Source organism: Choloepus didactylus, chromosome 7, assembly GCF_015220235.1.
Source record: "Choloepus didactylus isolate mChoDid1 chromosome 7, mChoDid1.pri, whole genome shotgun sequence".
Classification (NCBI taxonomy): domain Eukaryota; kingdom Metazoa; phylum Chordata; class Mammalia; order Pilosa; family Megalonychidae; genus Choloepus; species Choloepus didactylus.
This window is the reverse complement of record NC_051313.1, coordinates 98361720-98500204: the sequence shown is the minus strand read 5'-3', so window position 1 is coordinate 98500204 and position 138485 is coordinate 98361720. Positions and strand designations below refer to the sequence as shown.

Below are 138485 nucleotides of genomic sequence, written 5' to 3'. Positions count from 1 at the left end.
TTAACAAAATGATTTTAAATAACAGGAAGAACAAAAGCCCTTTATTGGGAGCAAATAAACTTTAAATGTTAAGGCAGGTTGTGATAAATGCCTTTGTGATAAAGTAATTAGTAGTACTTGATGAAACAAGTTTAACCCAAGGGAAACTTCATAAGCAATTATATTTTCCATGTGGGTAACTGGATAGGAAAAATATGAGATTTAAGAAGACAGAAAAGGAACTTTTTGTAGACATCTATTAAAACTGGATGTTGGAACATGAATGTACACTAAAGTGTATCATTAGTTTTCTGCACCTTTTTATCACTCCGAAGCAAGTAAATCAGCCTAGGGAAAAGGTGAGTCAGCACCTCCTCTAAAACAGGGGAGCTTTTGATAAAGCTGGTATTTATAGCTCTGTTTCTATCAAGTGTTTTATAATATTTACATCAGCACTACAGATGCAATCAAAGTTCACTAACCCATTCCAACTTACTAACACTGTTTCCATTTTCAAAGTCACTAGACTAATGTAAGAGTATTGCAGCCAAATGCTCCTGAGATGCAGCTTCTCTGAGAGGGTTGCTTGGATCAAAATTTAAGACATAAACCATTCGAGATACAGACCACCCCAGCTAGACTGTACATTTTGACAAATTATAATCAGATCCAAATTGGTATCATCAAAGGTGTATCTTTGTTATTTGTCTACAAACACAAATTCTCATTTCACTCATTCTTCACTCATGAATGAAGTCAGATAGTGCCTGGGAATATAAAATGCCCACTGATTTGGTGAATTTCCAATCATGAAAATGCTGGGAGAGTTTCTCCCAAAAACAGATACCCCAAAACCAGATTCTTCTCTAGCTGGGGAAACATTAAGGAAATATGAACAATTTTCTTTATCTTAGCATCTCTGTCCCTTTCACCCCCAATTTAGGAAATTTTCCCTTGGCAGTCTTCAGTTTTATTCATTCATTCATTATGTTTAATGTATTCATTTGTATATTATATTATCTATTGCTGTGTTACAAATCACCCCCAAATCTTTAGTGGTTTAAAATAACATGTTTATTATCTGTCAGTTTCTGTGGTTCAGGAATCGGGTCTCTTAAGCTGCTATCAAGGTGTCAGCCATGGCTGGGGTTGCATCTGAAGGCTGACTGGAGAAGGTTCCATTTCCAAGCTCATATGGTTGTTGGAGAAGGTTCCATTTCCAAGCTCATATGGTTGTTGGCAGGATTCAGTTCCTCGCAGGCTGTTGGGCTGAGGGCCTTAACTGTTCCTGAAGCCACCCTCAGTTCCCTGCCACATGAGTCTTTCCAACAAGGCAGTTTCCTTCATTAGAGAATGCAAGCCGAGAAGGCAATAGAGAGACTCTTCTAGCAAGACAGAATTTACAATCTTGTGTAACCTAATCACAGAAGTGACATCCCCTCCACGTGGCCATACTCTATTGTTTAGAAGAAAGTTACTCGAGGGGAAAGGATTACACAAGATTGTAATTACCAGGAGGTGGGAATCCTTAGGGGTCATCTTAGAGACTGCCTGCCACATTTGTTAACAATTTACAGTATTGAGCATCTCCTAGCTGCTTAACACTCCACCACTTGCTGGGAATACAGCAATGAACGTCCTGCACTCATCAGAACTCACAGCCTAGCTGGGGGGAGAGGGTGTATGTGTCTGTGTGTGTGTGTGTGTGTGTGTGTGTGTGTGTGTGTGTGTGTTTGATCATTAAATAGATTGCTACAATTGTGATAAGCACACTGAATAAGAAACACCAGGGGTGAAAGACCCGTTCTGGTCTAGAATGCAGGAGGTAGAATGTCAAGCAGGGAAATTTTAATGGAAACTTGAATAGGACTGGTTCAGAAAAGAAGAGAGGAAGGAAGTTTTCCAGGCAGAGAAGACAACCTGTGCAAAGACCCTGAGGCTAGAAAGATCATGTTGTGTTTGAGGGAAGAATAGCTGGAGTATAAAGAGAGAGAGTGAGAAGGGCCAGAGGAGGAGGTGGGGCCTTGTCTGATACATTAAGGAATTTGGTCCAGAGCCAAAGTTCAGAGGGAAGGCCTTGAGAGGCGGCTCAGAAACTCCCTTTGGCCACCTTTCTCCTCCACAGGTCTCCTCTCAACTGGCTTGCAGACCGTGTTGAAGCTGTGACCATACTCGGACACTCCTGGGTGGCCAGGCTCCTGTTTATTCTGTAACAATATCCTGCTGATAGTGTACTGTGTGGCCCCAAAGACTCTTCTTCCTCCCGCCTACAATATTTTTTTAGCAGTTTCAACCTGTTTTTAAACAAACTGGAGATGGACCCCTCCACTATATAAAACGGTTAAAAGCAGAACTACTCTGATCAATGGGGGTTACAGGATGAGAGGGGGCAGGAAGCACTCAGGAGCACCTTTCCCTTACATTCCCATGGGGTTCCCCAAGACACCTCTCAGGAACTCTGGGACTCTGCAAATCACAGTTTGAGAAACACTGCCCTAGGCTGTAACGTTGCAGACTCTTATTCCCAGTGACCCATTCCTTTAATAAACTTGTATTGAAGCCTTATGATGTGTCAAGTATGCAGCAGGCACCGAGAATACAAAGGTGATTAAGACGGTTTCTGCCCCTCATGAACTCACCATCTAAGGAGGGATTCACACAGGTGAACCAATCACTGCATTACAATGTTATCTGCAATTACAGAGGGTTTGCCAGGGAAGACTGGTGGCTCAAAGGGGACACAGCCAGGGAAGGCCTCTCAGTTGGGAGTAGATGAAGCCTGAGTGAGAAGAAGCACACAGGTGAAGAAGACACCTGGTGGTGCCTGTGTTTGAGGATCTGTCCTTGTTTCCTCTGATCACTGCCTATTTCAGACCACACTGTAGAGATGAGATGCTGGAGGTCCTCTCTCCACCAGGCTACAACAAGCATCCCAGGCTTCCTGCAGACAGACCTCGCTTGATCTGCCAGGTTCTATCACACCTATGGTGTTAGAAAGCTTGTATTGGCTATTTTAATTCTCATGGTTTCTGGGTTGGACTAGAAGGTGAGAAACTTTACACAGTTCACTCAAAATTGTCTTTCCCCACTCAATGTAGGGAGAGACTGAGCTGAGAACATTTTGTCTCCCACCTCAGAGTGTTTCCTCCCTACAAGCCTTTGTTCAGAAGAGGCAGCTGCAGCCTTTGACCTCTCTGCTAGTTTCAGATCCTTAGCACTGGGTCGCCCATCAAATCTAGCATGTTCTGTTGGTCTATTGGATCTTCCCGGATACGTCTTGACAATCCAGAGTTCTAGGGTGAGTGGGAAGTTTAGGATGCTCCTCTGTGATGCTCCCCAAATAGAGGTCTTCCATTTGCTAACTAATTATCCAGCAATCCAACTAATTGTTCATGATGACAACTAAAAGCCCATGCCAATCCTAAAACAGCAAATTTAGTCAAGGATATAAGCATAGGCTGGGCTACGCAATATTAGGGTGACAGGCTTCAAATGCGATGTTGGTTTGTGCAAGCCAGGCAGTCAGTGACTCATTTGGCATCTTTTAGCTTAGCCTCAGGCCAGGTTTGGATAATAACAGCAAGACAGTCCAACTCAACTCTATCTTCCTCCCTAAGATATTCTCTCCAACAAAGAATGAGCTCTCTCTTTAACCTAAAAACTCAGATCACCTCCTAATTTTTTCCAGACATTATAAAGTACAAGTATAGTATCTTGGGCACCTCTTACAATGTTTTCCTAAAATTTTGTACTGTTTTTCTTCTTGATATACTTTGTCTGCTAGAGTAGATTGAAAGCTCCTTTCAGCTTCCTGCAATGCTTTACCGAAATTGGTATTTATCGTCCTCTCCCACGCCAAAGAAGACTTAGCACAACTTCATATACATAGTAGGTGCTCTATAAATATTGGCTGTATGGATGAATAACCATGGTCCACCCCAGATATTCTGCAGCCTGTCCCAGTGACATGAGTTTGACCCAGCAGATGCATTTGTTGGAGGAGTTCCTGCAGACAGTCTGGGTGGGCTGCATATGGCCCACAGCTGGCATGCAGTCCCTCCACAGACCCCAGGCCAAGTGCGTGTGAAAGTCAACACCATTAGGCCTTTTTCAGAAGAAGAATTCCGACTAAAACTACATGGAGGGTAATTACCATTTACTTAACCTCAAGTTGGTTGCTGCTCATCACTAGGCTTCAAATGTGCCACTTCCTTTTGATGCAGTTTCGCCATTTTCCCTACATTTCACTTCTTCACCCAAGAAAACATTCCTTGAAAACAATCATCATGAGGATTCTACTAAGAACAACATGGGTTTTTAATTCCTTTCACTATTGCTGTTTACCTAGACTACAAGCAAGCAGAGTTTCATCTCCTTTGATTTGGATGAAAAGTTGAAGAGTGGGTAATATATTCCAAGTGTCTTGATGCTCTTATTCAAAGACAGGATTGCTTTATAGTACAAGTATAAAGCCTGTATATTCATAGTCCTGGATATGCTAATTAATTGAGAGGGAGCCAGCTTCTGTTCTTAGGACAGCCCCTCCTTGGCTTTATGATTAGGTGACTCATTTACCTGGCAACTTCCCTATGGGGCCATAAAAGGTGAGAGGGAGATTAGGTATAATATGAATTGCTTCTCAGGCATAAAGATATTGTGAGAATGGATTGTTCCATCCCTTCTAGGAAAAAGGTACAATGTAAAGTGTAGATTCCTGAATTCATCTTTTCCCTAACTGTATCCTCTCCCACCCCCACCCCCCATTTTCCCTGTTTGTAGCAATAGGACAGTTTTCTATATGACACCATTCCAGACACAACCAGTCAAGTCTTATCAAGTCTTCCTTTCCAAAGCCCATGTATCTGTCCTTTCTTAGGCACTTATCATTCTTTCATTCATTGAATATTATTCAGCAAGCCATTATGCATTACATAATTGTATTTACAATTATGCAAGCCATTGTATTGGTTGCTGTGCTGGTTTGAAGCTGTTATGGACCCCAGAAGAGCCAGGATCTTTTAATCCTATCTTGTAGGGTGGGACCTTTTGATTGAATGTTTCCGTGGAGATGTGACCCACCCAACTATGGGTGAGACCTTTTGATTAAATTATTTTCATGGACGTGTTAACCCACCCATTCAGGGTGGGTCCTGATTAGTTTACTGCAGTCCTTTAAGAGAGCTCACAGAGAGAAGGTGCTCAGAGAAGCTGAGAGTGACATCTTGGAAAGAAGCTAAGATATCTAATCCAGAGTTTGTCCCTAGGAGAAGCTAAGACCCAACACAGACCCAGATGCTTGGAGATGCTGGGATATATAGACAGAAGGATGTTTGGAGATGCTAAGCTAAGAGATGAAGCCCAGAGTTTGCCCCAGAGAAGCTAGGAGAGAACCCCCAGATGCTTAGAGAGAAACGCCCCGGGAAGACAAGCAAGGATGAACAGGAACTGAGAGAGAGAAACTAAGAGAGATAGAAGCCCAGAGATATTCTGGAGAAAGCAATTTGAAACCAGAACCTGGGAGCAAAGGACTAGCAGACGCCAGCCACGTGCCCTCCCAGCTAACAGAGGTGTTCTGGATGCCACCAACCTTTCTTCAGTGAAGGGTAAGTATCCTCTTGTTGATACCTTAGTTTGGACACCTTTACAGCCTTAGAACTGTAAAGTTGAAGCCTAAAATATCTTTATAAAAGCCAATCCATTTCTGGTATTTTGCATAATGGCAGCTTTAGCAAACTGGAACAGTTGCAATGAGTGGAAATAAGAAAAAGATTGGGTTCCCACCCTTAAGATGTTCGCAAAGCTTCTTAAGGGTCACCGTTATAAAGTATTTCTCAGATTTTTTTTCATCACACATGAATTGAAGTTTTAAGTCTAATCTCCTGTCTTCAGCCTCTTATTCATTCTCTCTATTCTGTACTCTTTTGCTGAGTTAATATTCCTAAATAAACATTTTAATCATGTCATTAAATGGAGTTAAAGGTTTCAATAGCTTTCTATTGCTCATGGGGTCAAGATCACTCTTAATTTGAGTGTTCAAGAGCTTCCAAAACCTGAAATGAACTTATTTGCTAGTCTTAATTCCCACAACTCCCCACTATAAATTCTCTGTTCTTCAAATTGGTCAGATTACTATACAAAAAGTGTACCTTCTTTTTTCCCCACAATTCATTTGTTCATTTATTTATTCATATATTCAAGAATTTATTGGCTGCCTTCTGTGTGGCAGCACTGTGATAACTGATGGTGCATGGTTTGTGTTCTCGAGTTTACTGTCTAGCCAAGGATACAGACCAATGAATTAACCATGGCAATGACAGAAGAAGCACTTGATACTATGGGTGCATACAGGAGTGGCACCTAAACCAGCCTTGGAGATGTCTAAGAATATTACTAAAAGAAAGTGACATCTAAAGTGAGACAAAAAAAGTTGAGTAGAAGTTAGGCAACAAATTGGCGGAAAAGCATATTCATTGGTCTGATGGTGAGAACATGAAGTGTTTGAATAACTGAGAGAATGTGAATCAGAATAGAATGTGGAATACAAGTGAGTATGTGTTTGTGTGCGCATGTGTTTGTGTGTGTGTAGGTGTGTGTTGAGGACAGAGAAATTGTAAGACAGGAAGCTGAAGAGGGAAGCAATGCCGGATCATCCAAGGTCTTATAAACCAGAGTAAGGGGTTTAGGCTGGACAGGTTTGAAGCAGCAGAGTGTCGAAACCAGATTTGCTGTGATCTAGGGAATGCCATACGCTGGCACCTTACATAATTACTTATCTGTCAATATGTTTTCTCTTCTCTCTATTTATACAAATATACACTTCAAGCTTCACCTCAAGCCCCACATTCTATATTGATCCTCTTTTTTTAATAGTTGTGTGTTCATCACTACAATTAATTTTTGAACACTTTTATTACTGAAAAAAAAAGCAAGAATAAAAAGTAAAGTTAAAAAAGAACACCCAAAACACTCCACCCCATCCCTCCATATTATTCATTTACTTTTTTTTAATAATTCAATTTTACTGATGTGCCAGTTTGAATGTATTGTGTCCCCCACATGCCATTATCTTTGATGTAGTCTTGTGGGGCAGACGTTTTGGTGCTGATTAGATTTGCTTGGAATGTGCCCCACCCAGATGTGAGTGATGACTCTGATGGGATATTCCCATGGAGGCATGGCCCCACCCATTCAGGGTGGGCCTTGATCAGTGGAGACATATAAATGAGCTGACTCAAAGAGAAGGAACTCAGTGCAGCTGTGAGTGACATTTTGAAGAGGAGCAAGCTTGCTAGAGAGGAACGTCCTGGGAGAAAGCCATTTTGAAACCAGAACTTTGAAGCAGATTCCAGCCACGTGCCTTCCCAGCTAACAGAAGTTTTCCGGACACCATTGGCCATCCTCCAGTGAAGGTACCCGATTACTGATGTGTTACCTTGGACACTTTATGGCCTTAAGACTGTAACTGTGTAGCCAAATAAACCCCCTCTTATAAAAGCCAATCCATCTCTGGTGTTTTGCATTCTGCAGCATTAGCAAACTAGAACAACTGAGATATATTCACATGCCACGCAGCCATACAAAGCATACAATCAGTTGTTCACAGTACCACCATATAGTTGTGCATCCATCACCAAAATTAATTTTTGAACATTTTCATTACCACACACACAAAGGTAATAAGAATAAAAATTAAAGTGAAAAAGAACAATTAAAGTAAGAAAGAACGCTGGGTGCCCCCTCCCCCGTTTTTCTACTCATCCATCCATACACTGGACAAAGGGGAGTGTGATCCACATGGCTTTCCCAATCACATGGTCACCCCTCATAAGCTACATTTGTGTGTGTGTGTGTGTGTGTGTGTGTGTGTGTGTGTGTGTGTGTGTGTTAGGCCATACATAGTTTATTTTTTATTTTTATTTTTATTTTTATTTTTTTGAAATAAATTCAAAGTTATAGGAACAGTTGTAAAAACAATACTAACCCCATACATAAAATTCCATCATACCCTGACCCCCCTCCCCTGATAGCTCAATCCACTAACTTTAACATGCTGTCACATTGCTATTTCTTTCCCTCCCTCCCTCCTTCCCTATCTATCATCCATCATCTATTGCTCTGTCTTCTGAACATATGAGACCTAGCTGCGCACATCCTTGAACATACACTGTAATTCACGTATACACTTCCCATGAACAAGAACATTCTTTTATGCAATCCCATTAAGCACATAAGTTACATATTTATACAATCATCTTCAAGATTCAAGGGTTCTGGGTTGTAGTTTGATAGTTTCAGGTATTCACTGCTAGCTATTCCAATTCATTAGAACCTGAAAAGGGTTATCTATATTGTGTGTAAGAGTGCCCACCAGAGTGACCTCTTGGCATTTTTTGGAATCTCTCAGCCACTGAAACATTTCATTTCATTTCACATCCTCCTTTTGGTCAAGAAGATGTTCTCTATCCCATGATGCCAGGTCCAGATTCCTCCCCGGAAGTCATATTCCATGTTGCCAGGGGTATTTACACCCTTGGGTGTCAGATCCCACTTAGTGGGGAGGGCAGTGATTTCACCTGCCAAGTTTGCTTAGCTAGAGAGAGAGGGCCACATCTGAGCAACAAAGAGGCATTCAGGAGGAGACACTTAGGCACAATTATAAGCAGGCCTCACCTCTCCTTTGCAGTCTCCCCAAGGGCAAGTCCCGTGACTGGGGGCTCAGCCCATCAAACTACCAGTCCCCAATGTCTGTAAGCACATCAGCAACAATCGAGGTAGGGAAGCCCAACACTCCTGCATTCTCCCCCAGCAATGTTCACAATAGTGGTAGCATATAATATTTATCTTTTTGTGCCTGGCTTATTTCACTCAGCATTATGTCTTCAAGGTTCATCCAAGTTGTCATATGTTTCACAACATCGTTCCTTCTTACTGCTGCATAGTATTCCATTGTGTGTATATACCACATTTTATTTATCCACTCATCTGTTGAAGGAGATTTGGGTTGTTTCCATCTCTTGGCAATCATGAATAATGCTGCTATGAACATTGGTGTGCAGATATCTGTTCACGTCACTGCTTTGAGATCTTCCGGGTATGTACCGAGAAGTGCAATTTCTGGATCGAAGGGTAACTCTTTATCTAGTTTTCTAAGGAACTGCCAGACTGACTTCCAGAGTGGTTGAACCATTACACAGTCCCACCAACAATGAATAAGAGTTCCAATTTCTCCAGATCCTCTCCAGCATTTGTAGTTTCTTCTTTGTTTAATGGCAGCCATTCTAATTAGTGTGAGATGGTATCTCATTGTGGTCTTAATTTGCATCTCTCTAATAGCTAGTGAAGCTAAACATTCTTTCATGTGTTTCTTGGCCATTTGTATTTCCTCTTCAGAGAGCTGTCTCTTCATATCTTTTGCCCATTTTATAATTGGGCTGTCTGTACTATTGTCATTGAGTTGTAGGATTTCTTTGTATATGCAAGATATCAGTCTTTTGTCAGATACATGGTTTCCAAAACTTTTTTCCCATTGAGTTGGCTGCCTCTTCACCTTTTTGACAAATTCCTTTGAGGTACAGAAACTTCTAAACTTGAGGAGTTCCCATTTATCTAGTTTTTCCTTTGTTGCTTGTGCTTTGGGTATAAGGTTTAGGAAGTGGCCTCCTACAACCTGGTCTTGAAGATGTCTCCCTACATTATGTTCTAGGAGTTTTATGGTACTGTCTTTTATACTGAGGTCTTTGATTCACTTTGAGTTAATTTTTGTGTAAGGTGTGAGGTAGGAGTCCTCTTTCATTCTTTTGGATATGTGATCCTCTTTTAACCATTCCAGCAGCCATCTCTCCCTCCTTCAATTTTTGTTTCCTTGGCACCATTTAACTATTAACCATACATAGTCTTATTTGACATACAACTTTATGTGTGTGTCTACTAACAAAATTGTAAACCATCTTATGGAGGACGCCATGACTACAGGGGTCTAGATGTCTTACAGAGGTCAGCAAACTTTCTCTATAAAGGGCCAGAAAGTAAAAATTTTAAACTTTGCAGGGAATATATGGGCTCTGTCATAGACACAGACAATATGTAAACAAAAGGATGTGTTCCAATAAAACTTTACTTACTAAAAATTGCAGTAGGTCGGATTTGGCCCATAGGTTGTAGTTTGTGGACCCATGCCTTATAACACCTGCACAGTGCCAACACATAATAGGTCTTTAATAAATATTTGTGGAATAAATGAAGAAACAAGAAATTGAGTGTTCTGATGAGTTAACAAGTAAGGCTTTTCTTTCCAAGATGATTGTTAATGATCTTGTTTAAGATGTTTGATCCATTCCCCTGCATTAGTCCTGCAAGTATGACAAATTGAACAGAATCATTCTTTGAGAATGCAGTCTCGTAGAAGAATGATATGGGAGATGTATCTAAATCAATCCAGAGACAAGTACATGAAATATCAAATTCTTATCATAAAAATAATAGCTACCACTGGTTGAGTGCTCACTGCATGTTCATACCCACACATTGACTTTATGAGATACACATTAGTATGCCAGTTTTAGAGATGAAAAAACTGAGGCTCAAACAGTTTAAATAAGCTCAAGGTCTTAGAGTTGATTGTAAATATTTGCTCATTGTTGACAAATAAAGAGACAAACAGGAAGTGGCTGAGCTGGAATTTGAACCCAGAACTGGCCATTTTCAGGTTTTGTTTAGTTGAAATTTACTATATGGTAAACGAAGGTGTTTTAGGATCTTTCTATTATCCTTAGTCATAAGCCCGGGTCTATAGGCTACTCTTTGTTTTGCATACGGTGGTAGGTATATAAAAATACACAAAGCACTGGTTAAAGAAATGAGGAATAAAAGAAGGATACATCAGGGAAGAAGGTGGGGGGTGCTTAAGGGTGATTTGTACTGTTGAGATATTGGGGAGCAGATTTTAAACCAGGCAAAATGAGCAGGAATAGTGTTTCTCTCACTGACTTTAACTCAATCCCAAGCCTTATGGTAATAACTAATGGGTTGGAGTGAAATTGCTTCTCTCCTGCTGCCCGCTTGAGAGGCATAATGAATGGTTCCTTACATAATGCTCCCTTGTATGCTTTCAACAAGTACACAGAACTTAGTCCTCCAAAAACAGAGGCCCATGTCAAGGTTTTAAAAACCACCAACCAACCTGTACCCAGAAACAGTTATTCATTTAGATGTGGAGGAACTGAACAACTTCAGAAACGTTCCAAGCCAAATGGCACAGGATAAAAACCAAGCAGCCTCAGTTTGCTCACATGTTGTTTCCAGGCATCACACCACCCAATAAAGAAAGCAACTGCCAAAATCTGCTTGTTAACTAATTCAAGTCTGAGAGTATAACTCCAGGTCTCAGTATTGTTTTACTACTTAATAGTGAGCAGAATAATAGTGAAAATGACCCAAGACCTTGAAAATAGGTTAGGAACTAAATGAAAAATCAGAATTTCTATTCCATCACTTATTATCTACCCTAGGAAACAAGTACACAGATGTTTATTGCAACATTTCTTGTGATTGCAAAAAGTTGGAAAAGAACATAAATATCCGTCAGTGGTGGGAGGGGGGAGGGAGGCAGCTCGTCAACTACTGTAGTCATATTGTGCAATACCACGCAGCAAGGAAAATGGAAGTACTAATGAGTACTAATAAGTACTCATATGGTTAGCTCTACTTGTAATCCAGTTGAATGAAAAAAGTAAATTTCAGAATAATATCTACAGTTTGACAGTTTATGTACTAAAAAATAGAAAGGGAAACTAAATTTGAACAATTTTTTATCTTTTCTTAGAGTTAATATCTTGGGAAAAGTTCTGGAAAAAAACAGCCTCAAAACTGTGAGCCATAAATCCCTGTTGTTTAAGCCAAATGATTGCATGGTATTTGTTTTAGCAGCCAGGAAATTAAAATAATGTTCTAGTCCCTGATTCTAGTTTCTGAGGTCCAGTCGCCTCCCTACCGTAAGTCAGTTTTAACTTATGTTAGCTTAAATTGTTCTCTGTTGCTTGAACAGAGAAGTACCAATTGATAAGAATATTTATTCACTCTTTTAACAAATAAATATTGAGTACATACTATATGCAGGCACTGCTCTAGATGCTGGAAATTAAGGAGTGATAAAGTAGATACATTGAAATATGATATACATACAGTAAAGGGCAAAAATCTTAAATGTACTATTCAATGAGTTTTTACCACCCTCCACCCCTACCCCACCCCACTCCCACACACAGTGAAGCCACATGGATCAAGATATAGAACTTTTCCAGTCCCACAAATGATTTCCTCATTCCCCTTTCTAGTCAACACTCTCTTGAGAATGTTTTCAGAAATAACATTCAGTACTTTTGATTGTGTTGCATGATATGCACTTTCATATGTCACTAATAGGAATATAATTAATGAAAGCTTTCAATAAAGCAATTTTACAATATTATCAAGAGTTTTAATAATATTTAAATTCTTTACTTAGGAGTTGAGCTTCCTGGAATCCAACCTAAGAAAATAATCTAAGAAGAAGTAAAAATATATTTACAAGGATAATCAACACTGTAAAAATAATATTAAAAAATTAGAAATAACCTAAATATCCATCATAGGGGAATTACAGTATATCCACTTGATGAAATAGTTTACAGTCATTAAAAATTATGTTTTTGAAAAATTTATGACATGAAAAAACACGTGATTATTGGTATTAAAAATGTGAAATCAAACGGTAAGTTCAATGTGATCCTAGTTTTGAAAAACATGATTTTTTTCTGGAAAAAAAGGACTATCTTGGTATTATCTCTAGTTAGTAGGATTATAGGTAGTTTAAATTTTGTTCTTTTGCTCTTTGCATTTTCCAAACTTTTTATAATCACAGTTCTTTTATAATCAGAAGAAAACCCTGTTTTAAAAGCAAACAAGAAAAGTAAATGAATTGTCATTGGTTCCATTCCTTTTAGGGTGAAACAAAGGCTTTCCATGGTTGATTGCAATTTGCATACAATTTACACTGGAGACTAAAATAATGCAAAACAACAAAGAACAGAATAGATCAAAAGTCAAATGGGTACTTCTATGAAGAATCTCATGATGTACCTTTTCTGATAGATAATACATAAAGGTTCATCATTGCAGTGCTTATGAAAAGGAAAAGACTATGAAAGCTGCAAAAAAATTCTGTGCCATTTTTTCAATAAGAAGAAAGGGGGAAATGAAAGAAAAAGCCCAAGTTTCTATAACTGTGACTCATTTTCATCTTCTTTCCAGAATTCATAGGAGAGGTCAAAATGAATCCAATCTGGAACCTTCTAGGGGGAACACCAAATCCTTAAAATTCACATAACAAAAATTATATGCATAAGCAAACATCCAACCTGCTCTTTGATAGTTTTAAAGTTCTTCACTAAGCAGAAAATTTAAGGACAGAAACTTCGTATTACATGGTGGGCCCTTAAATGACTCCCTGCTCTATTTTTGCTGGAAGGTAGAGGAAAAAAATAATAAACTTGGCAACCTCTGTAAAACACAATCCATATGGATGGAGGAAGAAGATATTAGAACCTGAATTTATATTTATTTTTATGTCACCCTTTAAAATGTATGTTCTCACTGTTTACAGAATATATCAGCCTAGTGGCATACGTATATAATTTTAAAATAAATAAATATATATATATATTTATGCTCATACTTTTTTTAATGACAGGTGTACATGCCAAAATAAAAAAAAAAAAAAAAAAAAAAAATGGAGACCATCAGTTTAGACCAGAGGATCTCAGCCCCAATGAACTGTGAAGTATGTTGCAATTATGTATTACTGATACATATGTATTACTGATAGTGAAATACTATGCCAGTTTGGGAATTTTTTTTTAATCAGAGCCGATTTAAGATTACCCTTTCAATAGAATCATTCTCACTTCTTATATAGGTAATGTGCTTTCTTCAGTGGGAAAAACAGTTGTTTTGCTGGGAAGTGAGCATAATCTTATAGCATCCCACTTTTTCTCCAAAGCCCCAAATTAGCCCTCACTATTGAGGTACCATTAATAATTAAGAAAATTGGAAATCATTGTAATGCATTGTAGTTTCTCATTTTGTAAAAAAATTGTTTTATCCATGAATAGATGTATAGTAAGAATGAAAGAATAGACAAAGTATGCATAAGTAGTTTATAAACAAGAATGATACTATGAACATAGCTCTTAATAATGACACAATAGGTATTATTTCCAAACCAAAACAATTATGTGAATTGCTAATATATTTAAAAACCCAATGGATGGTACAGTAAAATAATAGAATAAATTTTATTTAAGTTTATCCTTCATTAGTAATATTTCCTTATCCTGTTAATTAACCTGCAGGGAAAAGTGCTAGAAAACAAATCACCCTGTTTTTAAACAAAGTTTAAAAGTTAGGCCAGCTCTATGTTATATCATGTTGTATTATCATTTTTGAAATTCTAAATGACTGATTTATTTATCAGATAGGCAAAATGACTTCATGAATATCAAATCAAGAAAAAGGTTTATAGTACTCCTTTCTTATTTTTCTATAAAATATTTCTAGGTTTTTTCCCAAATTTTGGAGAGATCATAGAATAACGGCCTGCTGTGAACATCATCTGACATTTGTGTTGCAGCAGGAAAAAGATGAGAATCTTGGGTGTATACTTCAGTCCCATATGAAGAAGTAAATGCTCAGCCTGTATTCCACAAATCCAGATGGCTCACCTATCTCCAGCAGTTCATTTGGACTAGAATTTCAGAGGTGGAGATGGAATCAGAACCTAGAGAGGCCCAGAGGTCTAGAGAGGGGAAGGGGACAGATGTGGAATCAGGGACAGGCAACTACCACAGATGCATCAATGTGGTTGTCTGTTTCAAAGCTTCCTCAAATACAGAGAGGCTGACCATTTGTCAGGATACTAAGTCAACATCTCTAGCTACTCGTGTTCTTACTTAGTCATTGATTGGATCACAAGCTAAGAGATTGTTTCATTCTCTTTAGATCCTATAGCCGTTCTGTCAAGCACAGAAGGTGGTGTGTGGTCAGAAAGAGAAAAGTCAATAGCCCCCTTCAGAAGGGTGAAAACTAAAGGACCAAAACTAAACCAAATCAAACAAAACAAATGAACAAAAGGAACAAGAGCTTTTTAGTCTTGGAAAACATACATTTGACCCAAAATTGTGAACAGATGTTCCACAGATTCACTAAGAAATGGCCTTAAGCCATAATCAGAATTTACACATATCATAATTTTGGTACAGATGGGATGGAGAGCCCAAAGGGCTGAAAATCTAATATAAAAAGGAAAGCAGATTACATGGTGGGGCATGGGGGACAGGTGAGGATATTTTTCAGAAGAGAGTGTTAGTTAACATGGAGACAGGTTATTGATGGAGGTTGTTCAGAGAACAGTTGCTCTTAGTAGACATTAAAATAGGATATAATCTCTCCTCTCAGGGGGAAGCACAAATTAATTCCCAGGCCTCTCAAGAATTGTAACTCTAGGATTTTCGTGGATTGTAATTTAAATTTTAATACCAAGTTTGTCCTATGAAATTTCATGAAACAGGTATCTGTTAGAAGTGAGTCATCCTGGTTAAGGTAAACACCACTTCTCTCACCCTAGCAGGGGCATACGTGGACAGATTACCTAAGATTTATGATTTGGGAACAATGAGAAAGGTTACTCATCTTCAGGACATTAAGCAATGGTCCTCCCCACTGGACGCACATTATTAAAACCTGGAGAACTTTAAATATATTGATGCCACAAGACTTGTACACTGAAAACTGCAAAACATCACTGAGGGAGTGATGTCATCAACATGGCGACATAAACAGCTGCCAAAAATTTCTTGCCAGATATTCAGCAAAAAAGGGGGATAACCCTAACTTGTTCAGAACTTGGAGGAGAGCATGGATGGAGGACCCTAAAGATGCCGAACTGAAGAAGAAGAGAGATACCAGAAATGGAAATGTCTGCATATAGATTGTGGTGGTGAATGCATAACTATGTGATTATATCGGGAACCACTGATTGTTTACTTAGGATGCAATGTTAAAAAAATAAACAGAGGGATACAGGTGCTGGAGAAAATGTGGAGAGAGTGATGTACCTAATCAATGATGGTGGGGAAGAAGACTGGTGCAGTCCATCTGGAGGGCAGTGTGGTGGTTCCACAGAAAGCTAAGGATGGTGTTGCCATATGGTCCTGCAACCCCATTATTGAGTATATATTTGGAAGAACTCAGAGCAGGGACACAAAAGGACATTTGTACACTGGTGTTTAGGGCAGCAGCATTCACAATTCGTAATGAATGGAGATGGCCAAAGGGTATATTGACTGATGAACAGAATGGTGAACTGTGGTGTATACATACAATGGAATATTGAGCATCTGAAAGAAGAAATGAAATTGTGAGGTATGCAACTAGGTGAATGGAACTTGAAGACAGTATGTTGAATGAAATAAGCCAGAAATGAAAAGATAGACATTATAACGCCTCACTAATATGCACTAACTATAATGTGCAAACTCTGAGAATTGAATCTAAGAGCATAGGTTATCAGGGGAAGGCTTATTGTAATGGTTCCCTAGACTGTAAGCTCTTATAGAAGTTACCTCTATTCCTGAGTTGTAATGGTTATTTCTAGATTCTGAGATGCTGAGCTCTTGTGTTTAACCTGGTCAGTCCCTGGAACCTCGGGTATCTGTGTGACACCTGGGACTCAAAGCTAAAGTTTGGTAGCTATGAATGTCAACATTACCCCATACAGTAAATGTCAAAGAAGCTGAAAAAGAGATCAGACTTCAATTAGAGATATGAGCAAAATGGACTTGGTTAGGACTAAGGTAAATCAGACTAAATGGTAAAGGACGATCTTAACTGTGTTTTGAAACTTCAACCTCTATGAGACCAAAGGTAGAGAAGTTTATTTGATGGAAAATCTTTATTGTCTATAGCATGCTATGTAATTTAACTTGTATGGTAAGTTATTCAAGCACCATAATTATATGGAACCTTGAAAAGGGAGTGAAATCTGGTTTGTTTGTACAAGTTAGTGTGAAGCTCAGATACATCCTAGAGTAATTTGGGCAGAGAATAAAAAAGTATTTGAAAATCTCCTCTGAAGAACTGGGAAAAAATGTGGAAATATTAAAGTTACCCACTTGGGGAATTTCTTATATTCTCGCAAACATTGAGGGCTACAAATTTAGTAGTCCAAGCCCTCGATCTTGGGGATTGCCCTTATGAAGCTTGTTACTGCAAAGGAGAAGCTACGCCTACTTATAATTGTACTTAATATTCACCCCCAGAGAACCTCTTTTGTTGCTCAGATGTGGCCTCTCTCTCTAAGTCAACTTGGGAGATGGACTCGCTGCTCTCCCCCTTACATGGGACAGGACTCCAGGGGTGTAACTCTTCCTGGCAACATGAGACATGACTCCCAGGGATGAGTCTGGACCTGGCATTGTGTGATTGAGAAAGTTTTCTTGACCAAAACAGAGAAAAGAAATGAAACAAAGTAAAGTCAGGGGCTGAGAGATTTCAAATGGAGTTGAGAGGTCATTCTGGAGGTTATTCTTATGAATTACATAGATATCCCTTTTTAGTTTTTAGTGTACTAGAATAGCTAGAAGGAAATACTTGAAACTGTTGAACTGCAACCCAGTAGCCTTGATTCTTGAAGACAATCGGATAACTGTATAGCTTATATGGTGTGACCTGTGATTATGAACACGTTGTAGCTCACACTCCCTTTACCCAGTGTCTGGACAGATAAGTAGAAAAATGGGGACAAAAAAGTAAGTGAACAAATAGGGGGGAATGGGGGAATGGGGGATGGGTTTTTTTGGGTGTTGTTTTATTTTTATGTTTTCAGTAATGAAAATGTTCAAAAATTGTGGTGATGAATGCACATGATGATACTGTGAATAACTGATTGTACACTTTGGATGACTGTATAGTATGTGACTATATCTCAATAAAATTGCAAAGAAAAAAAAGCATTATCCTGAGTGAAATAAGCAAGGAACACGAGGACAAAAGTTGTATGTCATCATTTATAAGAGATCATTAGAAACAGCAAATTTGCAGAAATATGCAGAATAGAGGTTACCAAGAGGAGGGGAAAATTAGACTTGTTTGTATGTCAAAATAATAATTAAAAAATAAAGCCCATCACCAAAAAAAAAAAAAATCATTGAAAGAAATTAAAGAAGACCTAAGTAAATGGAAACACATATCATGTTTTTGGATTAGAAGGCTTAATATTGTTAAAATGGCAATATTCCCCAAATTGATTTACAGAGTAAATGCAATCCCTATCAAAATTCCACCTGGCAATGGCCCAGAATAGCCAAAACAATCTGAAAAAAGAAGAAAAAAACTGGAAGAGTCACACTTCCCAATTTCAAAACCTATTACAAAGTTACAGTAATCAAGACTGTGTGGTGCTGAAATAAGAAAAGACTTGTAAATCAATGAATAGAAATAAGAGTTCGTAATTAAATCCATACATTTATGGTCAGTTGGTTTTCAACAAAGGTACCAAGACAGTTCAGTGGGTTAAAGATAGTCTTTTCAACAAATGGAGCTGGGATAATTGCATATTCATATGCAAAAGAATGAAACTGGAATCCTATCTCACACCATAAACAAAAAATAACTCAAAATGGATCAAAGATCCAAATATAAGAGCTAAAACTATAAAATGCTTAGAGAAAGCATAAGTGTAAATCTTCATGATCTTTGATTAGGAAATAGTTTATTAGATATGACATCTAAAGCACAAACAACCAAAGAAAACATAGATAAATTGGACTCCATCAAAATTGAAAACTGATGCTTCAAAGAACACTCCCAAGAAAATCAAAAGACAACCCCCAGAATGAGAGAAAATATTCGCAAACCATATACCTGGTAAGGGTCTTGTATCCAGAATGTAAAAAGAACTACTTCAACTCAAAAATAAAAAGACAAATGACCCAATTAAAATATGGGCTAAAGATATTAATAGACATTTCTCCAAATGGCCACATGAAAAGATGCTCAATATTTTAGTCATTAGGGAAATGCAAATCAAAACCACAATGAGATACCATTTCATACCCACTAGAATGGTTCTAAACAGAAAGACAGATAAAAACAAGGTTGATGAGAATGTGGAAAAATTGGAACCCTCTTATATTGCTGGTGGTAATGTGAAATGGTGCAGTCACAGAGAAAAACAGTTTAGCAGTTCCTCAAAATGAATTAACACAATTCCATTTCTAGGTATATACCAAAGAGGACTGTAAACATTTGTTCACATGAAAACTTGTACAGGAATGGTTATATCAACATTATTCATGATAGCCAAAACATGGAAACAACTCAAATGTCCATCACCTGATGAATGGATAAATAAAATGTGGTATATCCATTCAATTGAATATTACTCAGCCATAAAAAGGAATGAAACTACTGATACATGCTACAACATGGATGGACCTTGAATACATTACTTCTTTGTGAAAGAAGTCAGACACAAAAGGCCATACATTCTATAATTCCATTTTTATGAAATGCCTACAATAGGCAAATCCATAGAGACACAAGGTAGACTAGTGGTTACCAGGGGTTGGGGAAAGGGGGAATGAAGAGTGACTGATAATGGATATGGGGTTTTTTTGGCAGGTGATGTTCTGGAATTGTACAGTGGTGATGGTTGCAGAACTTCATGCATATACTAAAAGCCACCGAACTGTATACTTTAAAAGAAGGAATCATATGGTATGTGAATTATATCTGAACAGAAAAAAATCTATGGAAAAAATATTGATGACTGGTCTCAGATCAATCAAATCCAAATATATGGGAATGAGGCCCGGGCATTTGAATTTTTTAAGTCTCTCTGGTGATTCTGAAACACCATGGACATGCAATCTACTGCATTAAATAAACATTTTTTGTATGTAAATTTGTTGGCTGGGCTCAACATATTTTTCCTCTCTTATTGCTCTAATGGTTAATTTTGATGAGAACAGATGGTAGAAAGATGTCTGGAGCAATCATAGCTAAGAATTCCAGCAATAAAGGGAGATAGTGTTTCATTACTTTATAAGTTGTTAAAAAACTTTTCCCTCAGAGCTACTTAGCGTGTTCTCACATGCTCTTACATGTTCTCCACATTGTATTAGCATTTAAAATTCTTCAAAGTATGTAACATTATCCTTGATTCCAGTGTTAATATAACAATCTATAATGACGGTCTTTGGCTTTTTTTTAATCTACTCTTGCTTCGAAGTTCACACTGTATAGCCATGGTAATCCCTAACTCTGAAGACTTCTCCCCTTGGATTCCCTGCGTGGGTTTGGGGGGAGGGGTTGCTTTAAGAGGGTAGAGCCTAAACTATTCCACCTACCCTAAGTAGGTAAGAACTTGGCTTCTAATTTTACTTTATCATTTGTTTAATATCCCTGCATAAATCCAAAAAGGAAGTCAAAGCAATCTATTTGATTGTTGTCTAAGAAAGTAGATTTAGGCCCAGAGCAGGCCTGATAAGAGAGGTATTAGGTTTCCAGTCTGGCCCTCTGCAGAGAGACATGAGCCTAATACTTCCCCCACTTAACCCGGATGGTGTCATTTATGATTCTGGAAAACGATTGTGTTCTACATGGTCTAATCCCCCAATGAAGAGCGGCAGGGACAATACCATGCAGAAGAGACAAATGCAGTTCTAAAATTCTGTACACTCTGTTGGGAAGCACCTTGTTTCTGCTAAGATACCAGATTCCTACTCACATTTTTCTGTTAAAAAGTTCTGAAGATTTAAACAATAACCTTTCTGAAACATGCAATACTCTCACATAATGGCTTTCAAACCTTTTATCTGCCGTTAATAAGCATAATGGATGACATGCAAAACACTCCTGGGGCATATCAAGGTGAATCTAGCTGTAACTCTACTACTTCTTATCCCATACAGTAAGAGTCTTACACTCACCACTAGATTCAATAATTTATAACATTACTTTAATGTATGTCACTTCTGATAAGCTTTCAAGACTGTTGCTCATTGTACTATTTTTTGCTAGTATTGAATTATACTAATATTTAATTGGTGGATTTAATATAAATACAAATAGTAAATCTACAGACTGTAGAATCTACTGAATTAAGATTAAATATATCGAATTAAAAATTATCCTAATAATGGCATCAATTTGAACAAATTTTTTATTAAGGATTTCTGCTTCTAGCCATGATGGAGTAACTTGTACTAGATTAGCTTTCTGCCTGTAAACAACTACAAAATTAGGCAAAATATATAAAATAACTGTTTCAGACACTGGACCACAGGCAGAGAGGACTGCAATTCCTGAAAGACGGGAAACAAACAAGGTAAGCTATGTAAAATAAAAGGTGGCGGGGAGGGGGAGGGGGCCTTCACTGATGAATCATGTTAAACAGAAATAATACCAACCCTACAAACCTCTTCAGAAAATAGAGAAGGGAACACATCAACTTATTATATGAGATAGAAATGCCCTGATATCAAAACCAGAAAAAGACATTAAAAAAAAAAGGAAAACTGACAAATAATGTCATGAATGTGGAAATGAAAGTCCTTAACAAAATTTTAGCAAAGTGAACCCAGCAACATGTGAAAAGGAAAACAGCATCAGGAACCAATGGGGTCTACTCCAGGAAGGCAATGTTAGTTTATCATTTGAATACAGATCAATGTAATTTAACAGAATAAAGAAGAAAATAATATGATCATCTCAATAGATGCAGGAAAAGCATTTGACAAAATCCAGCACCCAGTCATAATAAAACCTCTTAGCAAAAATGGAATAGAAGAAAACATCCTCAACATAATAAAGAACATTTATGAAAAATCTATGGCTAGCAACATTCTTAATGGTGAAAAATTAAAACATTTTCCCCCTAAGATCAAAATCAAGGTAAGGATGCCTACTCTCACCATTTATATTTAGAGATCTTAGACATTTCTATCAGAGGACTTAAACAGAGAAATAAGACAGAAAAAGCAATGAAAGGCATACAAACTGTAAAGGAAGGAGTAAAACTGTCCTTGTTTACACGATCACGCACATAGAAAATCTTAAGCAACTTAAAATCTGCTAGAGCTAATAAATGAATTTGGAAAAGGCTGCAGGATAGAAGTTCCATGTATAAAAATCACTTGTATTTCTGTATACAGTACTACCAAATAAACATTTGAAAAATGAAAAGTAAAATAACGCCATTTACAATAATATAAAAAATACTTAGGGATGAACTTTTTATTAACAATTGGCTGAATATGTGTAAGATGTGTAGTTTTGTGAAGAAAACTACAAAAATATTGCAGGGATAATAAAGATAAGTTAAATAAACGGAAAGATATATCATTCATTGTTTACAGATTCAAAACAATCCTAGTCAAACTCCCAGAAGGCTTGTTTATAGAAATTGACTAATGGACTAAAAAATTTCATAGAAATTAGAAGGGCCTAGAAGAGAGAAAACAATTGTGAAAAAATAATGGAGAACTTATTCAATCTGATTTCAAGATTGCTATAATGATATCACAATCAAAAAACTGTGGTATTGGTAAAAGATGGACAAATAGATCACAGACACAGAATATAGAGTCCAGAAGTAAAGCCATGGATATATGGTCCATTGATTTTTTTTCCCCCTTTATTAGAGAAGTCGTAGGTTTACAAAACAATCATTCATAAAATACAGTATTCCCATATAACACCCCACCACCAACACCTTGCATTGGTGTGAAAAATCTGTTACAATTGTGATAGCACTTTTTTATAATTGTACTATTAATTAAATTCCATGGTTTCACTTAAAGTTCACTGTTTGGGTAGTATAGTTCCATAGGTATTTTTAAAATTTTTATTCTGTTACCATTTATACAATTTAACTTATCACCTTTCAATCAGATGTATATCTCAGTGTCGTTAATTATGTTCACAATGTTGTGCTACCATCCCACCACCTATTACCAAAATATTTCCATCATTCCAAATAGAAACTCTGTACATTTTAAGCCTTGTCTTCCCATTCCCTTTCCCCACCCCGTTGCTGCTAGCCTATATTCTAGATTCCGATTCTATGAGTTTGCTTATTCTGATTGTTTCAAATCAGTGAGATCATACAATATTTGTCCTTTTGTGTCTGGCTTATTTCATTCAACATTATGTCTTCAAGTTTCATCCATGTTGTCATATATATCAAGACTTCATTCCTTTTTACGGCTGAATAATATTCTGTTGTATGTATATACCACATCTTATTTATCTGTTCATCAGCTGATGGGCACTTGGGTTGCTTCCATCTTCTTGGCAATTGAGAATAATGCCGCTACAAACACTGGTGTACAAGTATCTGTTCAAGTCCCTGCTTTCAATTCTTTGGGGTAAATAATTAGTAGTGGGGTTGCCAGGTCATTTGGTAGTTCTATATTTAGCTTTCTGAGGAAACACCAGTCTTCCACAGTAGCCACACCATTTCACATTGCCACCAGCAATGAACGAGTGCTCCTGTTTCTCTGCATCCTCTCCAACACTTGTTATTTTCCATTTTTCTCATAGCAGCCATTCTAATGGGTATGAAATGGGATCTCATTATGGTTTGATCTGCATTTCCCTGATGGCTAATGACGTTGGGCATCTTTTCATGTGCTTTCTGGCCATTTGTAGATCCCTTTTGGAGAGATGTCTGTTCAAGTCATTTGCCCATTTTTAAATTGAGTTGTTAGTCTTTGTGTTGTAAAGTTGAAGGATTTTTTAATATATATACTGAATATTAACCCTTTATCAGATATGTGGCTTCCAAATATTTTCTCCCATTGTGTATGCCATCTTTTTACTTTCATGATAAAGTCCTTTGAGGAACAAAAGTTTTTTATTTTGATGAGGTCCCATTTATTTATTTTTTTCTTTCATTGTTTGTGCTTTGTGTGTCAAGTTTCAGAAACCATTGTATAACACAAGGTAGTAAGGGCTAGAACTATCAAACTCCTAGAAGAAAATGTAGGGAAGCATCTTTGATCCATTTTGAGTTGATTTTAGTATACAGTGTGACATAAGAATCCTTTTTTTTTTTGCAAACGGAGAAACTTCTGCCCCTTTCTCTCTTTTTCCTCCTTCTGGGACTCCCATAACTCATATATTAGTGTGCTTGATGGTATCCCATAGCTGTCTTAGGCTATTTTCACTTTTTATAATTCATTTTTTTTCTGCCCGTCAGCCTGATTCATTACAATTGCCTTGTCTTCAAATTCACTGATTCTTTGTTCTGCCAGCTTCAGTCTGCTCTTGAAACCCTCCTGGACATTTTTCATTTCAGTTATTGTGGTCTTCAACTCCAACAGTTCTGTTTGGTTCCCTTTTAAAATTTCTATCTCTAGACTTAGACTCATATTTTTCATTCCATGTTTTCCTGATATCCTATAGCTCTTTCTCTGTACTTTCCTTCATCTCCTTAAGCATTTTCAAGCCTTTTTTTAGTATGTCCACATTCTCATCTTCTTCATTGATGTTTTCTTTATTTTTATCCTTTTCCTTTGGATGGACCACCATTTCTTGTTTCTTTGTCTTCTACTCTTGTTGCACACTGTACATTTTATTTTTTATTTTTTTATTTTTTTAAATCATCATTTTATTGAGATATATTCACATACCACGCAGTCATACAAAACAAATTGTACTTTCGATTGTTTACAGTACTGTACATTTTAATATTTTAAAATGTTAACCCTGGGATTTACTCCCAGGGATGTCTGTTTCCTCATTTTGTAACCAGTTGGTGATAAGACAGATTTTCTTGAGCTTCATCTCTCCTATCAGGAAGGTCTGCCCAAGGTGAATACACTGTGCAGAGTTTTCTCTGTGTTACTGGCCTCTGTCCTGGTCCTGGGCTTTTGCTTGTTAGTTGTTTTGAAGTTCTCCTGTTTACAGGAGTTTGTTTGTGCCCTCTGTTTCCCAGGGGACAAACCTCCTGTTCCTGAGCATCTGAAGCTGGCAGGCTTTTGTCTCAGAATATCTGCCCCTGTAGATATTCTGCAATCTTTGGTTGTCTCACTGCTTTTGCCTGGAGGGCAAATTCTGGGAGGAGGCTCACCCCAGGGAGGACTTTCCCAATTCAGCCTTTCCTGGCCAAAACAGAGACAGATACCCACAAAGGGGATACATACCGGCTATGAAGTGCCCTGTGGAGGGGGCAGGAAAGGCACCAATAACTTCTCCAAAGGTTCCCCAAGCTGAGCTTACCTGACCTGCTCAGCAAATGCAGCCCTTGAACTAACTTTTTCCCAAAGCCCTGAGGAAGTGCTGCATCTTTAAATCTCCACCATCTCTTGCCCTGTCCAGGGAGGGCTGAAAAAATGGTTGCCTCCACCTCTGTCTGGGGAGAGGTTGAAACAATGGCTGCCCTCAGAACCAGGATCCCGCAATCCAAATTTACTAATCAAATGCCATGATCAGTGATAAGCCTTGCCCACCACTGTTTTTAGGGAAAAGGATTTTTTTTCCAAACCAAAATGTATGCAGCTTTATTAAAGATACTTTTCATAAACAATCATGGTATTTTGGGTAGGACATGGGCAGACAATCGGTAACAGTATACAACAACTTTCAAACTCCCTTCTTCAATGGACTACCAAAATCAGAAAGCCACTATAAAACCCAATGAAGCGTTCATTTGATGCTTTGAACAGGGAAAGTTTAAAGTGAGGGTTGACATTTCACATTTAGCATGTTGTTTGATAACTTTTCAAGAGCCGACCCTGACTTTCAGGAAATGAAACGAAAATGGCAGAATTATCAGTTTTAAGATACACAACTTAAACAAGGACTCACTGCTCTTTTGCAAGATGCCATCTCAGGGGCATCACTGGGAGTTCCAAATTGCCTGACATTCTGGTAACCATTTCTTTCGGGTCAGGCCCCAACAGGTTGAAGGGAGTCAAGTCTATGCTGAAGGCCAACAAGGAGAAGAGGACATGAGGTCATAAAATGAATTTTAGTTTTTCCATACCACAAGGCATTTGTGCCAAGGTGGCTAATGTGTGTCAATATCAGGGAATCCCATCTCCTGAGAGTAAAGAGGAAGTCTGTCAAAATTAGAGGGGAAAAGTGTTTTCCTCCATATCAATTCAGCTTCAGAGACATTCTATTAGTGACATTTGCCCCTTCCCCCAAAAAACAACAATGGTGTTCTGTGTGCTAACAGCACAGCTTAAAAAAAAAAGTAAAACAAAATTCTGCATTTTTATAAAACTTGATGAAAATTAGTATTTCAAACTGTACAGTCACCAGAAGTACACAGTTATCAAAAATGCACACACTTCACTTGGCATTTCTAACACCTTCAGCTTTCTGTGCCTGGTCTGTTTTGGCCTCTCCATTTTCTGCAGGGCTATTCCCTTCCTTGCCAGTATCAGCTTCCCCCTTTTTCCCTTTGGGTACACTCTCTCCCTTCTTTGCAGGGGCCTTTTTAGGCTTGGGTTCTGGCTTTGGAGGAGCAGGTTTAGCAGATAACCTTGCAGATCTTCTCTGTGGTTTGTCTTTTACCTTGGCTTTATCTTTTTTAGCATCCCCTTCAGCCTTTCTCTTGGGCATGGTGGCAATGATAATGGGACACAGGCGCTGGACACGGGGATGCAGCAGTGTGCAGGTTTTGGTGGGTCTGGGGATTGCTCTCGCCTCTTCACACTGCTCTGGGAAGAGGATTTTTATGTCCCTTTCTGTTCACAGCAGCTAGCCAGGGGCTGGTCCCCTTGGCCTGCCGTGAGAGTGGGGGATGGGCACTAGGTATCTGCCAGAGAGAGAGCAGCTTACAGTTCTTTACCATAGTTTACCAGCCTCTTCCTCCTGCTCTCCCCTGGATGCTGTACTATATTTCAAAATAGTTGTTTCAGATAGTTCCTGCCTATTTAATAGTTGTTTTGGTGGAAGGACTGAGTCCTGGAGCTTTCTACTCTGCCATCTTCCCCAGAAGTCTCCCTATGGTGAATTGATTTTTGACCAAGGTACCGAAGAAACTCAATGTGGAAAGGAAATACTTCTTCAAATAATTCCAGAACAACTGGCTATCCATATAGAAAAAAAAAAAAAATCAGTTGCAACCCATACCTCATACTAAACACAAATATTAATTTGAGGTAGATAGTAGATCTAAATGTAAAAACTGAAACCATAAAGCTGCTAGAAAAGTAACCCAGGAGGTTATCTTTGCAACTTATAGGTAAGCAAATTTTTTTGTCAGGACCCGCAAAGCACTAATCATAAAAGAAACAAATTGATAAAATGGACTTCATCAAAATGTAAAACTTCTATTAATGAAAAGGCACTGTTAAGAAATTGAATAAGCATCCCATCTTACATATGGGAGAAAATACCTGCAACACATATATCTGACGAAGGACTTGCATCCATAATATATAAACAACTACAACCTGGCTCAATAATAAAAAGACAAACAACCCAATTTTTAAAAAGTGGTCAAGGATACTTCTGCTTCCAGAAAGACAGAGTAGAAGTACTTCCCCCTAGTTCTCCTGCTAAGTACTACTAAAAATCCCGGACATTCTATATAAAACAAATGTAAGACTCTGAAAGGTTGAGAGAAGGCAGACTGGCTACTGACCATGGGAACAAAGGAACCACAAGGCAGGAGTTCTCTGGGTTTTCTTTTTGCCTCATAGAACCCAGATTAGGTGCTGGAGAAGTTAGCAACCTGGAAACACCAATGGGCACAGGCCAAAAAAGCCACTAGGAAAGTCTGTTCTCTTCAGCCAGAGGAAGAAATGGGCAGCCTAGGAAGACAGAACACTGTTAGATAATAACTGCTCTACTCCAGCTAAACACCACAGAAAAAACCTGCCACCCCATACCCATCCCGACCTACAGCAAAGGATAAGCAGGAAGCCTAGACATCCTCCCCCATGAGGCTGTAATGAGGCATCCTCCTCCCCAATGGGTGGTAGCAGAGGTAAGAGCGCTAGAGAAAAAGTCCTGCCTTTGCTTGAGTCTCTGATTCTAGTTGTTCAACCCTTTCTTGTCATCTATGAGTCAGTAAATCACCCATTTAGCCTCAGCTACGTTAATTCAGTTTAAGAGCTCTAACTCATTGAACTTAAAACTATTGCTTTTCTAAAGCCTAAATTCTGTTATGCATGCTCTTATCTCAACTTCCTATCCTTCCTGGTTTCTTATTACTTGATTCTTCTCTCTTTTTTAATTGAGTCAGCCATGCTTGCCTCACTTCCTTCAGTTCCCAGCCTGTATCCTATATTGCATCCCCTCAACAATCCTCTGTTTAAATCAACTTTTTTGAGGTATAATTTGCCTGAAATATGCATTCATTTAAAATATACAATTTGACGAGTTCTGACAGATGTATATACCAATGAAACTACTGCCACAATCAGTATATAGAACATTTTTATCACTCTCAAAAGTTTCCTCTTGTCTCTTGGCAGTCCCTCCCTCCCTCCACTCTCAGCCCCATACTTTTTCGTCACTATCTTTACACTTTCTGATTTCTTTCACTAATCTCGATGGTTTTGCATGTGTGTTGCATTTACCAATAGTCTGTTCCTTTTTATTGCTGAGTAGTAATCCATTGTTCACATATATACCATATTTTGTTTATCCACTCACCAGGTGAAAGGCATTTGATTGTTTAAAGTTTGGGCTATTGTGAATGAAATTGCAATGAACATTCATAGTAAAAACTATGATGGCATAGAAGCTATATTTATTGATAGGAAAATGTTTTATGTCCCATTGCTAAATGAAAAAACAATAGGTTGCAAAAGAGTTTATACAATATGAACTCATTTTTGTAAAAAATGTATTTGTGTAAGTAAGTAAATGCATAGAAAAAGTCCAAAATGTTAATTACAGTGGTTATCTTTTGGTGTTGACATTACTGTGATTTTGAAGTTAAAAAAAGAATAAAGTGGACGTTTCACAAAGGAAGACATGTCAATGAGTACACAATAAAAGTGCCCACCTCATTAGCCATCAAGGAAATGCAAATTAAAGCCACGATAAGATAGTGCAAACACAAATGTTGGAAAGGATGTAGGGCAATGAGAACTCTCATACTTTACTGGCAGGAATGTAAAACTGTACAACTACTTTGAAAGTTGGTCTGGCAGTTTCTCATAAAGTTAAACATACACCTACCCTATGACCCAGCAAATTCACTTCTGGATATTTATCCAAGAGAAATGAAAACATTTGGACACAAAAAAGACTTGTGTATGAATGTTCATAGCAGTTTTATTCATAATAGCAACAAACTAGAAAAAAACCCAAGGGTTCATCAGCAGGAGAAAGAACAAACCAAATGAGCACATTCACACAATACAATGCTACCCAGCAATTTAAAAATACACAACATATGCAACACACATATGGACCTCAACATCATTAAACTGAGCAAAAGAATCCAGACACAAGAGTATGTATTGTAGGATTCCATTTATATGAAGTTCTAAAACAGGCAAAAACGATCTTACAGCAAAAAGAAATCAGGACCGTGGCTGCTCGTGGGGGTGGGGAGGTGGGCAGGGATTGATTGGGATGAGGCACTAGGGATGTTTGGGAGATTATGGCAATATTCTATATGTTGATGGGATATGGCTTATACAAGTGTATGCAACTGTTGAAACTCAATTGAACTACACACTTAAGATCTGTTCACCTTACTGTATATAAATTATTCTTCAAATGGAAAAAATAAAAAAGACAACAGAAATCTATTATGAAAATTTTCAAACATACCAAAAAGTAAAAGATATACTACAATAAGCATGTCATCATAGTAGGAGTAATCACTTGCTAATTTAGTTACTGGCAACAGATTGCCCAAGACACGTGTCACAACTGATCCCCATGTGTTTGAGAATGCCCTGCTTCCAACAGTAGAGAGAGGAAAGGAGCCAAGAGTGACTGTGTGTTCACTTTCCAATGAAAGTCTTTTTTTCTTTTTGACAGGTCTCATAGTTTGAGAAATGGTCATATTTTCTTGCCTTCCCAGGGATTTCAGTGGAATGTCAGAATTTGACCCATTGACACCTATTGAAAAAAAACGGTCATTTTCAAATACCAGCAGGGCTTCATTTTTTTAGGGCTTGTCACCAGTCAACATTGCCTTTTTAGGAGGAAACACTCAGGATTGATTGATTTATTTTAAAATAAGCTCAACTGAAGAACTGAACCAACTGAAGAACTACAGTGATGGTTTATGCCGTACTGTTTTGGAAGATGAATTAATGGAAGGAATGAGGCAGGTTTAGGTTAGAATGCTATTTTTACCAATTACTTGCTATATGACCTTAAATAAACTTCTTAGTCTTTCTGACTTGCAATTTCCACATCAATAGGCCACATCCATAAGGATACTATCTCAAAGTTTCATAATGAAGAGTAAATATTGTCTGTGAAAATGCCAGGAGCTCAGTAAATATTATGGCCTTCCTTTAACTCTTCAATAGAATGCAAGAATGAAGAATGTAGCTTCCTACATTTTTTAGACACACGCTGAAATTTCGACATTCAAGCCCAATTTGAACGCTTTCACAGGTGGAGGATGAAATAGGCAGGTCCAGGCAGATGGGGGAGGGGAAGTTGCTGGGATATCCCGAGCTTTTATCTTCCCAGAACATCATGAACATTTTATAATAACCAATGATGAAAATATTGTTTGCACTCTTTATTTTTCCCCATGAGAGAGCATTTGGAAAGCCATTTCTTCTTGTTGCTGTGTTTGGCTTTTACTGCTCAACAGGAAGCATCTTGGCCTCGGCGGCTGTGTGGGAAGCCAGCTTTCCTACTGGCTGGTGGTAGAGACTCACGTCAGCGCGGGCTGCAGCGACGACTCCCAAACTCTGTGAACAATGACCCCTAGTGTGTGCGCAGGGAGGGCCGGCATATGGAAGCTTCTCATGCAGCCAAAGGCCGGGCTCTTTGCCCTCCCTTCAGTTTTGTTTAAAGATGAGATCCGTTTCCGCTGTTGTCACCCCCTGCAGGGCCACCAGCCTTCGCTGTGAAGCCCGGCCAAATCTCTGTAATAAATTACCTGGGAGGCCAAGGCTGGGAAAAGAGAAAGCAACAAGGTAAAGTTTTTGAAATCTGACTTTCTTCCTGGAGCATTCACTGTTTTGCTCAGAAGGGACAAGTTGCCCGAAGGTGTATGCTGGAGGTTTGTAGACTACAGTTTGTAGAAAAAGCTTTTTTGGTTCATTTATGTCATCACTCACAAATTCGGCATAAGGGTGAAATGTTTCCAAACCTAAAAAAAATAAAAAGAACATGTACGGAGTGTTACAAAATAGTTCATTTGTGCAGCATTTTGTAAGTGACCCTCCCCCAAATCTCACTAAATCTTTACAACAACAGCCAGGTAGATAATATTAGTATCCTTTATTTTATAAATGAGGAAACTGAAATTCAAAGTAGTTACAAGCTTGCTTGGTATCCCACAGGAATAAAACCAGGCCTTGAACCCTAGTCTCCTGGCTCCAAATCTTTCCCACTAGACCATCAATGCTGGGTGCCAGTTTGAACTCTTGGAGAGTAGTACTAGCTGACTGCCCCAACAGAAAAGAAGCTTTGGAGTAATCTTCCCTCAAGCAGAGCTTGTGATATTGGGGATGCAGTGAGTGATGGTGGGAGGTAGAGATGTGGGAACTGGACATGAGATGGTGTGCATGAGGATCACAGCAATTGCTTGCAGGGCAAAAATTCAAAAGGAGACCCTGATGGATTCTTTTTTTTTTATTATTATTATTTTTTTAATTGCTTTCTTTGCAATTTCTTTACTTTTTTTTGTTGTTTTTCTTTAACACAATTTTATTGAGATATATTCACACTTGAGTGGATCCTCTTTCGCACATCTGCTTTTTAGGACTTGGCAAAAACCTGAGGCTATACCCCTTTTCCAGGCTGGGAACAACTAATACAGAGTACAGAACAAAGAAAAACAGACACACATATCATTTCTAGAGTATGTCAAGAGTGTCATCAGAATGAGGAAGAAGTTCATGGATATACGAAGCTTTTTTTTTTTTTTTTAGATTGAAAACACTGTCCACTGGGCACAAAGCTTGTTCATTTTATTTCTTTTTGTCAGACCAATGCATTTTTGTTAGCAATGCTGACCACTGAAATTATTTCCTTAGCAAAGAATTTTCCAGTAAACCTCCTACATCATTAAAAACTTCCTGTTCCCAATCGCCGTTCCTCTTCTTGGCCCCTCATTACAGGCAGTAGGAGAACTGATATTCAGCAGAAAACTAACTTGGCAGGGTGTATGCTTAAAAGCATTACACTTCCAAGGAAAGGAAGTTTTTGTTTTGCTTTGTTTTACAAAGCATTGCTTTTTACTTGTGGTTTGCCTTTTGAAATTAGGGACTATTTTTTGAAAATAGAATTTTGGTCTAGCACAGTTCTCAGCACGGTTCAACCAGTACATATGGTTGAAGAGAATATTTAACATGTGCTTTTCTTTCACCAAATACAGAACATTTTATATGTTTTTTTTATTAGAGAAGCTGTAGGCTTATAGAAAAATCATGCAGAAAATACAGTGTTTCCATATACTCTCCAATTATTAAAACCATGTATTATTGTGGTACATTTGTTACAACTGATGAAAGAATGGTATTATAATTGAACTGTTAACTATAGTCCATGGTTTACATTAGGGTTCACTGTATTGTACATTCCTATATATATTTTTAATTGTATTCTAGTTTCATATATACAACCTAAAATTTCCCCTTTTAGCCACATTCAAGTATATAATTCAATGCTGTTTAAAAAGTAAACAATACATATTATTGAAGTGAATGTTTAACATCTGCTTTTTTTTTGACCAAATACAGAACATTTTATAGGATCATTTTTCAGTTTTGGACAAGCTCATAATGACAGGTGATCTTTAGAAATTAGGGAAATTAATTTTTGGGGACTATGGCCCAAGTTTAAATTCTGTGTCCTCGAGTATACTTTTTAAAAAGGGGACTTTGACCTTTATTGAGTACAAAAAAAGCATATTGCTAATTTAAACTTTCTCTTAAGTCAGTGGTTATCAAGTGTGACTGCACATTAGAATCACCTGGTATGGAGCAGGAATTTTTTTAAAAAAAATACTGCTGCCTGTGTCTCAGATCCAGAAATTCTGATGTAATTAGTCTCACCTACAGCCTCAACTTCAGGGGTTTTAAAAGTTTCCCAGGAGAGTCTAGTGGGCAGCCAAGGCTTGAAATCACAATCTTAAATGAGATTAATTAGCACCTATAAGCAGCAGGCACTATAGTAGGTAGGCCCTGTTATCCTTTATTTTACTAAGTGGAAGTTGGGACTCACAGAATTTAATTTGCTTATAATCACAAAGCAGATACTCTTTTTGCCATTTACATCTTAGTAAAGGACAGCATTGCTGATGACTGCAGAAGGCAATGTGTGTTTGGAAACAAAGGAACAATTAAATGAAGACTAATTCTCTTGAAGATTAGAAGGACAGTCTTTGCTATGGCGTGTGGAGCCAGTTTTTAAATGTGCATAGAAATAAAATCTGAATGCAAAGCCTATTGGATAAATAATTCCTTCTGTCAGCTCTTTCCAATTTTCAAAACCCAGGGATGCCGTCAATTGACTTAGAAATTGCAGGTTAACATTCAGAATGGTCCAATGTCAGCCCTTGTTTAGTTGAGCATCAGAGATGCACTTAGACTGTGAGGAGCAGGGCCTGCGTGTCCACTCCAAAGGAAACAGGGGCTAAACTGTGCACAGAGTGGGACTCCAAACCTCACACTTTGGCAAAGTCAGTTCACTCAATGCCTGTGTTGTAAACCAGGAGGCTGCAGTGCTAAGACTGTATATCAGTTACAGATATCTAAAACTGCTTAGCAATCCAGGGAGCAGTGATTTGATTAAAAAAAATTAAACTAAGGGGGAAAAAACTTCAACCAAACCCAAATGTAATTGTGATAGAAAAATCAGTGCCTCTAGGGAGGTTTGTGTCTTTAATGAATGTGTGCGTGTGTGCTGGCAAGGATAACCCCTTATTCACACTGCTTTGCCTCAGGTGCCCCATCAATGCTTCCTTTTTCTAAATTTCCTTCCTCTCAAGGTTCTTCTCCACCCTCAGAAACCGTTGGTCCTTTTGCTGATAAACATGTGGAATAAGCAGGCCTTGTGAACAGTGTTAGTGTCCTGCCTGGAGCAGAGAGAACTGTCTATTTCAGAAAGAAAGCTAGAGACAAAGGCAGATGGAGAAAGGGAGGCAGTCACAGAGAGTGAGATTGGCAGGTACAGAAAGTGAGAGGCAGGTTCCGAGAGAGAAAGGAGATAGAGAAGAGTCTGCATCAGACAGACTGAATGAGACAGAGACAGGGAGAAATCAGAAAGAATAGAAATGGAGACAGAAATGCAGAGAGAACTAGGCAAACAGGGGGATAGAAAGCCAGTCAGCAATGGAAAGAAAGAAACAGGTATCAGAGAAGATCAGACAGGAGACAGAAATGGTCAGAGATCAGGACAGAGGGAAAGAAAGTGAGAGACAGACATGCAAGAGAGAGGAGCACAAAGGACAGGTGGAGGTGAACAGAAAGACAGAGAGAGAGAGAGAGATAGCCAAGCAGGAGTGTGGAGAGGCTTGTGTATAATTTGTCAGAGAAATGAGAAATTGGACTGGTTTGTGAGCAGACACAGCCTTTCGAGGCAGGGCTGTTGAAGGGTATGAGTTTAGTTGTCCTCAATAGAAGCAGGATTCCTTCCTCTCCAAGCCCAATTCCTGCTTCATCTGGAGGGTAATCTGTGAACGTGGCTTTCTATGCCAGCACTCAGCCACAGGAGGATCTCCCAGAATTTCAAAATGTTGGAACTGAGATCCCCATTTCCAGTAGCAGCCTCCAATGTTTGTGGGGGAACTGCTCTTCCCCACTGTCAGTCCCTGTGGTCCTTGTGGAGTTGACAGGACAATCCCTCCCCTACATTCAGGGATGGTGAATGTCCCAGGCTTGGTATATGATCCAGAGCAACAGTTTCTCCTGTGGTCAGTGATTGGTTCTGGGATAAGGGCAGAACTCAAGGAGGCAAATCAGAGTGAATCACATTCATTTCTGGGATATGTGTTCAGGCTTTTGGGTTTGCCCTTCAAATCCAGACTCGAACCATGGAGATATATTGGCTGGAGCTGCCGCTGCCATCTTGCCACCATGCATAGTATGGAAGTGAAGCCACACACAGAACAAAACAGAGTAAAATGAAGAACTGGGTTCTTGTGACCTCTTTTGGACACTGATCAAGTAGTGCCTGAAGTCAGACCTATCTCTAGACTTTTTATTGATAAAAGTCAATTGATTGGATCAAGATGGTCGAGTGACACACTTCAGGGCTCCTTCCCTCCGACAGAAGCTTTGAACAACAGCAAGGACTGGTAGGAACATCTTTTTCAGGGCTCCAAAAAGCAGTTAAAGGATTGCAATAACAGGGCAAATACTGAATCAAGAAAAGGGCTTCTTATAAGCAGTAGGATCTCCGGACAACCTGGCTGGCCCCTCCCCCACTGCTCACTGGCTGGTACAGTTTCAAGAAGGAACAGAGTGGCCCTCATGCAATCGGGGTATGTATGCCTGGCCCAATCTGTCTGGGTGGTGACACTGCTGTCCCAGAACTTGCCCAGCTCAGAGAGTTCTCCTGCAGAACACTGTGGCAGAGCAGTCAAGTTGTGCTGCCTGGGGCAAGGGATTGCTGGCTGTAGGACATACAGTGCAGTACTCAGGACAATGAAGAAACTGTTTCTTAGGAAGAGAGGGCATTTATAACTGTATAAATAGGGAATTCCTAGGTCCACATATGCATGCCCTAGACTAGACACATGCACAGGAAGGATCAGGGAGACCCCTACAATTTGGCTTGGAGCTATTCTCATACAATCCCCACAAAGGAGATTGTATAAGCCCCAAAGGAGAGCACTTGCACAGGTTAATCAGCAAAGATTGGGAAAGGTTTTCTCCTTTTTTCCTCTTTTTTTTTTTGTTAGCTTCTGGCATTCAAGGAAAACTCTTTCATAGCACTAGCTGGATACAGGCTTAAGAAACAGATGCTATGGTCTAAATCTCAACAATAACACAATAAAATATCAAATTTTCAGGTTTCAACAAAAGGTTACAAAATACACACAGAAACATGAAGCAATGGCTCAGGCAAAGGAGAAAATTAAAGCACTAAAAACCATCACTGAGGAGGACCACACCAGAGACATACCAGACAAAGACTTAAAATATGGTCCTAAATATGCTCATAGAGCTAGAGAAAAACATGGACAAAGAACGAAAGGAAATCAGGAAAATGATAGATGAATACCAACAGAATATCAGTAGAGAAATGGAAATTATGAAAAGGAAGCAAACAGTGCTGAAGACCACAATATCAGAAACTTAAAATTCCCTAGAGGGGTTCAACAGCAGACTGGAGCTTCAGAAGAACCAGTGAATTGAAGCTAAGACAACTGAAATCATTCCATCTGAGGAGCAGAAAGAAGAAAGAATGAAGAAAAGTAAACAGAGTCTGAGGAACCTGTGGGACACCATAAAGCAAGCCAATATACATAGTGTGGGAGTCCCAGAAGGAGAAAAAAGAGAGAAAGGGACAGAGAGAATGCTCAAGGGAATGAGGGCTGAAAACTTCCCAAATTTAACTAAAGACATGACTATGTACATCCAAGACGCTCAAGAAACTCCAAATAGGGTAAATTCAAATAGACCCACACCATGACATATTATAATCAAAATATCAAATAGCAAAGATAAAGAGAGAATTCTGAAAGCCACAAGAGAGAAGCAACATATCCCGTACAAGGGAGATTCAATAAAATTAAGTACCAATTTCTCATAGGATACCATAGACGGAAGAAGATAGTGGGAAGACATATTTAAGGTGCTGAAAGTAAAAACTTATCACCCAAGAATTCTATATCCTGCAAAACTGTCTTTCAAAAATGGAGAGATTAAGACATTTCCAGATAAAAGTTAGGGAAGTTTGTCACTACTAGTTTGGTCCTATGAGAGATGCTAAAGAGAGTTCTTCAGGTTGAAAGGAAATGACAATAGACAATAGATTGAAGCTGCAGGAAGAAATAAAGATCTCCAGTGAGGGTAGTGACATGGGTAAATATACCAGTACTATTGTATTTTTGATTTGTAACTCTACTTTTTTTTTTTCCATTTTTACTAGGATTTATTAAAGAGTTTTCCCATTAATTCTTTTTTATTCATATTTATTGAGATATATTCACATACCATGCAGTCATACAAAACAAAGCATACATTCAGTTGTTTACAGTACCATTTTGTGCTTCATCACCAAAATTAATTTTTGACATTTTTGTTACCACACACACAAAAATAATAAGAATAAACATTAAAGTGAAAAAGAACAATTAAAGTAAAAAAGAACACTGGGTGCTTTTTCCTCCTTTTTTTTTCCTTCCTCCATTTTTCTACTCATCCATCCATAAGTGAGACAAAGGGGAGTGTGGTCCATATGGCTTTCCCAATCACATTGTCACCCCTCATAAGCTACACTTTTATACAATCATCTTCAAGATTCATGGGTTCTGGGTTGGTTGTAGTTTGATAGTTTCAGATATTTACTGCTAGCTATTCCAATTCATTAAAACCTAAAAAAGGGTTGTCTATACTGTGTGTAAAAGTGCCCACCAGAGTGACCTCTCAGCTCCTTTTGGAATCTCTCTGCCATTGAAGCTTATTTCATTTCCTTTCACTTCCCCCTTTTCATCAAGAAGATGCTCTCCATCCCATGAAGCTGGGTCTAGATTCCTCCCCAGGAGTCATATTGCATATTGCCAGGAGGGATTCACTCCTCTGGGTGTCAGATCCCATGTAGCGGGGAGGGCAGTGATTTCACCTGCCAAGTTTGCTTAGCTAGAGAGAGAGGGCCACATCTGAGTAACAAAGAGGCATTTGGGAGGAGGCTCTTAGGCACAATTGTAGGGAGGCCTAGCCTCTCCTTTGCAGCAACAGTCTTGCCAAGGTCAAGTCCCATGGTAGAGGTCTTAGCCCATCAAATCACCAGTCCCTTATGTCTGTGAGCACATCAGCAACCATCGAGGTGGGGGAGCCCAACACCCCTGCATTCCCCACCAGCTCCTCAAGGGGGCTCTGCGTATTTTTTTTCATTTTTTTTTCAATTAACTTTTTTTTTTTAAATCAACTATATTAAAAAATTTTTGTTAAAAACATACAATAAAAAAAACTTTTCAAACAAACCATAACAAGGGAGTCCTACATGTTTCTACTCTACCCTGAGAAAATAACCCAATATAGCAACACTTTTGTGAACTTGTTCCCACCACATCCACCAGAAATTAACAAACCATAGTCATTCCTGGGCATTCCAAGAATGTTAAATTTACCCATGATAGCTTATCTGTTCTTATTGGGTTATCATTCCCCCTTCACCAATTGCTCTCTATTGCTAGTTCCCCTACATTCTATTTTATAAGCCATTTATTTTAGGAGTGTGTTGTTTAACCTCCTAGTGTTTGTGAATTTTCTAAGTCTCTAATGGTTATTGACTTCTAATTGTATTCCATTGTGGTCAGAGAATGTGCTTTGAATAATTTCAATTTTTTTTTTAATTTATTGATGCTTGTTTTATGTCCCAGCATATGATCTATTCTGGAGAAAATTCCATGATCACTAGAGAAGAATGTGTATCCTGGTGATTTGGGATGTAATGTTCTATATATATCTGTTAAATTAAATTCATTATCTGATTGTTTAGGTTTTCAATTTCCTTATTGGTCTTCTGTCTGGTTGATCTATCTATAGGAGAGAGTGATGCGTTGAAGTCTCCCACAATTATTGTGGAAACATCCATTGCTTCCTTTAGTTTTGCCAGTGCTTGTCTCATGTATTTTGTGGCACCATGATTGAGTACATAAACATTTATGATTGTTATTTCTTCTTGCTGAATTGCCCCTTTTATTAGTATGTAGTGGTCTTCTTTGTCTCTCATAATATCCTTGCATTTAAAGTCTATTTTCTCTGAGATTAATATTGCTACTCCTGCTTTCTTTTGGCTATAGCTTGCATGAAATATTTTTTCCCATCTTTTCACTTTCAATTTCTTTGTGTCCATGTGTCTAAGATGAGTCTCTTGTATGCAACATATTGATGGTTCATATTTTTTGATCCATTCTGCCAATCTTTATCTTTTAATTGGGGATTTTAATCCATTTACATTCAACATTATTACTGTGAAGGCATTTCTTGAATCAGCCATCCTATCCTTTGGTTTATGTTTGTCAGATACATGTTTTCCCCTCTCTTATTGTCCTTTAATGAACCAATATTGAATCTCTTTAGTACTGAACCTTTCTCCATCTCTCTCTCTCCTTTCTTTGTCTCTCTGTCGGTAGGGCTCCCTTTAGTATCTGAAGTAGGACAGGTCTTTTATTAGCAAAATCTCTCAGCATTTGTTTGTCTGTGAAAAATTTAAGTTCTCCCTCAAATTTGAAGGAGAGTTTTGCTGGATAAAGTATTCTTGGTGGGAAATTTTTCTCTCTCAGAATTTTAAATATGTCATGCCACTGCCTTCTCACCTCCATGGTGGCCACTGAGTAGTCACAACTTAGACTTATGTTGTTTCCTTTGTATGTGGTGAATTGTCTTTCTCTTGCTGCTTTCAGGACTTGCTCCTTCTCCTCAGTATTTGACAGTCTGATCAGAATATGTCTTGGAGTGGGTTTATTTGAATTCATTCTATTTGGAGTTCACTGGGCATTTATGCTTTGTGTATTTATATTGTGTAGAAGGTTTGGGAAGTTTTCCCCAACAATTTCTTTGAATACTCTTTCTAGACCTTTACCCTTCTCTTGCCCTTCTGGGACACCAATGAGTCTTATATTTGGACATTTTATTTTATCTATCATATCCCTGAGGTCCATTTTGATTTTTTTGATTTTTCCCCATTCTTTCTTTTGTTCTTTCATTTTCCATTCTGTGGCCCTTGAGGTCACTGATTCATTGTTCAGCTTCCTCTAGTCTTGTACTATGAGTATCCAGAATCTTTTTAATTTGGTCCATAGTTTCTTTTATTTCCAAATGATCATTTATTTTTTTTAATTTACTCTTGCAATTTCTTCTTTATGCTCTTCTAGGGTCTTCTTCATGTCCTTTATATCCTGTCCCATGCTCTCATTGCTTATCTTTCGTTCTTTGATTAATTGCTCCAAGTACTGTGTCTCCTCTGATCTTCTGATTTGGGTGTCTGGGTTTGGGTTATCCATATTGTCTGGTTTTTTCATACGCTTTAAATTTTTCTGTAGATTTTGGCCTCTTGGCATTTGCTTTCCTTGATAGGGTTCTTTCAGGATATGTAGGATTATTCAAATTCTAATCTCTAATTTGTCAGATCTACAGCTTGGTGGCATACACTTTCTCTGACTTACCAGCAGATGGCATCCATGAGTCACCTATTCCTCTCAAGTCAGTTTCCCAACTTTGTTTTTGTGGTGTGTGGGGGTCTGATTATTGTGGGGTCCAATTGGTGCACCAAGTTTGGGTGTGTTGTTGGTGCTGTCCGCCCTGAATGGGGTCTGTGTCTGAGTGGTTAGGGAGGGGGGGACAGCTTTAATAATCAAACCTCCCAGGTGTTCCTGGAGATTTAAGGCTGTTGTAAGAGTCTAAACCTTCATTTTAGCTTCGCCACAGATTGTCTCTGCTGCTGACCCACAAGTCCTTGGTATTGGCATATGGTCCCTGGGATTTCTGAGTGGGTCCCTCTTCCAAGCCATGCCCTCCCAGGGCCTCTGCTGAGGGAAGGCTGTGCTGCATCACAAGTGCACACCATTCCTCAAGAGAAGTTCTGGGCCACCGGGCCATGTAGGTGCATTCCTAGCCTGCTGTAAGGATGGCTGTATGGGGCACGTTAATTTCCCCCTTTTTGCACAGCTCCGCCTTCCCAGCTCCAGGACAATTAGCTGTGGGTGCAAGAAAGGCTAATGTCCAAGCCCGATATTGTGGCGTGTGTGCGTGATGCTGGAAACACTTCCTGTCACACTGGGTATTTTGGTGCAGCTCTGGGCTGTGGCTCTGGCACTGGGCAGGAGCATTCTCAGCCTGCCGGGAAGATGGCAGCAAGGGGTCTGGTTGTTTTCCCCTGTTGGCTCACCTCTGCCTGCCTCACTCCAAGACAGTTAGCAGCCGGTGCGTGAAAGGCTGTCTTCCACACCAGATATTGAGGCGCTCGCACAGCCCGTTCCTGCCATGCTTTACTGTGCAGTTCTCGCTGCCATATCTGCAGCCGCTTTTGTTTTTTTTTAAAAAAGAACTAGTCCGCCTCCAAACGCCAACCCACGGTTTCCCCACACCACAGCATGGCTGCCGGATATTCAGCAGGCTTACTCACTCATTTCAGAATGCAGACTCCTGGTTTCACCAAGTGCATGGTCCCTGTGGATTTAGCAGAAGTTGTCCAGCTGGTGCATCGCTAGAATTGATGTTCTGGTTTGGTTTTTATCTAGTATTTTTCTGGCTTTTATCTAGTATTTTTTATGGAGGTGTTTTTTTGCCCTGTCTCTCCTAGCCGCCATCTTAGGTTCTCTCTCCCATTCTGTAAATCTACTTTTTTACTTCCTACATGATCTAAAAGGCAAATCCATAAAATATAACAATAAATCAGTGGTTTTGGACTCATAATCTATAGACATGTAATATGTGACAAGAACTATATAAAGGTGAGGAACAGAAGCGAATAGGAACATAGTTTAAATGCACTATTGAAGTTAAGTTAGTCTCAAAACAATGTGATTGTTATAGATTAAGGATGTTAGATTTAAGTCCCATGGTAACTACAAAGAAAATATCAGAGAATACACAAGCTCATAGAGTCAGAAAATAGAGTACAGGCTACTAGGGGTGGGGGCAAGGGGAATGGGGAGATATTGCATAATGGGTATAGTGTTTCTGTTTGGAGAGATGGAAGAAAGTCTTGGTAATGGAAGGTGGTGATGGTACTGCAATATTGTGAATGTGATTAATCCCACTGAATAGTATGCTTCCCATACTATTGAGATGGGAAAATTTATGTTGTACACAACACACACTGATATATATATATATATATATATATATATATATATATATATATTCCCACAAGTAAAAAATAAAGTAAGAGCAACTAATGACACAAGAACAAATAATTGCAATACATGTTCCTGGATGGGATCTAGCAATGGAGGAAAAAAAGCTTAAAGGTATATTATTGGGATATATGGAAAAATTGGAATACAGAATGTAAGCTTTATATCAATGTTAAATTACCTGAACTTGGTAGCTGCAGGTAAGGTAGATATATAAGTTAATATCCTTCCTTGTTCTTAGGAAAGGTACATGACAGTGTTAAATATTTAAGGATCATGATACATGCAACCTAAACTCAAATGTTTAGAAAATTGATTCATAAACAGAAAGACAGAGAGATGTATAGATGATAGAAAGAAAGAAAAGAAAGGAAGGAGGGAAGGGGGAAGGAAGGAGGGAGGGAGGGAGAGAGAGAGAGAAATGGCAATTGTGACAAAGAGTTAAAACTAATGGTATTTGCCCAGTAGGGGTATACTGGAGTTCTCTGTATAGAATTTGTATTATTTTTATAACTGTCCTGTAAGTTTGAGTGTATTTCAAAATAAAAAGTTAAAACACCCAACAAAAAATGCTAATAGGTTATCTTTTCACTTAACAATTTAAGCCAATTTGGGTTGTATTTTCTGTCACTTGCCACCAAATCTTAATTGATATAATATCTTAGAGATCATATATCCCCACATTTTATAGAAACTGAGTTTAACTTATCTAAGATCAGCAACAGATTAGCTAGTTTGTGGCATGAACTGAGATTTCATTTAGCATTTACCTCCATTGAACCCACTTTTTCATTCTTTTCCCCTTATTTTATTTTTAAATTAAGCTATAGTGCCCATTTCAAATAAAAGTTTTTTTTTTCTCTAGTGACCTCATAAGCTTAGAAATTCCAGCCCTAAACAAAACTACCACTCCTAGAGAATGCTTATCTTTGCTCAGCTATTTCTCCTTTCTGTGATGTCCTCTCTCTCCCTTCCTAGGCCATGGTAAGCAGAATATAACAGATATCACTGATACTTTTATGTAAACTTACCAAATAGAACCTTTAGTTTTTAAAAGAGAATAGGAAAAAAAAAAAAAAAAGCCCAAAAGAATAAATTTCTAATGCAGGAATTCCAGACATTGTAGCATGTGAATAGAGGATGTATTTTGGAGTCACTGAACCTTCTTAGACTCACTGAGCTGTCAGCTCTGAGCACTAGGCCCAATATTTATTTTATAAGATTGTAAACAAAACTTACTGAAGAATGTTTCCAGGCAACATAAGTTTAGAGCAGCTGTTCTCAAACTTCACTGGGTATCAAAATCACCCAACAGCTTGTTAAAAACACAGATTGCTGGACCCCATCCCCAGAGTTTCAGATTCAGTAGTTCTGGAGTGGGGCTAGAAAATTAATGTTTCCGACAAGTTTCCAAGTGATGCCGATGCTGCTGGTCCGGGGACTACACTTTGAAGACCACTGTTTTAGACTTAAGAATAAAACTGAGGGAGCTTGGTCATGTGACATAAAGCATCAACTCTGCTCTGCCTCAGCTCCAGAGGGTTAAGTCCCACCCAGCAGATATGGACTACAGCTTGGGGTGCCGCCTGGTCAGGGGAGTCCCATTGGGAATCAAAGTGGGACTTCACAGTTTGAAGTCCGTGAGAGCTAGGATCGGCTCATACATGGGAGTTGGGAAAACATTTTTGAGTACTAATTGAGATGCTTTTCCTTCTGGTAATTCCTGTTATTCCACGAGCTTCCCCTACCTACATTTCTTCCTCTGGCTCCATTCCAGACAACAATTGGAACAGCTCTATTTTCACTGCATCAAGGAAGGGATGATGTAGTTGAGCTAAAGAAGAAAGAAGTCTATTTCCTGGCTTTTGTGTATCAAGGCACACAGGTAAGACGGCTTCGTGGGTGAGCAGCCAGGGGAGTCGCAGGGAGCACTGAGCTCAGAATTGCCTAGCACATGGGGTTTAATGCTCTGTGGTCACTGTCTCGAGATTCTTAATAGTTTTATCTTTGAATATGTGTAGAGTCCAATGGGACAATGGAGCCTTGGTTCACGTGAGGGCCTGTCTCCCGCTGCCTCCCTGGGACGTGCTCTCTGTCACTTGTTCCCGTCTCCTGGTGTCCCCTCCCCAGGTTCAGTTAGCAGAGGGAGGTTGGTGATCTGCAGTCTCCTTCCGCGGACACGCCATGGCACCTGGGGACAGGGACAGGCAGTGACGTCACCTGGGGCCGCCAGTGCCACAGCACTTTTGGGGGGAGACTCTGTGTGGTGGAGGTGGGGGGGGGTGGTTCTCGCACCCCTTACCGTCCCATCCAGGTAGCGAATGCATCCCAGCGCGGGGAATTGCAGTCCCTTGGGGGATGGCCTGTCTACTGTGCCTTGAGGTGGCTGGCCCGAGGGAAGGGGAGACTCATTTCCCCACTTCCAGACAGGGCCCCACATTTTCATTTAGCACTAGGTCCCACAAATTAGGTAGCTGGTCCTGCACACAAACCTCAAACAGCCTCCCTCCATCCCGGTGACCTCCATACCCCAGAGGGACAGACTCACTGAGGTTTTCATTTTTCCCAGTATTGTATGGAAACCATCCTTTGTACCTCAAAGAAATAAAGAATCGAGCTGAGAGCGTGACGGAACTGGGGAAGCCTTGGGTCAGGCATGGCTTAGCATTGACCTGCTTATTCCAAGAACTAAAGGCTAGATAGGAGCAGGGACACCTCACGGGATGCCAGCATGGATAGAGAGTGACCCAGACAAGTTGACCACCTCCAGTGGGGTGTGTGTGCATGTGTGCGTGTGTGTGTACATCTCTCATGGGCAGATTAAACTTCTGCCACTGGATGCCATTTCATACAAAAATGAAACATATTGAATTTCTTGCCTTCCTGAGTTTGAGGAACTGAGATTTGTATCTGCTAACACTTGCCAAAAAAAAAAAAAAGAAGAGGAATTTGTAGAGGCATGGGATTAAGAACATGCAGGGAAAGGAAACCTCTCACAGAGCTGAGAACTGGGAGACTGGTCAAGCCTGGCAAGGAACCACACAGCTCAAGGCATCTAAGAAGGGAGCTCTGAAATTTAGCCACTAAAGCCAAATTGCCTCAGAAGGTCAAGAAACCAAAGGACTGGGGTGGGTCAGAGGAAGCCTCCCTAAGAAGCTACAAGGAAGCCGCAAGGCACAGCTGTGTTACACGATAGTTGTTTAAATTGTCCTTTTAAATATTTTGTTCTGTCACGGACACATGTTCCTTGAATAATTTGTTGGGAGAAAGGTTTCCTTAAAGAAACTTACCTAAAGTGGCTTGGAAAAAAGAATCCTGGTGCTAATGGCAGTGTCAGGATGCAGGGAAAGGGAAACAGTGGATGAAAGCAGCAACGGAATCTCAGGAAGACTGAAAAGAGTGAAGTGCCTGAGAAGCCTGATTTATATTGGGAAAAAAAATCTTTGGATGTTTCTTTTTTCTTCTAATTTTTCTACAAAAAAAACATGTTTTACTTGTGCATATCTTACAAGGGGAGAAACCTCTACAATTAAAGAAAATTGGGGAACTCACATTACTTGTAGTAAAGATGCATTTATGATTCTAATCTCTCCTTCTCTGCATTTGAGAGGAAAAATGGGATAAAGGGGATAAAAAACAAAAACAAAAAACTCCATATATTTTCATCTGCTTATCCATTAGCTGAATGCAGACTTACAGAAATGAAAACACAAACGTTCCTACTAAGCAATCAGAAAAAGAGAAGGCAGGGAGGTCCCCAAGGGGGCCAGGTGTTTAGAGGACCAAAACCCACCCTCAGAAGCCTCCTCAAGGTGTTACTTCAGACTAAATAACAGCCGATCTGGAGGATGTACTGTGGCATGTTACCGTGCCTTTAGGATTGTGCTGGTAGGGGCAGGGGGTGGGTTTCTGTAGCTAGACTAATTCTATGTAGATAAAAACTCTTGTATAACCAAATACGTTCCAGGTTGCAGTAAATGATACAAAGGTCAGATAAAATAAAAGCCTGTGTATCAAAAGGTATGAATGGTTCCCTGGAGCTCCCAGGAACTGGATTTGACCTATGGAAGGTTTTAACTTCTCTGTTTGGTGCCAAACCTGCCATAAGAGAGAACTCCTGATACGAATGCAATTCATACCTGCGATAAAGAAGGACAGAATACTCCATTCAAAAAGCTGAAGCATCCAGGGAGAACAAAAAGGGAGCAGAGAAAATCAGACTCAGAAAGAAATGGCATTGATGACTCTGAGTAGATAAATGATTTGTTCTTATGGAATCAGACAGACTGAAAAAAAGGTTCTTCAGAAAGGGGTCAAATCCCTGATGCATTCAAAAGTGAGTACACCCTACTTGGCTGGGTGCCCCTCTCCATTGGTGTGGCCTCTATGCAAAGAAGGCAAAATCTTGGTTCTCAGAAGCTCATGTTTCCTCTCTGTCAAGGACCCTATTTAGCTCATGATGGGAATTTTACCCCCATCAGCATCAGTTTTCAAAATTCCCAACACTGATACAAAGTTAAAAGGGAAGATGGGCACCTTTGGGCTGTTTTAATATGAATTATCAGTAATTCCTGACTCTCCTGAGAATCCTGATCACATACAAGAGGTCCCATTGACTCTTGTGGTCCCTGGCAAAACCCAATTCAAAAATGGAAAACAAGAGTTGGAGTTTATTTCGTGTTGGACTCATCAGCTAAGTTCTATTGCAGTCAGGGGTAAGGATAGCTTAGCATTAAAGAGGCAAAATAAAAGAGCCTACTATTCAAATAATTGGATTTTTTTTTTATCATTCTGATTGTAAATGACTCCAATAGTTTATATGTAGTCCATTTAGAGGATATAAGTGAATGATAGAGCTGTGATGGGTTCCTTTTAAACAAACAATACAGTCTGTTTTGTGGGCAACCATACTGTAAACTAAAGGAAGTGCTGGTCCCAAAAAGCTTTGTCAGTTTTGTTTCATTTTATTTTTTTTAAATGCATTTTTATTGAGATATATTCACACACCATTAAATCCTCCCAAGTATACAATCAATGACTCACAGTTTGATCACATAGTTGTGCATTCATCACCACAGTCAATTTTAGAGCATTTTTATTACTCCAAACCACATTAATTTTTTTGTCTGTTAACTGTAGTCTCTAGTTTGCATTGATTGTATTTTCCCCCAATACCACCCCATTTTTAACACCTTGCAATGTTGACATTCATTTGTTCTCCCTCATGTAAAAACATATTTGTACATTTTATCACAATTGTTGAGCACTCGAGGTTTCACGGAGTTATACAGACCAGTCTTCATCTTTCCTTTTTCCTTCTGGTGTCCCACATGCTCCTAACCTTCCTCTTTCAACCATACTCACAGTCATCTTTGTTCAGTGTACTTACATTGCCTTGCTACCTTCACCCAAAATTGAGCTCCAAACCTCTCACTCCTGTCTTTTCCTATCTATCTGTAGTGCTCCCTTTAGTATTTCCTGTAGAGCAGGTACCTTGTTCACAAACTCTCTCATTGTCTGTCAGACAATATTTTAAACTCTCCCTCATATCTGAAGGACAGTTTTGCCAGATATAGGATTCTTGGTTGGCAGTTTTTCTCTTTCAGTATCTTAAACGTATCACACCACTTCCTTCTTGCCTCCATGGTTTCTATTGAGAAATCTGCACATAGTCTTTCCAAGTTTCCTTTGTATATGATGGATCGCTTTTCTCTTGCTGCTTTCAGGATTCTCTTTGTCTTTGATGTTTGAAAATCTGATTATTAAGTGTCTTGGCATAGATTTATTCAGCTCTATTCTGTTTGGGGTACACTGCTTTTCTTGGATCTGTAATTATTTATGTCTTTCATAAGAGATCGGAAATTTTCATTATTTCCTCTATTATTGCTTCTGCCCCTTTTCCCTTCTCTTCTCCTTCTGGGACACCCATGTGCTTCATGTTGTCATTCAATTCCCTGAGCTGTTGCTCATATTTTTCCATTCTTTTTCTATCTGTGTGTAGGATTTCAGGTGTCCTGTTCTCTAGTTCCTGAGTGTTTTCTTCTGCCTCCTGAGATCTGCTGTTGTATGTCTCCATTGTGTTTTTCATCTCTTGTGTTGTGCCTTTCATTTCCATAGATTCTGCCTGTTGTTTTTTCAAACTTTCAATGTCTACCTTATGTTTGCCCAGTGTTTTCTTTATAGCCTTCATCTCTTTTGCCATATCTTCCCTGAACTTGTTGATTTGGATTTTGAAGTGATTTAGCACATTTCTTTGAAAATATTTAATTGATTACTTCATTAAAGTGAAACAATATCTCAACTGTATCTTGACTGAGGTGTAAGTTTGTTCCTTTGACTGGGCCATATCTCCACCCTTCCCAGTATAGTTTGTAGTCCTCTGTTGTCTAGACATCTGGCTTCCCCGATTACCCCCAATCAGATTTTCCCGCACCATAATGGGTTCAGATCTCAGAATGGGGTTTTATTCAGTTTCAAGTCTCCCTGAGGGTGTGTCTTAGAGATTGACAGACTTTCCTGTGAGGTCTCTAGTCCCTGTGCTTTTCCTAACCTGCCCAGCAGGTGGCACCCATCTGCCTGTTGCTCCAGACTGGTGTAAGGAAGTGTGGCCCCTTTAGTTTCTGTTTTGGCTATTTACCCCCACGTTCTGGGGTCTGAGTTATGAAGGGCAGGCAGCAGTAGAGCTGGGCCCCATCTCCTTCCTCTTAGGGAAGATACACCCTGTAGGGAGTTATTTTCTGCATTTGAATAGCTCCTTTTCCTCTCTGACCCTGTTATCTCCATCCCTGTCTGGGACAGAGTGCTAATAACTGAAAATGGCTGAGGCTCTCTCCACTGAGCCACTCAGATCAAGAGAGAGAAAAAGAGAAAGAAAGCTCCCTTTCAGAGCCAGTCCACAGCCCCTCAGTTTTGCCTGTCGGCCCAAGATAGTAGTTGGTCTTCTGGGCTCCCTTTGCCAGGACACAGGAGTTTTCTGGTTCTTTAAGGTCAGTCATCACTAAAAGTCTCTGTCTGCTTGTTATTTTTGTAGCTTGTATTCAGCAGTACACATTTGTTAATTAAAACCCAAGTTGGACCTCAGCTGAGCTATATTTGCTTGCTCTGGAACTGCTGGTCTCTCCCACAGCGAGGTTTGCAGCTTAGCCTGCCATAGGGGTAGGGGGCTCCCAGCACAGTTCCACAGTTTCTACTTACAGATTTTATGCTGCAGTCTCAGCCACTCCACCCAATCCAGGCTGGTGCATGATGTGTGGACAGTCACAATTATACCCCAGCAGTTATTCCAGATCATTTACTACTTTTCCTGGTTGTTTATTAGTTGCTCCAGGGGGACTAACTAAACTCCACTCCTTGCTATGCTGCCATCTTGCCCCCTCATTTTCTTTTAATGCAAGAACAGGCAAGAGAGATAAGATGCTATATCTTTGGGGGTTTTGAAAAACTTACCTGTTTTAAAGATTAAACAATACAAATTATGTTTTTTAAATGAACTTAGGCTAGACCTTCTCTGTATAGCATACCTCAGCCTCCAAGGAAGAGAATGGATGAAGATTGACCATGGCATGGTCATAGAAATCTGTTATTTGGAAACACGAGTGTTTTTGTGCTATTTGTAAATAAATGATAAAGGTTTGATTCATTAATTCATTAATTTATTATTTTGCATTCAATGAACATCTGTTAAGTGCCTTCAATGTACCGGGCACTCTGCTGGACACAGAGGGAATAAAAGTAAGTAAGATGGATTCTGATTCCATGTAAGATGGAGTAAAGACACACCACCTTCTCTTTCTGGTGGCATACTAAGTGTGGCTATAAAACCTCAGAATACATGGAACAAGTATTTAAATACCCTGAAAAGTAAATAGTGGCAGGTGGATGGGGAAAAGACCAGAATTTGAAGTACCAGTGATCTTGTGGTGAGTGTACTGCTTTTTCCCCTCTGGTATACCCTGGCTTGTATTCAAGGTAGCCCAAAAACTAGAAGTGGGCATTTGCAGGGTCAGAAAGAGCTCCAGGAGAAACCCTTTAGTTCTTTTTTTTTTTTTTCTTTCAGTTGTTTTATCTGGGAAAAGTGCTTGTTACAAAAGGGCAGCTGCAAAATACAGAGACCTCTGCAACAATTACTTGTTTTTTCTTAAAGTGAAAGAATGAGTGGCATCCAAGGAATCAAAGCAGTAGATGGACAAACCAAGAGCATCTCCAAGCTATTTTCAGGAAACAGAGCAACAAAATACAAAGCTAAAACTTCCGATTAAGAAATTCTTCTAATGACTTAACTTTAGCTTATCTTGTGGATGACCACCCCCTCCCCCTTTAATGGAAAAGTTTGACTTATTACTGCAAACCAATGACTCCACTACAATAAATACCTTAGAAACATAATTTTGAATCACATCTGTCTTCCTGCAAAGCTCAGGGTCAGAAGGAGGCAAATACCCACAAAACAAACATTAAAACCCCGACAACAAAACCCCACAAATGAGGACAAAGATTTTTCAAAAAGTGCCTGGACTGGAAAGGCTAGTACATTATAAAAGATTAAATACAACGGTGTATCCGAGACCCAGTTTGTGTTAATATATGGGATAACCAGATAGTTTTAACCTTCATGTCTAACCCCATTTCTCTATTTATATAGACAGAAAGCCTGGTTCTGGTTACCCAGTAGTATTACTCGTGTACAATTAAACAAGACACCATCTGCAGCTCGGCCTTTAGTTCTGAAATGAGGAGTGGGGAAGGGGTTTTCTAACCTCCAGAGAAAATGGGAAAATCTTCCTTTTTTTCCCCTTCTTTTTCTTTTCTCTAATTTCTCATAACCCAACTGTGATGGCCTATACACACTTAAAAGTCTGAGGGAGGACAGCCTTCCTCTCTGATCCAGAGAACTGTGGTCCCAAGAGGATGGCACAAATGCCTGTTGCTTTTTATCAATCTGTCTTCCTGCCATTTGGTCCCTGTAATGAAGAGTCTGCCTTTATTTTTTGATGTTTAACTGCTGTCAACTTTTAAGTCCCACCATGCCCCTTCCCCTTCCACCCCACATCTGAGCAAGCTGATATGATGGCACAGGTGCTCCTTTGCCACTAGTGGGAAGTTCAAATAATGCAAGCCCAGGCCCATAAAAAGAACCCTCACCCCAGTCCCACTCCCTAGACATTATAAAAACCAAGCTAGTCTCATTTCCAAGCTCTCTCAAGCTATTTTCAGTCCAGCTTGGGAGTCCACCCTGTTCTTACCAGAAAGCTTCATTATCTGGGTAATAAACATTTTTATAACCTTTGGGTGCATATGTGGCATCATCAGTCACAATATCCAAACCAAGCATCATCAGTCACAATATCCAAACCAAACATTAGGTGAGGTGGTCCATTCCATCTCTGGTGAGTAAGTACAACAGCCCCAAACATGAGTGCAATTATGTGCAATGTATAGCAGAGCAGGGTAAGTAAAGACTCAGCTTTCCAGCTGGAGGACCAAAAAGGGAAACTGCAGAAAGTACTAGAAAAATCTCAGAAAGAGAGTAGCTGGAAAAGTGTCTCCATCAAGTTGTTTAAGAAATCCTGGGCTCAGTGCTGAGCCTTAAAGAGTACATCCTAGATTCTGAGAACTGAATTATGGGAAAGACCATTGCTCAGGTACCAGACTGGCCACAAAGTGGCATCTACATTAGTCAGGTCTGAATAGCACTGCAAAGGCTTGAAAACAGAACCAACAATGAAACTATAACCCACAAAAGGGTGGTCAGAATTTGTGGCCTGAAACCAACTGAATTAATTGCCTGCTAAAACAAAAATGCCAACATTCCATAGAATTTAAATATGATCCAGAGACTCATAATAATATTCAGAATGTCTAAGATACAATCCAAAGTTATTAAACATACAAAGACGTGGGAAGTCTCAACACTAAGGAGATATAACAATAGTTACCAATGCTAAGATAACAAGGATGTTGGAATTATCTGATAGACTTTAAAGAGGCAATTATAAAAATGCCCCAAGAAGTAAAAGTGAACACTCTTGAAACAAATGGAAAGACAGAAAGTCTCAGCAAAGAAATATACAAATATAGAGAAAGAACAAATGGAAATTTTAGAGCTGAAAAAAATACAATAAACAAACAAACAAAAAACCTCACTAGATAGAATTAATAGTAGAATGAAGATAAAGGAAAGAGTTAGTGAACTTGAAGACAGATCAATAGATATTATCCAATCTGAACAACAGAGAGGGAAAAAAATGAACAAATGAATAAAGCGTTAGGCCAAGTGCTCTTAGACATGACTCGAAAGGCAAAATCCATAAAATTATCCATATGTCCTCTTGGATGAAGTGTCTGTTCAAGCATACAAGTCCTTTGTCATATACGTGTCCTACAAATATTATCTCACAGTCTGTAGTTTGTCTTTTCACTCTCATATTATCCTCCTGGTCCTTCAACCAAACTTCTGGGGATCAGTCCTGCTTATGTTTTCCCTTTCCAGGACACGTCTATATTTTATCTAGGAGAAGAATTATGAGGCCAGGGACATTCAGGGTTGGATGAGCTCTCAAAGCTCTTCTAGTGTTTTGGTTTGCTAAAGCCACCAACATGCAATATACCAGAAATGGGTTGACTTTTACAATGCGGATTAACTTAAAATTTACAGTTCTTAGGCCATGAAAATGTCTCAACTCAAGGTATCAGCAGGACAATACCTGGACTCTGAAGACAGGCTGCTGGCATCCAGGACACCTCTGTCACATGGGAAGGCACATGGCTGGCATCTGCTGGTCCTTCTCTCCCAGGTTTTGTTGCTTCATCTTCTGGCTTTTCCACCTGTGGCTTTTTCTGTCTGTTTTCTGTGGGACCTCTCTTAGCTACTCTGGGGCTTTTCTATAACCTTCTCTTAATTAATTTCTTCTGAATATGCTTTATCCTCTTATAAAGGACTATAGTAAAGGGATTAAGACCCACCTTGAATGGGGTGAGTCATATCTTAATTGAAACAACCTAATAAAAAAGTCCCACCTATAATAGGTCTATACCCACAGGAACAGATTAAAAGAACATGACATTTTCTAGGGTATATAATGGCTTCAAACTACCATGCCCAGTCTAATACACCTAGTGCCTGACTCACCTCTACAACAGCCACGATAGGTGGTGTTCCAGGCTCTGGGTAAAAACCGCCAGTAACTAGAAACTCGTTGTCTGCTTCTGATGCTCTGACAATACAAAAGTTCTTCCTTCCCCTACATTTAAATAAAGGTACTACAGTGCCAATAATTCCTTATTCCCAGGGACTGTGCCTAAGGCTCCCTATTTTATTTTTCAGGTGAATGAGTAATAATTCCATCTGGAATATCTGAACCTCTCCTGGCCTCTTCCATCATAACAGATCTTTTATTCTTTACCCAATGGACTGTTTATTTCTGTTCACTTCTTTAGAATTCCAGATGAGGCTGTATTACTTGTGTGCAACAGTTCAGAAATTATCCTTATTGCCATTAACTTCATGTACCCATGAGCAGAGAGCTCTTTCTTGAGAGGATCTTGTCTGGTAAAATCAAGGACATGGTCTGATGACAAGCAATAGCAGTCTTGCAGTTAAAATCTTTGGAAGCTTTAAGTCTGTATCTATGTCCATGGGGAATCTCTGAAGCCAGGAACTTCTTTAAAAAGTCAATACAACCAAACAAGAAAACAGAAGTGAGACACTGATTGTTTATCTTAGAGAGAATATATACTATGTGAAATTAGGAACCCCCTACTTAATAAGTGAAGCCCTCGATCTTGAGACTTGCTCTGGTGAAACTTATGGCTGTAAAGTGGAGGCTAAGCCTATCTATAATTATGCCTAAGAGTCACCTCCAGAGAACCACCTTTGTTGATCAGATGTGGCCTTTCTTTCTCTAAGCCCAACTCTGCAAATAAATTCACTATCCCCTCTCCCCATGACGTGGGACATGACTCCCAGGAATGAGCCTGGCCCTGGCATCGAGGAATTGAGAATGCCTTTTTTAACCAAAAGGGGGAAAAGAAAGGTAACGAAATAATGTTCCAGTGGCTAAGAGACTTCAAATAGAGTCAAGAGGCTATCCTGGAGGTTACTATTATTCCAAATGCCCACAGTATGCCAAGCCCTAACCAACAGTAGTCCTGAAAATACTAAGGAATACCTAGGTCCCTATCTGAGACTCTATAAAAGTCTCACTCACTCAGTTTACTTTTCAGAAACTTAAATCCCCCACAGTGTTCCTATGGCAGGTAAGTGCCAAAACCCAGTGGCAGCAGCCTCTCCAAGAACATCAACCAGATGCATTCCTCTTCCCCATAATGTTGACACTGCTTTTCAATATGAACAAATTAGGCTGGTCACTGCCCCGATATCCTTGAAGATTGAGACAGTGATCAAATGAGAGAGAAGGTAGCAACTGACAAGACAGGATTTAACAAAGGATTATGAATACTGAATCCTTGTATAAATAATTGTTTTGTTAGTTTCTAGGGTACTGGAATAGCTAGAGGGAAATAACTGACATGGTGGAACTGCAACATATAACATGCTTGTAAATTTGCTCTATAGCTATTTGTTAAAATACACTTCGAAAGTTATCACATTTCTGTATATATGTTATATTTCACAATAAGGAAATAAGTGAAATTGTGGACCTGTAACCCAAACATTATTTGAAGTTTGCTCCCTAACTACTTGTTAAATCGTACTTTGAAAGTTACCACCTTTTGGTATATATGTTATACTTCACAATAAGGAAATAACTGAAATGGTGGAACTGTAACCCATAACATTCTTTGAAATTTGCTCTCTAATTACGTGTTAAATTGTACTTTGAAAGTTATCACTTTTCTGTATACATATTTCACAATTAAAAAATGTTTAAAAAAAAAAAGTCAATACAACCAAACAAGAAAACAGAAGTGAATATCCTCATCTGCTACAAAGGACTAGTATCTAGAATATATAGAGAATTCTGAAAACTCACTGAAAAAAAAATTCAATTATAAAATGGGCAAATGGGCAAAAGACATGAAGAGACAGTTTACCAAACAGTGGCAAATAAGCACATGAAAAGATGTTCAATATCATTAGTCATTAGGGAAATACAAATTAAAACTACAATGCAATATCACTACATACCTGTCAGAATGGCTAAAATATAAAATAGTGTCAATACCAAACACTGGTAAGGATGCAGAGAAACTGGATCACTCTTACATTGCTGGCAGGAATGTAAAGTGATATAGCCTCTCTGGAAAAGTCTGGTAATTTCTTTAAAAACGGAACATGCACTTAGTATACAATGCAGTCCTGGACTTTTTCCCCATCCATACCATGGGAATACCAACTACTCAGCATTAAAAGGGAATGAAGTATTGATACACACAACAACCTGGATGAATCCTCAAAGAATTATGCTGAGTGAAAAAAGCTGGTTACTGTTACATACCATTACATACTGTAGGATCTAATTTATATAACATTCTTGAAATGAAAAAGTTATAGTGATGGAGAACAGATTAGTGGTTGCCAGCAATTAAGGAGGGAGTTGAGGTGGAAGGGAGAAGGAGGGTAGGGCTAAAACAGGGTAACATGAGGGATGCTTAAGTGACTGAAATGTTCTATATATTGACTGTATCGTTGTCCATATCCTGGTTGTGATAAAGCATTATAGCTTTGCAAGATGCCACTGTTGAGGGAAACTGTGTAAAGAGTACATGGAGTATTACTTGTATATTATTTCTTACAACTGTATGTGAATCTACAATTATCTCAATATAAAAAATTTCACTACAAAAAAACCCCACAAAACTCCCTATGCCTGGGTTGCATGCCATTCCCAACTAAATTAGGATATCTGGGGGGCAGAGCCAGGTCTCAGGATTATTTTAAAGATCTCCAAGTGATTCCAAAGGGCAGCAAATTTGAAAACCACTGAAACAGGCATCTCAGAAAATTCCAAGGATATATTTAGGATGAGGAAGGAAAAAAAAATTTTTCCTAGAGTTTTGTCTACAGAGACGTGTTTGCAAAAGGGAATGACACAGAAGCACCCTGTTACATTTTGGCCACAGACCCAGTCAATAAGAGGGAGAGGACTTGGCCATTTCTTATTCATCTGTCAAACCCCTAGCCTCCAAGCTTCACTAATTGAAAGCTTAAGCTTAAAACCAACATTATTAACCACTTCATTACTGGAATGATTTGCCAACATTTAAAAAAAAGTCATTTCATAAATAAATTTCTGCCTCTCTGTCTTCATTCGAATAATCTCTATTAAATCTAGCCTGAGAAAGTGAGTTATACAAATACTGTTAGGTGTTCCAGAGTATTCCATAAGGTATTACAGCTATGTCATTCTGTTTTAAAATCAACACTCCACCCACACCTGGCTTGCATTTCAGATACTTTAATATTCACTCCCCTTCTTTCCAAGAAATTTTTTGAAGATACCACTTATACTTGCTAGAACAAACAGCCTCCTAGACTGAACCATAAGAACAAAAGAGACTGAAATCTCTCCTCTCATTAAACTTGTATCCATTTTCACCTTTACAGTGAGTCCTGTTGTGTTGTTGAGAAGATTTTTAGAATGTTCCTCGATTGCATGTTTTCAAGTACTACCATGGTGTATTTTTTCCCCTAGGTCTTCTCTTGGGACTCTTTCTTTTAAATTAAAAACACTGTTTAAAATGTATTATCAGAGTAACATTAACATAATGAGATGAGGTGGCCTTATCAGACGAGATAATCTGCTTTTCCTGGAGGATGCCATTTTTATTGCATTAAGTGTTATTTGCTCAAAGAGAGCTGAAGAAGACACATTGAATAACCCCATACATCAAGTCCTCTCTCTCACCAAGCCAATTTTCTGTTTGATTTTTACACTCCAAGCATGACAAGTAGAGTAGCTGTTTCATGGGGACAAACAAAAATAGGGGAACATGAGCTATCTTTAATATTTATGATTTTCATTTCCATGAAGTCTATTTTTGGTAAGATGAAACTGTTTTCTTTAAATCCATTTTACCATAAAGAAGAACATAATTCTTTCACTGCTAAGCAAAATAGAAGGGTGAGGAGTCATTTCACTCAAGACAGAGGCTCTACTAGACTTAAATGTACACACACACATAGCATTAAACTCAGCCAAGGACAACCAAGGAAAAATAAGCTACACACAAAGATTCCCTCCCACCAGATGTAAGGTTTCCACCCAGGAACATCTGGAGACAGTTTAGATGATTTAAATAGAAGACTGCACAGACAGAAAACCATATTTGGCCCTGCCTCTCTGTGAATACGGCTTATTGCTGAACCAAGCACAAGATTCAGTTGCTGAACCTCGTGCTTCTAATTCACAATTCTCCAGCCCCAAGTACCCTTGTTTGATTATCCCAAGGCACAGAGCTGTTTTCCCACCTAGGACCTTAGCTCAGTCCATACTTGCTGCTCGCAATGTACTTTCCATGGCTCCTCACCTGCTGGCTCCCCTCTCAGACTTCAAGTTTCAGTTAAAATAATATCCCTTCCCATCCTCTTCACTCCAGAGTTATTCTCTAGTTTGTCTCCTGTGTCCTAGTCTTATTCATTTCCAAGTTTTATTTTATTTATATTAATAGATATTTTTGAAATTAATAAATGCTTCTCACTTTGACTAAAAAAGTAGTTATCACACAATTACCTTAACAGAATTTTACTGACAAACAAAAATTGACTATATTTTTAGTTGAACAACGCACACATACACACATATGATAATCAAATACTAAAAATATAAATGCTTAGCTCAAGCCATTCAGGATCAGAGACTGATTTCTAATGGTGACCTGCATGTTGCTCACACAAAATTTCAGGCAGCTGTCATGCTGAATAACCTATGACCCAGACCTGACCACTCTGCTTCACAACAACCATTCCCTCCTCTGAATGCTTAAAGTATCTATTATCTGTCCCATTCAACCATCCAGGAAGCACCTCTACAGTTTTATGAATCTTACCAACTTTCCAACTAAATTTTAAGCTCCTAGAGAGCAGGGACTACTCTATAATGGCAAACACTATTGAGTTTTTCCTATGTGTCAATCATAATATCACGTGCATTTCTGTATTAGTAGTATGTGCAATGGAACCATGTTTTGAACCCAGGCAGACTGACCGCAGAGCCTGCATGTTTGTCTCTTTCTTAAATCTGGATCTGAGACTTTTTAGCTGTTTGCATGACCTTGGGCAAGCTGCCTAGTTTCCTCCTCTATACCTCTGAAAATTGCTGTGCAGATTAAGCGAGTTCATACCTGTAAAATGCTTACAATATTGCCTGACACACAGTAGGTACTCATTAAATATAAGTTATCCTTATTGCTTATAGGAAAGTCCTTCCTCCAGGGAAAACCCTCAGTCCCAGATTTACCAGGGGAAAAATCCCATATCCCTGGCAAAAGTTCAAAAATGGTTCCAAATAGCAGGTCTGGGACCGGGACTGAGTCAGCGACCTGACTCCAGACCTGGTGCCCTCCTTGTCACCCCCCACTGCCCTGCCTCTTTCTCAGAGCCCATCTGAAAATCTCCCTATTATCCCGTAATGGGATATTTTTTTTCCTGCTACAATATTTCAGGAAACTGTACTCCTTAATCAACAAGTTATAGTGCAGATATCAAGCACCTTTTTTCCATAAACATTCTTCTACCCGGACCTGTTCTCCCCGTTTGCTGTTAAATTTTATAACTTATATTTGAAAATAACTGAAAAGGCTAAAAATGCCTGAACACCTGAATGAAACCAGAGCATTTAGTGCCCCCTGCTGCCTTTTCAGAGGAAAGGCAATAGAATGAGAGAGGCTTGATCGTGAATTTTTGCTTAAGGAGGTCTAAATGAAAATTGGTATAAATGTCCCAAATTTGAAATTAAGTTTGTGTTTTATCTTTTCTTGAATTCACCCCTTGAATTTTAGCTATTTGCCTTGACCCTGCAAAAATGGATTTTTCCTTAATTATACCTTTCTCATTACATTCGCTTTCCTTGAATTTATTTTGGCATTTGAACCTTTGTCTTACTCTTTACTTTTTAACTTCCGTGAAACCGCATTTACTCCTGAGACTGGCACGCGGAGAAAAGAAACTACAGCCTCAGCGGACGGAGAGCCCAGCAGGAACTTCTCAACCGGAAGCTCGCACCCGCCGCCTTCACGCGGGACCTCGAGGATCCTTCCCCCCGCCCCGCCTCCGTTGGGTTCTAAGAAGCGGAAAAAGCCCGCCCAGATAGGGACGCTGGCGCAGAGCTTGAGTGACGGGCGGGCGCAGCCATTCAGCATGCGTCTTGGGCGTGGGCGGAGCCCCCTCCAGGACACTATGAAGAGCTCGCCGAGCCGCCCTTAAGTCGCCGCCGCGTTTGGCTGGTAATTTTGCTTGTGGTCTGGGAGGTACGGGCAAGAGGAGCGGCCGGGATGCCTTGTCGGAAGTTGGCAGGGACGAGTAGTCCATGGAAACGACGGGCGCCGCCGAGGCCGTCCCCGAAGGTGGGTCGCGTCTCAGGAGCCAGGACGGCGCCGGGGCCGACCAGATGAACCGAAGCAGGAACGAGGAGGGTGCGGAGTAGGTGCCGTGAAGACGGCGGGAGTTGTTGCGTTGGCTTCGGTGCAGCTCCGGGGCCTCCGGGCGGAGGGGACAGGTCGCCGGGAGGAAGGGAACGCGCTGGTTCCCCGGCGGGGCTGTCTGGCTCAGAGCTCTCCCTTTCTGCTCCCTCCTACCCTCTAGCTGAGGACAGAGTCGCTGTCTCTGCCCCAGAAGGTGGAGCTCTTTGAGATCGACGTCTGGGTGCAGTGAAAGACAGGGATAGACCATAGCCTTTTGATAAAAGGTTGTTTTTTGTTTGCTTTTTGTTGTTGTTGTTTTAAGACTAACTTCCAGTTGTGAGAGTACCCAGGGCCTACATCCTGGTGAGGTTGTCTTTTCTTTCCCTCTCCCAGCCTCGGGGTGCTGTGGTGCTGGTTAAGTTCTCTTGAGTTGAGATCTGATTAATGAGGTAGTGTAGGTGTGTTAACATCCCTTAAAGGTAGAATCCTTACTGACAGGGTGGGTGGTGTAGGCCTTTGCTGTGAAAGCTTTGGGAGGCCCAGCCCTTCCTAAACTCATGACTTTCTTGTAAGACGTCTTGTCACCATGTGTCTTACACTTCCATTTCTGAAAAATGTTCGTTGGTGGACTGAGCTGGGAAACCAAAAATTTTACCAAATTTGGAGAGGTCAGTGATTGTGCTATAAAAATGAGTCCTTGTTGCTGCAAAGGAGAGGCTAGGCCTCCCTATAATTGTGCCTAAGAGCCTCCTCCCGAATGCCTCTTGTTGCTCAGATGTGGCCCTCTCTCTCTAGCTAAGCCAACTTGAAAGGTGAAATCACTGCCCTCCCCTCTACGTGGGATCATACACCCAGAGGAGTGAATCTCCCTGGCAACGTGGAATATGACTCCCGGGGAGGAATGTAGACCTGGCATCGTGGGATGGAGAACATCTTCTTGACCAAAAGGGGAATGTGAAAGGAGATGAAATAAGCTTCAGTGGCAGAGAGATTCCAAAAGGAGCCGAGAGGTCACTCTGGTGGGCACTCTTACGTACAATATAGACAACCCTTTTTAGGTTCTAAAGAATTGGGGTAGCTGGTGGTGGATACTTGAAACTATCAAACTACAACCCAGAACCCATGAATCTCGAAGACAATTGTATAAAAATGTAGCTTAGGAGGGGTGACAATGGGATTGGGAAAGCCATAAGGACCACACTTGCCTTTGTCTAGTTTATGGATGGATGAGTAGAAAAATAGGGGAACGAAACAAACAAACAGACAAAGGCACCCAGTGTTCTTTTTTACTTTAATTGCTCTTTTTCACTTTAATTATTCTTCTTGTTTTTGTGTGTATGCTAATGAAGGTGTCAGAGATTGGTTTAGGTGATGAATGTACAAGTATGTAATGGTACTGTGAACAACCGAATGTACGATTTGTTTTGTATTACTGCGTAGTATGTGAATATATCTCAATAAAAATGCAGGAAAAAAAAAATGAGTACTAACACTGGAAGATCTGGAGGGTTGAGGTCTCTCCTCTTTAAAGATGCAGCCAGTGTGGAGAAGGTAGGCTCCATCGGGTGTTCCTGTGTACTGGATTTGATTTCTAAGAGAACAGTGTTCCTAGATCATTATCAGTCTGTGCTACACGTGGCCAAGTGCTTTGGGAGAGCAGACCTTATGGACTTGTTCCTGTAGTGATTAAATGGGAGAGTGAGAAGTATGGGCTGGAGTGGTCCAGGAAGAACAGAGTGGACATTTATTACCTGATTATGTACCTTTTCTGGGCACTGTGTTCAACATTTCACATGTGGGGATTAGAAAACATTCCAGGGATGCTATGAGATAGGTATTATTTTATTGCCATTTTACAGAGGAAGAAACTAAGGCTCAGAGAAGATAAAGAAACCAGAAGAGATAATACAGCGAGTAAGGGGTGGAGCAGTGAGGATTCTGACCCCAGCAGCCCAGTTCCAACCTGTGTCCTTCCTTCCTGCTGCTTTACTTCTGGAGGACACAAGAAGTAAAGCTAGGAGAGGAAGAAGGGCACAGAGCCTGAACAAAGGTGTAAGGGGGTGAGGACTGATTTATATATGTTTAGGTAAGCCAGCTGGATTTCAGGTTTGGAGAAAACTGGGAAGTTGGGCTGAGGTATGTTTGGAAGAGGTGAGATTCTGTAAATCGGTGGCAGAGTCTTGGGCTCAAAGAGAAGACGCTTGCCCTGGGCCAGGGTGCTAGGAAATGCCAGTCAGGATTAGAACTAGAGTCTCCCTGATGCCCATCTCAGAAGGAATTATCCCGGTTTTAGCACTGAGAGTCCCATGTCCTGGGAGACCCCACAGTCTCAGTTTTAGGGCTGAACATCCCTCTTTCTGCAAAACCCCTCAGTTCTGATTTTAGCGCTGAAAGTCTTGAAACCCTTCAGTGCCAGGCAAACCTGCACTGTTGGTCAGTCTACCCTCCTGTTGGAACGGGACTTAAAGCAGTAGGAAAATAGGCTGAATGACCTTATCATGTACCCCTAAAAGGCCATAGCCATGAAGAAAGATCCTGAGAAGAACAGCTTTGTGGGGAGTCTGAATCCTAAAGCCACCGAGTAGAAGAGCAGGGAGTACTTGGCAAGTTTGGGAATGTGAGTGTCCCAGGGTATGGTTTATGCTCCCCACCAGCTGCCCAAGTCTGCTTTCTTCCTTTCTTCCTTGGCTAACTGGAACTCTCCTCAGTGGGGGCTTCTTTCTCATCGTCTCTGTCCTTTGTGGGCTTTCTCTCCTCTGTGGTCCCTTTAGCCCTTGAGGCATGGGAGGCACTGGCCCTGAGCTTTGCCTGTTTTTCCAAATTGATGCCGTTGAGCTTCCTGTGGATCCAGAGTATAACAAAGAATAAGCTTATGTTTTCAACACCTTTAAAGAAAAGGAACCTGTGAGAAATGTCCTGGAGAAGTTCCACACTCAGTGGAAGCCAGGTAGGGAGCCCCCAGCTCTGTATGCCTACCCTCTTGCTGCTGGAGAGCTGGCCCTTGGGGTAGTGGGAACTTGATGGAGTGACTGACCATCCCAATTTCAGCACTGAAAGTCCCTGGGATGCAGAAGTCCTTGTTTTCGACTATAGGTGTGAAAGTTTGGAGGAACAGTACAAAACCCATACAGTGTCCCCAAAAAGGGGGTTGGAATACAAACACTGTCTATAGTGTCAAATGGATGTGGCATAGATTATGTACCATCTGTAGTTGCTGTTACCAGTTTTTCCCTTGGCTGCTGATGTTGGCAACCATGATTCACAATAATGAGTCGTCCATTGTTGCATCACCCTGAGTGATGTGATTTAAGAGTGCAACTTAAGTCTGTTGTAATAATGAGCATTAACAGTCTGCCTTTGATTTTGCCTGTGGATTAACTCTTGTGCTTTCTTTAAAGTGCTAGTTTAATATTGTGGCCATGTTTTCTAAGAGCTCAGATAATGAAAATGAGAACGATTATAATACCAACACCAAAATGACCCATCATGGGGGAAGGCAGGAGTAAATAACCAAAACAGAGCATACCGTACAATATACAGAAAATAATTTGGGCGTGGTGGAGAAGGGGATGTGAAAGTACAAATGGAAACTGAATCTCATAAGTCCAGGATGAGAAAGACAAATACTTCTAGACCAATCAGAAGTTGTTTTGTTTGTGCTTTGTTTAAAGTGCTAGTTTAATGTTGTGGCCATGTTTTCTAAGAGCTCAGATAATGAAAATGAGAATGATTATAATACCAACACCAAAACAAAGGCCACCAATGCTCAGTCATATATAGCAGCCACTGAATTAGCTTGGGCATACCACATGAACAAACATGTTACTGTACTGTTCCCTTGTTTGCTTCATGAAACTGAGTAAAATTACATTTTCTACTCAGAGGTTGTAACTATAATATCCTGTGGATTAAAAAGGGGAAATTTTGATAACAGATGTGTTGGCCCCTTACAGTGTAGAGCTGATTCTGTTATATCTTACCGACAATCATGCATTCTGTAGTATATCAACTTCAAGTGATAACATCAAATCCTGGCAACATGAAAATGTTCCCTCTGGCTTTTAGGTACTTTGATTTGAAAAATGGAGCTTTAAATCATCTTCTTGATTTCTATGAAGATTTTAATGTAACAACTGAAATCATAAAAGACGGTTGAAATTTTCTCCAAATACAAACTAGACTTGGCTCATCAATCTGTATATTCAGTGGACAGTGCACATGTAAATTTTGGCAAATTCCATTCAGTCTATAAACTTCTTAACTAATGAAAATGAAAAGATCTTACCTGTTCAGTGTCCTGCACACCTCATACACAACACTGCTAAAAAGAGGTACGATTTGCTTAATTGTGATACTGAGACTTTCATAATGAGTTTTTGGTTACTTTTCAGTTTCCTCAAAATGTGAAGAAGGACTTAATGCGATTTTTGAGTTTACAGAAATGGAAGGAGATAGCCTCCTTAGACATATGCTTACAAGATGGCTGTCATTGCTGCCAGCCATAGAAAAGATGTTAAAATGTTGGCCTGCCATAAGATCCTATTTTCAAAGTGTGGGACAAGAAAAATGTCCTTTTTGATTTGGAAATACTTTGATAATAAGAATGGAGAAAAGGATTACAGTAAAACAAATTTATATGCTATCTCTCCAGAACTGGTGATCTTCAAAGAGGCCATAAGAAGTCTAGCAAAGGATGAACTGACTGCACCTGAGTTGTTTGATATTATGTATAGGTTGAGACAAAAACTCAACAGTTAAAAAAATGACTCATTTTTTGGAAGTAAGACCGCTTCAGAACTAAAAAAAAAAAAAGTCATCAAAAAAGAGCAGTCAACACACTCCCTTTATCCAGTGTATGGCAAAAATTAACTGAATAATATAATAAGGGGGATGGGGAGATGGGATGTTTTGGGTGTTCTTCTCCCAGTATTTTTATTATTTTTAAAATTTTATTTATATTATATATATATATTTAGAGTAATGAAAATGTTCAAAAATTGATTTTGGTGATGATAAACAACTGTAGGATGGTACGGTGAACAGTTGTACACTGTGGATGATTGTAGGGTATGTGAATAGATCTCAAACTGAATTGAAAAAAATGAATTTTAAAAAAAGGGCAGCCCCACTGAACTGGGACAGAACATTCTCTTCAACAAATGAGACTGGGAGAGCTGGATATCCATAAGCAATAGCCACTTGAGGAACATCATCCAGATGTGTCCCCTTTGCTCATAAAGTCAACACCCCTTTTCAACATGAACAAGTTAATATGGTCACTGCCTAGACATTCCTGAAGATCGGGGAAGTGATTAAACCAAGGTAAGGGGGTAGCAACAGACAAGATGGAATTTAACAAAGAATTATGAATACTGAATCTTTATATAATTTGCTTTTTCTTTGTTGCTAGGGTATTAGTATAGGTAGAGGGAAAGAATTGAAATGGTGGAACTGTAACCCATAACATCCTTTGAAATTTGTTCTATAGCTATTAAATTGTATATTTGAAAGGCATACCTTTTTGTATATATGTTATATTTCACAATAAGGAAATAATGGAAGCTATGATACTATAACTCATAATAACTTTGGAAATTTCCTATATAGCTACTTGTTAAATCATTTTTTAAAAGATGTTATCTTTTTGTATATATGTTATATTTCATAATAAGGAAATAACTGAAATTGCAGAATTGTAACCTATAATCTTTGAAATTTGCTAATTACTTGTTAAATTGCACTTGGTAACTTATTACTTGTATGTATATATGTTATATTCCACAATTTAAAAATATATGAGAAAAAAAAAGGGCAGCCAAGTTAAACAGGACTTCCTCAGTTTCTTTACTAAAAGTAATTTACTTGGAATCCAGCTTTGATTTTACCGGTTTAAATTGCCTCTATGCTTTAAAACCGTATTCCCTGAGAAGGAGATGTTTAACTTATGATGATACCCAGTGTGCTTTGGAGTGTTGAAAAATGATGGACATTTTAGACATGGATAGCCTGTGTAATAAATTTATAGAAGCAAAAGACCTGACTGAGAAACACTGGTCTCTCAAAACAAGCCTGTAGATAGATACAAAGTGGGTGGACATTTTTGGAGAACTAGAAACTAATTCCTATAAATCTAAAAAGCTGCTGTAAATAGCAAGTAAAATCCATTGTATTCTGTGCTCAAACACTTTTGTTGAGAGGATATTTAGCTTGATGTCTTCACATTGGACTGACACTAGGAATCAGGGTAATGTGGCCTTGAGAAGAGCAGAACTGCAAGTCAAAGTGAATTTTACATTTGACTATATTCAGTTTTACCACTACATAAAAGAAGAGAAGGATGTCACAAAGGCTGCAGGCAGAATCTGTATTTCCTAAACAATTTAACGCATACAGTTTGTTTAAATACCATAATTACATGGAACTTTAATAGGAAGTGAGACCTGGTAGGTTTGCATAGGGTAGTGTGAAACAGCGACATATCCCAAAGTAATTTGGGCAGACAATAAAAATATATATGCAGGGCCCCCTGAGGAGCTGGGGGAAAATGCGGAAGTGTTGGACTTCCTCACCTAGATTGCTGCTGATGTTTTCACAAACATTGAGGACTGGCAGTTTGGTATGCCGAACCGGCTATCTTGGGCTTGCCCTTATGAAGCTCATTACTGCAAAGGAGAGGCTAAAAACCTGCTTATAATTGTGCCTAAGAGGTACTCCCCTGAGTACCTCTTTGTTGCTCAGATGTGGCCCTCTCTCTCTAGCTAAGTCACCTCGGCAGGTGAACTCACTGCCCTCCCCTCTATGTGGGATCTGACTCCCAGGGGTGTGAATCTCCCTGACAACGCAGGATATGACTCCCGAGGATGAATCTGGACCTGGCATCACGGGATTGAGAACATCTTCTTGACCAAAAGGGATATGAAAAGAAACAAAGTTTCAGTACCTGAGAGATTCCAAATAGAGTCGAAAGGTCACTCTGGTGGGCATTCTTACGCACTGTATAGATAACCTTTTTTAGGTTTTAATATATTGGAATAGCTAGAAGTAAGTACCTGAAGCCTTGATTCTTGAAGACGATTGTATAATAATGTAGCTTACAAGGGGTGACAGTGTGATTGTGAAAGCCTTGTGGATCACTCTCCTTTTATCCAGTGTATGGATGGATGAGTAGAAAAATGGGGACAAAAACTAAATGAAAAATAGAGTGGGGGGGGTGATTTGATTGTTGTTTTTTACTTTTATTTTTTATTCTTATTTTTACTTTTTCTGGTATAAGGAAAATGTTCAGAAATAGATTGGGGTGATGAATGCACAACTATATATATGAAGGTACTGTGAACAGTTGATTGTACACCACGAATGATTGTATGACATGTGAATATATCTTAAAACTGAATTTTTTAAAAAAGGATGCAGGCAGCTCAGAGAAGTATTGTTGGAAAAGGAAAAAGAAAGAGTAAAAAGATCCTACTGCATCTAATTATGACAGAAAAAAAGTCATAAATTTTTGTTAAATACAGGAAATATCTGTTTAGTCCGTTTTTATTAATGTTCATTTATTATGTATTATGTGTCTTATTTTGATTTATCAATTTGTTTTCATAACATCCATAGCGTATTAGTATATCAATATGTATAAAAATTTATAAACAAACAATATACATTTATTGAAGTGCTTGCAAAAAATTTTTCTATTGATAACCATAGGCCTAAATCAGTAGCTATGTGGGATCTGGCAGGAGAGATGCATCAAGGCCCTGAAGTGGTGTTTTTTTGTTGTTGTTGTTGTTTTTTAGGTCAGTAAGTCCCTTTTGATTTGGGTTTTTATGAATCAATCTCTCAAAGCTAGGGAGTCCCTGGAAGAACTGATACAAACAGTTTCTGAACATTTGTAAATGAGGAGCAGGTACAGGTTCTACAGAGCTTTCGGCAAAGGGTAAACATCTGTGAAGTCCTGCTAGAGCAGCTAGTTCTGTTAGGCTCTCTACCACTCACTCCATTTCTCTGATTCCTAAATACAACTTATCAAAACACTAATTACTATAGATTGGGGTTCTTAATTTGAGGTCTATAAACCCAGTGATTGTCTGAGGATAGAATTCAGAGAGTCTGAGAACTTGGAGGAAAAAAGAAATTTCTCTTTTCACTAACCTCTAACAAATTTTAGTTTAGCATTTCTTTCCATTAGGAACATAGGCAACAAACCACAGCAGGATTAGCAGAACCCGTGACTTGCCAGAAATCATAGATGTTACAGACACATCAAGATATCATTTATGTGCATCACTATTGTGAAATTATGGTAATTATTAGACCCATCCCTTATAATTTAATGTTAATAAAGAAGCACATCTATTACTACATCACAGAATTATATGTTTAATAATTTGATAACTATTTCAATAAAATTGCCTTCCTTCACAATCATGTGTATTTTGTTTTATGCATTTCTCCAGACTGCCAAAGGGGTCAATGACACATCAAAAAGCTTTCATGAATAGAATTCTTTACAAATAGGTAGAGGTGCAAAGGCTTTGCTGCACCCTCCCTGCATGCTCCAGCCTTTCCATCACATGGAGCAAGCAGCAGCTGATGATATGAGTTGAGTGGAGAATGACCTTTTGCCTAAAAACCCTCCTGTTTCCACGCGTCCAAGAGTATGGAGTTCCCATAATTTACAAAAAATCTGTTTAGATTTAAGGAGAAATGCCCTGAGTGGGAATAATATGAGGCTGTTTTCAGCCTATAATACTCTAGTGGCAGGGGTGGAGAGGATCTGAGAGACCATCTAATCAGAGCCACATCTTATAAATCCTGCACCGAGGTCCAGGATCACATCAGTTGATAACACTGAGGCCTTCCGAGAGGGTTTGTTGATTCTGAATAGGGAGAGTGTCCTGGGTGTCTCAGGAGAGAGAGGGAGGAGGCTGGATTAAGAATGGGCATAGAAGGGGATGGAAAGTAGAGCCAGAAGAACTCAGAGCCAAACTCAAGTTTGAACTACCACTTCCCTTCCAGATTCCAGTGCCTTGCCCATTCACTCTTCTGTGAATCTTGAGGAATTTTAACTCCCTAGGCTTCTCATAAATTAGATACAGTTACATTACTTTCCTGAAACACCTTTCCCCACTCCACCCTCAAAGCACTTTTAAACATAAGGAATAAATTTTGTGAAAAAAAGATTTCATGTATTCTCAGATATATTTTTAAAGGAATTCTGCTATAATTCCAGCCACACAGCAGTCCTAGAGCTGTTTAATGAATCCTAAATGACAGCCTTAAATTTTCTGAAGGGCTGTTACAAGGAAGAGAGTTAGAGTTATTGTCTGTGGCCTAGAAGGCAAAACAGGAATGAGATGAGTAGAAGTTAACCTGGAGGCATATTTTCAAGCTAACCTGACCTTCATTCCCGAGAAAAGAGTTATACTGGGAGTAGATAAATTTAAACCACTTTTCAACTCTGGGATTCTATATCTTTCCCCCTAGATGTCTAAGCCCAGCAAATCTTGGGCCTGGAATATAAAACTAGCATCCTGATCTCCCATTCACATTTAGATGACCCTATAGATGGGTGTGGTGTAATGAAGGGTTCTTGGGCTTTGCAACCAGACAAACGTGGATTCTAACCTTTATACCCCGTTTAGGAGCTGCGACTTTGGAACTTTAGCTTCCTCCACTGAAAATGGGGACAATTTTCTGGAGAGTATGTAAAATTATTACCCAAGTCCAAAAATGTCCCTTAAATGATAAATAACCTTCATTGTCAAAAATGATTTACCTTCTGGGATCCCTGTCACACGCAGCCCCACCCCTTGGGTATGTCTGCCCATCCCACGCAGTCCCACCGGAGGCAGCAGATCCCAACACCTCCGGTCCGACCACTACAAGCTCGCGGGGCTCTACAGGTCCGCCCGGCGTACCTGGGCGGGGCGGGAATGAGGGAAGGCGAGGGAAGGGCGTAGCGCATGCGCGCCGCAGGGAGGCGCGGCCCGAGCAGAACTGGGGAGTTCAGGACGCAGAGACGGAAGACGGGGCGGCCTGTACAGCTTCCGGCACCAGGTAAGATGCTTGCCCCAAACAGGCCCCCTACGTTTCTCTTCGCGGATGCGGGGAGGGCTCGGGCTGCAGGGGAACTGTGCATCCCTCATTCGGGACCTCCCACCTTGCATTTTCTTGCAAAGGCCCGGAAATAAAGGGGGCTCTGCTAAGCCGGCGCCTTCAGTCCCGCTCGACATCCCTACACCAGGCAGGTGATTTTGCAGGGGATGGGCCTGCATTCCCAGGGATCGCTTCTCTCTTCCTCTTGGGAGTTCCTGAATTTTTTCCTTCTCATGATCTTCAGTATCAAACCTGTCCTCCCTCCTACCTTCCTGGGGCTAGAGAGGGAAGGGGAAGGAAGTGAGGCTCACGGATCATTACAAAAATGCTGTCAGGGTTTTAACCTTTCCAGCACCACCCAGACTTCACTCGAAAATATCTTTCGTGACGCAGGGAGCTCTACGGTAGATTGTTGATATTCTTAGCATATGAAAATGCTTTTTATTTAGCAGCTCACGGAAAATCTCTTGCGTTCCCCAAATTTTGGAGAACTTGGGGCTGGAGTAAGGCAGGGCCCTGACACCTGATTTGGTACGCGGTGCAGTAAATTATTTTACTGCATTGCACCCAAGATGTTTTCATGCTTTCCCGAGTCCCGAGCAACATTTTTTGTGATGATATTGTTACCTCCCCCATCCTTGTCAAGGTAACGCAGCCTCTGCTATGAGTGCCGCTGTACAAAGGGAGCACGAGTATTTGCTCTAGGTCTCGATTTTCTCTGTGAGAACAGAAACGCCTTGCAAGGATTGGGAATAGGTTTATTTTAACTCCCTAGAACAACGCTCAGTTCATGCAGAAGATTAAGGGACTAAGTATTTCCTGGCAATGGAGCTATACTGAAGGATAGAACATTTAATGTCTTAAGGTGGAAGCTGTTCACTCATTCATTCATCCAACAAGTATTTACTAAGCACCTGCTTTGTGCAGTGCAGTGTGCTTGATGCTATGAGGACAAAGATCAATTGAGCCTGGACTCCAATTAGCTGAGAGGAGAGGTAAGCCCAAAATAAGTAACTACAGCTGTTAGAAGGAGATGGGCTCCCAAAAGAGGTTCAGAGAAAGAGCTAGGGGTTCTTAGAGGAGGGAGAATAATCAGCACTTCAAACGGCTGGTTGGTTTAAGAAAATTAGTAATCCCCAATTAACTACTTGATAATGAATTATCTCTCTCATGAGCTTCAGATCCGTACATAAGGGTGTTTTCCTGACTGTGTTGGGTATGTCAGACTGAATATGTTCAAACAGGTGTCATCATTCCTGATCCCCCTACCCCCACCCCTGTCTGCTCCAGTGTTCCCTGTCTCAGGGAAAAGCACCAAGGCTTCCCTGCCCTGGTCAAGTGGTCTAAGCTAGAAATTAAGAGGTGAGTCATCTCTGACTCATCCTTCCCTCACTCTCCACATCCAGGCCTGTTGATTCTTCCTCCTGAACCTTTCTCAAATCCATCCATGACTCTCCATCCTCATTGCTGTGTCCCTGGTCAGGCTACCATCATCTCTTGATTATTCAATCGCATCAGCCTCCCAGCTTATCTCCCTGCCTCACTTTGCTTCAGCCCATCTTTCACTACTGCAGCTAGGAAGTGCTTTCTGAAATTTAAGTCTGATTGTTACACTCCCTTTATTGATCTCTCACTGTTCTTAGGGCGGAATCCTGCCTCCCTTACTTACATGGGTGGTTTGGCCCTGTCTTTCCCACCAGCCCTATCTCCTTTCTTAGGGCTTTTTTTTCTTTCTTTCTTTCTTTCTTTGCTTCCTTATTGCCTTACACAAAGAAAACACTCAATAAATAGTTATTAAATGGAATTGAGTATGAATATAAGTTGCTTTTAATATTATAGTTTGTTTTATTTAATGTCTGAATCATAAATTCCCCTTACTTCAATTGCTTCCTCAGTATGTTGAAATAGTAATGGCCTGTTCTAGTTTGCTAATGCTGCTGGGATGCACAACACCAGAAATGGATTGGCTTTTATAAAGGGGGTTTATTTGGTTACAAAGTTACAGTCTTAAGGCCATAAAGTGTCCAAGGTAAGTCATCAACAATCGGATACCTTCACTGGAGGATGGCCAGTGGTGTCCGGAAAACCTGTCAGCTGGAAAGGCACTTGGCTGGTGTCTGCTCCAAAGTTCTGGTTTCAAAATGGCTTTCTCTCAAGACGTTCCTCTCTAGTCCACAGCTCCTCTTCAGAATGTCACTCTCAGTTGCTCTTGGGGCATTTGTCCTGTGTTAGCTTCTCCAGAGCAAGAGTCTGCTTTCAACGGCCATCTTCAAACTGTCTCTCATCTGCAGCTACTCTCTCAGCTTCTGTGCATTCTTCAAAGTGTCCCTCTTGGCTGTAGCAAGCTCACTCCTTCTGTCTGAGCTTATATAGTGCTCTAATAAACTAATCAAGGGCCATGCTGAATGGGTGGGGCCACACCTCCATGGAAATTATCCAATGAAAGATCTCACCTACAGTTGAGTGATCACATCTCCACATAAACATCCAATCAAAAGTCCCCAACCCAATCAACGCCAATATGTTTCCTGCCCACACAAGACTGCATCAAAGATAATGGCATTTTGGGGGACCTAATACATCCAAACCAGCACATGGCCTTACCCATATCAAGCTTAAAAATGGGTATAAGGATGAAAGAGAAGAATAATCATTATTATTGGAGCAGGTCATATTCTTTGAATGCTTTATATGCTGCAGGCACTATCCTAAGTGCTTTACAATAATAATTCATTTAATTCTCACAACCACCCTATGAGGGAGATGTTTTTTACTATCCCTATTTTAAAACTGGAAAAACAGTTACAGAGAGGTTAAGGAAAGTTCCTCGTTTACACAGCTAGGTTTAAAGCCAAGCATACACTGTGGAATATCATTAGCTCCTGGTAGAAAGATAGTAGGATAGTAAGTAGGGCTGCATGAGATGCTCATAGGGCTGAACATGGTAAGTCACTGGATCCAAGTCAGGACACTGTGGTCATACCATTAGACCAAGTAGAACTGATTAATCCAGAATTGAAGAACTCTGAAGAACATCAGTTTTATTTGCATATTCATTTCTTCATCCAACTAACTCACTTATCAGAGGTAGTATTACTTAATGGTGAGGAATGAGGCTTCCCTGACTCTGAAATCTTGGCTCTGCTGTGTGACCTCGGGAGTGTTGCCTGCCTTCTCTGTGTCTCAGGTTCCTCATCTGGAAAATGGGGATAATAATGATAGTACTTCCTCATAGGGTTATGGTAATGATTAAATGAATTGATGTAGATATACTGAGAATGGTGCCTAGCTCATGGTAATTCTCAAAAACATTATCATCATCCTCATTATTTGTTTATTCTTCTTTCAGTCAACAAATGGTCCTTCTTACATGTTAAATCCCACCGTACCAGTCCTTGGGACAGATGAGATCTTTTGTTTTAACTCTTTCCTACAGATGTTGAGGATTTTTCAGTGTTGGCTCCTTTTTGGTGCTATTATCCCCTCGCGTGCCTCCGACTCCCTTCCCTCAGACCCTTCTTCACAATAAGTCCTAGCTTGCACTCTGAAATCAACTCAAAACCCTTTTTCTGTTCTTCAGAATAAATTTACCAATTGTTACAGGAAATAAAAGACTGGTTTAGCCTAAATGATGAACGACCAGTGAGAAAATTGAAGAAATACACAAGAAATCTCATACATGGTTCCTCATATATGCAAAGATGATTATTTTCCCCATGGAGGAGACAGAGGTATAAGAACATTAAGATGTTAAAGCACCTGCAAAGGAGAGGCTAGGCCTCCCTATAATCGTGCCTAAGAGCCCCCTCCCGAATGCCTCTTTGTTGCTCAGATGTGGCCCTCTCTCTAGCTAAGCCAACTTGGCAGGTGAAATCACTGCCCTCCCCGCTACGTGGGATCAGACACCCAGGGGAGTGAATCTCCCTGGCAACGTGGAATATGACTCCCAGGGAGAAATGTTGACCTGGCATCGTGGGACGGAGAACATCTTCTTGACCAAAAGGGGGATGTGAAAGGAAATGAAATAAGCTTCAGTGGCAGAGAGATTCCAAAAGGAGCCGAGAGGTCACTCTGGTGGGCACTCTTACGTACACTTTAGACAACCCTTTTTAGGTTCTAAAGAATTGGGGTAGCTGGTGGTGGATACCTGAAACTATCAAACTACAACCCAGAACCCATGAATCTCGAAGACAGTTGTATAAAAATGTAGCTTAGGAGGGGTGACAATGGGATTGGGAAAGCCATAAGGACCACACTCCACTTTGTCTAGTTTATAGATGGATGAGTAGAAAAATAGGGGAAGGAAACAAACAGACAAAGGTACCCAGTGTTCTTTTTTACTTCAATTGCTCTTTTTCACTCTAATTATTATTCTTGTTATTTTTGTGTGTGTGCTAATGAAGGTGTCAGGGATTGATTTAGGTGATGAATGTACAACTATGTAATGGTACTGGGAACAATCGAAAGTACGATTCGTTTTGTATGACTGCGTGGTATGCGAATATATCTCAATAAAATGAAGATAAAAAAAAAAAGATATTAAAGCACCACCAGGAATCTTGGAATTTAAAAAGCTGCAAGGAACTTTAGAATGAGTCTCTTCCATTCCTCTCACTTTTCTGGGGGAGGAGAGTGTGGCCCAAGGATCAACAGCCAGCAACTGACCATTACCCAAATCTCCAGCCAGAGCCAGCACAATTTCTACTACATTTTGGAGACTTGTGGACAGGATTTTAGTGGGACTTCTTAACTCTTGAAATGTGTTTTGATTGTTGCTCTGTTGCACATAGGACATCATTATCATTCAATTGGCTTTCGTGCCAGGGCTTCATTACATTGTTAGTGATTTACCACTGATCAAGCATGCCTGTCCCTGCCGCCACAGAAGAGCTGTCTCACCACAAAGCTAGTGACAAAGCAAATGTTTAAAGTGAATCTTTGGCTAAATCAAAAAACAAATGTCTATCTTACCCCTTCTCTGTTCCTTGGTAGGGGGAGAATGAGAGACATTGAGGGAAATGGGGAGGGAAATATGAAAGAATTATAAGATGAAGTTGCTGAAGTCAAGGAATTTAGAAGAGGAAGAAGCAATTTGCTGCAGACCAGTTCTGTGGTGCAGGCTAGAGGGGTAAGGAGATTGGGAGGTAAATCGTAAGGGCAGAAATCACAGGAGAAGGTTCACTGGGAGGAGGGGTGTAGAGATGGTGGTTGGGGTTGTGAAGGTGGCAGAGAGGGAAGGCATTCCAGATATGGATGTGAAAAGTAGAGATTGTAGGGTATGGTCTGGTGGGCAGACCCAGCTGACCAGAGCACAGATCTTGCTTGCAGAAGTGGATGGATAGAAATAAACAGCTGAGGGTATGGCAGGTCTTGAAGGCAGACAAAGAAGAATCAACTTGAGGCCCTGAGTGTGCTTGTGGTTGATGAGGATAGGGGGACAGTGGCTGACTGTGGGGATAGATGAAGATCGAGCCCAAGTGTTCACCTCCCTTTCTTTAGGAGACAAAAGAAATTAATTTCTGTAATTCTGTGAGATGCATATATCACTTATATAAACCTGATCCCCAAACCTCTTTTTATTTTGTCTAATTTGCCTCTTCGCCCTTGCTTTAGAATTGCAACCTTGCCAATGGACCTGCTCGGTTTTGGTTATGCAGCCCTCGTGACATTTGGAAGCATTTTGGGATATAAGCGGAGAGGTAAACCTGAACCAAATTTTTGATCAAAGGGATTTGACAGGGGGTTGGTGGTAGAGCCAGGATCACCTAAAGTCTGTGAATATGACAAGAAGCTAAAGACATCTTAGAGGTAGGGTGGTGGAAGGGATTTGTGGCAGGAAGCAGGTTTTGTGGGGCTGGACATGATGGAGCGTTCCAATGTGGGGTTTTGGGCCTCTCCCTGTCACAGAATTCTAATTTTACCTGCCAGTTACATAAGTAATCAATTTAACTTCCCCAGGGCCACTTGCTTATTAACAGATGAGGATTTTTGTTTGTTTGTTTAAATAATTGTGGTGTTATATTGATATTGTGTGTCACAAAGGAAAATTAATCAAATATTTACATATCATATTTGAAGTTGTCTCTTCATCACTGTCCAGAAGAGGATTAAAAACATAATAAAAAAACAGTTCATAAAGGGTTTTCATGGAGAAAATGGAAGGTCAAGATTTCATATTTTACTTTGTTTTAAGGTAGAGGCATTTAGAGTCAAGATGTCTCATGTTTCTGTTTCTTTTATTTTTATGAAGTTTTAAAGATGAAATTGTATTTCAAAGAGTATTAATATTTGTGACATCAGTGGTCTTGACTTTGAGTGAAAAAGCCAGGTCTGTACAGTTATCAGAGTTCTTTCTTCATTAGGGATTGCTAAACAGTCAGAGGCCAGAGCACAGTTCTTGGGGAAGCCTGGCTGGTTAGAATCAATTATCTCCTAAGATCCTTAGAGCCTGCCCATATGTAGTTAGCTTTTTGTTTATTGGTCTCATTTTCTCTCTCAGTGGGTTTATCGTTGTAGATATGTATTTGATGGGGGAAAAAATGATGGCTCCAACCCTAGATCTGCAAACAATTACTTAAAAGTTGGTATTTCATAGTCTACTTTAAAGAGGACTCAGTTTCAAATCCTGCTGGGATTGTTATTGAAAAACACTTTCTCATTGCCAAAGACCTGTCTAAATAAAAGAGCAGAAAAGAACATCTGAACATTTTTGCCTGAGGGATGGGGAGAAATGAGTGTTTGTATGCATGTGTGTGTATATGCGTGCTGGAGCAGAGTGGGGTAGGAGGGGCAGTACTTCATTATTCCAGCCCAAGCCTCTTCAGATTTTTCCACCTGGTGGGAACAAATGAATTTGCATTAGCAGTGAGGGCTCTGATTTCAAGGGCTTATTGCCCAACTGCATGATATGGTCCTTGGCTTCCTATAAGAGCCCCCCACTAAGTGATGCTGGAAGCCCCTGGGGATTTGTGTGTTCCCAACGAAGTCCATTCTTATAGGATAACATGAGTTAAGAGCACAAGTCACAGGATCAGGCATTCCCAAGTTCTAATCTTGACACTACCATTCGCTAAGTAGCTGTGGTACATAGGTGAGCTGTTTTAACTTCTGGACCTCTAATCCCCATTTGTTAAATGGGGACTAATATTAAAGTCACCGCCTCATACAGTTGTTAGGATTAAATGAGAGAAGACGTGTAGCGCTTTCACATAGTGCCTGGCACAGAGTAAAGGTTTCCTGTTCTTATTGCTTCTGCTTCTGCTCTGTACTTGGAGCTTCCCTAGGCATGAGGCCAGGCAGCTGGTCCAGGAGACCCACCCAAGGGACAGTTATTGAGAATTATGTCATGTACGTTAAAGATGTATTGTCAGATGGTGTGTGGTGAGAGCATACAAATAGATCCAAATCCTAAACTAGATCAGCTGTCAGATATAGGTTGGGTCAGAGTGAGGGGCTGATAGGTTCTTTCTTGGTTTGGGGATAGAAGAAGGGGGAGCAAGGTGTTGAAGGTGACAGGGCTCAGGATCCTGAGCACCAAGCCCACTTTGAGTTCACCCCTCTTCCCAGATAGGTCTCCAGATAGGTGTATGACTAGGAAGACACTATGATTTTGAGGTGTTTTCTGGGCCAGGTGGCACTGAGTGGCCAAAGCCAAAATGGCCAGAAGGCTTGCTCTGCCTTCTCCTGTACCAGCGCTGGGTGTAACCTCAACCCTGCATACTCCAGTTCAGGCAAGAGACACATCAGCTCCTCCAGGAAGGAGCAGGAACAAGAGTTTGCAGGCAGGTGTCCTGCTCCGAGGACAATTTCATGTTTCTAGGATCTCACCTAGACTGTGATCCAACACAGTGTCCTGAAACATGGCTTACCCAGATCAGCATCCCAGGAAGGGGCAGGGGGACACTTGGAGGTTCGTTATTCATAGTCCCCACTATGAGCACCAAGCTTTCCTCAGAATCCTGGCTCCCTTCATCAGCTGCAACTTTCTCAGGAGGGAGACCCCATGGTCCGGGCTCCTTCCTCACACAGGATGAGTTTTCCCCAGGGCTTCCCCAATCCTCGTACACATGAGCTGCTGGCGAGCCTGCCCCTGTCTGATCTCACTGAAACTCAGGGAGGACACTGCCACTTCCTCCACATGCTTAAGAGGTTGTGGAGGGCGAGTGTCCTAGCAGTATAGAAAACTTCATAGAAAATCATAGACCCCTAGATGAGAAGACACCTTAAAGATGACCTATCCCCACATTTCAAGAAATGCTTGAATCTCCTTAACTATATCCTTATCTGATGTCTCCTGCTTAAGCATGACCCGTAGCAGGGAGCACCCAGTCATGCATTTATTCAGTATTTCTCTAATGCTCACTATGGACCTGCTACCGTGCTGGGCCCTGCAAAAACAGCGGTGAGGAAAAAGACACGGTTTTCACAAGGGAGTGGGGGAGACTGACGTGAAATACCTTGGCTACACATCCAGATTTTCTATACACATTTTAAAAATAGAGATATCTTGGCCCTACCCCCAAGGACTTCATTTCAAGAGATTCTAAATAGGAAGGTAAGTTCCAAAGAAGTAAGGATTGTGGGGGTGTTGTTCATAGTGTCACCAGCAGTAGCTCACTGCCTGGTGCACATGAAGTGCCCTGGTGGGGGACGTGGATGGCCTGGAGGCTGGGAGTATCCTGGTGGGGGGAAAGGCTGGTCTGGGGGTTCGGAGTGCCCTGGAGGGCACATGGATGGCCTGGAGGCTCGGAGTGCCCTGGTGGGGAATGTGGATGGACTGGAGGCTGGGAGTGCCCCCACTTGGAGCACTTCCCTTTTCTTACTATAGTTGAGGTTGCTGAGTCCTTAGACCTTAAGGCTTGAAAGCTTGGTAATTATTCAAGACAAAACCATCACTTGGTTGACACTTGGTTTATACAGCACCTCTCTCTCTACTCTTATGAACTAAAAATACTTCTGTAACATATTTTTTCCAGCCTCACAGTACAAAGATGGAGGCAAAGAAAATAGACTAAAAAACACAGAAAAGAGGCATAAAGAAGTCAAACTAATCACCCAAGATCATACGGTCAATAACAAAACCACTACTACAAAGAAGCTTTTCTTATTCCCTGAAGCAATATTCTAATCCCTGCATTCTATGCATTCAGGGTTTCTCTGCCTTGCATTTAGGATTCAGCATGAAATTGTCATTTTTTATAAATACCCATGAACAGGCATATATTTAATATGGCTTTGTCCACTTAAAATGCCCAAGTAGGAATATGTTTGAAGATGCATCATACTTAAAGGAATGAATTTGTTTCATTTTGGGGCTTACTTTCTGACTTCATCTTTTTTTTTTTTTTTTTTTTCCAGGCGGTGTTCCATCTTTGATTGCTGGCCTTTTTGTTGGATTTTTGGCTGGCTATGGAGCTTACCGTGTCTCCAATGACAAGCGAGATATAAAAATGTCACTGTGTAAGTAATGCATTTTTTGCAGTTATGGAGAATTGAACCTTGGAATAACTTTATTGATAAGCTATACTATATATATATTGGAAAAATATAGTCAAATGGCAAGTGGCCAGATGCAGGTGTTGAGCTTAACACGTCTTGTTCCTTTCTAGGCAGAGCAGATAAAAACAATAATACTGTTACTAGGCCTTCCAACTCAGAAAATTATTCCTGTAAAACTTGTTACTGAAAAAATAAAATTTGGAAAATCAGGGAATTAGTCCAGATATTCTAACTCTTGTAAATGTATATTTAGAATATTTTGTTGTTGGTGGTGGTGGTGGAAAATAAATAAAAAGAGGCACTGTTGCATTATTTTATTTAATTTGCAAACAGCTTTTAGATACTGTTCTGCTTTAAGACTTAATCTAGAAAAGCAAAGTTGACCCTTTTTTAGCTTCTTCCGTTGTTGGGCTTGATAGGGAAATATCACAGAAAACAAACTGAAAGCTAGGTGTGTCTAAAGCTCCAGGCCACTCAGCTCTCTTTTGTCTAGCTTGAAATAGAAATATAGTGAAGGTTTGGAAAACTAAGCCAAGAAAATCATCTCTATTTGATTTGATTATTATTCAAAGTGACACTGTGGGGTTATGGAAGAAAACACAAATGAAAGAAGACAAAATTGTCTCAGTTCTGTATTTGAGGAAGAAAAAAAATTTGGTGGTTTTGCTTTATTTATTTTAAATAGGGGACTAGGGATATTTTTAATAATGAGATTGCATTAGAAGATAATATCATTAAGATATACTGAGGTTTGTTTATTCATATGCATTTGAATATGAATACTTCACTTCTGTTTATTACCGGTCATTTTATTTTTCATATCAGTGATCAGTTTTTCTTTGAAAACTATTCTTAAATTGTGGCATCAATGCCATAATCTCATACAAAAACACCTTTCTATTCCTGTTGGTACAGCTCCTAAAAGATTACCACAATACTTCTGGATATAATATCATCACTTAGTTGTTATTTAGTAAAAGCAGTCAGCCCTCTTCCTGGTATTATTTTATTAATCAGATCTTACTTTTAAAAAAAACCAATTATTTTCCTTACATTCAGCTCAACACTTATTGCATGTCTCTCCAAGTTCTGGGTAAACTGTGTTTCTCATATAAAGTTGAATAAGACACAGTCCTAGTTCTCAAGGAGTGTCCTATACGTAGACATTTAGATTGGAAAAAGGCTTTCTTTTTGAAGATATATCAAGAGTGGATTTTAACATGTTCATTTATTCAGAAAGCTTCTTTCTGATGAATGAGTTTATAAACTATTTTAATATAGCTCTTTGTTAAAGAAGATTACAATTTAGAAGCTATGCATAATATTTGCTATATTCCTTGAGGGAAAAGCAGGCAGTAGATATTAAAAAGCTGAAATGACACCCATTTTTTTCATAAGCAAGCATTGATAGCATGGTTGAAACTCTGGTTCATGGATTGGTCTGTTTTTCAGTTGTGGCTTTCTTCCTGGCCACCATCATGGGTGTGAGGTTTAAGAGGTCCAAGAAAATAATGCCAGCTGGGCTGGTTGCAGGTTTAAGGTAAGAACAGCTATTTTGAGCCATAATTACTTCTGTCATCATCTTGAAGTATTCATTTTTGGCAAAAATCAGTTTAAGTTTAAAATGTTGAAGTAATATTTATTATGGTAAGCATGTCTATAAGAACCTTAAAATAGCATGGATTTAGTTGGTCTTTGGTTTCCTGATAGGCATATCAACATTTTTATCGGATATGCTTAGTGTTTCTATTGTATCTGATCACCTGTACACACCCTTTTAAGAATTAAGATTCACCCACCTGAAACAGTAAATGTATTTATTTAAATCTAATACTCAGTCTCTCTTAGAGAGTTGGACAAATTGACAGTCTGCTACAGATATTTTGAGTTTGTAAGAGAGAAAAAACTTAGTATTTCTTAACAAAATAAATAGGGGGCCTCATGTCTCTTAATTTGATCCTGCCAGTAAGTCTATCCATGAGAATAAGCATATTTTCAAATAAAAATTTAGAGGTAACATTTTTCATTCCCTGTGGAAGCTGCCTTTATATGTTGAAAGCCATTTAAAAAAAGGTACATTTCCTTTGATATATAGTTTCACTTTGGGGAATTTATTCCAAATAAATAATGAGATGGACACAAAAACTGATGTTCATTGCAACTTTGTTTCTAATGGAAAACATGATAAACTGAAAAATTAGAAACAGCCTAAAGTTCACCAGGAAGGAAATGTTTCAGTAAGTGTTATGTCAATTTAATGGAATGTTGGGCAGGCATTTCATGTCATATTTTCAAAAGCTTTTAGTGACATTGGAAAATCTTAATGACATACTAAGAGAGAAAAACAGGATAGAAAACAACCAAATATAGTATGATCTCATTTTTTAAAAAAGTGTGTGTATAACAAAAACAAGATAGGAAGGAAATACCTCAAAGTTAATAGTGTTTCTCTCTGGCTGGTAAGGTAATGAGTTATCTTAATTTTCTTCTTTCTACTTTCATGTAGAATTTTCTACTATGATGATGTATTGTGTTTTTGACTAAGGAAAAAACACAATTACAAAGAACCACTTTTAGTTATAGATTGCCCTGTTCTAAAAATTGTATTTGGTGTTGGGAAGCATGAGAAATAGGGTTTATGGATCACAAGAAGAGAAGATAGGAAGTAGATAATGGAAAGTAGCTGAGATTGTTATAATAACTCCCCCAAAGTTGCTCCTGGAGTATTTTTTCAAGTTGCTTTACTTTACTAGCTTTTCAAAGTTTTGTGCTTCTTTCCAAACCTCTCATTCATAAATCCTCATTCCACATTTTCAGAACAGTGAGTTCTGATTTTTTTCATTTAGTCAGTGAGCACTTTTAAGTGGCTAGTTTGGTCATGTCTGGGAAGTTAGTAAACAGAGTGACCCTCCCTTTGCCTTTCTTTCTTTTCTTTTTTTTTTTAATTGAGATTGTTCACATACCATACAATTATCCAAAGATCCAAAGTGTACAATCAGTTGCCCATGGTACCATCATACAGCTGTGCACCCATCACCAAAATTTTTTTTCAATTTTTAGAACATTTTCATTACTCCAGAAAAGAAATAAAGACAAAAAAAAGGAAACTCAAATCCTCCCATACCCCTAACCACCCCCCTCCATTATTGATTCATAGCATTGGTATAGTACATTTGTTACTGTTGATGAAAGAATGTTAAAATACTACTAACTGTAGTATATAGTTTGCAATAGGTATATATTTTTTTCCTATATGCCCCTCTATTATCAACTTCTAGTTATAGTGTCATACATTTGTTCTAGTTTATGAGAGAGAGTTGTAATATTTGTACAGTTAATCACAGACCTTGTCTACCACAAGATTCACTGTTTTATACATTCCCATCTTTTAACCTCCAACCTGCCTTCTGGTGACATATGTGACTCTGAGCTTATCCTTTCTACCACCTTCACACACCTTTCAGCACTGTTAGTTATTCTCATAATGTGCTCCTGTCACCTCTGTCCATTTCCAGACGTTTAAGTTCACCCTAGTTGAACATTCTGCTCATAATAAGCAACCGCTCCCCATTATTTAGCCTTGTTCTATATCCTGGTAACTTATATTTCATGTCTATGACTTTACAAATTATAATTAGTTCATATCAGTGAGACCTGGCAATATTGTCTTTATGTGTCTGTCTTATTTCACTCAATATAGTGCCCCAAGGTTTCTTCGTCACCCATTTTTTTTTTAAGATGGTTTTGTTCACATACCATACATTCCGTCCTAAGTAAACAACTGATGGTTCCCTATATAGTCACGTATTTATGTATTCACCACCATCACCACTATCTATATAAGGACATCTCCATTTCTTCCACAGAGAAGGAGGAAGAGTCAAAGAAGGTAGAGAGACAAAAGAAAAAGAAAAAGAGAGAAAAAACAAAACAAAACATAAAAGCTAGGAAGCCACAAAAGGCAAGATAGCATTAAACTAAAGTAGAATAAAGAGTCAGGACAACATCACCAATGCCAAGAGTCCCATACCCTTCCCCTGTCTCTCCCCCACCCCCATATGCATTTAGCTTTGATATATTGCCTTTCTTATATTAAAGGAAGTATAATACAATGTTTCTGTTAATTATAGTCTGTAGTTTGCATTGATTGTATTTTCCCCCCAATCCCACCCTATTTTTAACACCTTGCAGTGTTGACATTCATTTGTTCTACCTCATGTAAAAACATACTTGTACCTTTCATCACAATCGTTGAGCACCCTAGGTTTCACTGAGTTATATGCCTTTCTTTTGTTTTGATCCAGCCTCATGATGATTCTGAGACTTGTCTTATTGCTGCTTTGAGAATCCAGAGGAAATAAGAACTGAATTCATGTCATTCCACTGTAGCAGCAGAGCATACTCTGTATTTAAAAGATAAGTTTCAATATGAAATATCAGTTGTTTTCTTTTATGTTAGGAACAAGATAACTGTCACCTCTAATATGAACACGAGTTTGAGGTGTTTTGTTTTGTTTTGTAAACAAAAACTGTAACAGTTTTCTAATTGTCAAGCACTGTTATCATTACAGGTGTTTAATGAATCATAATACACTGCCTTTTATTTACAATCTATTTTTATATATGTGGTATTTTTTTGACATTCTAAATACTAATGTCTCAAGTAAGTTTAAACTAAACTACAGTTTATTAGATAATGGAATGCTAATTTATTGTATCTACTTGTCATTTGTATTATATTAGAAATTATCAGAAATTAGATTTTTTCCATTTTAACTGAAATTTTGCCAGTGTTATTTTTTTCCTTTGAAAAGTTCCATCCTCAGCACACTCTGTATACTAACAGAATGTTATTTAGTATTCAAATAAAAGACATTCAGTTTCAAACCCTTTTCTTTCATTTTAGTGTCTTCTCTATATATTCAAATGATCTTTGACATTTAAATGTTCAGTTATTAATGAAACGGGTTGAGAGGGAGTTATTTACACCAAAAATCTACCTCTTCCTCCGTAGCAGAGGTATTTTTTTTCTCTGAGAGATGGTAATAATTCTGAAACAAAAATGATTTTAACTCAAAATGCCACTTCATTTTTAGGCATAGTTAGCACTTCCACTATCCTAGTTCAATCTGTACTTTTAAGCCACAGATTAAACATCAGGAAACCTGAGTCCCAGCCTGTTTCTTCAATTGACTGGTTACATATTCTCCGGAAAGTCAGTATTTCTAGCTGGTACTCAGTTTTTCATCCTTAAAGAGGAATTCGGAGTAAATGATCTCCAAGTCCCCTTACAACTCTAAAAATCTGCAATTCTGGTCCTGTTGGCTGTGTATTATGGTGTCTCATTTCAAACCCTTTCTTCAAATGAAATGGTGTGCAGAACCGCAATGGTTAAAAGCCGAGTTGATATGGTTGTGGGAGTTCCCTTACTTTTCCCAGTTGAATTTCAAGGAGGTTACTAAACTTTCAGTGATACATAATTCAAGTTTAAGGGAAGGAAAAAAAAATCCACTGGTTTAACCAAATAGAAAACCTGTACAGAATCCTTTGATGTACTTAAAAAATATCCCATTAATCTTAACAGTGCTAAAGAGGTTGTTACCACAAGCAAGGCTGGGGAAAGCAGTTGTTGCCAGGGTGCTCTGCTCGCCTGCTGTCAAAGATGATTCAGAAGAGCCTTCAGATTTGGACTGACAGCCTTAAGTACTAAATGTAAAATTGATCATAGAAATGTATACTTTATCTGGTGGTAAAATATTAATAAATTAAATATTCTCATCTGAATATATGTTGTCCCCCGCCAACATACACACACAACAAAGGCTGCTATTTAATGAATGGTGTTTCTTACATTTGATTATAGTTTAGAATTGAGGAAATATGATGACTGATTTTCTTTTACTGAGTAAAACTCTCTTGGAGTTTCAGGTTCCCCATTTTGAACATCAATTCCCACTGTAAAATTCTCTAGTTGCTAAAAGTTTGAGAAACAAGTTTAAAGCTCTGCTGTGTCCTGGATTTCCCAAAAGGTGGAAGAGGGTGACGGTAATGTATGTGATTGTTTAAAGAAATCCTTGGCATCCATCTGCTTGCTTATGATTTTACTCTTTTGCAGTAAGTACAATGCAAAAAAATTCTTAATTGGATGGTTCTGATTAATTGGTGTTTTACTGTCTAATGAGAATCAGAAAAGGGGTTCTCTGATTTATAGATGGATATTAGGTAATTTCTTTATTTCCTTCTGCTTTCATTAATTTATTAAAGTGGCCTTATGTTTTTCTGGGTACTGCTATAAATGTAAACTGAAATATTTACTGATTTTCTTAGAGCTCTTCATTTGCTAATACTCAGCTACTATAGTGCCCATGATTTTAAGAAACATGCCATGTTCAAATTTGAATATGTTCTTCGGAGTCTGGATGGATTCTTCATCCAGTGGGGGTTTCCTCTGGCTCCCAGGCTGGAGGAATTTGTTAATTGTGGGGATGTGGCTGATTCTGGTCTTGAATTCCTAAAATTCAAAAGGGCATTGTTCCGGTTTGCTAATGCTGCGGGAACGCAAAACACCAGAAATGGATCGACTTTTATAAAAGGGGGTTTATTTGGTTACACAGTTACACTCTAAGGCCATAAAGTGTCCATCAATAAAGGGTACCTTCACTGGAAAAAGGCCATTGGCATCCAGAAAACTTCTGTTAGCTGGGAAGGCAAGTGGCTGGCATCTGCTTGCTCCCAGGTTGTGTTTCAAAATGGTGTTCTCCAAAATGTCTGCATCAGCTTCCAATGGCCATCTTCAAAATGGCTGTCTGAGCTCCAGGTAGCTATGAGCTCCTTCTGTCTGAGCTTATATAGTGCTCCAGTAAACTAAACAAGACCCTCGCTGAATGGGTGGGGCCATGCCTCTGTGGGAATTATCCAATCAGAGTTATCACCTACAGTTGGGTGGGTCACATCTCTACGGACACTGAGCCAATAGGTTCCAACCCAATCCACACTAATACGTCTTGCCCCCACAAGAATGCATTAAATGGTTGCTAACATGACCACAGACATAGGGAACTGGTGGTTTGATGGGTTGAGCCCTCTACCGTAGGTTTTACCCTTGGGAAGACGGTTGCTGCAAAGGAGAGGCTAGGCCTCCCTATAATTGTGCCTAAGAGCCTCCTCCCGAATGCCTCTTTGTTGCTCAGATGTGGCCCTCTCTCTCTAGCTAAGCCAACTTGAAAGGTGAAATCACTGCCTCTACGTGGATCAGACACCCAGGGGAGTGAATCTCCCTGGCAACGTGGAATATGACTCCCGGGGAGGAATGTAGAGCTGGCATTGTGGGATGGAGAACATCTTCTTAACCAAAAGGGGGATGTGAAAGGAAATGAAATAAGCTTCAGTAGCAGAGAGATTCCAAAAGGAGCCGAGAGGTCACTCTGGTGGGCACTCTTACGCACAATTTAGACAACCCTCTTTAGGTTCTAAAGAATTGGGATAGCTGGTGGATACCTGAAACTATCAAACTACAACCCAGAACCCATGAATCTCGAAGACAATTGTATAAAAATGTAGCTTATGAGGGGTGACAGTGGGATTGGGAAAACCATAAGGACCACACTCCACTTTGTCTAGTTTATGGGTCGATGAGTAGAAAAATAGGGGAAGGAAACAAACAAACAAACATACAAAGGTACCCAGTGTTCTTTTTTACTTCAATTGCTCTTTTTCACTTTAATTATTGTTCTTGTTATTTTTGTGTGTGTGCTAATGAAGGTGTCAGGGATTGATTTAGGTGATGAATGTACAACTATGTAATGGTACTGTGAACAATCAAATGTACGATTTGTTTTGTATGACTGCGTGGTATGTGAATATATCTCAATAAAATGAAGATAAAAAAAAAGAATGCATTAAAGAATATGGCTTTCTGGGGGACATAAATATACAAACTGGCACAGGCATTATCCATGAGAGAACAAATATTGCAAATTAAACACAGTAAAATATAAATGAGGCACATTTTTGCATATGAGGAAAAGTGTAAAATTTCTAGTCCCCCTGCCCCCACCCCCAAAAAAGTTATAGTCCCTACTGTTGTTGGAGGTGGGGAGGGGATAAAATAGACTGGGTTGTTGTGGCATTGCAAAGTGATGCTACCCTTGTAGAAAGCAGATTATCAATATTTCTCAAGAACCACAGAAGAGTTCATAAACTGTAGTGAAGTATTCCCATTTTAAAAATTGTCCTAATGATTTTGTCTTAAATGTGGAAAAATGCATACCTATAAAGGTGCCATTGCAACAGTATTTATAAAAGCAAACACACCAGAGCATCCTGATGTATAACTAATAAAGGGAATCCCTAATTTTTCTTAAGTCATAAGCATTTTTCATGTTGTTATATCATCCTTGAAAATAAAACAGTATATGGATATTATTTGTCTGCATGCTTGTCTCTTCTGCTACGTATACTCCTTGAGGACATCTTTGTATCGCTAGCACAAGTCTTTGCCTAAAGAAGTTGGTAGGTTCTTAAATGATGATGAGTGACTGGAAAAATAAACAAATGATCCAAATTCATTCTCCCTGCAGTTCATGGGAGCTATTTGGACAGCATTACCTGTAGCAGAGGGAAGCCTGAGAGGACACTGGATTTGTACTCCTCAGCCAGTAAGATGACTTCAAGAAGCTGTATATCGGCCCAGCTTAGCTGATTGCCCACAAGAAAGTCTTGCCCATGGTTTCTTAGTGCCTGTGTGATAGTTGAGAAGGAGAAGGAAGAGATTTAAGGGAATAACTGGCATATAATTTAAAGTCAGCATAATTTGGCAGAAGGTCATCTAGAATCTAAAGGACCTGGTTCCTTGTCTTGTCCTTGCCACTGCCTAGTTGTGGGAGCTTGAGCAAATCCCATCTTTCTGGGCCTCTGTTTGCTCACCTGGAAAGAGGCTAGAATAATTTAAATCCTCCGGATATATTCCGAATGTGGGAAATAGTCTGATCTCAAGTGCTTTTGTTTTATTTTCCTCTCGCCTCCAAGTGCCTATCCTGTGAACCTCTGTAGAATGGTGTCACCTCTGTCTGTAACCTGGATTTGAGGCTCTTCAAGGTGTGTGATCACATTCTCTCCTCACACCAGTCAGGCTGCTTCCTTGGGTATGCTGTTCTTAGGAAGGGGCTTTGATTGCAGGGAGAACATCATTCTCAGAGAGACCCATGCTTCTTTTTGTAAGCAAATTTCCTTCTAATAGGTTGTGTGTCACTCATGGGTAACTTTGAGTCAAAATCGATTGATTCCCAAAAGAAAAGACTGGAGTAGAAGAACACAATGGTATGTTCTAGCCCTATGAATCGCTATGATTTTGTGATCCTCAGGCTTGGGCTCAGGAGTCAGAGAGACTTGAGGGCAGGCTCCAGCTTTATTAGTTGTATGACATTGGACAAGTTACTTTGCTTTCTTAAGCTCCAGTTGCCTCATTGGTAAAATGAGGATAACAATACATACCTCCTTCATGGAGTAACTATTAAGATTAGATGAGGTAATGCATGCAAAATGACACATCGTAAGCACCTAATAAAGGATGGTCATTGCTATTATTAGTACTATTGTTCATAATGTTGCCTTGGTTACTATTTTTAGCCTTGCGAGAAGTCTATGTACTTCATAGTGTTGTACTACAAAAACTTCAGTCACTGGAATTAGTGATGGTACACATCCATTTCATTGTTGATATTAGTAAAATTTTAAGATAAAAATCGCTCAAATTATATGCTGAGCACAAATGAATATATTAACTTAAATACTTTTGAAGGAAGTGATATGGAGAAAGCTTGTGGTGTAGAATATTCACAGTTTGAGCCATCTTGGTATAAGGGGACTGAAAACTCATTAAATGTAATCTAAGGGAAAAGTACCACATAAAAAGTTAGGGCATTTGTAATCTGTGCCAAATATATAAGTAGTAAATAATATGCATTACATGATTAGACTCTAAGATTGTTGATCATCAGTATATTTAAATGTGTGTACTAAATCTTTCACTTAGAATCATTGTTCAGTTCAGTTTTTATACCAAATGCTAACCTTTTCTTCATCTCTTCCCATGTTTACTGATATTATAATGAATGTAATGAGGTCAAGAACACTGATAGCTAAAAAAGGGCATCCAACCTTGGTGTTAGGGAAGGATACCCTAAATATTTGCTTAAAGCTTATTTCTTCAGACATTATTTTTCAGCTATTAAAAATGCAGAGATGGATGAAAAATGGTGTTTTATTTAAAAAACATTTTTTTTCTTAACTTTTAGAAAATTGCATAGAATTCTGCCAAGCCTTTGTAAACTGCCTTGAGCCCTGGTGCTATCCTTTGTTTTCTGGAAATAATACCCATCCTTTTCCTCCCAGCTCACTAATTAGCATGGGGTCCCCTCACCCCACTCCTGCTTATGAGACACTATTTTACTTCAGACTTAAATCAGGTAACTGACATTTTTCTATCAGCACCAGAATCACCAGTGAAACTGAAGTTATGGCATGAAATCTTAAAAAAGTAAAATCCAGAAAAATGGTGGAGGAAAGGGTGAAATGTCTTTATAACTGCAATTGAGGGAAGAATGTTGAGCTTTCATAAAGGGTTCTGGGATCTTTCACCCACCATTAAAAGTCTTCCTCTATTTTTAGTTTACTTTGTTTTTCTCCACCTTGCTCCAAGTCATAAAGCAGGACAGAAGTTTGTTTTGTACCTTCTCACAGATGGAGAAGAATCTTGTAGTGGCTCTTCCAAGGATGTATTCAAGATTCATCTCCTCTTCAGGCAGAGAGAGTAGAAAGAACATAATCATGTCACTCAGGTTCTTCAAGCCTTCCACATACATGCCTATCCTAGAGAGAAGGTGATGAGTCAACAGAGTTTCCAGATAAAGGAACTATCATTTCACAGGACAGAGACCCTCAGTTTCACCTGCCCTAGTTGTCAGGTGTCTCAGTGGTCTATGAGCTAAAGCCTAGTTTTCTACCTACATGCTATTCCTTTGGAATATTAAGAAAGATTGCTCTGGGAGATAAGGAAGTTAGCGGACTAAGGGAAGGAGCGATTATGTGTACGTCCATATCAACTACGTAAGGCTAATGTTAATTAAAACACGCACAAAGTATTAAAATAACGCTGAAGTGGTAAATTGGGCAAAGACAGTGTTTGGCTATTTAAATGTTGTAATAATAGTGATATTGCCCTTGCTGACAGATGGTGGAAGAGGTTAGCAAGGGCCTCGCTACTTCTGGATTGAAGGTCCTCAAACTTCATCAGTAGGCCAACTTAATAAGTCACAAGCTCCCACTTGTCACCACCCACGTCTCTGTTGCCAGAAGAATGTAGAGTTGGGGGACTGTGTTTGACAAGGCCCTGGGGCACAGTGAAAAGAGTACAGGTCTAGACACTGAGAATCCTCGGCCCTGGTCTGAGGCGAGCCTGTTGACCTTTGTGAGTCATAGTTCCTTTAGCTCTAACCTAGGGTAGCCTGGGTATCTGTGGAAGGCTAACGAAGGCCTCACATCCTTTGCTACTTCTGCCATTGAGAATGGGCTGTATTCCTCCCTTGCATCTGGGCAGGCCCTGGTGACTTGCTTGCCTAGTAGAATGCAGTGGAAGTGATATTCTGACACTTCCAGGGCTGGGTCATGAGGAGTCTTAAGCTTCTACCTCAGCCCCTAAGGAAGCCGTACACCATGTAAGAAATCCATGGAGAGGTCATGAGGGGGGGGGGGGGGGGCAAGGGGGAGAGGCACCCAGCCAGCCCCAGGTGGCCAGCCTTCCAGCCCAGATGCCGGACAAATGAGAGAACTGCTTGACGGACAGAGAGTACACCCCAGCTGAGCCCTATCAACTTGCAGAACTGTGCAAGAGAAAGTTCTGCAGCAACAGATAACCAGAAGAGTACCCATTCTGACCATTAAGGTTGGTACAGGATAATGTACTTGGAAGAATTTTTAAATGTAGACTTTCTAATATACACAGTTTTTTCATAATGATGTACCAATGAAGGCAGTATAAGTAAATTATAGGTAAATTATTAATAAGTAAATCACGAATTCATTTTCAATTTATAAACATTGGTTCTGTGAAAGATCTCTTAAAAACTATTTCACATTAAAAGGAACCAGGACCCTTTAAAGAAAGGCTGATCCCAGGTCTGAGGCAAGAGATGTCCAGGATTAGCTTAGATCATCCTGTCACACCAGATAAGGGAGTTGGAGACCACTAGGGTCAGGCCAAAAGTTTCCGGGAGTTGCTTGGCTCCCACTGGCTAAAGGCAGAATGATATGAGCATTGATAAGAATAATAACTGAAATGAATTGAAACACATCAAAGAAGTTTAAACTGATGAGTTCATATTGATTAAAAAAAAAAAACAAAAAACAAAAAACCCCACAACTAGTTAGTCACTGTTGGAGGATGCAGGTAGAACCAACTATTATTTTAAAAATTGGTAAACAAAGGCAAAGAATCTGCATCTTTTATGTTATTCCTATAAATGACCATATCTCTAGGTAACCAATTAGTAGATGAGAGGAAGTGTTTCTTTATAGAAATATTCCAGATAATGTAGAAGGAAAGACAGAATTAGAATATACCCATTTTGCCACCTGTGATGAATTAATGGATCTAGACACTGAATACCAATGGCTACTAATATAAAGGATAGACAAGCAGACTTCTTATGCTTCCTAATGGAGGAATGTATTGGTATCTATGTAGTATTTTTGCAAAAACAAAACAAAACAAACAAACAAAAAAACTCTAAACCTGAGCCTGATCAAGCTTCCAGATCCAACTACCAATTTTCAGAAAATACAGAGAATAGAGGAACATGTTAAACTACACTTCAGAGATGTAATCAGCAGAACTCTGGGAGCCAGAAACTACTGGAAATGACAAAAGTTATGTTGAGATTTAAAAATATAAGTTCAATTTAAAAATTTTTACTGCATTATAAAATTTAAAATTGTTTCTGAAAATAAATACAGTTTTGAAATAAAAAAATGGCTAAGCAATGAGATATTTATTTAAAACACAGTTCATTTAATAAAAATGAATAACTTTTTACTAATAGTTTTTGAACTCTGTGCAACAATTTACAATTTATGTTGCTATTTTAAACTTCAGAAGTAACTTATCAAGACAAAACTATGATGCCAGTGTATAGAAGGGACTGCTGGTCGTAAAAGGACTGGTGTGTGCATTTAAGAATTAACTAACGGTTGGGAGGCTGGATTGGATTCTGGTTGACAAAAAATTAATGTACAGTTTCGATCAGCCAGATCCGGAATCAGTTTCACAGGATTAGACTCACCACAAAAGTTTTGAGTTTGTGTTCCTAAAATTTATTCTGTATGCTACTCCTACCTAGTGGAGGCAAACGCAGATTCATGAAAAAGTGGCAGATTTCCTTTACTAAAGTGTCCTTCCCTTGTACATGAGAGCTAACTGCTTAATACTAAATATAGAATCAGAAAATTAAAGAAACTGAGCAATTGGCATGAAGGGATAATTGTTGAAGGTAAATATTTGTACCTAGGGTTTACTACACTATTCTCTCTCCTTTGTTATATGTTTGTATTTTTCCATAATAAAAAATTAAAACAAGAAAAGAATTTTCTGTTAATCTGTCAGGAACTACTTTACATATGACTGCTAACAAGCGTAGTTTAGTCCTTTTTTTTTTTTTAATTTTGTTCTAAGTAAGAAGTGATTATTGTAACAAACTAGTCCTTCAGGTTCCTTCCATACAAGTTATATTTTGCAGCTATGTATCTTGGGATGGCTCTGGTTTCTACCAAATTCATTCCATCGATTTTAACCATGGGCCCTCGATTATACATCAGAGTTCCACCTTAAAACACACAAAGGAAAGTTGGATTATTTAGTGTCCCTGATGGTAGTAATTAAGTTTTCTTTAAAGGTTAAAAAATGGGACTATATTATCATATAAAATGTATCAAAATATTTTTAGGGACTCATCTAAAAAGATAAATATTCATTCATACAAAAGTGTACTGAGTGCAGGACACAATATCGAGTACGCTGGGACATACAAAGTTTCTTTCTGGCCAAGGATGTCCTTTTTGCAGAACGTACTCTCCATTCCTATGGCCACCCTTCTAATTCAGACTCTTTATCGCTGAGCTACCACAATAATGTCCTGCTAACTCCGCCTCCAGATAGGCCCTTCTTCTTTACCCTTCTTGAATTGTTTTCCCAAAGGGAAACCTTTCTGTTACTACCCCATTGCTTAGAAGAGACTAATATTTAAGCCCATTGTCCTGGAGTTCAAAGCTCTCCTTGGAAGTTGCCTCCATGTGTCCTCCACACATTATTCCTCACCCCTCCTCTACATGAAATTTCCATGCCCTTTCCTCCCCTTTTCTGGCTCTGAATCTCAGTGCTCTTCCATTTGGGGGACAGCTCTCAGTTTTCAGCTTAATTTTTCAATCTTCCAAGGAATTGTTGCAGAAAATATAAAATAAAAATGATTTAATTCAAGATCATGGGTGGATACTCTCCGTCTGTCTCTCTCAATTTCTTTGTGTCAGTTTTTCTGTCTCTTTGCCTTGGAAGGGCAACAGTAATGCTAGTCCTGCACTTTTCCCATTAGATACTGTGCCAGTTTGAATGTATTATGTCCCCCCAAACACCATTATCTTTGATGCAATCTTGTGTGGGCAGACCTATTAGTGTTAATTAGATTGTAATTCTTTGAGTGTTTCCATGGAGATGTGCCCCACTCAACTGTGGGTGATGACTCTGATTGGATAATTTCCATAGAGGTGTTGGCCCGCCCATTGGGTGGGTCTGAATTAAATTACTGGAGCACTATATAAGATCAGACAGAAGGAGCAAGCTGCTACAGCCAAGAGGGATACTTTGAAGAATGCACGGAACTGAGAGAGGAGCTTCAGCTTACAGAGACATTTTGAAGACAGCCATTGAAAGTAGTCCATTGCTCCAGAGAAGCTGAGAGAGGACAAATACCCTAAGTGCAACTAAGACTGAGATTTTTGAGGAACTGCAGCCTGGAGAGGAATGTCCTGGGAGAAAGCCATTGTGAAACCAGAACTTTGGAGCAGATGCCAGCCACGTGCCTTCCCAGCTAACAGAGGTTTTCCGGACACCATTGGCCATCCTCCAGTGAAGGTACCCGATTGTTGATGTGTTACCTTGGACACTTTATGGCCTTAAGACTGTAACTGTGTAACAAAATAAACCCCCTTTATAAAAGCCGATCCGTTTCTGGTGTTTTGCATTCCAGCAACATTAGCAAACTAGAACAGATACCTTGAGCTGAGCCAGTTCTCCTCTCCATTGTCTGCCAATTCTCTGTACTAACCCCAAGCAAGAGCTTCCTGGCTTTTCTGCTCTTGTTACCAGATCTAACTGTAAAGACATTCTCTTCATAATTGCGTCAGTCAGGGTCCATCTGAGAGACAGAATCATACCAGCTACTTTAGCAGAGAAAGTTTAATATAAAAAATAGTTAGCCAAGTCCTGGAGGACTGAAAATGCAACAGGGGTCACTGCAGTATCATGAAGGTGCTAACTTCCAAAAGTGGATTTCATCCCTAGAGCTAGAGAAACAGGGCGAATGCTGGGATTATTACAATTCAGAAGCTTAGAGGAGGGCTCCTTGGATCTGGAAGTCCCATAAGCTTGTTGCAAGATCCAAGCACTACTTTTCTTACATAGAGATACTAGATAGATACTGACTACATAATTTTCACTGCTCCGATTTAGAATATCTGTTTGTTCGCCTGTGTGTGAATGTGTCTACCTTTCATGATAATGGAAAGACAATCTCATCTCCTTGGTCTAATGCTACATGAGTAACAGGCTATTATCTCACCTTGGATTAATTTCTCAAATTCTTCATGTGTTTTAAAAAGTTCTTCTTCAAACTAAAGAACGAAAGAAAAACTATGAATATGTTACTCTTATTTTTATTCTTATTATTACTGTTGATATCATGGAAAAAAAGATAGAGAAGGCCTACCCACCAGTTAAACCAATCTTTCACATGGTTATTGAACCCATACTATCTGTTTCTGGGCCTTATGAAACCAAGGAAGTTTTTATTTAAAACTAAAGCAAAGGTGGCTAAGCCAACTTGAAAGGTGAAATCACTGCCCTCCCCCCTACGTGGGATCAGACACCCAGGGAAGTGAATCTCCCTGGCAACGTGGAATATGACTCCCAGGGAGGAATGTAGACCTGGCACCGTGGGACGGAGAACATCTTCTTGACCAAAAGGGGGATGTGAAAGGAAATGAAATAAGCTTCAGTGGCAGAGAGATTCCAAAAGGAGCCGAGAGGTCACTCTGGTGGGCACTCTTATGCACACTTTAGACAACCCTTTTTAGGTTCTAAAGAATTGGGGTAGCTGGTGGTGGATACCTGAAACTATCAAACTACAACCCAGAACCCATGAATCTCGAAGACAGCTGTATAAAAATGTAGCTTATGAGGGGTGACAATGGGATTGGGAAAGCCATAAGGACCAAACACCACTTTGTCTAGTTTATGGATGGATGTGTAGAAAAGTAGGGGAGGGAAACAGACAGACAAAGGTACCCAGTGTTCTTTTTTACTTCAATTGCTCTTTTTCACTCTAATTATTATTCTTGTTATTTTTGTGTGTGTGCTAATGAAGGTGTCAGGGATTGATTTAGGTGATGAATGTACAACTATGTAATGGTACTGTAAACAATCGAAAGTACAATTTGTTTTGTATGACTGCGTGGTATGTGAATATATCTCAATAAAATGATGATTAAAAAAAAAAAAAAAAAAAAAAAAAAAAAAACTAAAGCAAAGGGCTTGCTGAATTTAATTGATTCTGTAACATCTATATTTACTGTTATGCAGATACAGCCTGTCCTGTAAACTACATAGGCCTCAACCTTGAATGCAAACTACTCCCCTTAATTAGCTCAAACAAGTTACTAACCCAATTCTAATCTCAGTCTCCTACTCCAAAAGGAAGCTAATAACTACTCATGGTGGTGTCATGATGGTTAAATGAAATAGTGTTAATACTCATGTTAATGAATGTTAATGTTAAATAAAAATTAACACACATGAGTAGCTAAATAACTGATGTTTTTTATCAAAACTTTCACTTAGATGGTGTTTTCTTGGTCTTTATTTCCAGTATTGCTAAAACAACATTTGCTTGTTCTTTAGCAATACTGGAAATAAAGACCAAGAAAGCAAATGTTGGATTCATCATTCCATTATTTATCCTCTTTTTAAACCCTGGAGGCTTAGACACAGAGAACTTAAATTGCAGTAAGTCTCTGAAGTTACTTGGTAACAATCTAGCAGTAGAATTAACTCAAAAGATCCTTGGTTGCATTATTTAAGGAAACAGGAATCAAAGTATAGTTTATTTCTTGCTTCTCTCATGATTTTTTAGATTTGTCTTTAGTTTTCATTTATTGTTAAATTGTTATCAATTAACTTCTGGATACTCTTTAAAATGCATCCACAAATTGAAAGTGTAAAGTTTGCATAGTACCTCTTTAATATAAAATTTAAATGCAATGAGTTTTTCTGTATTTTTTTCTAGCATGATTAGAGATGTAAACACCAGCAAATAACTGGAAAATATTTTCCTTGATGATTCTGTTATTCTCTTTCCAGAAAAAAAAATTTTTTTTTTAATATTACAATTTAGAATAATAAAAAAAAATACTAAGGAAAGATACCTGTACATGGTTCCCTGGCCAGTCATTCCTGAATACTCAAGGTTAAATAATGTTAAACTGAGGGGTCATATCACCATCATTCCAATACCTGAAAGACCATTATCGGCATTAAATACAACTCCCTCAAATCCAAGAGCAAGAAATATTTCCATCTCCAGGGAATTCTGCCATTTTCATCAGAGGAGGATGACAGATGCAAAAATCTGTGTTCCCCTTTTCACTTAAAAACTAGTTTCAATATTATTGCACACATTGTAGAAACTTGTAAAAAATCTAAAAAATATTGACAAGCTGAAAAAATTTTTAAGGTACCCTTATTGGCCTTTTCTCTAAAACTAAGCACATATTTAGTAGGCATGTTCTTTTCCTTACGATGATGTCTCAACAAGCAGAAATACAGTATTCAAAAGATAAAAATGGGATGTTACTGCATTTAAAAAGAATCTTTGTGCAGAAATGTTGGGGATTGAATCATGTCCTCCACAAAAGGCCTGTTCAGGTCCCAACTCCTGGTCCTGTGGGTGTGAACCCATTTGTAGACAGGACCTTTGAAGATGGTAGTAGTTAAGTTGTGTCTAAGCTGAACGAGGGTGGGCCTCAAGCCAATAAGGCTGAAGTCCTTAAAAGCAAGGGAAATTGGACCCACAGAGAGAAGCCACAGGGAGCAACCAGAAGCCAGAAGTCAGCAGAATGGGAAGAGAAAGGAGAAGACACTGTCATGTGCACCCCAAATCTTTTGGAACCCCAAAGATTACCACCGGCCAGAAGATACCACACCAGAGGAAGCGAGCTTAAAACCATGAGCCAATAATTTCCAGTTGTTAAACCCATTGTATGGTATTTCTTTTAACAGCTAGGAAACTAAAACAAGGGGGTAGGATTGTGGAAGAGGGGGTCTTTTTTTTTTTTCTCTCCCTTGCTCTTTAGTTTTATAAAATGAGTTTTCTCTGAGTCTGCTTAACAATGTTGAACACTAATTGCTCTCTCTCCACCACTCCTTACTTCCTCTGTGCTCCAAAAAGCGTTCTTGGTTCAGTTAGAGAGCTGGTATTTTTTTCTCTCATATTATCACCTGCAAAAAAAAAAAAAAAAAAAAAATGACAACAGCTAGTCATTGTAATAGTGGAACTCCTCTCTTTCAAGTCTTCATTTGACACTTAAGAAGCCCAGAGAGGTCAAATGACTTGCTTAAAGCCTCTCAGCTAAATGATGGAAGAGCCAAAATCCACTGTATTTTAGATATCATCATCTTGGTGAATGTATGATTTTTATTTAAATAATGATTATAGGAGTAACTCATATTCCAAAATCAATACCAAATATGAGAAGAGGGATATATAGGGAGAGCCAAGATAGAAAACAAAGCTTTCCCCAAAGCATTTGCTTATTTGTTTTGTTTTTAATTTAAAGGTGACGTCTGACCTGTGCTGAAAGCAAACATGTATTTATGATTTCAATTTCTAGAATTTCTTATGTCAAGAACTCCAGGAAAACTTTTATATCTGGTTTGGCCAGGCTCCAAGGTTGAGCCCCGAGAAGGGCTAGAGATGAGCAGAGCTGTGAGCTTGCAGCAGGCCAGCCCCTGGCGGTCACCGCTCTGAGCATATACAGGAAGCAACATGGAATATATCCAAATTCCTCAGACTAGATACTGTCTGAGGAGTTTTCTGGTAGATTTAGACTGAACTTCCCTGGATCACACAGAAAATTTCCCACCTGAACTTTTTTTTTATTTAAAGGATGTGTTTTCTTCAATTTTATCTTTTGCTTAATTACTCTCTGTGAAAGGTTCTTTGTTAACTACTGTGGGGACTCCAAAGACAAAGCAGAGCATTTCAGCAAAGTTGTATATGGTACAGCATGATTTTTTAATTTGCTAACACTTGTAGCATAAAGGAAAATTTGAGAATAGAAATTGACTATAGAGTTCCCTTCTAACTCAGTCTGGGATCATGTGACACTGTGTCGAAAAAACCATGGGGAATCAGATGATCAAAGAGAGAGCTTCCCATGGCTCAGAAAGAGAATTTGATCTTTTATTGTTTTGTAAAAATTCAGTCATCAGAAGAAGAAATGACAAGTACAAGTTGTTGTTTTTTTAATTTTATGCTGAAAACTGTTTAATGCTCCCTCAAAGAAATTGGAATGTTTTTGATAGATAGGCTTTGGGATCACATTGTCTCCTATACAGGTTTTATCATATTTTATTCGTATCTAACTCTAAAGCAACAATATATAAACATTAAGGTTTCAAAATCAATAAAAAGGAATGAACCAGAGCCTGTTTCTTTGTTTCTCTCTCTCTCTTTCTGTCTGTATCTCTGTCTTGTTCTCTCTCTCATCATTTATCCATCCCTCATCAATCCATCTCAACACGGATAAATCTCAAAAACATAATGTTGAATGGAAAGAAGAAAATATAGAATGACACATAAAAGGATCATTTAAACAAATTATTTCAAATGGCACATAAGCCAGTCCTTTATATTGTTGGCTAAAGTTTGTTTAAGGCGAGTCAGAAAGGGGCATAGGCTACGGTGTTGGTCCAGCTGAATTTTACCTTTATCTGTTAATATTTTATTTTTAGATGAAAATTATATGAATATATCACCTGTGATTTTTTAAAGACTAAAGGCAAATATGACAAAATATTAATATTTTGGTGGTGAGATCATGTTCACTTATTATAATATCCTTTATGCTTTTCTTTATACATTTTCAAGTTTTTTATTTAAATTTTTTTTAATGCAAAAGGAAGACTTTAGAAAGGGATAATGATGATGCACTTTTTTTTGCATTACTATAGTAGAAGTCCTTAACCTGGGATCCCGGAAACCTCAGATGTATTTAGGAGTTCTAGGAGCCCCTCAAATTACATCTATATATGACTTTTTTTTTCCTGGGGAACAGTTTTATAGATTTCTTCAGATCCCCCCAAATTTCTATAAATCTCTGTGCTATCAGATAATATAAAATAGTACATTTCACAGAATATTTAAATATAAGCTGTGTTCTAAGCTGCTGAGAAAAGAGATAAAACAAAATGGAGCTACTGTGGCTAAGAGATTTAAAACGGAGTCGGGAGGCCATTCTGGAAGTTACTCTTACACATATGTCGGCCAGATTTCACAAACTACCAAGGTATGCAAAACCAAAAGCAATGATGTCTCTGAAGACATCCGGACACCATGAAACAGCTACAAGATAAAGAAATCAGTAAACTGTCTAACTTGAAGGACATTTAAAAAGCCACAAAAATCCACCAACATAATTCTTTACAAACAATTTCCATAATCTTCTTCTTAAAAACAAAAACAAAAACAAAACTTGCTTGGAAGCCCTAAGATGGGACATAGTTTGGGTTGCTACCTGAATCTATGTTCCCCAAATTACAATCCTAAGACCCCCTGGAATTAGCAAATATGAATGATTTTATGGACTTGCTGCTTAGACTGTAATTTCTCTGTCAACACTGCCTTCACATAAGATATTCATTTCTAGGGACAAATGAACTTGGTGCTTTCCATCAGAGTTAAAACAGAATACTGAGCATCTTAATGAATACCAAGTCACTGGGGATTTTCACATTAAATCACAATGTTGTCATCCACAGTTTGAAGAAAATTCTCTGCTCCTTCATTTTTGGACTTCAGAGATCATTCAGTAGTGATTAAATTTTATTTTAATATGGGTTATATAAGAGACTAATTGCTTTAGAGTTACTCTTACTGTTTATACAGACCCAAAGTTTATTTTTGTGTCATCTTTATAAACTTCAATAACTTAGCTTCTAAGTATTTTGAGATCAGAATTTTTTAAAAACTAATTTATTGACGTTTAGGACACATACATCTGGTAGTGAATGATATGTTCTTATGTCAGTACATACCTATGAGACTTTTCTATACATTTAAAGAAAATTACCTGCTCCTTAATATTCTTGGAACAAATGTTAAACAAATACAACACTTGGCTGATGAGAATAGAATGAAAGAAAGCTGTGTGTTAGACTTCCTTCCTTCCTTAATTCTCCCTTCCTTCCTTCATCATTATAGGAAATTTTTGCATCAATTTACATGAGCTCAGTATCAACAACCAGTTATCACACCATTCTGACACTTATTTAAAAGAACTAATTCACTCACAGCTCAGCTATGATGGTTAATTTTATGTGTCAGTTGGTCTAGTTATGGTATCCAGCTGTTTGCTCAGACGCTGTTCTGTATGTTGCTGTGGAAATACTTTGTTGATGGGATTAGCATCTACAGTCATTTGACTTGAAAGGAGATGACCCTCAGTAATATGGATGGGCATCATCCAGCCAGCTGGAGGTCTTAAAAGCAAGAACTGAGGGTTCCAGGGATCAGAAGAATTTATGCCTCAAGACTTCACTATCATCTTTACCAGAATTTCCAGCCTGCTGGTCTGCCCTACAAAATTCAGACTTGCCAGCCCCCACAACCACATGGGCCAACCCTTAAAATAAATCTCTTTATATATCTCTAGATCTAGATACCTGTTAGTTCTGTTTCTCTGGAGAAACTTAACATGCCAAATTTTAAAGAGCAGATGGTAAAAACTGATTTTTCTCTTTGGCTATCATGCCAAGAGTTTTCTACAGCTATTCCCTATGTAAGTGCTCAATGAGCCCAAGTCAAAAATATGAATAAATTCCAGTATTTTACCTCTACTCCAGCTGCAGCCAAGAGCCATTGCATAGTTTCCACTCTGCCTCTTCCACTGAAGTAGTGAAGCTTGGGCTTCCCAGCCTGCTTAAGGATTCCTGGAAAACAACAGTGATTATCACTCCATATGCAAACAACTTTACATTGTAACCTTGACCATTTTGACAAAACAAAGAACCTTCACAGAAGTGTCCACAGGGAAGGAGATCTGTCCATAGGGTGCTGTAGCAACAATAGAGGACAAGAGTGAGGAAGCCAGGCAGATGCAAGGAATCCAAGATTAAGATTGACTAGATTTTCCTCTCGTGGCAGGTGGCAAGTGTCGGCATTCCCTTTTTGTCTCTTTTTCTATACAGGTCCTCCTCCCTCCCTTGCCAGAACAAGCCTAGACTGGAGAAATTGGGTTGGATTAGGGGAGGCTGAAGTTATATGCTTTCCAAATGAATATAGATATTTTAATCCTGGCATCCTCTGAAACCTAGACACACAATCCAAGAAGATTTTCAATGACTTACTGGGATTTAAAGCATAATTGCAGAGTTAGGCAAAGTGTGTCTTTTCACATATTCTTTTTCCTTTGAAAACCAAAATATATTTATTAGACATATAACCCATGTTCATAATAGTGCAGAAATATGAAAAATAATAGCCCACCCCATACCTCAAGATAGCCTATGGGGCTTGCAGTGTAGGACAGTAGACTTGGGTGAGGCGACAGGCTCTGAACACTCCTGAGGTACCTGGAGAAGGGGTCCCTGAAAGTAAGGGGGCTGTTGAGAGGAGCGGGATGGCTTAGGAGTTGAAGGAATGAGTGTCTTCATGGTATGAATGGGAGCTGATTTATTTTGTGACACATCAACTCGCTGCCTTTCTAAAATAGCACTTCTACACACGTCTGAATGTGCAGAAAACATAAATTCTACAATATGAAATGCAGGAAAAAGTGATATATTGGGAATATCACCATTTTGGAAAACCAAATGAAAAAACAAAATGATCTCGGCCAATGGTTTTTAATCCAGGCTGCCCACTAGAATAATCTGAAGAGCTTAACACACACTTACGCTGCCTGGGCACCACCTCCAGAGATTCTGATTTATTTGGTCTTGAAGGAATAGGACTCTGGCATCAGTGTCTTTTAAAATCTCTCCAGGTTATTCTAATGTGCAGTCAGAGTTGGGAACCACTCACCTAGGCAGTGATTATTAGTGACTGCTAAAACTATTAAAAGGGGACTCAAATGGAAAGACAGGCTGACAACTCTAAGCAACTGCATCACTGAAAGTGGGATAAGCAGACTTGAAGTTCCTTCCTCCTGAAGTGATCGATAGAGTATGCAGCAAGGCCTGTGAAGTATCGATGCCAAAATAACTGACCTGGATTCAATCAAGCCTCAAGATACCAGTTTACTAGAAATACAGGAAACAGAGGAACACTTCAAAAATGCAATTAGCCAAAATTTGTTATGTGAAACTCAACAGATTTGCTATTAAGCAAGTGACCCCAAATCAGCAGCATCAGGATCACCTGGGAGGTTGTTAGAAATGCAGAATCTCAGGCCCCACTCCAGACCTACTGAATCAGAATCTAAATTTTAAGACGATCCCAGGAATTTATATGCACATTGAAGTTTGAGAAGCACTGTTCTCCAGGAAAAGTGACTAATAAATTGCAAAGTATTCTCTACTTTTATATTTCCATAATAATAAAAAAATTTAATTGCATGAAAACAAAAAGAAAGGGAGAACCTATAGATTAAAGAGATTTAAGAGATACTTCAAATAAATGCAATGTATGGAGCTTTTTGGATGCTGGTTCTAACTTGCCAACTGTAAACAAATATATATGATAACATTGGGGGAATTTGGACCATGACTGAACATTTGCTACTAAGGAATTACTGTTAATTTTTTAGGTATGATAATGATGCAGTGAAGTGTTTACAGTTGTTTAATGAAGAACTGCATGTAAAAAAATATAATTTTTTTAAAAGGTCCTTATCTTTTACATACTCATATCAAAGTGTTTATTGATGGAATAATATTATGTTGGGATTTGCTTCAAATTAAACCCACTTATCTTGGGGAGTGGGTGAAAGTATAGAGGCTCAGAGTCACTCAGAAAGTACCTGAGTGACAGGTACATGGCCTCCATTATCCTATTCTCCCTACTTTCATAAATGTTTGAAATTTCCCACCATAAAGATATTTTTAACTGCTCTGCAAGAACTTCTTCGTGTCCTAATAGGTTGAAGCTTTAAGGGCCCTAGGGTGGCTTCTGGATCTTGACATTGAGAACAGTGTTCTTTGCAGCTTAAGAGATGGATGTGTGGGATGAATGCTCAGCTCAGATGAGCCTTCTGAATTCAGGTTCAGGGTTCCCATTCACAGTGACACCCTTCTTTGAGAACTGCCTGCCACCTGGCAGAGGGGTGATGGGCTCCTGCCAGTCATGTTTGGGCTACATAACCCCACCCCCACCTCAACTGATTTCACCAGGCCCATTGAGTCACCTGACTCAAAATGAAGCCCAACCAGTCTTCCTCCTGGGAATTTAGCTCTGGGACTGTGTGTGTGACTGGAACGGAAACATATGAACTCAGGGATTGTGGAACAGTTATATTTTGTCAGGTGGAGTGAGGAACAGAGAAGCTAATTGGCAAAGAGTGTAAAACAAAACCACTGGATGGCACGAAGTGAAGAGAGAGAAAGAGAGCACCAAGAAATGTTACTTCAGCATGTCATGGTGTTGAATTGGGAAGAGCCTGATGAAGAACTGCATGTAAAAAAATATCTGGAAAGCATGTTGTTCAACATGATATCTACCAGGGCCTGCACATTCATCATTTGAATGGCTGTGCTGCCCTCCCCAAGGTTTGCCTACAAATTTACTTATTCTTTAAACAGTGTTCCACAAAAGTGGGTGATGGGGAAGATGGCAGAGTAGGGAGTGGCAGGACATACTCCTCCAAAAGCAGCTAGTGGATGGGAAGAAACTGTCTGAAACAACAGTTTTGGGACTCTAGAGCCCAGGGGAGCATGGTACAACATCCAGGAAAGAGTGGAACAGGGAGACTGAGAAGTTGCATAAAAAAAAAAGTGAGTGAATCGCACCATGGCAGTGGCCAGCGCCCATCCCCCACCCTTGAGACACACAGCCTCGGGACAGTCTGTGGCTGGCTGCCTGGGACAGAGAGGGGCGCGGAGGCCTTCCTCCCCCAGAATGGGGTGGGTGGGGCATGGCCGAGGGCCAAGCATGGCTTCTGATCGCTGAATTTGGAACGCTGGGTCCTGGCTCTGAATTGTGGTTCTTGCCTGTCCCAGACAGGGTTCTCTGCTGACATTGTTTCAACACTGCCCTCAGCAGGGGTGGAGCCTGTAGAGGTTGGAAAAAAAAAATATGCCCCCTACTTCAGGCTGCAGGGAATAGTTTGCTGAATAGTGCCATCTGCTGGGCAGGGCAGGAAAGTGCAGTTTTGGGAAACTGACAAAAAATGCTTTTTGCCATCTTTCCTGGCCCTGTTTTGAGCAGTTAAACACAGGCAATGCTAAAGATCTAGAATAAGGTGGACCAAGTATCAAAGAAGAGCCTTAACTCAATGCCAAAAAAACAATAAAACCCTAAGCAAGAGAGAAACTGACTATGAGAGAAAACCCATCAAGATAATGAGAGGACTAGACATCAGCAAACAATTACAAATCCATACTAAGAAACATGAAAATATGGCCCAGCCAAAAGAACAAATTAAAAGGTTGGAGGAGACACAGAATTTGGAACAACTAATCAAATATGTTCAAACAAATCTCTTAAATCAACTCAAGGAGATATAGGATAATATGGTTAAAGAGATAAAGCATATTAAGAAGACACTGGCAGAGCAATAGATGATGGATGATAGATAGGGAAGGAGGGAAAGAAATAGCGATGTGACAGCATGTTAAAGTTGGTGGATTGAGCTATCGGGAGGGGGGGGTCAGGGTATGAAGGAACTCTTTGTATGGGGTTAGTATTGTTTTTGCAACAGTTCCTATAACTTTGAACTTATTTCAAAAAACAAAAAAACTCATGAGAGTATAAAAAAAAAAAAAAGAAGACACTGGGTGAACATACAGAAGAATTTGAAAGCATCCAAAGAAAAAGAATTTCTGGGAATGAAAAGCACAATAGAAGAGCTAAAAAGCCATTAGAGAAAAGTAAATAGATGAGAAGATGGTGGCATAGAGAAGAATGGAATTTCATTTATCCTCTAGGCAGCTAGTAAACAGCCAGGAACTGTCTGGAACAACTATTTGGGGGACTTTTGTGACCAGACACATGTACACCAGTCCGGAATGGGTGGAAGGGCCGAGACTTACACAGAACTGTAAGTAAGTCTCCCACTCTGTGGAGGCTGGTGCCCTCCCCCATAGCATGGCAGACTGGTCTGGAATCACTCCCCCATGGGAAACAGAAGCAGTCACTACTAGGAGCAAGGGAAGGTAGCTCAACCAAGTTCCAACTGTGGATTTAATTAACAAATTTGGACTGCTGAATAAAGCTCCAAGCACAGAAAAGCCCAGAAAAAGCACAAAAGGAAACTGAAGCTCTCTCTGTGGCAGAGAAGATGTGGGACTGACAAAGATATAACAAATGTAAATATTTATGCACCTAACCAGGATGCTCCAAAATACATGAGGCAAACATTGGCAAAACTGAAGAGAGAAATAGACATCTCTACAATAATAGTTGGAGGCTTCAGTACACCATTCTCATCAATAGATAGAACATCTAGAAAGAAGATCAGTAAAGAAATGGAGAACTTGAATAATATGATAAATGAACTAGACCTAACAGACACACACAGGACATTGCACCCCAAACGGCAGGATATACATTCTTCTTAAGTGCTCATGGGTCATTCTCCAGGATAGACAACATATTAGGTCACAAAACAGGTCTCAGTAAATTAAAAAAAATTGAAATCATACAAAGCACTTTCTCTGAATACAATGGAATGAAGCTGGAATTCAGTAGCAAACTAAAAGTTGGTTCTTTGAGAAGATTAGTAAAATTAACAAACCCTTAGCTAGACTGACAAAGAAAAAGAGAGAGAAGATGCAAATTATTTATGTTATTTAAATCAGAAATGAGAAGGCGAACCAAACTACTGACTCCACAGAAATAAAAAGGATCATAAGAGGATACTATGAACACTGTACGCCAACAAATTAGAAAACTTTAGATGAACAAATTCCTAGAAACACACAAACAACCTACACTGAATCTAGAAGAAATAGAAGATGTGAACAGACCAATTACAAGTAAAAGATTGAATCAGTCATCAAAAACCACCCCCAAAAAGAAAAGCCCAGGACCAGATGGCTTCGCAGTTGAATTCTACTAATCATTCCAAGAATAATTAATACCAATGCTGCTCAAACTCTTCCAAAAAATTGAAAATGAGGGAACACTACCTAACTCATTCTTTGAAGCCAACATTATCCTCATACCAAAGCCAGACAAAGACACTACAAAAAATGAAAATTACAGACCGATTTCTCTAATAGATATAGATGCAAAAATTCTCAACAAAATACTTGCAAATTGACTCTAACACATCAAAAGAATTATATGCCATGATCAGGTGGGTTTTATCCCAGGTATGCAAGGGCAGTTCAACACAAGAAAATCAATTAATGTAATACACAACATTAACAAATCGAAGATAAAAAAGAAACATGTTCATCTTGATTGATGCAGAAAAGGCATTTGACAAAATCTAGCATCCTTTCTTGATAAAAACACTGAGAAAGATAGGAATAGAAGGAAGCTTCCTCAACATGATAAAGGGCATATATGAAAAACCCACAGATAAAATTGTACTCAATGATTAAAGACTGAAAGCTTTCCCTCTAGATCTGGAACAAGACAAGGATGCCCACTGTCACCACTCTCATTCAACATTGTATTGAAAGTTCTAGCCAGGGCAGTTAGGCAGGAAAAAGAAATAAAAGGCATCCATATTGGAAAAGAAGAAGTAAAACTTTCATTATTTGCAGATGCATGACCCTATATGTAAAAAGTCCCCCCCTAAATCTACAACTAGTTCAGCAAATTGGCAGGATACAAGATCAACCTGCAAAAATCAGCAGTAAAGGGTGAAATAGATCATTACATAATTAATGAGTAATTGGAGGAGGAAATTTTTTTTAAATTCCATTTACAATGGCAACTAAAATAATCAAATATCTAGGAATAAATTTAACCAAGGATGTAAAGGACCTGTTCCCAGAAAACTACAAAACATTGCTTTAAAAAATCAAAGAATACCTAAATAAATGGAAGGACATTCCATTTCATGGATTGGAAGACTAAATATCATTAAGATGTCAATTCTACCCAAATTGATTTACTGATTCAAGGCAATTCCAATCAAAATTCTAACAGCATACTTTGCAGAAATGGAAAAGCCAATGATCAAATTCATTTGGAAGGGTAAGGGGCCCCAAATAGCCAGAAACGTCTTGAAAAAGAAGAGTGAGGTTGGAGGATTCACATTTCCTGACTGTAAAGTATACTACAAAGCTATAGTGGTCAAAACAGCATGCATACTGGCATAAAAATAGATATACTGACCAATGGAATTGAATTCAGCGGTCAGAAGTAGACCCTCACATTTATGGCCCATTGATATTTGACAAGGCTGCCAAGTCCACCCAACTGGGACAGAATAGTCTCTTCAACAGATGATGCTAGGAGAACTAGCTATCCATATCCAAAGAATGAAAGAGGACCCCTACCTCACATCTTATTAAAAAAATTAACTCAAAATGGATCAAAGACCTAAATATAAGAACCAGGACCATAAAACTCCTAGGGAAGCATCTTCAAGATCTTGTGGCAGGCAATGGTTTCTTAAACTTTACTCCCAAAGTACAAGAAATGAAAGAAAAAAAATAGATAAATGGGACCTCCACAAAATTAAAAACTTCTGTGTTTCAAAGGACTTTATCAAGAAAGTGAAAATACAGCCTATCTATGCAATGAGAGAAAATATTTGGAAACCACATCTCTGATAAGGGTTTAATATCCAGAATATATATGTAAATCCTACAACTCAACAATAAAAAAGGCAAACATACCACAACAACAGTATGGGTCAACAATAGAGAGCTATAAGGAGTATGGGAGGATTGGGGATTTATTTTTTGTTGTTTCTTTTCTAGAGTAATGAAAATGTTCTAAAATTGATTGTAGGAATGTATGCACATCTATGTGCGATGATACTGTGAGCCATTGATTGTATACTTTGGATGGTTTGTATGGTGGGTGACTATATCTCAATAAAATTGAAAAAAAAAAAAAAGACAAACAACCCTATCAAAAAATGGGCAAAAAAGTTGAATAGACATTTTTCCAAAGAGGAAAGACAAATAGCCAAAAAGCCCATGAAAAGATGCTCAACATTACTAGCTATTAGGGAAATGTAAATCAAAACCATGTGAGATATCATTTCACACCTACTAGAATGACCGCTATTAAAAAACAATGCTTCAAGTGTTGGAGAGGATGTGGAAAATAGAAACACTTATTCACTGCTGGTGGGAATATAAACGGTGCAGCTGCTGAGGAAGACAGACTGGCAGTTCCTCAAGAAGCTAAGTATACAATTGCCATATGATCTGCCAATCCTGCTACTAAGTTTATACCCAGAAGTACTGAAAGCAGGGATGCAAACAGACATTTCCACATCAATGTTCATAGCAGCATTATTCACAATTGCCAAAGATGGATGCAACTCAAGTGTCCATTGACTGAAGAATGAAGAATGGAGACACATATTTTGGTATATACATAGATGGAATATTATTCAGCAGTAAGAAGGAATGAAGTCCTGATACATGTGACAACATGGATGAACCTGGAGGATGTTATGTTGAGTGAAAAAAGCCAGACACAAAAGGACAAATATGGCATGATCTCACTGATATGAACTAAGTATAATAAGCAAACTCATAAAGTTAGAATCTAGAATATAAGTTACCAGGTGATAGAATGGAGGTACAGAATGGGGAGCTGATGCTTTATTTGTGCAGAATTTCTATTTCTGTTGGTGTAAATGTTTGGAAATGTATAGAGGTGGTGGTAGCACATTACTGTGAGTATAATTAACAGCATTGAATTATGTGTGTGAATGTGGATGAAAAGGGTAGTTTAGGTCATACATATTACTAGAAGGAAAGATAGAGAATAAATCATGGGATAGTATAACATAGTGATACCTGTGGTAGATGATGCCTGTGGTGAGTAGTACAAAATAAATGTTCTTTCATGAACTAGAACAAATGTATATCACTATTACAAAGTGTTAATAATAGGGTGTTATATGGGAAAAAAATACATGTAATGCAAACTATCAACTATAGTTAACAGTAATATTTTAGTATTCTTTAAATATAAATAAATCTACAGAGACAGAATTAGATTAATGATTATGTAGGGCTGGGGAAGGATAGAGGGATTGAGAAGTGACTGTTACGGGGCATGGGTTTTTCTTTTGGGAGTAATGAAAGTGTTCTAAAATTGATTGTGGTGATGAATGCACAACTCTGTGATTATACTAAATGCCATTTATTGTACACCTTGGGTGGTTTGTATGGTAGGTGAATATATCTCAATAAAACTGCTTTTTAAAAAAGTGGGTGACACTGTCTGGAACAATTTCCCTCTCCATCTCCCCAGTACCCATGATACTGTATAGTACCAGCACATTCCAAATCCTGAGGCTACCTAAAGAATAACAATTACATTATCTTCAAATCAATTACTTAAATATTTTCCTTCTCTTTCAAGAATCAAGAAAGCACCTCACTCATATATGTCATACCCTTGGTGTAGGATAATGTTTTGAGACAACCGAGGATTCCATATGCTATACCTTCTCCCTCTTTAACATATTTCCTATTACCATTGTCTCTCCCAGCTAATTCTCAATTCAGAGAGTGGCAGACAAACAAAGGTGTCATGCTTTTGGAGTTACAAAAACCTGGATTTTGGGTTTAAAAGAGTCTAAAATATATGCCATTGTTTCAGTTTGCTAAAGCTGCCGAAATTCAATATACCAGAAATGGATTGGGTTTTACAATGGGGATTTATTAACTTAAAATTTACAGTTCTAAGACCATGAAAATGTCCCAGTTAAGGTATCAACAGGAGGATACCTTCTCTGAAGAAAAGCTGTTGGTATCTGACACTTCTATCACATGGGAAGGCACATTGCTGGCATCTGCTGGTTCTTCTCTCCCGGGTTTCATTGCTTTCAGCTTCTGGCTTCAGTGGCTCTCTCAGCTCCTCTGGGGGCTTTCCTCTAAGCTTCTCTGGGTGTTTCTCTCTCTGCTCTCATGGCTTTTCCTGTTCTTTATCCTCTTCTAAAGGACTCTAGTAAAAAGATTAAGACCCACTTTAAATGGGGTGGATCACATCTTAATTGAAATAACCTAACCAAAAGGTCCCACCCACAATAGGTCTGCACCCACAGGAATAGATTAAAAGAACATGTTCTTCAAAAGGGGGATGTGAAATGAAATGAAATAAAGTTTTAGTGGCTGAGAGATTCCAAATGGAGTCGAGAGATCACTCTGGTGGGCATTCTTATGCACTATATAGATATCCTTTTTAAGGTTTTAATGCATTGGAATAGCTAGAAGTAAATACCTGAAACTATCAAACTGCAACCCAGTAGCCTTGACTCTTGAAGATGATTGTATAGCAATGTAGCTCACAAGAGGTGACAGTGTGATTGTGAAAGCCTTGTGGATCGCTCTCCCTTTATCCAGTGTATTGATGGAAGAGTAGAAAAATGGGGACAAAAAACTAAATGAAAAATAGGGTGGGGGGTGTTTTGGGTGTTCTTTATTTTTATTTTTTATTCTTATTTTCACTTTTTCTGGTACAAGGAAAATGTTCAAAAAATAGATTGGGGTGATGAACGCACAACTATATGATGATACTGTGAACAATTGATTGTACACTTTGGATGATTGTATGGTATGTGAATATATCTCAATAAAATTGAATATAAAAAAAAAAAGAACATGGTCTTTCCTGGGGTACATAACAGCTTCAAACCAACACAGCCATGTTCTAGTTAAATATTGCTGCATAAAAATTACTTCAAAATTTAGCAGCTTAAAACAATCATTTAGTTTTGCTCATGATTTTGTGGTTTGGGAATTGGTAAGAGCTTAGCTGGGCAGTTCTTGTTTGAGTGTTTCATTCAGTTTCAGTCTTTGTTGGCTGGGGCAGTCAACTGAAGTCTCAACTGCGATGGTGTCGAAGATGTTTCCCTCATATGGCTGGCAGTTGGTGTTGGCTGTTGGCTGGAAGCTTGGCTTGGGCTCAACTGGAGCACCTACATATGGCCTGTCAGTGTTACTTAGGCCTTTCACAGCATGTTGGCTGGGTTCTGAGAGTGCAAGTGTTCTGGGACAAAGACTTCTTTCATCTAGCCTCAAAAGTCATGCAGTGTAACTGCCATTACATTATACTGGTTTCAAGCAAGTCATTAAGGCCAGCCCAGATTCAACAAGAGAGGAATCATATACCACTTCTCTATGAAAAAATTGCCAAAGAATTTGCTGCCATCTTTAATCCAAGACATGCCACAAACAAAAGATTTAGAATTGGTGAAGAGCCCAGTTATGCTCTGGAATTGAGGTAGAAGAAGACAGTGGAGAAAGGAAGAAAACAGACACTGAAGGATCCATGAAAGGAAATCCCTCTCTTCAATTTCAGTCCAAGAAAATCCAGAGGGGCAGGGTAAGTAATGCCAGAATCCCAATATGGTTTAGGGTATCTAAGAGCATTGAAAAACTTGTGCCTTACTTCCTTCAAATCCAGAATGATTCAAAAGAATTGAGTGGAAATGTTTTGTGACAGGATCAAGATAGATGGGCTTCTCTGCAGGTGAACTCACTGCCCTCCCCTCTATGTGGAACCTGACTCCCAGGGGTGTAAATCTCCCTGGCAATGCAGGATATGACTCCCAGGGATGAATCTGGACCTGGCATCATAGAATTGAGAACATCTTCTTAATCAAAAGAGGGATGTGAAATGCAACGAAATAAAGTTTCACTGGCTGAGAGATTTCAAATGGAGTCAAGAGGTCACTCTAGTGGACATTCTTACACATTATATGGATAACACTTTTTAGATTTTAAAGTTTTGGAATAGCTAGAAGTAAATACATGGAACTATCAAACTACAACCCAGTGGCCTTGACTCTTGAAGATGATTGTATAACAGTGTAGCTTACAAGGGGTGACAGCATGATTGTGAAAACCTTGTGGATCACACTTCCTTTATCCAGTGTATGGATGGATGAGTAGAAAGATAGGGACAAAAACTAAATGAAAAATAGGGTGGGATGGGGGGGGATGATTTGGGTGTTCTTTTATTTTTTATTCTTATTGGAATTCTTTCTGGTATAAGGAAAGTGTTCAAAAATAGATTGGGGTGATGAATGCATAACTACATGATGGAACTGTGAACAGTTGATTGTATACCATGGTTGACTGTAAGGTATGTGAATATATTTCATTAAAACTGAATTTAGGAGGATCTAAGATGGTGGCATAGAGAGGAGTGGAAGGTAAGTAGTCCCCCTGGAACAACTAAAAAAAAACAGAAACAACTAGTAAATAATCCAGAATAACTGCGGTGGGGGACAAACATGACCATCCACTTATCACACGCCAACCTGAATTGGGAGGAATGCCCGAGATCACAGCATAAAATCTGTAAGTAAAAACTGCAAATCCAAATCGGAAGACCCCTCCCCCACAGCCTGAGCTGCAAAGCCTCGTGGTGCCAGAGAGAAGCTCTCTCCCAGCAAGCAAATACAGCTCAGCTGAGCTCCAACTGGGGTTTTAATTAGCGAGTGTGAACTGCTCACTACAAGGTACGAATCCCCAACAAGTAGAAGAGGCTTTGGGTGACGACTGACCTTGGAGAGCCGGAGGGTTGCCTTGGACTAGCTCTGTTCCTTTTTCGACTCAGTGGAGAAAGCCTCAGCCATTTTCAGTTCCCTGTTCTGTGACCCAGACAAGGGTATAGCACAGGCAGAAAGAGACCATTGGAATGCTAATGACCTCCATGTAGGGCTTCTATCTTCTCTAAGAGGAAAGGGGTGGGGCCCAGCTCTACTACCTGCCTTTCATTCAGAACTTACACCAGTCAAGAATTATAGGCTAACAGGTGCCACCTGCTGGGCAGAAAAGCACAATGACCTGAGGCATCACAGGGTGGAGCAATTTTCTAAGACACACCCTCAGGGAAACCAGATACTGAATATTTCTTCCATCTGGGACCTGAGGCTGTTCTTGCCTGGGGAGGCCTGACTGGGGTAACCAAGAAAACCATGCCTAGACAACAGAAAACTACAACCTACACCAAGAAAAATGAGGTTATGGCCCGGTCAGGGGAACAAACTTGCACTTCAACTGTGGTGCAGGAATTGAAACAACTAATAATAAGTGAATTCAAAAAGTTTAGGGAAGATATGGCAAAAGAGATGAACTGTATAATGAAAACACAGGACATACATAGGGTAGAAATTGAAAGTTCAAAAAACCAACTGGCAGAATCTATGGAAATGAAAGGCACAGCACAAGAGATGAAAGACACAATGGAAACATACAACAGCAGGTCTCAAGAGGCAGAAGAAAAACACTCAGGAACTGGAGATCAAGGCACCTGAAAGCCTACACACAAAAGAACAGATAGAGAAAAGAATGAAAAAATATGAGCATCGTCTCCGGGAACTTAAAGACAAAATGAAAAGCAAGAATTTACTTGTCATTTGTGTCCCAGAAGGAGAAGAGAAGGGAAAAGGGACAGAAGCAATCATAGAGGAAATAATCAATGAAAATTTCCCATCTCTTATGAAAGACATAAAATTATGGATCCAAGAAGCACAGCGTACCCCAAACAGAATAGATCTGAATAGGCCTTTGCCAAGACACTTAATAATCAGATTATCAAACATCAAAGATAAAGACAGAATCCTGAAAGCAGCAAGAGAGAAATGATCTATCACATACAAAGGAAGCTTGATAAGACTATGTGTGGATTTCTCAATAGAAACCATGGAGGCAAGAAGGAAGTGGGGTGATATATTTAAGATACTGAAAGAGAAAAACTGCCAACCAAGAATCTATATCCGGCAAAACTATCCTTCAGATATGAGGGAGAGCTTAAAATATTCTCTGACAAACAGACAATGACTGAGTTTGTGAACAACAAACCTGTTCTACAGGAAACACTAAAGGAAGCACTGCAGACAGAAAGAAAAGACAGGAGTGAGAGGTTTGGAAAACAATTTTGGGAGATAGTAGCACAGCAATGTAAGTACACTGAACAAAGATGACTGTGAATATGACTGAAAGAGGAAGGCTGGGACCATGTGGGACACCAGAACAAAAGATAGACAATAAAGACTGGGACTGTGTAACTCAGGGAAACCTAGGGTGCTCAACGATTGTAATAAAAGGTACAAATATGTTTTTACATGAGGTAAAACAAATGAATGCCAACATTGCAACGTGTTAAAAATAGGGTGGAATTGGGGGGAAAATACAATCAGTGCAAACTAGAGGCTAGAATTAACAGAAACATTGTATTATGCTTCCTTTAATGTAACAAAAGCAATACACCAAAGCTAAATGCATATGGGGGGAGTGGGGAATAGGGGAAATGTATGGGACTCCTGGCATTGGTGATGTTGTCTGACTCTTTATTCTACTTTAGGTTAATGCTATCTTTCCTTTTATCATCTTCTAGCTATCAAGTTTTTTTGTTTGTTTTTCTCTCTTTCTCTTGCCTTTTTCTGTTGCCTCTCTGCCTTCTTTGACTCTTCCTCCTTCTTTGTGGAAGAAATGTTCTTATATAGAGAGTGGCGATGGTGCTCAATACATAAATACGTGACTATACGGGGAACCAACGATTGTTTACTTAGGATAGAATGTATAGTGTTTGAACAAAACCATCTTAAAAGAAACGGGTTGATGAAGAAACCTTAAGGGCACTATATTGAGTGAAATAAGACAGACACATAAAGGCAAATATTGCAGTTTCTCACTGATATGAACTAATTATAATATGTAAACTCATAGACATGAAATATAAGTTACCAGGATATAGAATGAGGCTAAAGAATGGGGAGCGGTTGCTTATTATGAGCAGAATGTTCAACTAGGGTGAACTTAAATATTTGGAAATGGACAGGGGTGATGGTAGCATGTAATGAGAATAACTAACAGTGCTAAAAGAATGTGGTGCAAAGGGGAAGCTCAGAGTCACGGATGTCACCAGAAGGAAAGTTGGGGGTTAAAAGATGGGAATGTATAAAACGATGAATCTTGTGGTGGACAATGTCCATGATTAACTATACAAATATTAGAAATCTCTCTCACCAACTAGAACAAATGTATATCACTATAACTAGAGGTTCATAATAGAGAGGCACATAGGGAAAAAATATATACCTATTGCAAACTATATACTACAGTTAGTAGTATTTTAACATTCTTTCATCAACAGTAACAAATGTACTGTATGAAAACTATGAATCAGTAATGGGGGGGCATGGTTAGGGATATGGGAGGATATGAGTTTCCTTTTTTTTGTCTTTGTTTCTTTTCTGGAGTAGTGAAAATGTTCTAAAAATTGAAAAAAAATAATTATGTTGATGGATGCACAGCTGTATGGTGGTGCCATGGGCAACTGATTGTATGCTTTGATCTTTGGATAGTTGTATGGTATCTGAACAATCTCAATAAAAAAAATAGATTGGGGTGATGAATGCACAACTATAGTATGGTACTGTGAACAGTTGATTGTACACCATGGACGATTGTATGGTATGTGAATATATCTCAAGAAAACTGAAATTTTTAAAAAAACTGAATTTAATTTAAAAAATTAAAAAAAGATAGATGGGCTTGAGATAGCCTCAGAGTTCTCTAAATCCCAGGGGGGCACTGGAAGAGCCAAGCAATTCCCAATGCACAGTTCCAAATTCAAAAGACCTTGTGGTATTAATGAAGGGGGCGCAGCAGTTATCTGCTAGGTCTATCACCTGCATACAATATAGGAATGAGGATGTTTTGACAGTCTCCTGAGTGGATAGATATCTGTTGAGGACCCAGTGCCCCTCTTCCTGGTTCCTTAGGACTCCATAAGTTTATGAAACTTAGATGCAATCCTAGAGAAAATATGGCTGTATGTGTTGGGGAAGAAAACTGGAAGTGGCTGAGATTTAGTCTGTACCTCCTGGTGGAATGGGATTGAAAATAGAAATAAAACATAGAAATATAAAGAAAGTCTTGTACACTTGAGTTTGTGAAATGATTCATCACTATCTACACATACAATATAATGTTCTCTATTAGGAGTGGACATAGCTTAGAATCAATTTCAACAATCAGTAAAATATTAATTATCAAAAGAATATAAACTACACAAAAGATGTGTTCTACCTTACAGGAGATAGAGGGAAAAATCATCTTGTTTTGTATTCATAAGTGTGTTCTTCACAATAATTTCTGGGCTCTGATAGACCTCAGACTTTAGAATCCCAGAAAGATGCCCTTGATAGAATTTATTCTCAACAGCAGGATTGGCAATATTTTAAATTTCCTAAAGGCAAAAGTATATTCTGAATACAAGTGTCTAAATTAGCAGTCTAAGTTAAGTATTTCAAGTCAGAATGTCTCAAGTTTATATTCCCTTAGGGAGTGTATCTCCTGAAAGTCAATAAAACTAAATTATAGCTGAAAAGAGATAACATTCTGTGATAATTTGAAGAACATTCAATTATATAAAAGTTCAAATCAAAACTAAAGAACCCTAACTTATATGTAATTTGATTTCAAGTAATTCTACTTAACCAAAAAAAAAGAAAAAAAAAGACCTGTAAATAATTCAAACAAACTTGAAATGAAAATTTCAAACATGGAGACCAGGTTGCTGATATATTTAGACATATGGTCTTAATAGTGTGTGCTCATATGTCTGTATTTTTAAAATACATTATCCACATTTGTACCATATAATGATAAATTCCCAGTCTACTCATTCAAATATTACATATTATTAATTTGAGGTGAGAATATAACAAGTGTCTTTGGCAAATATAACCTAATCAATAAGGTTAATTCATTTTAAAGCAGGTGAGTTATAGCTTTGGCTTCTGTTAAAGCTATAAACTTGTTAGTCTTTGAAAGAATTAGAATTATTTTCAGCATCTGTGACTTAATACCACACATACAGTTATATTCTAGAAGAACTGTTGGATTTAAACAACTGACCCTGTTTGCTTGAAAGTATACTGACTTCCCCAGACAAATGACATCAAACCCAACTATGAGCAATAAGGGTTAATAGGATATCATCTTGCACCAGCTTTTTCTAGCCCTTTCTTTCTTTTCCCAACAACTTCCAAATGTATCTTTTTCTTAAGTCAAGGGAAATCATTAAAAGTAGGCTTAATAGGCTCCAAGGACATTGATCACAGTTCTCTCTACCTATTTGCAGAAAAGGAGGGATTAGAAGCAATTACTGTGTATTTATCTCATTCTAGCCAGAAGTAATTCATCAAAGGCAGAGCTGCCAAGTAGATAATTTCAAAGCTTTTAAATGTGCCTCTGAAGAAAATTACAAAGGATATAATCCATTGTTTAAAGTATATAAGATTAAAAGGAATTAAATATACCAGTAATACTGCATGCCTTTTAAAAGGACATTTATCCTCAGCTTAGGACTCTGGAGCTTTATTTCCAGTTTTGGCATCATGCCCCCATTCTTCTTTGTCTATTGAAGCTGGGTTTTGGTAATGTGGATTATTGCATAATTTCAGAGAAAGAACAAAGATATCCCCCTTCTATAAAAGTCAATCTAGTAACCTAGCACACAGCACACTTTCATGTGGATATTGAATATATATTTCCAGTTTATAGAAAATCCTTCTGTCCTGCTAAGGGCATAAAGGTGGGGTTTGCTTTGCTCCCATAAATATCCTATCCTGGCCTGTGTTGTTGGTCTGACTTGGAAAGGTCTTGGATGAAAGTGCTTCAATCTCCTTGTTCTAGTTTGCTAATACTGCTGAATGCAAAACATCAGAGAAGGATTGACTTTTATAAAAGGGGTTTATTTGGTTACACAGTTACAGTCTTAAGACCATAAAGTGTCCAAGGTAACACATCAGCAATCGGGTACCTTCACTGGAGGATGGCCAGTGGTGTCCGGAAAACCTCTGTTAGCTGGGAAGGCACATGACTGGCATCTGCTCCAAAGTTCTGGTTTCAAAATGGCTTTCTCCCAGGACGTTCCTCTCTAGGCTGCAGTTCCTCAGAAATGTCACTCTTAGTTGCTCTTGGGGTGTTTGTCCTCTCTTAGCTTCTCTGGAGCAAAAGTCTGCTTTGAAAGGCCATCTCCAAAATGTCTCTGTAAGCCGAAGCTCCTCTCTCAGTCCCAGTGTATTCTTCAAAGTGTCCCTCCTGGCTGTAGCAAGCTGGCTCCTTCTGTCTGAGCTTATATATCGCTCCGGTAATCAAGGCCTATGCTGAATGGGCAGGGCCACGCCTCCATGGAAATTACCTCATCAGAGTTATCACCTACAGTCGGGTGGGTCACATCTCCATGGAAACACTCAAAGGATTCCACAAGACTGCATAAAAGAATATGGCTTTTTCTGGGGGACATAATACATTCAAACTGGCACACTCCTCATAGCAGGATTGCTTGGACTAGGGATTGTTTCCACTGTTACTTAGTTGGAAAATGATACTTTGTAAAATAATCAGATGATAGCTTGATACGTAAACAAGTTAATTTACTTAAACTATATTGGAAAAAAATTAAGCAAAATCAATTCTTTAAGAAATTCCAATGACATATATATTAATTCGATGTTTCAAAATTGTCAGACAAACTCAAACAGATATTTGTAAACCAATGTTCGGAGTAGCATTATTCACAATAGCCAAAAGGTGGAAACAACCCAAGTGTCCATAGATAGATGAACAAATGAACAAAATACTGTATAGACATACAATGGAATATTATTCAGTCATAGAAAGAAATGAAGTTCTGATACATGCTACAACATGGATGAGCCTGGGAGATATCATATTGAGTGAAATAAGCCAGATACAAAAGGACAAATATTATATGATCTCACTGATGTGAAATAATTGGAATAAGCAAATTCTTAGAAGCAGAAACTGGAATATAGGATACCAGGGGCAGGGGTAGGGACAGGGAATGGAGCTAATGCTTAAATTGTACAGTGTTTCTATTTGAGGTGATAGAAAAGTTTTGGTAATGGATGGTGGTGTTGGTAGCAGAACATTGTGAATGTAATTAATATCACTGAACTGTATAAATGAAATTGGTTAAAATAGGAAATTTCATGTTGTATATATGTTACCACATAAAATTTTTTTAAATATTTCAGAAATTGTCAATGAATCTTAAAACATGGAACTTTCCAATTAAGTACAATCTGGCCCTTAATCATCTAGTATGTGTTTTCTTTGCATATGTGTATGTGTGTGAAGATGTGTGAGCACACATAAGCAATCCTGTATTGGAAGCTTTATTTCAAGAAAGCTTAGCATAAAAATATTAATCCATAAACCACAGTTTCAGAGGCAATTATTCACACTACTGTATGGCTGTTTTTTTCTTTAACTTTTTATTTTGGAATACATCCAAACTTACAGGACAGTTGCAAAAGTAATTCAAACCCTATACAGAGAACTCCAACATAACCCCACCTCACCAGATACCCTGATCAACCAGTTTTGACATTTGGCCACATTTGCCACATCATTCCTTCTATCTATCTATCTATCTATCTATCTATCTATCTATTTATCTATCTATCTATCTATCCATTTTCTGAACACTTAAAGTTCTGAAAATCATGCCCCTTAAACATTTAATACTGCCATGTACATTTCCTAAAAACAAGAATAATCACTTATGAAATCATCATAAGTGCAGTTATCAAGTTCAAGCAATTTAACATTGATATAAAGCTTACAGTCTATATTCTGATTTTTTCATATGTCACAATAATATCCCTTTAAGCCTTTTCTCCTTCCTTCCTCGATCACAACGGGATTCATATGTTGCATTTAATTGTTATTGTCTCTTTAGTTACTATTTTATTTTATTTTATTTTTATCATGGGAATATGTACACAGTATGAACTTTCCCACTCAACCACTCCCAAGTATACTAATCAATGGGATTAATCACATTCACAATATTGTGGTATCTTTGTCCCCTTCCATCACTGAAACTTTCCCATCTCCCCAAAAAGAAAACCTAAACACATTATGAACTAACTACCCATGCCCCCTGCTTCCCAACCTTACACACCTGAACCCTAATTTCTAGCACTATGAGCTTGCATGTTCTCTGATATTTTCTTTATAGTTACCATGGGGCTTAAATTTACCATCCTAAATCTATAACAATCTCATTTACTTTGAGACCAACTTAATTTCAGTAGTATATACAAGCTACGTTTCTGTGTACCTCCATCCCCACACATTTATGTAGCTCTTGCACAGTGCTGCTTTTGGTTTTGAACTGATTTGGTGAGTTTCTTTAAATCTCCCTGAATATTTTTAAATTGTTCTGTCAAAATGTTTCAGTTCACGCTTACTTTCTCAGTGAACTACACCTGGCAAGGATTAGTCTCAGTTATAGCTATTAATAGGCCCCTCTCCTGTATTATGGCAGTGTGTTATAATTCATTTATTTTTAAAAATTTACAAATCATACAAACATACTTATCCATTAAACCTCAGAAAGATAATTTAATTTTAGTTTGACATATCAATACATTATTACTGATTTTCAGGTTTCTCATCATCCTTGTTTGGTGTAGAAACTAATTTTTTTCTTTAATTCAAGATATGCTTTCAAATAGTTGTAGAGTGAAACTATATCTTCTAATATACTGTATCTTCTGTGCAAAATCTATATGGAAGAGAGCCAGCCTTTGGCTTCCAGGTTACCATATACAATAACCCATATCTAGACTCATTTCTACCAGTAGTCAGAGAAATTAATATCCACTTTCATTTCAGTAGTGTGTGTGTGTGTGTGTGTGTGTGTGTGTGTATAATCTCTCCAGGAAAATGGGAGATGGTATAAGAACTGCTTATCAAAATGTCAGTTCTTTCTTAGCAAAACTCTTTATAATATTATTTGGATCACAGTCTTCCCTGTCTTTTTCCTTACAGATGTATCTTGTGTAGTCATTGCTTTTGTTCAATATAGGGACGAATAATGTGTCTGTCTGCAAGTCACATATCAACATTGATAAAATGTCCACACAGGAGAAATGGAGATATAGCAAAACTGAGCTGGAACTGAGGGCAGAGACAACAGAAAAGCTAAACTATGAGGCCTGTTCAAACCAATTCACCTGTTGATAGATAGAGACTGGGGGAGAGGGGAGAGCTGTGCAGAGAGACCCACAGTGACTGAAAGAAGGAGCAGGAGCTGAGGGAGGGAAATCAGGTGGAAAGAGACCGGCTCAGACAGACTCAGATGTGGAAAGAGAAGGACAGACATGTTATTAAGGGAAAACGAGAACAGAAAGCATGGTGAACTAAGGGTCTGGGGAAAGACATGCCCAGCCCTGGGCCCTTCTCATTGCAAAAGGCAAAATATTTTCTTGGGGTACCATCCACTTCAAACTTCTTGGGCATAACAAGGCCTTTCCATGCATCAGAACTAGGGCCTAGAAGCATGTTTTGGTGCCACGTGGGGGTCTGATGGCCTGGAGAAGGCTGGGGGCTCAGAACATGAGCAGTCCAAGAGACCACATATTAGACTCCAAGAAGGGAAGGCATGGGGCTGTGAAATGCTCACCTTCACCAGAGGGAAGCCGGCCAGAAGGCTGGCATCAAACTCTTCCACGCAGTTGGTAGAAGTTCAACCAACTGGATGTCAGCCCTGCTCAGCTTGTTGCCAACCAGCTAGTCTTGTCCGTGGCTCTTTAACACCTGGTGATTGAGGGGATCAGATCATGAGCACATACACGGGTTCCAGCTCCATCCAAAGCTCCCGCCTCTGCTGCTTCACTGGAGAGTTGCAGAGCTTCAGCACCTGCTGCACTGTATTTCTGTCTGTACTAGCCCCTAAATGTGTGCAACCCTGAAATTTCAGGCCCTGACTCTCCACTCTTCTTTCCCTTTCCCCTCTCCTCTCTCCCTTGGACAGGGTCTCCATCTTCATGACATCATTCTTCACCCCTGAGCAGACTATTTCAGAGTCTACCTTTTCTATTTGTCTGCTCTCCTCATTTCCTGCTCCGAAATAAACCTGTGTCAACTTGAATTCATCAACTTCCTTGCAAAATTGGCTTTGACTCAAAACTCACCTGTGTCTGTCAATAACATTTGATTACATTATAATCTGCAGGCTGAAGTGTTTAAGGGGGAAGTGTACTGATGTCTACAAATTACTTTGAAATCATCTGTAAATAATATTTTTGATGGACAAAGAGAGAGAAAGATACATGATAGAGCAAACAAGTTAAAAAGTTAATTTTGTAATCTAAGTGGTGAGTGTGTATATATATATATATATACACATTGTACATTTCCTAAAATTTCTCTGTATATTTGAAATTTTTCATAATAAAATCTTTGAAAATATGTGGTTTATTTAACACAATGCAGCATTATGGACATCATAAAGAATAAAGAGAAAAACACACATGACAACAACACCTAAAGATAAACTTCTATTAAATATTTGGCAATAATCATTTCAGACCATATATACAGATAAAAGTTTTTATAGCTATTTTATACAATAACAGTAAAAACTACCATCCTATTTTTAAATCATATTTTTATTGTAGACTATAAAATATATACATAGAAGTGATAACTTTCCAAGTGCAATTTAACAAGTCATTAGAGAGCAAATTTCAAAGAATGTTATGAGTTACAGTTCCACAGTTTCAGTTATTTCCTTATTGTGAAATATAACATATAATATCTTTCGAAGTATGATTTAGCAAGTAGTTATACAGGAAATTTCCAAAAATGTTATGAGTTACAGCATTGTAGTTTCAGTTATATGTTTTTCTTGTATGTTTTTGAATTTCAAATTATAGCTGTACTTAATGTGTAATGGCCATATATCTTGAGATCATGTGAGTGTGCCATATTCTGTTAGTACCACAAGAGAAAAGAGAGTGTATTTCCCTGCTTACTACTAAATGCATAGCTCCATGAATAAGGCCAGGCACACAATTGATGAATTAACATTTGTTGAATAAATAAAAGAATGATTCAATGTTTTTTTAGATATGCCTTTTTAGGTATTAATCCTTTTATTTATATTTTAAGCCTCAAGAATCTCAAAATCATATTTTGGTTCATGTTTTTATGTTTAGCATGATTTCAGGTGGGCTTCAGCTTGACATGTTCTTCTTTTACCTTCAAAGAAAGAATAACTAAGATACGTACTATATACATAATGATAAAACTTTATTTCCATAGTTTCGCATGAGTTCCCTCAAAAATTTGTGTGATGCCCCAGATCCCATAGATTCTTTTTATCTTAACATCTCTTGCATCTGTCTCTTCCTCTCCACCCCCTTACCACTATTCCTATGTAGACACTTCTGATCCAAATCCCAAAGTACTACAATATTATCTTGATGAACAGCTTATCTCTGGTTTCTCTACACATGGTGTCAGAATATTTTCTGACATATTGCTTTCATCATTTTCCTTTTTGGATCAAAAACCCTTGGTGTCCTGCAAGATCCAGTCCAATTTCTAGTGATATCAGGATGCTATGTTAGTATTAAGGAAGGCTCATTGGAATTGAAGGTCAGTGCCTAAGGAACATCCAGTCCCTGTTTTTCTACTGCCCTCCAAAGTCTTAGTGCCCCTAAACACTGAACTGCTTCCAAATACCTTTTCAAAGACAAGAAAATAATGGCTTGTTATTCTCTCTTTGACCAGGGCCATCTCCTCATCTTTTTACTCAGGTAGATACACATACAAAGGAAAGATCATGTTCCAGTTTGCTAGTTCTGCCATTAAGCAAAATACCAGAAATGGATTGGCTTTTATAAAGGGGTTTATTTGGTTGCAAAGTTACAGTCTTAAGGCCATAAAGTGTCCAATGTAAGGGGGTACCTTCACTGGAGGATGGCCAATGGCATCCAGAAAACCTCTGTTAGCTGGGAAGGCATGTGGCTGGCGTCTGCTCCAGAGTTCTGGTTTCAAAATGGCTTTCTCCCAGGACGTTCCTCTCTAAGCTGCAGCTCCTCAAAAATGTCACTCTTAGTTGCTCTTGGGGCATTTGTCCTCTCTTAGCTTCTCTGGAGCAAAAGTCTGCTTTCAAAGGCCATCTTCAAAATGTCTCCGTAAGCTGCAGCTCCTTTCTCATCTCCTGTGCATTCTTCAAAGTGCCCTCTTGGCTGTAGCAAGCTCACCACTTCTGTCTGACCTTATATAGTGCTCTAGTAAACTAATCAAGAAACAAGCTGAATGGGCAGGACCACACCTCCATGGGAACTATCTAATCAAGAGTTATTACTTACAGTTGGGTGGGTCACATCTCCATGGAAATACTCAATCAAAGAATTACAATCTAATCAACACTAATACATCTGCCCACACAAGATTGCATCAAAGATAATGGCATTTTGGGGGACATAATACATCCAAACCAGCAGAGATCATTTCACTCAAATCTATCATACCTTCTATACACATATCAATGCTGAAAGACAAAAATGACCAAAACTGTCAAATGCCACATGCCTTGGATTTCTTTTTTTATTAGAGAAGTTGTGGGTTTACAGAAGAATCATGCATAAAATACAGGATTCCTTTATACCAAGCTATTATTAACACCTTGCATTAGTGTGGAACATTTGTTACAGTTGATGACAACAATTTTTTAATTGTGCTATTAACTATAGTCCATGGTTTAACTTGGGGTTAACTGTTTGTTTTGTGCAGTTCCATGGATTTTTTTAAAAAAAATTTGTTCTATTGCCATATATACAACCCAACATTTTTTCTATTAACCACATTCAGATATACATATTTCATGCTGTTAACTATATTCACATGTTGTGCTACCATCACCACCATCCACTATCAAAACATTTCCATCATTCCAAACAGTAACCCTGTATACTTTAAGCCAAATTTTGTATTCCCTATCCCTACCCTGTCCCCTGGTATCTTATATTCTAGATTGTGACGCTATGAGTATGCTTATTCTAATTATTTCGAATGAGTAAGATCATACAATATTTGTTCTCTTGTATTTGGCTTATTTCACTCAATAGGATATCTTCAAAGTTCATCCATGTTGTCACATGTATCAGTACTTCATTATTTTTTATGGCTGAATAATATTGTGTGGTATGTATATACCACATTTTATTTATCCATTAATAAGTTGATGGACACTTGGGTTGCCTCCATCTTTTGTCAATTGTGAATAATGCTGCTATGAACATTGGCAGGAAAATATCCGTTTGAGTCCCTGTTTTCAATTCTTTCAGATATACACCTAGTAATAGGATTGGCAAATCATATGGTAGTTCTATACTTAGCTTTCTGAGGAACTGCCAAACTGTCTCCCACAGCTGCTGCACCATTTTACATTGCCATCGGTGTTCCTATTTGTGCTGGTTTGAATGTATTATATCCCCCAAATGTCATTATCTTTGATGTAATCTTGTGTGGGCAGACTTATTGGTGTTGATCAGATTGTAATGCTTCAAGTGTTTCCATGGAGATGTACCCCACCCAACTGTAGGTGATAACTCTGATAATTTCCATGGAGGTGTGGCCCCACCCATTCAGGATGGGCCTTGATCAGTGGAGCCATATAAATGGGCTGACAAACAGAAGGAACTCAGTGCAGCTGTGAGTGACATTTTGAAGAGGAGCTACAGCCAAGAGGGACACTTTGAAGAAAGCACAGGAGCTGCAGATGAGAGACAGTTTGAAGACGGCCATTGAAAGCAGACTCATGCTCTGGAGAAGGTGAGAGAGGACAAATATCCCAAGTACAACTAAGAGTGACATTTTTGAGGAACTGCAGCTGAGAGAGGAACATCCTGGGAGAAAGCCACTTTGAACCCAGAAATTTGGAGCAGATGCCAGCCATGTGCCTTCCCAGCTAAAAGAGGTTTTCCGGACACCATTGGCCATCCTCCAGTGAAGGTACCCGATTATTGGTGACTTACCTTGGACACTTTATGGCCTTAAGAATGTAACTTTGTAACCAAATAAACCCCCTTTATAAAAGCCAATCCATTTCTGGTGTTTTGCATTCCGGCAGCATTAGCAAACTAGAATACTATTTTTCCACATTCTCTCCAACACCTGTAACTTTCCATTTTTTAAATAGTAGCCATTCTAATGTGTGTAATAATATCTCATTGCGGTTTTGCATTTCCCTGATGGCTAATGATGCAGAGAATCTTTTCATGTGCTTTCTGGACATTCATATATCTTCTTTGGTAAGATGTCTATTCAAGTCATTTGACATTTTTTAATTGGGTCGCTTGCTTTTTTGTTGTTAAGTTGAAGGATTTCTTTATATATTCTGGGTATTAAACCTTTATCACATATGTAGTTTCCCAATATTTTCACCCACTATGTAGGTTGTCATTCTACCTTCATGATAAAGTCCTTTAAGGCACAAAAGTTTTTAATTTTGATGAGGTCCTTTTTATCCATTTTTTTTCTTTTATTGCTTCTGCTTTGGGTGTAAAGTTTAAGAAATTATTGTCTAATGCAAGAATCTTGAAGATGCTTCCCTATGCCTTCTTCTAAGAGTTTGATAGTTCTGGCTCTTATATTTAGGTATTTGGTCCATTTTGAGTTGATTTTTGTATATGGAGATCCAGTTTTCCCAGCACCATTTGTTGAAACGACTATTCTTTCCCAATTAAGTGGTCTTTGTTCCTTTGTCAAAAATTAATTGGGCATCTCAGAGTTAGAGTTCAATAGGTATGAATGTCAACATTACCCCATACAGCAAATGTTAAAAAAGCTGAAAAAAAGATTAGACTTCAATTTGAGATATGAGCAAAATGGCTTTGGTTAGGACTAAGGAAAAAAAAACAATTGGCCATAAATGTGTGAATTGATTTCTGAGCTCTCAATTCAATTCCGCTGGTCTATATGCCTGTCTTTGTACCAGTATCATGCTGTTTTGATTACTGTGGCTTTGTAGTAAGTTTTAAGATAGGAAAGTGTGAGTCCTCTAATTTCATTTTTCTTTTTCAAGATGGCTTTGTGTATTCAGGGCCCCTTAACCTTCCATATAAATTTTATGATTGGTTTTTCCATTTTTGCAAAGAAAATTGTTGGAATTTTGATTAGGATTGTGTTGAATCCATAAAACACTTTGAGTAGTGTTCGGGTTTGCTAATGCTGCCAGAATGCAAAATACCAGAAATGGAATGGCTTTTATCAAAGGGTGTTTACTTGGTTACACAGTCACAGTCTTTAAGGCCATAAAGTGTCCAAGGTAACGCATCAACAATTGGGTACTTTCACTGGAGGATGACCAATGGCATCCAGAAAACCTCTGTTAGCTAGGAAGGCATGACTGGCGTCTGCTTGCTCCCAGGTTGCATTTCAAAATGGTGTTCTCCAGAATGTCTGCATCAGCTTCCAATGGCTGTCTTCACAATGTCTGTCTTAGCTACAGCTAGCTGTGAGCTCCTTCTATCTGAGCTTTTATAAAGCTCCAGTGAACCAATCAAAGCCCACTCTAAATGGATGGGGCCACATGTCCATGGAAACCATCCAACCAGAGTTCTCACCCACAGTTGGGTGGGGCGCATCTCCATGGAAACAACCCAATCCAAATGTTCCAACCTAATCAATACCAATATGTCTGTCCCTACAAGACTGTACCAAAGAACATGACTTTTTCTGGGGGACACAATACATACAAATCGGCACAGGTAGTGTTCTGGTTTGCTAATGCTGCCTTATGCAAAATACTAGATATGGATTGGCTTTTATAAAGGGGAGTTATTAAATTACAAATTTACAGTTCTAAGGCCATAAAAGTGTCCAAACTAAGGCATCAACAAGAAGATACCATCACTGAAGGATGGCCGACGGCATCTGGAAAACCTCTGTTAGCTGGGAAGGCAAATGGCTGGCATCTGCTGACCTCAGATTGTGTTTCAGCTGCTTTTTCAGCTCCTGTGTGTTCTTGGTTCCGTCTTCCGGGATGTTTCTCTCTAAGCACCTGGGGTTTCTGTCTTGGCATATCCTGGGGCAAACTCTGAGCTTCATCTCTTAGCTTAGCATCTCCAAATGTCCTTCTGTCTGCATCTCCAAACGTCTTCAAGTGTCAGCTTTCAAACATCTGGGTCTCCTGGCTCTTTTTAAAGGACTCCAGTAAACTAATCAAGACCCATGCTGAATGGGTGGGGCCACACCTCCATGGAAATAATCTAAGCAAAATTATCACCTACAGTTGGGTGAGTCATATCTCCATGGAAACAACCTAATCCAAATATCCCACAAGATTGGATTAAAAGATCATGGCTTTTTTGGGGGGAAATCTTAAGGATACTTAGTTTTCCAATCCACAAACACAGAATGTCCTTCCATTTATTTAGGTCTTCTCTGATTTCTTTTAGCTATGTTTTGTAGTTTTCTGTGTACAAGTCCTTTACATTCTTGGTTAGATTTATTCCTAGATATTTGATTCATTTAGTTGTGATTGTAAATGGAATTTTTTTCTTAATTTCTTCTTCTGCATGTTCATGGCTTCTGTATAGAAACACTACTGATTTTGGGGGTGTTGATCTTGTTCCCACCGCCGTGCTGAATTTGTTAGCTCTAGGAGTTTTGTTGTGGATTTTTCATGATTTTCTATATATATGATCATGTGATCTGCAAATAGGGAAAACTTACTTCCTCATTTCCAATTTGGATGTCTTTTCTGCTACAATTTTTCCTTGTATTCTTACATTTAAACCTTATAAAAGCCATTAAAATAGATGTATATGCAAAGTTTTTGTTATACACATGACCAAATTTGGTACAAAGAACATGAGCAACCTGACCAGGGTCACAGCCAAGATAGAAACTGGTACAGTCACTGCAAGTTAACCCTGATTCCATACTTAGCATTTATCATCTCTGTTGTGGTTTGTTTGTGCACAGGTATGCCAGTTTGGATGTATTATGTCCCCCAAAATACCATGTTCTTTGATGCAGTCTTGTGAGGGCAGACGTATTTAGTCTTGATTAGGTTGGAACCTTTGGATTGTGCTGTTTCCATGGAGATGTGACCCACCTAACTGTAGGTGATAACTCTGATTAGATAATTTCCATGGAGGTGTGGCCCACTCATTCAATGTGGGTCTTAATTAAATCGCTAGAGCCCTATAAGAGCTCAGACAGAAGGCGCTTACTGCTGCAGACATTTTGGAGATGGCCATTGAAAGCAGACTTTTGCTGAAGCTAATAGAGGACAAATGCCCCAAGAGCAACATTTTGAAGAATGCACAGGAGCTGAGAGAGGAACTGGAACACAACCTGGGATCAGCAGATGCCAGCCACATGCCTTCCCAGCTAACAGAGGTTTTCTGGGTGCTAGAAGTGTTCTTCAGTGAAGGTTTACGCATGTTGATTCCTTAATTTGGACATTTTCCTAACCCCCCTTTATAAAAGCCAACCCATTTCTGGTATTTTGCATAACAGCAGCATTAGCAAACTGGAACAACAGGCTTAGTGTGATTCATGCACACTAAGGGCTCGGTTAGGCCCTTGCTCAGCCATCTCAGCCATGTCCTTCACCTTCTCTCATCCAGTTACACCACCCAGGCCCCCTTGTAGGCCCAATGTTAGCAGTTCTTCCAATTATTTCACATAGAACATGGTTCTAAAATACATGGTTCCTTTCTATGCATTGCTGCCCAATTCTGGACAGAGTTGCATGCCTCAGTATCCCACTAAAAATATTTTCTAAATAGGTGCAATTCTGTATACAGTTCCAACCAATGCATTTTCCAGAGAACACTGTTTTCTTTTGCTCCAAACTGGACTTCATGCAACAATTTTTTAAATAACAGCTTATTGAAATATGACTCACATACCATAAATTTCAACCTTTTAAAGAACACAATTCAGTGTTTGTTAGTATATTCTCAGAGTTCTGCAAACATCCCTACTCTCTAATTCCAGAACATTTTCATCACCCCAAAAGTAAATGGCATCCCCTTGGCAGTCAGAAACTCCCCATTCCTCCATCCTTCCAGCCACTGGCGAACACTAATCTATCTTCTATCTCTGTGGATTTGCTTTTGGAATTTTGAATAAGTCCAGCTGCTTCAGGCCTGTTTCAGGATGCCCGCATTAACTGTGGGCACCAGAGGAGCTGTGGAGCTGATTCCTCTGCTCTATCTTACCTAGTTGACCAGTTCATATAACTTAAGTTCCTGGTCATCATTCTTGTAATTTCTAGTATGTGAGAATCAGATCATTTGGATCCTTCCCTCCCCCAAACTTCTCCACTAGACACTGAGATACCTTGTCTCTTGCCCCTAGCTGTTGACTGGGTCGGTTTCCTAAAGGCCGGCACACCTGGTACCATGATATCACTATCTTCCCAGCCTCCTGTTTCATAGGTGTTTGGAAACCTCAGTCACTGTGCTCTACCCATGGACCCATGGACTGCATCCTCATATATAATCACACCATCTGAATCCACCCCAAGTTTACAATTCTCCATTCCCCAGAGGACTCAGTTGTACTGGACCTCAGTCTATGGCCCAAGGCCCAGCCGCCTGCCATGGCCCCACTCAGTCTTAGTGCTTCCGTTTCTACTGGCCTCTTTGGCTACAATCCCAGTGCGTCTGGCTCCCTCAAGGAAAGATCCAAATTGTCCCCGTGTTATTTGTTGATGTAAGAAATGAAAATATACCGCACAGGGCTTTCTCCTTTGTGTCGTTGCCATAGAGGTTGTATTTGGAGGACGTGTAGTTGAGGATGGCTCTGGTCTGCACCAGATTCATCCCATCAATTTCAACCATTGGGACTTGCCGGAACATCAAACTCCCACCTTTGGAAAGAAAGAAAAGAAAAAAAGAGAGTGAAAAGTTTAATGGGTCACACTCTCAGTATGAAGAAAATGTTTGTGGAAATGACTGAAGATACAGAAAGAAACAAAAAATTATAACCTGTCAACTCTTCAACCCATAATAGCATTTTGTTCCTACCTTCCTTGTAGTCCTTCTTGTTCTTATAAATCTCCCTTTCATTTTTAACCTATTGTTTCATTTATCTTTTTATTCCCTTCCTAGGTCATGGTAGTTCGTTTGTATGTTACAGTTTCAGTTTGACTTCATGAATATTGTAGGAAAAAGTTGGAAGAGGCTTTATCAGGTTTGCCAGCCAAGTGCCATTTTAAATAGGAAGGTCCTACAGTAAGTCTCATGGTGTTCATGGCATTTAAGTCCAATTCTGAGAGTGAACTCTATGTAAGGGCCCTCCTTCCATGCTCCCCATATCACACCGCAGGTTGTATGTGCAGAGTGGGCCTGTGTTCCTGACCCCACTCCTGCCAGCCTTGCTTTGTTATCTCCCTCCTCACCCTCTCAGCTGCTCACAGCTAACTCAACTGTGGTGTCATAGCTTGCTTAAACAAATCTGCAATATTGCTAGGATATTGCCTTGTCATAATCTGTAAGGAAAAAGAACTCAGGGTAACTGAAGATGTCTGTATCTTCTGCTGGGGAGGGCAATGTGGGATCCAGAACTATTTGCAGCTCATTCAAGGTGCAGAAAAGCATGAGAAAGTGACAAGATGACATTCACGAGACACTGGGGAATGGTTCCATAGGATCTACTCCCAGAATTCTAGCCCTTCCTAGCTCTGAGAGAGTTGCCAGACCTGCTCAGGGAGCCCCACCCCTTCATTTTAACCACTTTTCTCCCTCTCCTCCAACTCCAACTACCACCATACAAACAACAAACACTTGGGCATTGCCTGATGTAGAACCTCCACCCTTGACTTCTACTAGATACCCTCTTAAGGGGCCTTAGAAAATGAGTCTTACCATTTTTTAACTTTCCCAAGTCTTCGGTAGTTTCTACGAATTTTTCTTCAAATTGTAAAGCAGAAACAGAAAAGAGTTCTTGTCCATTCTAACCATATGATAGGACTTTCACACTTGAAATGCCCTATTGCTACCTGACATGGGGAAGGTAAGATTTCTGCACTCAGTAAGGTATGCAGAGGTGTGTGGTCATGGACATGATTTGTTGTCATTGCCTTATCTAATGATAAAAGTTTTATCAATAGATAAGAGAAAAAGCAAAAGTTGCAGCAGCTTCTGCTCCTTGTAGGTTCATTTCACCTCCACCCTGCCCTGACCCAGGTGGAAGGTTAAGTTTTGATTTAGGAGGGGCGTGCCATTGAAGGAGAGGACTTTGGAAGTTTTTGTAATTACAGAGCTTTTATATCTCAGGAAAAGCCTCTCCCTAAAAGTCGTATCAGGATAGGATATCGCCTGGCCCCTAGAATGGGTGCGCTGTGGGCCGAGGACCATCAAAGATCTTGCAACTGAGCAGCCTCTGTCATAATTTATATCACCCCATTCCACAGGGACCCTGCCAAAGGCAGAATTTAAGTCGTACAGCTTATAATTTCCTCTCCTGGAAAATATGGGACACACTAGAGAAAAATTCTCCTTTTAGGGAGGGGAATTAGAGTATCTGGCTTAGTTTTATTTATTTTATTTTATTTAAAAAAAAAAAAATTTGGCGTCTGATTTGACTTCCTGGATTTGAATCTCAGTTCTCTCACTTACGCCTTTGTGACCTTGGATACATTACTGAACCATACTGTGCTGCACTATTCTCATCTATGAATGGCTGTAATCATGGTACCTGTGCTTTCGTTTGGGAGGATTAAATGCCTAAGGCATGCAGAGCATTAGAGCAGTACCAGGTGCACATTGTGTTAAAAAAAAATGTAAGCTGTCTTTAGAGTTTTGACAGGTAGCTGCTACTTCATCATGTAGCTGCACCATCCATTTTTTTTCAATATTGGTAAAAATTTCCAGCCTTTGCAAAATTGTTTTTGGTCTATATCCAGAATAGGAAAGCTTGGTGTAAATTTCACATTCTCCTGAAACAATTTCTTTTGGTTAGAACGGCAGTCGTACAAGGCTGTCTCTGGCTGACCAGAGCTCTGAGTAGTAACAGATTTTAATGCATATATAAAAATTATTTTTACTTAATTTTGCAGTTAACAGGCAGAATCTATGAAACTCAAACTCCAAGGAAAAAGTTGTCAAGAAAATGGATTTGATATTGATGCAAGTGCCTCCAATCTTGGCTCTGCCTCATAATAGCTGTGTGATATGGACGAGGTCCAATTTACTTAATTTTGCAGTTAACAGGCAGAATCTATGAAACTCAAACTCCAAGGAAAAAGTTGTCAAGAAAATGGATTTGATATTGATGCAAGTGCCTCCAATCTTGGCTCTGCCTCATAATAGCTGTGTGATATGGACGAGGTCCAACATCTCCAAGGTTTACTTTCCTCATCTGTAAAACGGGAGTAGAACATCCTCACACAGGATACTGCAGGGTGTTTCAACTGCAGAGCACAAGACCTGGGCCGTAATAAAACAGGTACCAAGCAGTAGTGGTGGCTGGAGTGACTTTCATAATGACTGATAGTTTCAAATGGGTTTCTGATGGTGAGAAGGTTGGGAATTTGGGGGGATGTGACTTGCTCGGTGGCACAGAGTTTGCGTGGATCTACAGATTGTGAGAGGTGTGTGCAAGCAGTTTATCAAGACTGCAGTTGAAGACATACATGAGGGATGGAGGGTGGTCATTGCGTGGGGGTGGTCGAAGGTGGGATGGGGTGAGGAGTGTGATGTTGATTGTGAGGAGGAGGAGGAGATGGGGAATGTGATGGTCAGCCTTTGGGCACCGAGAACTCAGAACTCCTGGGTTGCAGGCATCCGTGTCCCCTCCTCACCCTCTTATGCTGATCTCATCCTGCCCAGAGGCTCTGCGCACACACCCTCTCTGAACTGCAAACCTGAAATCTGGACTTTGGTAAAACAGGTTATTCACGTACACAGAGAAAACAACCTGGAATGGCACCAATTGGACTTTTCTTTTGCTTGTTTCTTGATAACATTGAAAAGGGATTAGGCTAATGACCCAAACAGTTGTGAAATCAAGGGCAATGTTTAATCCCAGGGCTCAGGCGAACACATTGTTGGAGGCTAAAGGAGCACACTGGAAGCTTCCTTCCTAGAAGTCCCCTTCACCTCAACCAGAAATCCTCCTTCTCTGCTCCTGCCTGAAGGACAGAGGGACAGTATCTCCTGAATGTCTTGCTCCCCAGGAAACCCCTCCCAAAGTTGCTGGGGCCCCTGATCTGACTGAGAAGTGTGCTTCTCAGTGACACCTCTTGGGGGCAGCACACAGCAGAGTCACACGGAAACCCCCCAGCATTTCTTGTTACAACACTAGGAAGTGTGGCATTTTAATGCTGTGCTACCTTGCAGCCCTGCTTTGGTGTTTGCCTAGATGGTCCCCCTCCTTCTTTTAATCACTTATTTGCTTGTCTGAATCTTCACTACAGTGCAAACTGCCTGAGGGTAGGATCCATGTGTGTCTTGTTCATCTCTGTATACACGGGACTTAGCACCCAACCTGGAATTTAATAGGTGCTTAACAAAATAATTGCTGAATGAATGCATTAAAACTTAACAGGCAGATTGTTATTCTCCTCTGCCCTGCAGTTATTTATACTTTAATTTTAATTACATTTATTTTCTTATGTAACATTTTCATCCTTTCATTGTTAAACTTTTTGGCATGTATCAAAATATACAGAAGAATATCATTGTCCTCCTTGTATCCCTCACCCAGCTTCAATAATTATCAACTCAAGCCCATCTTGTTTCATTTATGCTCCCATCTACTCTTTCCTCTCGTAATAATTTAAAACAAATACTATGATATCATTTTATCCTTAAAATCTTCAATATGCATCTCTAAAACAAAAACTATTTTAAAAATAACCAAAATACATCACAACAAAAATATTAACAAAAATTCTTTACTGTCATAAAATATTCAATCAGTGTTCAAGTTATTAGCTGTTATAAATGTCACAAATTACTTTTTGCAGTGTATTTGTTAAAATCCAAACCCACATAAGGCCTATACATTACTTGTTGATGTTTCTTACATTATTTTGAGGTGTTGCATTCATTTTAATGGGGCAGTAATTTTTATTTCCATTTTGTCAAACCTCTCAAACTCTTTCTTAATAACTGATGATATTATTTTAAAGGCAAAACTATTGACAGGCAATCTCATATGGAAGTCTTCTGGCTTATGTGAGAAAAGTTCTTTGATACAGGATTTTAGATCCACCTTAAGATGGTCTAACTCAGCACCTGCCCCCACTCGAGCTGCAGCCAGGATCCACTGGACGGACTCCATGCTGCCTCGTGTATTGAAGTAGTGAAGCATGGGCTTCTCTGTCATGACAGTAGATTTCCTGGTTTTCTGGAAACCCGAACGATTGAAGGAATGAGTGAATGAGACCACAGAAGCAAAAATGTACTTTTTTTTTTTTTTATGTTGAGCAGGACTAACAATACAGAAGGTGGAGTATCTGGCTTCTCCATGCAGGGTCAGAGGTGTCCCAGGAAGGTCTTCCTTGGCCTAAACTCTCGCGCATCAGTGGCCACCAACGTGAGGTTGCACCAAACCTGTCTCATCTATCCATTGGTGAAAACGTGACTATTCTTGGGAGGCCAATAGGTGAGAGTCTGAGGTGGGGATGCATGTGTGGTTGTTAGTGGAGGGGAAGGGATTAGAGAACTAATCCTAATGTTCCTGGCCCAGTGCTTTCGATACATTATATCTTTAATACCATAACCAGCCTCATGAATCAGTTACTATTATCCCCATTTTTCTGATAATGGAAATGAGGCTCAGAGAAGTAAAATGGCATGTCCACGGCCACATACCATTCAGTGACAGACATGGAAATTCACCTGTAGGACTACAGAGGTTTGGCCTGGATCCCACACAGGTGAAGGCCCTTGTACCCAGAGAACTTCACTGACAGAGAAAAAGAGAAGGGAGCAAACCCACTTGCTAGCTTTTTGGCTGTTATGTTGCATTTGGTCAAAAGTAGAAATCAGGGCTCAGACTTGCTCAAAATATCCAAATTCCTCCCATAGACTGAGGAAGACAATTCCTTGTTTCTTTTAGAATTCTATATTTGACCTTACACAGGGTACATCATATTTTAAATCTATAAAAAGGAATGTTACTGCATTAATTTTATGGTATATGGAAAAGAACTAACAATTGTTCAATGTCTGCCACACTGGACATTCTCACAAATTTATCCTCATTTAACCATGCAAAAATCGCCTTGGGTGGATTCAGTTATTACCCTCATTTTATAGTTGGTGATACCGAAGTTTCTAGAGTAATTTGCCCAAAGCAGGTAGTGGACCTGGGATTCAAGCCCACTTCTATTCAAAACCGGCATCTAGGCTTTAAATTCTACATTAGTGGTTTTAAAAATAATACATGGTGACCTTTTAGTGGATTGTGAAATCCACTAATTTTTAAAAATAGAATAGAAAATAAAGAGTGCATACATAGAGAAAAGTTAAGTAGGAAATCTTAGTTTCAGGAATATATATGTTGCACCTATGAATATTGATAGCTGGATAGTTGGAAAGATGCTCAATATAATCCTTTAACTGGAAAATGCTTAGTATAGTCTTTGGTAGCTAGAAAATGTTTATTATAATCTCGTCACTCAAGCAGCTTTGATTTATTTAAAGTCTAAAGCCCTTGCTGGAATAGCTTGCCTTTGACCTAATCTCAAAAGTTTACCCTCTGCTCCTAGTTACATTAACCAGACCTTCTCAGCTTTACTTGCAGGAATGAGATAACATCCTACAGCAGGATGGAACAGTGCCAGAAACACCATGTGGCTCAGTAAATCAGCACCTTCCTGACTTGAAGGACAAAGATCTGAGATGCCTAGATGGTCAGCAAAGAGAGGAAGACCAGGTCTCTGCACAGAGGAGCTTTACATCAGTGTTAAAACCCACACTGTGGTTAAGGACACAGCTGATAGATGACCAGAGCTGGGAAAAAAGGATGCTTGACCCATAGGATAACAGGACGCACTGAGCAAACAAGAATGAAGCAGGCAGCCATAACTCAATTTTAATGAATCCTGTGACTATTACTCAGTTTTTCTATAATTATTTTCCATTTTTCTCTTGACCCTTGCCCTTTCTTTGTCTGCTTGGGTTATAAAAGCACAAGTCCCCTTTCTCATTTCAAACTGGTCTTGGAAAGATTTCCTCGACTTCCTGGTGTGTGCACTCGCAATAAGACACCTTCTCACCAAGAGACTTGTTTCTCTGTTATTGTAGCATCAGGCAGGCCCAACCATAGAAAGCCATATATATATATTTTTTTTATGGTGTCAATATATGCACATATGCATGCTCACTTAGTGATTATAATTGGTAAGAGGTACATTGATTTGTCCAGCAAGGAAGC

General features: G+C 39.1%; 3 protein-coding genes and 1 long non-coding RNA gene across 4 annotated transcripts; 2 read left to right on the top strand and 2 right to left on the bottom strand.

Annotated features, from left to right (window-relative positions):
* Nucleotides 1-26373: 26373 nt before the first annotated feature.
* LOC119540132 (non-histone chromosomal protein HMG-17-like) lies at nt 26374-26646 on the bottom strand. Its single transcript, XM_037844179.1, has one exon. The coding sequence runs from the start codon at nt 26644-26646 to the stop codon at nt 26374-26376; it is 273 nt and encodes a 90-aa protein (XP_037700107.1).
* A 32934-nt stretch (nt 26647-59580) lies between these two features.
* On the top strand, nt 59581-64671 carry LOC119539761. Its single transcript, XR_005217931.1, has 2 exons — nt 59581-59737; nt 64446-64671. It is a non-coding gene; the product is annotated as an uncharacterized LOC119539761 (long non-coding RNA).
* Nucleotides 64672-69772: 5101 nt separating this feature from the next.
* Nucleotides 69773-83821, top strand: TMEM14A (transmembrane protein 14A). Its single transcript, XM_037844178.1, has 5 exons — nt 69773-69850; nt 75503-75588; nt 79247-79348; nt 80840-80927; nt 83692-83821. Exons 2-5 carry the CDS (start codon nt 75519-75521, stop codon nt 83729-83731), a joined length of 300 nt encoding a protein of 99 aa, XP_037700106.1. The 5' UTR covers nt 69773-69850; nt 75503-75518; the 3' UTR covers nt 83732-83821.
* Nucleotides 83822-85727: 1906 nt separating this feature from the next.
* Nucleotides 85728-136430, bottom strand: LOC119540663 (glutathione S-transferase A5-like). Its single transcript, XM_037844670.1, is given in 7 exon segments — nt 85728-85898; nt 87995-88126; nt 124815-124933; nt 125609-125628; nt 131835-131967; nt 132965-133018; nt 136346-136430. Coding segments are annotated over 7 exon segments (714 nt in total).
* Between the last annotated feature and the right edge of the window lie 2055 nt (nt 136431-138485).

Excerpts from the sequence above, each read along its gene's own strand:
- LOC119540132 (XM_037844179.1), bottom strand. The coding sequence starts at position 26,646 with ATGCCCAAGAGAAAGGCTGAAGGGGATGCTAAAAAAGATAAAGCCAAG.
- TMEM14A (XM_037844178.1), top strand. The coding sequence starts at position 75,519 with ATGGACCTGCTCGGTTTTGGTTATGCAGCCCTCGTGACATTTGGAAGC. Across the intron at positions 75,589-79,246 it reads TTTGGGATATAAGCGGAGAG|GCGGTGTTCCATCTTTGATT; the intron begins GTAAACCTGAAC and ends TTTTTTTTCCAG. Across the intron at positions 79,349-80,839 it reads AGATATAAAAATGTCACTGT|TTGTGGCTTTCTTCCTGGCC; the intron begins GTAAGTAATGCA and ends TCTGTTTTTCAG.